The 144,179-nt window shown below is 38.6% G+C and overlaps 2 protein-coding genes and 1 long non-coding RNA gene across 5 annotated transcripts; 1 reads left to right on the top strand and 2 right to left on the bottom strand.

Annotated features, from left to right (window-relative positions):
• Positions 1–7,521: 7,521 nt before the first annotated feature.
• LOC142177531 (zinc finger BED domain-containing protein RICESLEEPER 4-like) lies at positions 7,522–8,022 on the bottom strand. Its single transcript, XM_075246576.1, has one exon. It carries the CDS (start codon positions 8,020–8,022, stop codon positions 7,522–7,524), a length of 501 nt encoding a protein of 166 aa, XP_075102677.1.
• A 38,202-nt stretch (positions 8,023–46,224) lies between these two features.
• LOC142179521 (uncharacterized) lies at positions 46,225–71,542 on the bottom strand. 3 transcript variants are annotated; one of them, XR_012707924.1, is made up of 4 exons: positions 69,782–71,542; positions 56,017–56,811; positions 55,594–55,923; positions 46,225–46,593 (listed from the first exon to the last, which is right to left on the bottom strand). It is a non-coding gene; the product is annotated as an uncharacterized LOC142179521 (long non-coding RNA). The 3 variants fall into 3 exon arrangements; XR_012707923.1 differs by having other exon boundaries at positions 55,594–56,389; positions 56,483–56,811; XR_012707922.1 differs by having other exon boundaries at positions 55,594–56,811.
• Positions 71,543–80,842: 9,300 nt separating this feature from the next.
• On the top strand, positions 80,843–83,106 carry LOC142177530 (uncharacterized). Its single transcript, XM_075246573.1, has 3 exons — positions 80,843–82,621; positions 82,706–82,811; positions 83,009–83,106. Exons 1-3 carry the CDS (start codon positions 80,843–80,845, stop codon positions 83,104–83,106), a joined length of 1,983 nt encoding a protein of 660 aa, XP_075102674.1.
• Positions 83,107–144,179: the final 61,073 nt, after the last annotated feature.

Raw genomic sequence — 144,179 nt, 5'->3', positions numbered from 1 at the left:
TTGAGTGTTCCGAAGGTTGGAATAAGTTTTAATGATGTTATGGGATGTATTGACATGTTTGGTTGAGGTCCCAAGGGCCTCGAGTGAGTTTCGGTTGGTTAACAGACCAATTTTTGGTTTTGGAGAGGTGCAGATTTTGATGGTTTTTGTTGTAGAAGAATTTGTTCTTCACGTTCGCGAAGATAGTCTCGCATTCTCGAAGAAGAGCTGGGCCTAGAGGAGAAAATGTTCTTCGCTTTTGCGAGTCTGGAGTCGCGTTCACGTAGGTTTGGATTCTAGTAAATCACGAATGCGTGAGAGGAGTCGCATTCACGTAGGGTAATTGGAGCAACTGGGACCCCAGGAGTTTGTGCATCGCATTCGCGTAGGTAAGGTTGCATTCGCGAAGTCTTGGACAACTGAGACTTCATGTTCGCTTGAAGGAAGTCATGTTCACGAAAGAGAATTTATTTGGTCAGTGATTTTTGTGCTTCGCGAACGCGGGGACTTGATCGCATTCGTGAAGAAGGAAATTATACATGGGCAGAAGGTTTAAATAGAGGTCTTCACGATTTTTAGCCATTTTTCACCATTGTTGAGTGGTTTTGAAGCTTTTTGAGAGGGATTCGAAGGGAAACACTTGGAGGTAAGATTTTTGAACCCAATATTCGATTATGTGGTGATTTTTAACTAATTAGACATGAAATTAGTGGGATATAAAGCCTAAAATTGGGGAATTAGGGCTTGAAATTAGAGAGTGTAAATTGGGGATGTGAGGGGCCATTTGAGGTCCAATTATGATGTTCTTAGTACGTATGAACTCATGGGAGGATAGGGATTCTACTGATGTAATTTTTATCAGATTTCGAGACGTGGGTCCGCAGGTCGGGTTTGACCAATTATAGGATTTTTGATATAATTTGATTATTTTCGTGTGGGTTTTGTTCCCTTAGTATATATTGATGTTATGGTTCTGATTTTGATTCGATTCGGGGAATTTGGAGGCTGAATCGAGAGGCAAGGGCGTCGCGGGCTAGAGTTTGGCTTGGCTTGAGGTAAGTGAAGCTTCCAAACTTGGTTATGAGGGGTCGAAACCCCGAACTATGTGTTATATGATTACTATTGAGGTGACGCAAAATGCCAAATGATGGGCGTGTGGGCGTGCACCATGAGAAGTGCGGCCTGGATCATTCCATGGCATCGCTTAGTAACTCTTTCTAGTTGATATCTGTGTTCCTATCATGTGATTAAGTATATGTGCTGTGAAAACATGCTAGATATCCTGTTAGGGCTTCATGCCGATACTGTTGAGACTCGAGAGATCGTTTCTTGCTATCATATCATTAGCTTCATTGATATTCTGTACTCAGTCATTCTCATGCATATTATATCATGTCTTAGTCTCAGTTATATTATTTGGCACATCATATCATTGTTTCGGGCTAGTTTCATGACATTGTGGGCCTATGAGTGTGAGACTAGAGAGTGATGACTGAGCTAGGCCGAGAGCCTGATTATGAGTGATAGTTAGGGATCGGGATGCACGCCGCAACAGTTATGTTGATGATTAGGATATCGCTTGGGGTATAGGAGCCCCTCCGGAGTCTGTAACACACCCCCAGTGAGCACAGTTGGTGATATTGAGGGATGGATCTTCCATAGACATGGATCTTGTCCGAAGTATTTATACCTGGAGATGGATCTTCTCCATAGGGATAGAATGGACTTCCTCGGTACTGGATGACTGCGGTTAGTGACGTATATATTTCGGGATGGATCTTCCCTAGGCCGGATGGCCATATACAGTACCGAGTGGTTGAGCACTTGTGAGTGGAGGTACATGGAACATTGATCATGCTAGCTGTGCATTGGTACATAGAGAATTCTTGAGTTTTATACTCCGTACTATTTAGACTGCATTTATTTACTGTTGAGTTTTTACTTGAACTGCAAGCATGCCTACTTTTCTATACAGTTAATGATATTACCTGTTGAGGTTTGGTTCGTCACTACCTATCAGTCCATAGTTTGGACTTGTTACTTACTGAGTTGGTGTACTCACGTTAAAACCCCTTGCACCGTGTGTGCAGATCCAGGTATCTCGGGTCATGGTAGCGGTTGCTGATCATTTCAGTGGTGGACTTTCCTTGGAGATAGCGAGGTAGCTACCTGGCGATCGCAGACCCGCCTCTCCTTCCTTATCTTCCTCTTAGTATATTTGTTGGATATTCTTAGACTATGTTAGTCTTGTTTATTTCAAACAGTTGTAGTTTTTTGCTCATGACTTAGTGACACTCGAGGTCGGGCTTGTACTTTCCGCTTGTTTTGATTTCTACTTTTACCTTTTATCAGAATTCTATTAAAATATGATTTTTCAAAGTTCTAAATGAAATATGAAGTATTTGGATTTATAAGTTGGCTGGCCTAGTTTCACGATAGGCGCCATCATGACCGGATCGGTTTTTGGGTTGTGACATGTTAGTATCATATCCTAGGTTACATAGGTCTCATGAGCCATGAGCAGGTTTAGTAGAGTCTCGCGGATTGATACGGACGCGTCTGTACTTATCCTCGGGAGGCTGTAGAACCTTTAGGAAAAACTTCATATTCTTGAATTCTTGTCGTACGAATCTATTGATTCTGGTATTAAACTTCTGTTATTCTATTCTCTCACAGATAGTGAGGACACGTGCTACCGGTCAGGACAGACGACCACCAGTACCACCAGTTGGGGCCACTAGAGGTCGAGGTCGCGGTAGGGGCAGGGGTATAGCCCGTACAACAGCTAGGGAAGCACCTGCATAACCACCAGCCGCCCCAGTTCATCATCAGGCTCCAGCGGGGGATGCTCCAGTAGCACCAACTCAGGTACCATCTGTGCCTATTGTTATTTCGGGTCTCCAGTAAACCTTGGCTCAGATTCTGATTGTGTTCACCAGTCTTGCTCAGGCGGTCGCAGTTACTACCACATCAACTACTTCTCAAGCTTGGGGAGACACTCAGACTCCCGCTGCCCGTACGCCCGAGTAGGTTGTTTAGGGACTAAAGACACCAGAGGGCGAGGATGCCTAGGGTTTCTTGGACAAGTGTCAGAGAATATTACGTACAACGGGTATTCTGGAGACTAGTGAGGTCTCATTTACTACTTTTCAGTTTTTTGGGGTCGCCTTTACTTGGTGGGAGGCTTATGAGAGGCGTAGCCCTGTTGGTGAAGCACCCCTTACTTGGCAGCAGTTCTCCGCTCTCTTCTTGGAGAAGTATGTGCTATAGTCCCGCAGAGAGGAGTTGTGCAGGCAGTTTGAGTAGTAGTGTCAGGATGATATGACTGTGATGCAGTACGAGATGAGGTTCTCTGAGTTAGCCCGTCATGTTGTTTGGTTGGTTCCTACAGACAGGGAGAGGATCAGAAGATTCGTGGATGGCCTCTCTTACTAGTTAAAAATTCTTATGACCAGAGAGAGGGTGTCTGGATATTCAATCTAGCTTATTTCTTTTGAAAATGTCCAGAATGAAAAAAAAGAACCAACATATAAAAATAAAATCATGAGAAATCTAGCCTAAACAGTTAAGAATCCAAATTAAACAGGTAGATAATAAAATTAATTTAAACAAAATAAAAGAAAAATTAGAAAACAAAACCAAACAAAGAAAGTAAAGAGGAGGTTACTGGTTTTTAACCGGGATGAACATGACGCCTAAAACAGGTCAACGAATGATGAGAGTGACGAACTTTGCTGGGCATCAGTGACCTTGGTCGGAAGTCGGCGACCCTCGAAATAATCCAAGTCTAGCGTTAGTCAATTGTTCTTAATAAGAACGATTGCTTAACGCAAGTCTCAAATTAAATCGAGCCCTAGGAGGCAAGGAATTGGAATTAGGGCGGATTTAGGGTTTCCTTTAAAGTCTCAGATCTGGATTTAAAGAAAATAGGTGGGGATTTTGGGGAAACTAATGGTGGATTTAGAAAGAGGAGAGGACGGGGGTAGCATGATACTAATTTGGGGAAGTTTGGAGCGTCGCTGCCGTCGTGGGGCGATTTCCAGCGGCGGAATAAGGCGGAGACGGTGGGGGGAATTTAGGGCGGCTGGCTTCTCTAGGGTTTGGTTAGAGACCGAGTGAAGGGGTTTGAATGGGGGGGGGGGCTACTTCGGACAGTCTTATAGTAAGTTGACCACCAGTTCACACCCATTGGATTTGGAACGATCAACGACTGGGATTGAAACCCAGGGGAACGACGTTGTTTATTGTTAAAGGGACTGGACCAGGTAAGAGGGATTGGGTTGGGTCGGATCTGAGTCAAAATTAATTGGGCATAACATATTTGGCCCAAATTGAGTCCAAAACAAACCTTTTTTTCCAAATTTCCTTTCTTCTTTTGTTTTCTTTTTCTTTCATTAATTAATTAAGATCCTAAATTAAATCTTAAATTAATCTAGTTTACAAAATTAAGCTAATTATGATATTTACAAAAATTAGTTGATCCTAAATTAAAGAAAAAAATTACTAAATTAGCATTAAAGGCTAAAAAATGTATAATGAAAGATATTTTTTTTGTGATTTTTATTTTAATAAAGCAATTAATTAACTAATTAATCCTAAAATATAAACACGAAATCTAAATGCAATGCATGATATTTTTTCATGATTTTAACAGAATTAGACGTGCACAAAAATGCAAACAATTAATAAAAAAATCCTACAAAATCCTATAAAATTGCAAATAATCTGGAAAAAATCTATTTTCTTTATTTTTATAGGAGTATTTCATATAGGGCAAAAATCACATGCTCACACTCGCCACTCGATCCGTGGCGACCCTGGCATTAGGGGTGGGCATCGGTCGGTTCGGTTCGGTTTTGAATATTATCGGTTTTGCCTATCGGTTATCGGTTTACAAATATCATAACCCGATAACCAAACCGATAAGATATTGGTTATCGGTTATCAATTAATCGGTTATTGATCATTATCGGTTCGGTTATCGGTTTACCCGATAAGGTAAAACTAAAACTAAGAGTGTTGAACGCTGAATATTACCTAAAATTAAGAGTGCTGAACGCTAATATTTGTACAAAGTAATATTTGTACAAAGTTTACTGGAAGCTGCTATATATGACACTTCAAGGTAAGGACCAAAGCTGCACACAAAGCTGCACATAGAACAACAATTCAAAGCTGCACATAGAAAAATTAAACACATACTGCCAACACCCATAAACAGATCCCAACTTTCACAATCCATAAACAGCACACAAAGCTGTACAAATATTACTGTGTATATTATACACTGTATAACAGAAAACTGCACAGAAAGCTGCACATAAAACCAACATTTCTCACAATAATTTCAGTTTAAAGTTAAACTTCTCACTGAATAATTTCAGTTCTACGTGAAGGAATTCGAAAAAAAGGTTGTGCAATACGGCAGTACCTCAATTGCCTGTGCATACAAAATGCAAATAACTCAAAATTCCAATCTAACAAAAATAGGAGATAAAAAGATCCCAACTTTCACAACCCAAAAACAGATGTATACAGAGTAATGTCCAAACTCCAAAGTAAGAGTTCAAACACATTAATAACAATGCAAAGTAGTAGCAACCTTAGGATTAACAAGTCCAAAGTCCAAACATAATACATAAAGCAAGATGACAATAACTACATCTTACTTTCCACCATCCATCATCACCTTCTTCAATCCTTTCATAGTGACTCCAAACATGTGAGATAGCTTTGAGACCTATTAAACATAACAAGAAAATATATTAAGCAAGTAATATTTGTAATCATACTATGTGTTATATAAGTTGAATAATTAACTTACCAAAGTTTTAACTTACAACTATCTAAGATTCTACATATCATCATCGCATGGTTCGTTTCCAAGATTGGCAAAATCTATGATAATATATATTAACAAGTCAAACAAAAAAATATGAAATAAACTATTTATAAAAATAATATACAATCAAACAAATTAAAATATTGCTACCTTGTTCTAGTTGCTTGAGAACATCTAAATCTTCCTCAACACTTACAGGTAATGGCTCACTTCGAAGCCAATCTTGAAGGCACAAGAGAACTTCCACCAATTTAGGAGTCAATGAACTCCTAAATGAATCAAGAATACGCCCTCCAGTGCTAAATGCACATTCAGATGCAACACTTGAAATAGGAATAGATAATACATCCCGAGCCATCTCAGCAAGAATGGGGAATCTAGGTGAGTTTACTTTCCACCAAAGCAATATATTACCGTCTGCTATTTCATTTTCAACTTCTTCTGTAAGATATTTTTCCAATTCTGATTTAGAATCTGAACCTCCAATCCCAGCTTTATGTCTTTTTAATTCTTCAAAGAAAGAACCAAAAGATCCATTTGATGTTTCCATTGTGTCCAATGAAGAGTTAGATAAACATGAAGAGGGACGGCAAACTTTATCTTTTGAATAAGACTTTACATACTCATCAAACAATGAAGTCATGTATGTATGCACTCCCTTCGCGATAATTGGCCCTTTCTCTTCGAACATCTTCGCAAGTGCAAAACTAACAGAATCAAACTTGTACCGAGGATCCAAAACACATGAAATGAAAATCATTTTGTTCATTTTTTCTGGATCACCCCAATACTTATCAAATTTCTCCTTCATCTTCTTTGCCATTGAACCCAACAAAACATCTTCATTTAATATCAATTGTTTCAAGTAAACAACAACTTCACAAATTTCAAGAAAATGATGATTTGATGTAACATAAATTGAGCCAGATACCTTTAAAGTAAGCTTATAAAAGATTTCAAGAAATTTTGTCAATTTCTTTACATCCTCCCAATCACTACTCAAAAGTGTACCTGCAGGACTTCCATCTACAATATCAACAAACTCAAGATGATGTGACAAGCCAATATCATAATCAACATATTCTAAAATTGCACTCTCATATTCAATAGCCCTGTTCAACATCAAGTATGTAGAATTCCACCTTGTAGGAACATCCAAACATAAAGATTTCCTAACTAGATTTCCTTCATCACAACATTCCTGAAACTTTTTCCACCTAGCAGGAGACTGCCTGATATATCTCACTGCTTGCCTAATACGTTCAATAGACATAATTGATTCTTTTATACCATCCTGAATAACAAGATTCATAATATGAGCCATACACCTCACGTGAAGGTGCTTACCATTCATAGAATTGGTCCCCCATTTAGTTAACTTCTTAGAAAGCTCCTTCACCGTCACATCATTTGAACTAGCATTATCAACTGTGACAGTGAAAATCTTTTGTAACCCCCACTCTTTCAAACAATTAACAATACTATTTGCCATATCTTCCCCCTATGACTAGAGATAGGACAAAAGTTGACAATTCTTTTATGCATTTTCCATTCACTATCAATCCAATGAATAGTAATACACATATAATTTATTCGTTGTAAGGAAGTCCAAGTATCAGTGGTAAGGAAAACTCTCTGATCTTTAAAAAGCTTTACCAACTTACGTTTTTCATCATTGAAAAGATCAAAACAGTCCCGAGTCACAGTTCTACGTGAAGGAATTCGAAAAAAGGTTGTGCAACTTTCATAAAATTCATAAAACCTTCCTTTTCAACAAAGCTGAAAGGAAGTTCATCAACGATCACCATACGACACAAAGCCTTCCTACATTGTTCTTGATCAAATTTCCAAGGAACAACGGCTACATCACCCTTATTACCCCCCGGAATAGGGTTAAAGCCTAGTTTTGATTGACTTTTTGCAACATCTAAAGGCATTTTTAAACACTTGGCCATATGTGTAAGGAGTGATTTCGTACCATTATCTTTTGAATCGGCAAAATATTCTCTTTTGCAATGTTTACAAACACCCTTTTGATTTCCTTCCGGATCAATAATTTGGTCGAAATATTCCCATGCAACAGACCTCTTTTTTCTTTGTTTTTTTGCTTTCGATTGAACTGATTGAGATTGTGATGTGGCATTTGAATTAGAAGCTCCACTTTCACCAATCACCTTATCAATCATGATATTTTCAGCCATGTTTTTGTGTCACTGTGAATTTGATTTAAAAGAAATCAAGCAGCGATACAACATTTTAGGAAGAAATCAAGCAGTGTAGTATCATGCAGTGTAGTATAAATCAGTATTCAATAGAAATCAAGCAGCAATACACTGTGAATTTATACAACATTTTAAAAGAAATCAAGCAGCGATACAACATTTTAGGAAGAAATCAAGCAGTGTAGTATAAATCAGTATTCAATAGAAATCAAGCAGCGATACACTGTGAATTTATACAACATTTTAAAAGAAATCAAGCAGCGATACAACATTTTAGGAAGAAATCAAGCAGTGTAGTATCAAGCAGTGTAGTATAAATCAGTATTCAATAGAAATCAAGCAGTGATACACTGTGAATTTATACAACATTTTAAAAGAAATCAAGCAGCGATACAACATTTTAGGAAGAAATCAAGCAGTGTAGTATCAAGCAGTGTAGTATAAATCAGTATTCAATAGAAATTAAGTAGCGATACACTGTGAATTTATACAACATTTTAAAAGAAATCAAGCAGCGATACAACATTTTAGGAAGAAATCAAGCAGTGTAGTATCAAGCAGTGTAGTATAAATCAGTATTCAATAGAAATCAAGCAGCGATACACTGTGAATTTATACAACATTTTAAAAGAAATCAAGCAGCGATACAACATTTTAGGAAGAAATCAAGCAGTGTAGTATCAAGCAGTGTAGTATAAATTCAAGAAACCAAACATTTTAGGGAAACCATTTTTCGAGCTTCATAAAAAAGGAAAATATGCAAAAATTGTTTTCTAAGATACCAAACTAAGACAAATTCAGAAATGGGATATGAAACACTAACCTTAGTGCAACGCTCTGCCGGAAAAAGATATACAAAACTGAGTTTTGACGGGCTCAGTCGTGTGTCAGTGACTGCGTGAGTCATGAGGCAGAGAACTGGTGAGGGCTTGACTGCTTCAGCCGTGTGGCCGGTGGCGAACTGGCAGAGAACTGGTGAGGTTTGACTTCTGAGGGTGAGGACTGAGGACTAAGGGCTTGACTAAGGGTTTGAGTTGAGCTTGACTGAGGGCTTCAAGCACAGGACACTAGGACAGGAGTGAGTGAGGATATGAATGACAGCGGCGGAGAAAGCAAAGCTGAAAGCACTATATGAAATAATCAATAATGAAAATGAAACCCTAGTATTAGTGTATTACTAGACTAAAGGGTAGACTAGTAAATTAGTAAACCCTTATTGGGTTATCGGTTTACCCAATAACAGAATTGATAAACCGAGCCCGAACCGATAACCCAATAAGAATTTTTTTTACCCGTTACCGAACCATTAGCCCAATAACCCAATACCGATAACCCAATAAGTAACTAACGGTTTGGGTTATCGGTTTTACCCGATATATGCCCACCCCTACCTGGCATGGCCAATGTCACTATCTTAGCATGACAGTCCAAAATAGCACGACACGGAGATAACCAATCCATGCCCAATATCACATCGAAATCAACCATACTAAGAAACAAAAGATCCACTCGGGTATCCAAACCCCCAATAGTCACCACATACGACCGATATACACAGTCCACAATAATAGTATCGCCCACCGGAGTAGATACATGAACAGATGAAACAAGAGAGTCGCGGGACGTATCCAGATAATGAGCAAAATATGATGACACATATGAAAAGTGGAACCGGGATCAAATAATACAGAGGCATCTCTGTGGCAGATTGAGACAATACTGTAATCACAGCATCTGAAGCGATAACATCTAGTCTGGCTGGGAGGGCATAGAAACGGGTCTGACCACCACCTGATCGACCAACAAATTAGTTCATTCTAGTTTATTTTTTTTAAAAAAATGTCTAGATGTTCAAAATTCAGTCACATTGTCTAGTTTTGTTTTTTGATTTGCATGGACTTGTCCGTTTGTATTTGCCCTAATTTGTAAGTCATTAGAAACTTGTAGGTTTAATTGAACAATAAAGAAAACTTAAGGGGTTTGTTTGAAGGGTGGGTAAGTATGGAATAAGATAAAACTATATAGGAAGGTTTTAGAATATGGACAGCTGGCTCTATTTGGCCAGCACAAAAATGCTGAAACCAATTAGAGGCTGCCAGCTGTCCCATTTCTGTTAGGAAGATGCTTTTAGGGGCTGTGTGAGGGAATAATTCCCGATTTTTTCTGTTTCTCAGCACATGGTATTTTCAGTGGCTTATATATAGAACCCTTCCCTCACTTCTTAGATAGATTTGGAACCCTAGAAAAGACTAAAAAGTTCTGCATTGTTTGAGTGAGAGCTGGTTTTGTTTTCCTGATTTTCTTTAGCAAAGATTATAAAAACATTCCCTAAATTTCTGGTTTTCTGTGCTTGGGTATGGATTAAATTGAAGCTGCTATTGCTGTTGACTAGCTGCTGATCCTTACTCATTCTTAGCTTGAAGTTCTTATTTCATTCTCTTTTGCTGTATCCAGTTATGTTTATGAGCTTGAAGTGATAAAAAATGGGATTGTAGCATGTTGATTTGGAATTTGACTCCCGATTTATACTTAGCTAAATGTTTTTCTATTGTTCTTCTTCATTTGAATCTGTAACTTCTTTTAGTCCTGCTTAAGTACTATCGATACTGATGCTAATGTATTTAGATGGTTTAGACATTCAAACTATTTTAATTCATCCATGTTGATTTAACGATTTACTATATTTAATAGTTGTAATTATTTGGGACTTTGTTAAAGGTTATTGAATGTACATTTATGTGTTTAAATTGTTGAGCATAATGGCATGTGTAGATCTAAATTAGTCCATGAATGAGTTCAGGAGTCGATATCTTGTTGATTGATATTAATAGCATGTTTAAACAATTTAATTCATAATAGTTGACTAATACTCTGCATTTTTAGTAATTGGATAATTGATTTCTATGCCCAAAAAATGAAATCAGGCCAAATCAAGGCCTGGATATTAAAGGCCCTTTGTTTAGTATAACTGGGCCTGGTGTTTGGCCCAGACGAGGTAGCTGGTTTTTGAATTAAGCCCCATATGAATGACTTCTGTTTTCTTTCACTTTCTGGGCTCAATTTTGGCCCAAGTATTTTCAGCGCATTTCTTCCTAAATTTTTTGTTGATATAATAAATGTTTTTGCAACATTGAAAGCATGCCTTTAAAGGTTGGTCCTAGTACTGGCCCAATGGAACTCACCGGGCTTATCTAGTCCCTTTTGTCCTCAATCTTGGGCTCCACTTCGAGCCCAGTGCCTGCCAGCCGTTGTTCTTCTCTTAAAGACTTATGTATATAACAAATTAGGCCTACTGCTGGCCCACTTCTTCTCAAAACAATTAAAAGCCTAATATATTATCCAATGCATATTCACAATCAGTAGCTATACATTAAATTCCACACTTAGTTTTAAATATGAATACCCGTGGTTCGCTTTAATTTGAGTACAAATTCTTTATATAAGTTGAGGTGTGTCACTCAATCGCATAGTCGATGATCCTCACATCAATATCTTAACTAATGTAGAAAAATGCTTTGAACTCTCGTAGTTTGCTTTAGGTACGTTAATTAAATAAATTATCATGGCTATGGGTACGGTTCCCGTGATGTAGTTGTGATATTTAATTTTCAAATTCGGGGATACGTTTATGTGACCCGACCATAACAACTAATAATGTCAATAATTGAAACATGTTATGTGTCGTGGGCGCGGTTCCCTGACACGATCCGCAATGTGTACCAAACAAACAAGTGTACGACAATCGTAACTTGTTCCAGAATAATTTCAAAAATAATTAAAAGCGGTCAAAAGCTAAAAATGCACGTAGGTTTTAAATGTGTAATTAATCAGATAATTAGGCCTATAATAATAGTTGATGGACCGTGCTAAAACTACGGAACCCGGGAATACCTAACACCTTCTCTCGGGTTAATAGAATTCCTTACTCGAATTTCTGTGTTTCGCGAACTGTAAAACATAGTCAAACTTCCTCGATTCAGGATTTTAAACCGGTGACTTGGGACACCATGAATTATCCCAAATGGCATCTCTGAATTTGAAATAAATAATCTCGTTTCGATTATTGTCACTTTAATTGGAAAAACTCACTATACCTCTTCCGGGGTAGAAAAGGAGGTGTGACAGCTCTGGCAACTCTGCTGGGGAAAAGAACCCAGAATCTCTGGTTCAGGGTTCAGAATTCAAGCTTAGAATAGATTTTATAATTGGCTTTTATTTATTATCTGATTTGTATTACATTTTTGGGCCTAATGTGCTAAATGCCGCTTTTCACCGCTTTGATATTATTTGAATTGTATATAAACTGCTGCAAAACCCTTCTCTTCTCATCTTCGGGGAAGTGCACGCTGGCATGACTTCTTTTCTGTTAGTGTCATATCCTAATTTAGGAAGAGGTTCGGACAAGTTACAAACCGGATGGCCTTTTGGTTCCTGGTATGTAGCTCCCCCCTCGGCTCGAGTTGCCCGCTCGGGTACACCAAGTCTAGAATCATGCCAGATCCCAAGTAGGAATGCATGTTTGCATCATATGCATTTGACTTTGGGGACTCAACACAGGAGCTGGGTCCGTCTAGGACAGGTGTACCCAGAAATAAAAAGACCAACCTGATGCGATTTTTTACGTGCTACCTGTGCATTCATTTGTTTCAGCTTGCATGTTGACCGACTTCTAGATTAGGTAAGAAAGATAAAGAGAAAAACCAAGTTCGGGATATGAGAGAGAATTTCATCTATTTCCCAAAATCTGGTATCCAAAATATCCCGAAACTCTACCGAAATTTTTGAAAAAAGGGGGAGGTATGAGCACGTGATTTTTTGCCACACATGAATTACTCCTACAGAATCGCAAAGAATTAGATTTTTCTTTTAATTGTTTGTCATTTTAGGAATTATTGTAGAATTTTCTTAATTATTTGCATTTTTCTGTGCATGCTTAATTTCATTTAATTCATGAAAATACAAAAACTACTTTGCATTTAGGATTTAATTTTACATTTTTAGGTTAATTAGCAATTTAGTTGTCATATAAAAATGAAAATCACAAAAATAACTCACTTTGCATTTTAACTTTTAATTTTGAATTTTATAGCTTTTTCTGTTAATTTTGGAGTTATTTAATTTTTTATAAATACTTTGACTAGTAATTAGCTTAATTTGGTAGATTAATTTAGTTTCAAGAGTTAATTTAGGTTTTTAAATTAATTTGGAAAAGAAAAGGAAAATTTGAAATTGAAAGAGAAAAGAAAATAAAATAAAAGGAGTATGATTTTTGGGCTATTTTAATTAAATTTTCCCAGGCCCCAATCCAATTTCCCCCAAAAGACCCATTCAATCCAGCCCAACTCCACTTCATACCCGGTCCATCTTAAAATCCTGATCAAATGATGTCGTCTTGGACCCTTTTCATCAGAGCCGTCGATTTCATTTAATCAGACGGCCCGGAACTGGCTTTAGTTCCCCATATAATTGTCCGAATGGCCTACCCCGTTCCATCTCCCTTAACTTCATCTCCACCTTCAGAGACACATGGAGAACCCTAGAACGCCGCCCTAAAATCCTCACTCCCTCCGGTGGCGGCATCACCCCAAACTGCCCCCAAACTAACACAACATCACCCATGTACCTTCCTCTTCCAAAAACCCAATACAACTTCCCTCGAATCCCTCTCCATTTGTTCGAATCTTAAATCTAAGGCTGAAACCCTAAAGCCCCAAATTTTCCCCCGACTTCGGATCTAGGACATGCAAAGCTAGGGGGATCGATTGTGCACGAAACTGACGTTGCCCATTTGTTCTTGACAAGAACACACGGTTGACATTAATTTTGGGTTCAAATCGAAGTAGCTAGAGTTTCACCGGATCGATTTAGGTATTTTTCTTTTGTTTTTTCTTCTATCCATTATGTGTTTCATCTTCTATTCTCTTTCCTTTTCTTCTACCCTTCTTTAGTTAGTTTTCTTCTGACCAAAATTTAGTAAAAAGTTTTAATTTCTGAAATTAGTTCTTTTGTTTGTCTATGTTTGTTATTATTCTGTTTGTATTCTAGCTTCTTCATTTGAATTCGTTTTTGATTACTTGTTATTCATATCAGTAGGCCAACTTCTTTTCCTTTCCTGTTGTTGTTTCTATTGATCAAATTAGAAGTCTTCTCCCTCTCTCTTCTTTTTCTTTTAGCCAATCCTAGTCAATCAACATTGCTAGTTTCATTATTTTGGGTCTAAATGGTTAAATTCTTTATCTGCTGTGAATTTGAATCTTTTTTGGGTTTTTGTTTAATTGGTTCATCGCCATTTTAATTTAGAAGCCTCCTCTTGGGTTTGTGGTAGTCCAGACCTGGGGCATTAGAAGCCCATTTGTTTAGGCCCAGGTCTGGGATTCAGGCAGCCTGCTTTGGCTCAGGCTAGGAAGGTTAATACTGGGAATTCAAAGGGTAGTTTGGGATTTCTAATTTAAAGAATCTCTTGTAACTAAATAGGAAGCTACTAGGAAGGTAGGGTTGAGGCTAGTTTTAATAAACAAAATTTAAAATTGGGGACTAACTTGCAAGAATGAAAATTGAAGAAGGGTAATTGGTAAAAACTTGAAAAGCAATTTTGCTGCCCTAAAAAGTGTTCTATAAAAGACAGGTTTCTTCATTTCAAAGAAGAATTCAGAGAATTACAATACTAAAAAAGCTTAAAAATGGCTGAGTTCAAAAATACTGAAAAATCCCTTGCATTCTTTGTTAGAAATTAGCTTGGTTTGCTATTTATCTTCATAAGTTCGAAACCTTTCAAAACTTCTGATTCATTCTGGTTAAAAATGGTCCAAAAGAGTTGAATCTTGTTGTGTTTGGATCTGTTGGTTCATTTGCTCTATTGCTGCTGCTGAGCTTTTCATTTTTCTTTGTTTTCTGTTGACATCCAGGTATTTCCTCGACTGTGGACAACATATGAGATGTAAACATGCCATAAAATGTGAAAGATGTTGAATATAAGTTGTTTCTTGTTGGATTCTTACTTTCTTTTTTAATCACATCGTTGTGTAATAACTTAACTTTTATATATATTTCTACTGTTCTTCGATGTAGATATATGATATTATATTGTTAAGTTTTGCGGGTTAAGTCTACAATGTCTCCTATTATGTAGTTGAGCCAATTTAACTTGTTTTGGATATGAAACATGCTCAGGATTCTGTTGTTGGCAGTAATGATTTAGGTCATATGAAGAATCACTTTTAGCTTTTATTTAATTTTGTTCAAATTAACACTGATTTTCAGATTCATGATTTAGTCATGACAATTTTTTGCTGGTTTGTTTTCCTTATAAAGTTTAGTGTAGCACTTTGTTCTTGAAGAAGTTACAGGTTGAGTAGTAAGTGGTTGGTCTGAGCTCCAATATTGTTTAGTGGGGTTACAAATAAAGTTTGAATTTCACACAATGTGTTCATAATGTAGATAGGGGCAAATTGAAATTAGAATGCTGCTTCATACTGTTTACTCAATTAAATTCGAATAATGTTCTTTGATAAATGTTACGATTATCTATGTGTTACAACATTTGGGGTTTAGTATTTTAATTTGATCTGTATTGATCATGGCCAAAGGGTCCAGTCAAATTCACGAGGTTTCAGATGTTCCTCTAGTCTGTGGGGACTCTATCCTGGGCCTTATTTTCCTTTGAAATGCATTTTTATCGGATTGGTTTTCCTTAGGCTGAATTGCGAGGCCATTTTAGGAGTGGGTGAAATTGTTTGCCTTCCGATCTTTGGGCTTGCATTTCAAGCCCAGATCCTCTTTTGAACGACTGCTGCAGATTATATCTACAATAGGCTTGGCTCAAACGCCTAAAAGCCCAGCACTCCCCTGTGATTAGTAGTTGTGCAAATAATGATTTCAAATTGCGTTGTTTTAGATAATTCTTTTACTTAGGGTGAGGTGTGCCATATAAAATAACACTAATAGCTTATGGCCCTCACAAGACTAAATTAGGAAACTATTTTTTTCAAAAGAAGTAATTTGAGGTGTGCCATGCCAATTAAAATCTCCAAAACCCATGACCCTCATATTAAATAATTTTAACTCTTTAGAAATCGAGGTGTGCCATCAGTTGAATTTTCCATGGCCCTCACAAATCTTGTTATTAATTTGAAATTCGTAGTTGCTTTAGGCGCACTATTTAAATTGATTTTCTTTTATTTGTTAAGTCCGGGTGTGCATTTCATGTGACTCAATTTCAATTCCGGTTTGATTCTCACCGGATGTGGGATACGTAGGCAACCCTCATCGGGTCCAGCCCTACTTTTGGAAAATTTTGGAAAAATATGAAGTGTCATCATTTTTGTCATAAATAAAGTGGGTGATGCCATTTTTGTCTAAATAGCCGAGTGCCCCAAAGGGACGCCGGAAGGCTGTTTTTGCAAGAATAGCCACCGATGGTTTCTTTGTCAATTTTTGGCCATTTAGCGAACACAACCCTAAAATCTTCCATTTCGAAGTTTTGAAGGACCGTATTCGCAAATGTAGCCTTGATTTATTTGATTTTTGCAAAATAAACCCTTTTTATCAGTTTTCAAAAAAAAAAAAAGATTCACTTTGTCTTTAAATCAATCACCTTAATCTAAATGTGCAGAATGAGCACGAGTCAACATTTATCAATGAAGGTCATGACCAAGATTCCATTGGAACTACACATGTGGTGGGAATATTTAGGTAAGCTAGGACGAGAAATGGTCAACCATTACTTGGGGGCTCTCACCGAATTTCTAAAGATCAGGCCTAGGGGAGATATAATAAAAGCACTGCTGACATTTTGGGATCCAGCTCACAACGTTCTGCATTTTTCGAACTTCGAACTCACAGCTACTTTGGAGGAGATAGCGAGTTATGCTGGGAGTACCGAGGGTCTAAGACATAAATACTTGGTCGCTCCAAGGGCCATCACCCCGCACAAGTTTTTGGATTTGTTAAAAATAAGTAGAGGGGTCTAGTATGCAGATATGGTGGGTGGGTTTTCCACTCTATACTTCATATACCAGTGGTACAGACATCTAAGAGGGTTTGAAAACCCGGAAAGCAGAATCTGTAGTAAAGGGAACCGACCAAAATGGGAAGAGCATAGATGTTTCGCTTTCATGGTGGCATTCTTGGGTCTTCTAGTGTTTCCCAAGAAGGATGGGAATACTGATCTACAGGTAACTGGAGTCGTCAATACTTTGATTACCAATGTAAAAAGCACCCGTGCACCTATGATAGTGTCTGAAATATTCGAGCTCTCACAGCTTGCAAAGCCGGAGTATATTTTTTCGAAGGCTGCAATTTGTTGCTACAAATGTGGATGATTGAGCATCTATGTCATCATCCTCGGTACATGAACTATGGGTCGACAAGGAAAAGCTGTATAGAGGAGTTTGATACAAGGGTCAATGGGTTCAAGATGCCAGAAGGGGTCATAGATTGGATATCCTGCCTCCGCTCCATAACTGTAGATAAGATAGAGTGGACGTTGGGTTGGCTTCCTGTTAATGAGATTATATACATGCCTGCCACCGGTCCTCACTTCCTCCTAATGGGTCTTAGAAGTATCCAAACTTATGCCCCATACGGGGTTTCGATATAGCTAGGAAGATGTCAAATAATTCCCAAGGACGAAGACCTTAGCATTCATGCAGTCGAAATCCGCTCTGATGGCCAATTTCATGAAACAATTCGCCAAATCTGGAGTGAGTGCCAATACCTGACGGCAAACACCCGAGTGCGTGATTTATCCAAGGGTGGAGTCTCGTCCGGTTACCTTGCTTGGTATAAAAGAAGTGTTGAGTTTGGAAGACTAGCCAAAAGAACCCACCTCCAAGAATTTGTTGAAGCATCACAGGAACAATAAGATTGGCTGACCAAAGAAAATGAGTATAGGGCCACTATAAGCAAATTGAAAAAGCAAGTCAGAGATCTTCAATTTGAGAGTGGTTTGCAAGTCGCTGCGGATGAGGGTGAAAAGAAAAGGATAGCCAAAGAAAATGACGCCCTCCGAGCCCAAATCCAGAAGATGAAAATAGCAGCTGAGAACCCTGCCAGAAGCGTGAGGAACTTATAGACAGCCTTAGGCGGAAAGTATGTGATTATGGGTTTGATTTGGAAAAAACTGACGGTGAACTAGCAAAGGCCCGAGCAAAGTTGGCTAGAAATGCAGAGGAACGAGCACGTTTCATTCAACAGTTAAAGGAAAAATACGACAAAGGAATCATGGGGTTGGAGAAAAAGATCAATACCTTTGAGAGAGAAATGACCAAGCAAGCAAAGAACTTCAAAGCAGAAAGAGAACACTGCTATGCCTTGATGTCACAACTAGAAGAGGACTTACAGCAATTGCAAGAGCAAAATCATACGGCTACACAAGTTTTAGAGGCCAGATCTCAACAAATTGGACGTCTATTACAAGAGAAGGGCGTTGTCAGGGAGAGGGTTAGAAGGATTGCTCACTATATTGTGATGAAGTGCAACGAATGTGAGGACATGACTAGGTCCATGTTCTTCGTTGTAGTTATGATTTTTGTCCGTCAGATAATGGATGACCTATATTGCCTATAAGAAGATATGGCACATAGCCCGCGACGAGACCGACTGATGTCCCGCAGGCCCCTAGAGCAGTAGTTGAGGCACTCATGTATTTCTGATTTTATTTTTCGAGTCTGTATTTTCTGTTTCTTTTGGAGTTTGTTGGTCCACTTTCGAGTCTGTATTTCAGTTTCTTTTGGAGTCTGCTAGTCCACTTTCGAGTCTGTATTGCAGTTTCTTTTAGAGTTTGTTAGTTTTTATGTTTAAGTCTGTAGATGGAGTCGTTGTAACAGAGGAAAACATAATATTTTTATTTTATGAAAATTTGAAAACCCAAAAATATTTCTTTCTTTTATTTCACATTTATATCCTGAACTACGTAATGATCTGATTCATGCAGCACCATGATATGTAGGCAATCCCCATAGGATTCGATCATAACCATAAAATGGAAAAGAGAAAATAAAAAGAAAAGAAACTGAGTGGAAAGAAAGAATGGCAAAACAAGAGAACAAAAGCACGAGAAAAAAAAGAGGAGCGACAAGAACCAAGTGGGAAAATCAATAGTGAGTGAAAAGGGCAATAATGAAAAAAAGAAAAAAAGAGAGAGAGAAGAGAAAGTGCAAAATGAAAAGAGTTGGTTAAGGCCGGGATGAAATATGCAACCGTTCAAATACATAGTACAAACTTTTAACTGTTTAGGTGCATTGCATCCCAAACGTGCGGTTGCCTATCTGTTAAGATCTTAAACACTAACAAGTGTGCTATTGTTATTGAGCACATGAAGGTGGTTAGTTTTTTTGGAATTCTAGAAACCCACACGTACAATACCAGGTCTAAACACAAGGTGATCATGGCTGACAAAGAATTGGACGCGAGTGTTATTGACCCGCCAAGAGAGGAGGAGGAATCTGAGCCCGGTTTGAAAGAAGAGTTACATAAGCTAAAACACCAAATGGCTGAAATGTACCAAGCATGGATGAAAGGGCATCCTCCACCATCATACCCTGCCAACCCTGCTTTCATCCCACCACTGGCTCAATCTTAAGAGCCCCTCATTGTTGATTTATCCCCACAACACGCACCAAGCTTCACCCCTTACCACCACTATCATGGCACCACTTCCCAAACCATCCAAGCTCCACCAGCTAAAAAAACCGCATACCCCCTCCGCCAGCCACCCCTGCCTTCGTAGCACCTCCACCAGCTACACTCCATCGATCTTCTAGTGAGCCGGTATTCCAAGCCCAAGATAACCAGCACTATGCCCCAGAGCCCACATTCAAAGTCCCAGATCACTACTCCTACACTCCCCACTTCAAACTTCCCATCGAAGCTGAGAAGCCATCCAAAAACACAGAGCAAGATGAGATATTTAGCAAGGTAAAGAGCTTGGAGCAGTCATTGAGAAATATGCAAGGTTTAGGGGGCCAAGTGAGCATGGCTTATAAGGATCTATGCTTGTTTCCTGATGTCCAACTACCTGTCAGATTCAAAATGCCCAAGTTTGACTTGTATGACGGGCATGGAGACCCCGTGGCCCACTTGAGAGGATTTTGCAGCAAAATAAGGGTGCCGGTGGGAGAGATGAATTGATGATGGCATATTTTAGTCAAAGTTTGAGTGGTGCAGCATTGGAGTGGTACACCCCCCAGGACAACAACAGGTGGTATACTTGGGATGACTTGGCTCAGGCTTTTTCTCGGCATTTCCGGTTCAACGTAGAAATTGTCCCAGATCGCCTATATTTGACTAAGATAGAGAAAAAGCCCAGTGAGAGCTTTAGGGAGTATGGTTTCCGGTAGAGAGAACAGGCGGCACGAGTCGACCCTCCAATGAAGGAAGATGAAATGGTGGATTGCTTTCTTCAGACCTTGGAGCCTACTTACTTTGGTCATCTGGTCTCGACCGTAGGTAAGTCTTTCAATAAAGTGGTGAAGATGGGAGGAATGATAGAGGAAGGGCTCAAGTTGAGCAAGATCATGAGTTACTTTGCCATCAAAGCAACCACAAAGCGATCCAGAATGGCATAGGGGGCGTGTTAGGGAAAAAGAAGAAAGAAGATGTTGCTATGATCATCTCAGGATCGTGGCCTGGCTCAAAGGGTCCGCCGCACCATTACACCCAGCCTCAACCCCAGCCTCAAACCTACACTCAAGCTCCATATAATCCACCCCAACACTACTTCCCACTACAGACCCTCAGTATTCTGTCAGGCCACCCCAATACCATGTCCATCATGCATAGTCATATGCTCAACCCCCTCCTTACCCGTAATGGTGTGCACCAGCTCCATAAAATACTTACTTGCCTCCACAAACATACTAAAACCCTACTAGTCCAAGCTTTTGCCCCAGGACGAAGTATAGGAAGGAAAGGCAGCAACAGAAGTGAACTTTCATTGCGCTTGGAGAGTCTTACACTAGTCTGTTTCAGAGGTTAAAGTAGTTGGGAGTTCTAAGTCTGATTGAGTCAAAATTACCAAAGCCCCTTCTGAAGAACCTGGATTATTCCCTCAGATATGCATATTGTTCTGACGCTCTGGGGAATGACATAGAAAAGTGTTGGCATTTGAAGAGAGTCATCCAAGAGATTATTGATACAAACTAGATTAAGGTCCAAAGCCCGGAAGCGCCCAACATCAATCAAAATCCATTGCCAGCCCATGCTGAAACACATATGATTGAGATAGTGTATAAGGATGGGAAGTCCGAGAAGCCTTCGAAGTCTGTCATGATGATCCGTGCCAGTGAAAGTAATTCAATTGAAACCCCAATTATTACAAATGCAACATCTTCGACAGTTGAGGGGTTGACAGACAAGCTAAGCAAGCCCGATGCTAAGCTGTCCGTGGTAGGCGTGAAGGGATCCCCAGATGATGCTGAAGCAAACAAGGAAAACTGAAGGTGGTCGTGACGGGGGTAGCAAGTAAGCCTGTCATAATTGTGGAAGGAGCTTGCACGGCTCTTATTGTCATTAAACCCGTGACCCAACTGCCGGTAGATAATACCAAGGCCGTCCCGCGGAACTACAAGAGAGTTGTACTAACTTATAAGGGGAAAGAAGTGGAAGCGGAAGTTATTGAAACCCGGGGGTTGACTCGTTCGGGTGCTTTGCCCCAGAGGAATTAGGGAAAGCCAAGACACTCAGAGATAGTCCAATTCTAGTGAAGAAACCAATCACCGAAGAGTAGACAAAAGAATTTTTGAGGAAAATGAAGGTGCAGGATTACTCTATAGTGGAACAATTGAGAAAGACCACTGCTCAAATTTCTCTTCTATCATTGTTGATACATTCAGACGAGCACCACCGGGCTCTTATGAATATTTTGAATGAAGCCCATGTCCCTGACAAGATCAGAGTGAACCATTTGGTGAAGATTTCCAACAAGATATTCGAGGCAAACAGGATTACATTCTCAGATGATGAGTTGCCTTTGGAGGGTCCGGAGCACAATCAGGCTCTTTATCTCATAGTGAAATGCGAAGATTCTGTGGTCACAAGGGTGCTAGTTGACAATGGTTCCAGTGCAAACATTTGACCTCTCTCCACTCTGCACAAGTTGAAAATTGATGCTGGAAGGATCCACAAGAATAGTATATATGTTCGAGGTTTTGACGGAGGGGGAAAGGATTCTATTGGCGCTATCATGCTTGAGTTGACAATAGGACCAGTTGAATTTACCATGGAGTTCCAGGTACTAGATATGGCCGTTTCTTACAATTTTCTATTGTGTAGGCCCTGGATACATGTTGCCAAAGCAGTCCCGTCTTATTTGCACCAGATGGTTCGAATAGGACAGACAGAAAATTGTTGTGCATGGTGATGAGAACTTGTGTGCTTATAATGATACATCTGTCTCGCTTATTGAGGTTGAAGATGATAAGGGGCCTTGGGTGTACCAAGTTTCCGAAACAGTGGCAGTTGAGAAGGTTCCGGAAGAGGAATATATTCCAGGTCCAAAGCTAGCTTTTGCGACCGTCATGGTAGCAAATGTAATGTTAAGGAATGGTTTTATGCCGAGAAAGGGTCTGGGCACATCTTTGCAAGGTATCACACAACTAGTGTCTCTAGGTGAAAATTTGGGTACATTTGGCCTGGGGTTTAAGCCCACGGGGGATGATATTAAGAAGGCTAGAAAGTTAAAAAAGAAGGCATGGTCACTCCCTAAGCCTATCTCACGCCTCTCCAGGTCTTTCGTCAAGTCAAGGGTCGTGAAGCGTCCAGTGTCACAGCAATTTCAAAGCCTGTGGTCGACTTTGATGAAGAGTTAATTGAAAGGTTCCATAGTTTATTTGATAAAGTGAATATGGTGGAAATCGGGGAAGGTTCCAACAAGGTAGATGTGCAGTTTATTGGGCCAAAAGCGAAGCTTAACAATTGGAATGCTACTCTTCTCCCTACTCGGAAGGAGTCTTGGTAGTTTGCTTTGTTTTCCTTTCTGTTATCTGGATTATTCCAGGGTTGTAATCCAGATTTTTATTTTTCGCTTGTTTTGATGTACAAATCCTCTTATCCTTTATTTTCAATGAAATGCAATTTCCCTTTTTGCATTACTCCTGATAGTGTCATTTTTTTCTTCTTTCTTTGTACAGTTCTTTTTATGTTGGTTTCAATGACATGACATGCATGAAAAATCTTCGGCCAAGTCTTAAAAGCCAATCTAACTCTGAAATAATAATCCAAGAAATAGAGTGATGATGAAACAGAATATGATGAAGAGGAGGCATTTGAGGAAATTAGTAAAGAACTAAATTATTTCGAAGAGAAAGCCAAGCCTAATTTGAATGAAACTGAAGCAATCAATTTAGGGGATCCATATATTATCAGGGAAACCAATATAAGTATACACTTGGAACCACAAATCAAGGAAGAAATAATCAAAGCACTGTTTGAATATAAATACATTTTTGCATGGTCATATGAGGGCATGCCGGGTCTGAGTACTGACTTGGTAGTTCACAAATTGCCAACTGATCCAGCATTCCGTCCCGTCAAGTAGAAGTTAAGGAAGTTCAAGACTGACATGAGTGTGAAGATCAAGGAAGAAATCACAAAACAATTGGATGCAAAGGTCATTCGAGTCACGCGATACCCCACTTGGTTAGCTAATGTTGTGTCGGTACCAAAGAAGGATGGTAAGACTAGGGTGTGCGTTGATTACATGACCTCAACAAAGCAAGTCCAAAAGATAATTTCCCATTGCTGAATATCTACATTTTGATTGATAACTGTACCAAGCATGAGATCGGGTCTTTTGTTGATTGCTATACGGGGTACCACCAGATCTTGATAGATGAGGAAGATGCAGAAAGTACAGCGTTCATCATGCCATGGGGAACATATTGCTACCGGGTGATGCCATTTGGTTTGAAAAATGCTGGGGCAACTTACATGAGGGCAATGACCACTGTGTTTCATGACATGATACACAAGGAAATTGAGGTTTATGTAGATGATGTGATCATAAAGTCAAAGAAGTAGTCTAACCAAATCGGAGACTTGAGGAAGTTTTTCCAGAGGCTCCACAGGTACAATCTTAAGCTCAGCCCTGCAAAGTGTGCATTTGGTGTTCCGTTTGGGAAACTGTTGGGTTTCATAGTCAGTCGGTGAGGCATCAAATTGGATCCATCAAAGATCAAAGTCATCCAGGAATTACCACCGCCAAGGAATAAGACTGAGGTGATCAGTTTTCTTGGGTGTTTAACCTATATCAACATGTTTATTGCTCAAATCACGACAACCTGTGAGCCCGTCTTTAAGTTGCTGAAAAAGGATAATGCGGTCAAATGGACTAATGAGTGCCAGGAGGCATTTGATAAGATCAAGGGGTACTTGTCAAACCCACCTGTGTTGGTCCTGCCGGAACCCGGGAGACCTTTAATTCTCTATTTGACAGTCCTGGATAATTCATTCGGTTGTATGTTGGGTCAACATGACATCACGGGCAGGAAGGAGCAAACCATTTATTATCTCAGCAAAAAGTTCACATCCTATGAGGTTAAGTATACTCCCCTTGAAAGGATATGTTGCACCCTAACTTGGGTGGCACAAAAGTTGAAATATTATCTGTCGTCCTACACTACTTACCTCATTTCTCACATGGATCCTCTAAAGTATATCTTTTAGAAGCCTATGCCCATAGGAAGACTTGTAAAGTGGCAGATTTTGCTCATAGAGTTTGACATTATCTATATGACTCGAACCGCGATGAAAGCCCAAGTATTGGCCGATCATTTGGCCGAGAACCCGGTGGATGAAGAATATGAGCCATTGAAGACTTATTTTCCTGATGAAGAGGTGATGCATATTGACGAGGTGGAGCTGGATGAAAATTCAGGTTGGAAACTTTTCTTTGATGGAGCCGCTAACAAGAAAGATGTCAGAATAAGGACTATGCTCATTTCTGAAATAGGGCATTACTACCCTGTTACGGCCCAACTTCGTTTCTATTATACTAACAACATGGCTGAGTACGAGGCATGCATTCTAGGTTTAAGGTTAGCAGTAGATATGGGAGTCCAGGAAGTCTTGGTCTTGGGAGATTCGGATATGTTGGTGCACCAGATTCAGGGAAAATGGGAGACTCAGGATTTAAAGCTCATACCGTATTGACAACGTTTGCACGATCTTTGTTAGCGGTTCAGATCAGTAGAGTTCAGGCATATTCCTATGATCCATAATGAGGTTGCCGATGCCTTGGCTACCTTGGCATCAATGTTACACCATCTGGATAAGGCTTATGTTAACGCTCTACATATTCAAGTTCGTGATCAGCACGCCTACTATAATGTGGTTGAGGAGGAACTTGATGGTGAACCGTAGTTCCATGATATACGGGAATACATCAAGATGGGGGTGTATCCGGTACAAGACACAAGTGATCAAAAGAGAACAATTCGACGTTTGGCTAGTGGATTTTTCTTGAGCGGGGGAATTTTTGTACAAGAGAACTCCAGATCTTGGACTGTTGAGGTGCATAGATGCTAAACAAGCCACGACTATCATGACCGAAGTGCATTCCAGATTTTGTGAACCGCATATGAGTGGGTATGTTTTGGCAAAGAAAATTCTTCGAGCAGGGTAATATTGGCTCACCATGGAACGAGATTGCATCAGCTTTGTGCGCAAGTGTCATCAATGCCAAGTATATGGTGATTTGATTCATTCTCCGCCGTCTGAGTTGCATACAATGTCCGCACCTTGGATTTTTGTTTCTTGGGGCATGGATGTAATTGGACCGATTGAGCCAGCAACGTCAAATGGGCAAAGGTTTATTCTGGTGGCCATCGACTATTTCACTAAGTGGGTTGAAGCTATGACTTTCAAATCTGTGACCAAGAAGGCAGTGGTCGATTTTGTTCATTCAAACATCATTTGCCGGTTCGAAATTCCCAAGGTAATCATCACGGAAAATGGTGCTAATCTTAACAGCCATTTGATGAAACAAGTATGCCAACAGTTCAAGATTACGCATCATAATTCCACTCCGTATCGCCCCAAGGAAAATGGAGCTGTTGAGGCGGCTAACAAGAACATAAAAAAGATACTTCGAAAGATGGTGCAAGGTTCTAGACAATGGCATGAAAATTTGCCTTTTGCTTTGCTGGGTTACCGCACTACTGTTTGCACTTCAGTAGGTGCAACTCCTTATTTGTTGGTATATGGTACTGAAGCAGTTATACCCACGGAAGTTGAAATTCGATCCCTTCAAATTGTTGCTGAAGTAGAAATCGATGATGATGAGTGGGTCTAAACCCGATTGGAGCAATTAAGTTTGATTGTTGAAAAAAATCTGGCAGCAGTATGTCACGGTCAATTGTATCAGAAGAGGATGTCAAGAGCATACAACATGAATGTGCGCCCCCAGAAATTTGAAGTGTGTCAACAAGTATTGAAACACATCCTTCCACATCAGGCTGAAGCTAAAGGCAAGTTTGCCCCAAATTGGCAGGGGCCGTTCATTGTAACAAGAGTGTTATCCAATGGTGCTTTGTATTTAATAGATATAGAAGGCAAATGTGTAGATATGACTATCAATTCTGACGCATTCAAAAGATATTATGTATGATTTCTTTGATTTGTCTATTTGTGTCGTTTGTACTTGGCATGTTTTGAAGATTGGAATGATGAAGGTATTTTTTCTGCTATCTAAACACTTTGTCCTTTGTTACCCCTTTTGAGCCTTATTTATTTTCTTTCATACCCTTCTTTTGGAATCATAATCAGAGTTTAAAAATATAGATACATAAGATATAAATAAAAAAAAAAAGAGAAAAATGAAAAAAAAGAGTAAAGCAAAAGAAAGAAAAGAAAAAGAAAAGAAAAGAGAAAAGGAAAAAAAAGAAAAAAAGAAACAAAAACAAAGCAATTCTTATGTCTTGAACTACGTTCGACCTGATTCCTTTTAAGGATACGTAGGCAGCCTCACGGTTAGGTCCCATCAAAATAAAAATTCAAAGTTCCCCAGGCAAAGAAACTGGGGCAGAAGTTGTAGTTTTTGTAAGAGATCCGATTCCAAAAGTTGTAATTCTGAGCCCTTTTAAGCTGTTCTTGAGCCTTTATGATACCATTTATTTCCAACCCTATCCAAAAGCCTATATTACGGTCTAAAGAAAGACCTTCCGATCAATCTTTGAGGAATGCCAAGTCAAGCGAGATAGAGGTATGATTCACATTATTGATACCCAATTTTTCCCTATATATTTTTAATATGCATAAATACTTTCAAAAAATATATATATATATATATATATATATATATATATATATATATGTATGTATGTATGTATATTTAAGCATGCACAAGGTTTTCATAATTTTTCTATAATTTTAAAGATTTTAAATTGATTTATTTCCTCCCCTTTTACTCATAAAATCCCCAATAATTATCCCTCAAATTATTGTGATTTAGTCATTTAATTTCTATATTTATGCCAAAATATGGTTAAAATATTTTCAGTGTATTTTTATAATGGCATTTGTATTTTTAGAGCTAAATTGCATATAATTGCAATATTACCCCTGTTAATGTATAATTACATTTATATGAATAAAATTAATCTTCTATATTTTTAAAATGTTAAATATCTATTTTAAATCATTTTAGTACACAAAATTATTTTCTAGAAATTATCTGTTATTTACTATAAATTATATGGGATTAAATTTGCTATTTAAAACATAGCCAGATTGCATTTTAATTTTAGCCCCAATTTTAACCCAACCCCAGCCCAATTTCTAATCAAATTACCCGACCCAGGCCCTAATTACCCTTACCCGACCTAAAACCTATCAAAACCTGGCCGTTGATCTAAAAGATCAACGACCCCCATTCGTTCTTGCCTTTTTTATTCCAAACGACCCCCAACCCTAAATCATTTTCCAAATCCGCCGCCTATGTATTCTCTTTCTCCTATCCTCTCTCAATAACTCAATCAAACCCTAGCCCTTCAACCGCCGACCTCTTTTCTTCGGTCCTCTCCGGTAATCTCTCATCGACTCCTAAGCCTCCAATGGCTTCTCTCATGCCATGCTTGCCTTCTCTAAGGTCTTCAAGGGCCTAGGGCCACGCCGACTTACACCTAGGATTCGTCACCTGTCTGTTCTTGGCTACTCCAGTGTGATTTCGAGCAAAATCATACTGTATTTGTTACGATCCTTGGGATTCTAGACAGGTTCTTTCATCACTATATGGATTTCTTCTGAAACCCGATTTTCTTCATATATCTCTTAGATCTGTACAGATCTAGGATGATTCGAGTTTGTTTCTTTAATGTTTTACACTATCCTTAGAACTCTTTTACCAAAATCGTTGATTTCGAATGTTTTTGCCGTCTTCTAAAATTAGGGTTTCGAAACTTCTTTCAAAATTTTGTTCAACTAATTCTCTGTGTTTAAACTTCTACTTCTTGCATTATTTTAACTGATTATATGAGTTTATCACATCTTTAACTCGTCTATGTTGAAAGCCCTAATTTTTCTAGGCTTCTTCGTTTGATTTTTTGACTGGCCTATTCTTGTTTGAGTTTCTGTGACTATCTCGGCTCGAATATGTTTCTAGTGAGTTTTTTATGCCTAACTTACATCGGCTCTATGTGCTGAGATTCATCTTGACTGATCAATACTTACATCTTTGCTTGCTATGTTTGGTTACTCCTATCTCACTCTATTTATATGTTAAAACAATGAATCATGACTCTCTCTCTGATTGACTCTGAGCTCCCTGTTTCTTGGCTTGATTTGAGAACTTCCCTTTAAACCTTCGATTCTCCTGTTTAAACTTGATTTATTTGCTTATTCATGGGAACCCGTGTTACTCTCCTTAAATCAGTAATTTCAAGCCCTTGATTAACTGATTTACTATATGCTGATTTTCAATTATTTCCATATTCTGCAACTTTATTTTATTTTCTTACCTTATTTGGTTAGCCGATTATTTTACTGATTCTTTACTAGCTGTTTCCTTAATTTTATCCTTTATGTACTTACCCCTAATTGTCTATTTTGTACCTGATGCCCTACTTGATTTCTTTCCTTAAACATTTTCTGCCCATTACCGTTGGTTGATTAACCCTTAATTAAAGAAATACTTGCATTGATTTGATTATGATTAGTACTTGGTTCCATAATTACTATACTATTGTGATTCTTGCCTTATTTTGCCTAATTTCGAACTACTATATATACTATTCTTTCATTAACAAAAATAGACGAACACATTGGTTCAAAAACTCTCTCTCACCCTAAAAGCTTTCTACTTTCTTTCTTTGTTACTTACTACCATTTGGGATTAGCCGACTATAAGCCAAGACTAATTATTGTGCTCTCCTGTTCTTCACCTTGTGTTTACTGTCTCTATACTGGTACGCTCTAATTTCAGTTCAAGCCCCAAATACAATATATTCTTTTAATACTTCAGTTCATCATGTTCCTGATTTGTTTTTACCTATGGTTTTGCTATTCAACATGTAATTAATCTCTTTGCTTCAACATGCTTTCATGAACTAGTAACTTGACTCTACTCTGTTTGATGCATGTCTACTAGTTCTAGTATGCACTTGCTGGGCTATTGCCCAAGTTGTTTTAATATTATGCTCAACCATGTTTAGTATAAAATCCTATACTCTACTATCTCCCAACTCTCATGAATCCCCCTAGGCATCTCTTATTCTGTTATTGTGTTCTAATTAACACTCCTCAATCTATGTCTTACTACCTGTACTAAGGGCAAAGGACTTCTGCCTGTTATGTGTTCATCATACCTGCCCTATTTGTCCACAACCCCCAATTGGCCTTATGTGGAGACTTGTTCCCCGAGTGTTTGCTGAACTTGCTTGACTGACCTGCTGTTTGTTGAGTTACATGACTGTTCTCAAAAGCTGTTTTACTAAACAACCCTCTTATTTACAAAACTATTTCAAGCAAATCTCTTTAACACTGTTTTCCCACTAAAACCTTTCAAACTGTGTCAAGCATTCTCACTCTACTCCTAAGTCATTAGGTTCTGCCCCCTCCAGTGTGTGTACTGCCTTGGGATCCTCTTGAGAACCCTCTGAACTCTGACACACTGAGGCTGGCCCTTCCACACTGCACTTACTCAATTTCGTTACCAAATCTAGGTGTGAGCACTGCCCGGATTCCTTGAAATGCTTAGGAAACTCTGACGCACCTAGACAATGATATTATCTATGAAATTGGGCATTTGAGGCTATTAGAGGTTTTGGAAAATCACTTGGGCCTGATACAGGCTCCCTATAATGTAACTTCTTTTTTTTTTTCCTTTTTGTCTATTTATGTAATGCATTCATATGGTCCGTAATAATTTGTAAACGGATACTGGGGTAACTAGTGGAAAAGGGTGGGTAGTTACATATTTGTGGGGTAATACGGGTAGAAACCATGCCTATAAGACTTTATATTTTTGTTATGTTTTGCCTTACCATGTTAGAAATCATGCCTATAGGCTTCAAGTGGTTCCAATAATAGAAATCATGTTTATAGGTCTTAAAATCAGCTTCACAAGCAGAGACCATGCCTATAGGATATGATCCAGTTCAACTTCTGTTGTAATGAGTGTTTACATGTGTTTTTTATTTGTTGTCACACCTACAAGTTTCTAACATCAGTACTTAAACAATTAGCTTATAGGAAACAACATCAGAAACTCTGCCTAGATCTAAAATCAGTTTAGTTTAAATAAGTCAATCCAGTTCTTGAGTAGTTTGCTTCGAAACTAGTCTAATTAAATGTTTGTTTTCTCCTGAAATGAATTCTCTCCAATACTGCTTTAATTCGCTATTAGAAAGCATGCCTATAGGGACTTAAGAGAGTCTTAAATTCTGCCCCTATTTTATAAAACGTAGTTATCATTATTCCGCATATAGGCAAGCCTATATGGCATTTTCAAATCCTATAACTCTGAAACTGTCTCTGTTACTTAATGTTGTCCTGACTTAACAGGCTTAAAATCAGTAGGCAAACTGATAGGGTCATTACTTCTGAGTTTATAAAATAAACTGCCTATCTTCTGTGTCTTGATATTCACTTAGACATCCTGCCTTAGGATACTATTTAACAAAAGGCCCTTATCTGTATCTGAGTCATGCTGCCTGTGTGCATTGTTTTGTGGAGGTAAACTTGAGCCTCTAATTGCTCCTCTTTTGACTTATGTGCTAAGGTCCTAATTGTTCTTGCATGTTTCCTTAGTATTTTTCCCTTTAAACCTTAGGGGTCTGTCTAGAACTACCTATAGGTAGGGATCCTAAATTTCCTCTAGGACCATTAAGAAGGGACGGGTAACAGCACGCAATATAGATCATTGGCCAAAACGCTCTTTAATAACCACTAAAGGGGTGGGAAGGGTATATCTGGGATATGATGACATAAATGTTGATCATAAATGTATATATAGTCGAGTCTGGTGGGGGTAAGGTCTAACCCTTTGTTTTGCAGAAAATGAGGCACGAGGTCCCCAAATTCGGTATTGTTAGCAACATCCCACCGTTGCTGCTAGATTGGTGGGATGACCTTTCCTCAAGTGACAAGAAACATGTGAGAAAGTACCTAGATAACCTGCTTTCCTTGCTAGATATTGAACCAAACAACAAATTGATCGAAGATGCCACTTTATTCTGTGATAGCGAAAGGGTTGTGTTTTGTTTCAGTGACATAGAAATGACACCGCTTCTAAAGGAAATTAAAGGGCTTGTGGGATTGATTTGGTACAGTCGCAAGCTATTGGTACCAGAAAACCATGTGGGCAGGGGATTTTTTAAGATGATGTGGCTGAAGAAGAATATCGACCTAGTGTGCTTAAAAGAATCTTACATACCTTTCGAATACCTGTATGAGAGGTATGGCCACAACAAGTATTTCCGTACTTACCATGACGAGATATCTCTCACTTCTCTGGGTTACATCCACCGTAGAGTGTTTGTATTCATTGTGTGCTTCCTGGTCCTAATAGTGTTCCCAATGAAAAAAGGGAGAATCCACACTAGGTTGGCCATGGTCGCCAAGACTCTGATGGAAGGGACTAATGGACAAACATATACCATAGTCCCCATGATCATAGCCGACATCTATATGGCTCTAGAGCGTTGTCAAAGAGGGGTCAAGCATTTCGAGGGTTGTAATTTGTTACTGCAGTTATGGTTGTTAGAGCATTTCCAAAAGAGTCGCTATCGCCAAGAATTTCCGCGAAGGGCTTGGAACGACCATATTGCCTTACATCACCCTAAGCAGATGACTTACATTCTAGACAGATTCACTCAGCCGGAAAGTGCCAAAGAATGGGTAGAGTTCTTCGACAATCTGACCGAGGAACAGATGCAGTGGATGTTTGAATGGTTCCCAACAGACGAATTTATTATCAGATCCAGGGATGCTCCGCACTTGGTGCTGATCGAGTTAAAAAGGATATACCCATATGTCCCTATGCGAGTTATGAGGCAAGCAAGAAGAAAATAGGTTGTACCAAGGGTTGTCAAGATGAGTCATTTTAGGGCAGACTTTCAAGATGACGATGTCCTTACAAGTGCCAAGCTCAGCACATGTGGCACTGTAAAATCATTGTGGAGAAGAACACTGTTGAGCCAGAAAGGTATCATGCAGGGTGCGAGCCTCTCTACCCGGCATGGTTGGAGGACAATCTGAAAGGAATGGTGACACCAGGGGCCGGTTGAGGGAACAAAATCATAGATGAGGAAGTTAAAGCTCAAGTTAAGTACAACAGGCTGCGCAAGAGGGTCCATGACTCTGAGAATGAGCACCGGGAAATACATGAGAGGAATGCGAGGTTGATCGAAGAATGGAAAGAAATGGCAGTCACCTCCAACAGGAAACTGGAATATCTGGAGCGAGGAATAGTGGAGTTGGAAGGTAAAGCCATAAAGAGGATTGAAAATTGCCAAAACGCTGAAGGAGCTGAAGGAGGACATCTGGCTAGAGCCTACTTGTTACTGGGACTGCGCGAGCTGGGGATCTATATGATAGAGTCCGGAAGATCGAATCTGGCGAAGGTCCTTCTAGGACCAAATAGGCTAGATTTATTTACTTTTTCCTAAAATGTAATAAGGCCAAGTGCCAGTAGTGACTTGTTTTATTTTATCTTAGTGTCGTTTTGGGATTCGTCTGTTTTTATATTATGAAATGAAACATTTATTGGCATTAAAAGTTCTCCAAATCTATTTGTCGCTAGGCCTACCTCGGGCACAATGAGGTTCCCAAATTAAGATGTGAATTTATATTTCCGCAATATGTGTTTAAATACTGCAAGCATTTCAGAATCCTCACTGACTTGTTACCTTTTTATTTTTGCTTATTTTTTATTGTTATTCCCATTCCCTTAGGTTGGTTCACTCATACTGGTCTCATCAGCATATCACACCAGATCTAGAAGCCCTCCACCTCCTCCTCCAAGCAACACAAAGTGAAAAGGAAAGACAAAAATGGATGACTTAAGTGGTATTCGAAAGGAGAATATTAAGAACACAGAGACTTCAGATGGCCGTAGTACTCTAGCCCCAAATAATCTAGTCTTGAGACTAGAATAAAAGATATTGGAATTGCAAGGAGAACTTGAGCAGGTTCGCAACTTTGCAAACCCGTCACTCACCTTCAATATCCCCGACATCCACCAACAAAACACAAAGAACCCAGCACCTCCTCAGAACACACAAAACCAACATCCACACAATCCTAGCGCACTAAATCAATACGCGACTCCACCCCAAAATATCAATCCATTGCCAATACCAATTCCACCGCAACATCATCATCAACTAATTCAATACCCACCAACCACTACTTACCACACTCCCCAAAACATACCACAACCCATTCTAGATCCACAAAACTCCACCAATGACCATCACTACACCCAAGTTCCTGGAACCCATCAAAGCAACCTTATATATGTTAAAACTATACCTCATTCTACTCAACCAATCTCCTGTACACCGGAATCTTCTGAGAAGGACTTGCTCATTAAAAACATGGCTGAAGAACTCAAGAAGTTAAAAAGCCGAGTTCAAGGTGTAGAGGGCGACAGAGGAATAAATGGTTTGAACTAACTGCCAGAGGGGTACAAACCTCCCAAGTTCGAATTGTTCGATGGTACAAGTGATCCCAGTGCTCATCTAAGGACCTATTGTGACAAGCTTGTCGGGGTCGGGAAATATGAAAAGATCTGGATGAAGCTCTTTATGAGAAGTCTTACTGGGGATGCTTTGTCCTGGTATATCAGCCAAAATCCTAAGAAATGGTCCAATTGGGTAAGCATGACGTCGGACTTCATGGACCGGTTCGGGTTCAACACAGAGAATGCACCAGATTTCTTCTACATTTAGAATCTTAAGAATAAACCTACTGAAACTTTCTGAGAATACGCTCCTCATTGGAGGTCAGAAGCGGCCAAGGTCAGGCCCTTTTTGGATGAAGAACAGATGAATAAATTCTTTGTCAGGGCATAAGATCCACAATATTATGAGAGGTTGATGGTTATCAAAAATCACAAATTCTTTGATATCATTAAACTTGGAGAAAGAATAGAAGAAGGAATCAAGAGCGGGATGGTAATGAACTTCGAGGCACTCAAGCCACGAATAAGGCACTACAATCAGGTGGCATATCGAAGAAGAGAGATGTTGGGGCGGTAATGGTGGCCCAGGGCCCAAAATCTCCACTTACCTATCAGACACCTCAACCCACATATCAAACACCACCACCCACATATCAAACACCTCCACCCACATATCAAACACCTTCACCCACATACCAAGCATCACCACCTACATATTAACCTTTATATCCTAGATATTCCCAACCAGCCACTATCCATCACACCTATAACTCCCTACTATCCCATTTCCAATTGCCTACAACTCGCCAAAACTTTCCAAGACCAAGACCTAACTTCGACCGCAAGCTGCCCAAATAGTACACCCGCCATTGCTGAGCCCATCGACCAACTATATGAAAGGTTGAAAGCTGCAGGTTACGTTACTCCTGTTTCCAGTGTGGCATTAGAAAATCCATCCCAATGGGTCAATCCGAGCAAAACTTGTGCGTACCATTCCGGTATAAAAGACACACCATTGCTGAGTGCCGAACAATGAAGGATAAGATCCAGACGCTCATTGACAATAAGGTCATACAAGCAAAGGAAGCCGCACCTAATGTCTGCAACAATCCCCTCCCTGATCATAGAGGTGGTGGTGTACATGTGATAGAGACAAATGAAGAATGGGACCCCAAGGGGTCAATCAAGCTTATTCGAGAAGGAGATGACTTTAAGGTTGCAGTCACACTTACTCCTATTGTGGTTCAGACTCCGGTACCAATCGAGGTTAAGGTAACTGCATCAGTTCCATTCAAAGTAGAAGTGGCTCCGCCTGCAGCTGCCCCCACTCCATTTGAAGTAGAAGCGGTCACACCTTTCACTGTGACAGTATTAGCCACAACCTCATTCAACTCAAAAGAAATACCCTAGGATTATGTTGCCGAGGCTCGGCAGAAAGAGAAGACCAAGATAGAGGAATCTGATGCTACATAAGGAATGACTTTCCGAGAATCTTAAGAAGAAACCTACTGAAACTTTCCGAGAATACGCTACTCATTGGAGGTCAGAAGCGGCCAAGGTCAGGCCCTTTTTGGATGAAGAACAGATGAATAAATTCTTTGTCAGGGCATAGGATCCACAATATTATGAGAGGTTGATGGTTATCAAAAATCACAAATTCTTTGATATCATTAAACTTGGAGAAAGAATAGAAGAAGGAATCAAGAGCGGGATGGTAATGAACTTCGAGGCACTCAAGCCACGAATAAGGCACTACAATCAGGTGGCATATCGAAGAAGAGAGATGTTGGGGCGGTAATGGTGGCCCAGGGCCCAAAATCTCCACTTACCTATCAGACACCTCAACCCACATATCAAACACCACCACCCACATATCAAACATCTCCACCCACATATCAAACACCTTCACCCACATACCAAGCATCACCACCTACATATTAACCTTTATATCCTAGATATTCCCAACCAGCCACTATCCATCACACCTATAACTCCCTACTATCCCATTTCCAATTGCCTACAACTCGCCAAAACTTTCCAAGACCAAGACCTAACTTCGACCGCAAGCTGCCCAAATAGTACACCCGCCATTGCTGAGCCCATCGACCAACTATATGAAAGGTTGAAAGCTGCAGGTTACGTTACTCCTGTTTCCGGTGTGGCATTAGAAAATCCATCCCAATGGGTCAATCCGAGCAAAACTTGTGCGTACCATTCCGGTATAAAAGACACACCATTGCTGAGTGCCGAACAATGAAGGATAAGATCCAGACGCTCATTGACAATAAGGTCATACAAGCAAAGGAAGCCGCACCTAATGTCTGCAACAATCCCTTCCCTGATCATAGAGGTGATGTTGTACATGTAATAGAGACAAATGAAGAATGGGACCCCAAGGGGTCAATCAAGCTTATTCGAGAAGGAGATGACTTTAAGGTTGCAGTCACACTTACTCCTATTGTGGTTCAGACTCCGGTACCAATCGAGGTTAAGGTAACTGCATCAGTTCCATTCAAAGTAGAAGTGGCTCCGCCTGCAGCTGCCCCCACTCCATTTGAAGTAGAAGCGGTCACACCTTTCACTGTGACAGTATTAGCCACAACCTCATTCAACTCAAAAGAAATACCCTAGGATTATGTTGCCGAGGCTCGGCAGAAAGAGAAGACCAAGATAGAGGAATATGATGCTACATAAGGAATGACTAGAACTAGAAGAGTCTATACGCCTGAACACCTGGGAGTTTCAAGTAAGGAGGCCACTACTAAGCAGCCTATCATTGAGACCGGGCTAGATGACCTGTGGAGGAAAGTACATGCAAAGGAATACTCTATGGTTTACAATCTGAACAAAGTCCCTGCTCAGATATCTATCATGTCACTATTGCAGAATTCAGAGGCACACAAGAACGGTTTGATGAAAGTACTAAGCGAGGCTTATGTACCCAATAACATCACTAGTGGATAAATGGCCAATATGGTTGGGTAAGTACTAGAAAGCCATAAGATTATCTTCCACGAAGATGAGCTACCGCCCGAGGGTTTGAATTACAATCGAGCATTGCATATCATAGTGCAATTTGAAGACAAGTTCATTGCCAGGGGCCTGGTGGATGGAGGTTCGAGCCTAAATATTTGTCTATTGGACACTATGAAAAGGTTGGACAAAAGTTTCCATGAGATACAGGTAGGAATCATAAATATGAAGGCTTTCGATGGGTCCCAGAGGGCCACGATCGGGGAAATCAACCTTTGCTTGTAGATAGGGCCAACTTGGTTCGACATTGAATTCCAAGTGCTTGACATACCAGCCTCATATAATCTTCTGCTGGGCCAACCATGGATCCATGCCGCTAGAGCCATGCATTCCACACTACATCAAGCCGTGAAATTCAAATGGAACCGCTAGGAGGTAATCATTCACGGAGATGGAAGTAACCCCATCTACACTAGTCAAACTATCCCGACCATTAGACATAGAAGAAGGCTAGGAGGGGAAACCTATTATTATATTGAACGGGTCAACACCCTCGAGAAAGATAAATAGTGGAGTGGTAAAATAGAAAGCATATTGGCATGGTCTTGATATGAACCTGGCAAAAGGTTGGGAAAGGACCTTCAAGGTATCACTAACCGATACAGCTGAAAAATCATAGTACCACCTTTGGGCTCGGATACTAGTACACATGGAAAGAGTACATGGATTGGTCGCCTCCATGGCATGGGTCATATTACCCTCTTTAGTAGCCAGTGCCACATTTGGAACAAGCTTTTCACCAGGCTGATACGATATGGGAGACCGCAGAAGAAGAAGCACTAGCTGGGTTGAAGAATTTGTTCTTGGAGGATGAAGACATGGATTGCAATGCCAAATTGAGGAGGAGGAGGAGGAAGAAAGCCTCACTATTTAGACTGTGAAGAAAGGAGTTGTTCTAAGAAACTGGACCGCCACACTATCCCAAGCCCATTGAGTCCCTGGGTAGCTTGACAGAATTTACTTCTATAAGCCATTCTAGGCATTTAAGATTTCCCGTAATTTTGTTTTAAGTTTTATTTGTTTCAAAATGAATGCTCGATTTATCGAGCCGTACTTTGTTTGGACAATTTTTCAAGTTTTTAATCAAATGCATTTGCTCTTTATTATTCACTACTATCTTTACATTTTTCTTTTCCACAACATTATTATTACTTTTCCTGATGAACCAACGACTGTGACATGTAATGAGGCAAGGCAACATGAGAATAGTAATTTAGAGGAAGAAGATGAGATACCCTAGGAAATCGTCAGGGAGGTTGAAAATTTTGAGAATAAGCCTAAGTCCAATGTGGACGAGACCGAAGCAGTAAATTTGGGAGACGCTGAGATCGCCAAGGAGAACCACATCAGCATTCACTTGTCACCAACAAAGAAGGAAAGTACATTCATTTCCTAAAAGAGTATGAGGACATTTTCGCATGGTCATATGATGACATGACCGGTTTGAGCATGTCCATAGTGGCTCATAAGTTGCCTACTAATCCCATGTGTCCGCCAGTAAAACAGAAACTTAGAAAGTTCAAACCAGACATGAGCCTAAAAATCAAGGAGGAAGTTACCAAGCAGATCAAAGCCAAAGTTCTCAGGGTAGTTGCATATCCAGCCTGGTTAGCTAACATCGTGCTAATTCCGAAGAAGGACGGGAAGGTCAGAGTATGTGGTGACTATCAGGATTTAAACAGAGCAAGTCCTAAGGATGACTTCCCGCTGCCGAATATACATATCCTGATCGATAACTGCGCTAAGCATGAACTCCAATCATTTGTAGATTACTTCGTGGGTTATCATCAGATCTGGATGGATGAAGAAGATGCAGAGAAGACAACTTTTATTACACCATGGGGTGTATACCATTACAAGATGATGCCATTCAGTTTGAAGAATGCTGGGGCCACTTACATGAGAGCCATGACAACCATCTTCCATGATATGATACACAGGGAAATAGAGGTGTATGTGGACGACGTCATTATCAAATCCAAGAAGGCCGCATATCACATAGCAGACCTGAAAAAGTTCTTTGATAGGATAAGGAGGTACAATTTAAAATTGAACCCTGCAAACTGTGTATTCAGGGTTCCTGCAGGAAAATTATTGGGGTTCATCGTCAGTCATCGAGGGATCGAGCTGGATCCGTCTAAAGTCAAGGCTATTCAGGAGTTACCACCACCTAAGAGCAAAAAGGATGTGATGAGTTTCCTAGGACGTCTCAACTATATCAGTCGCTTCATAGCACAGTCCACAGTCATATGTGAACCCATCTTCAAGATGCTGAGGAAGGATGCCGAAACAAGCTGGACCGAGGATTGTCAGAAAGCTTTTGACAAAATCAAGGAGTACCTATCCACACCACCAGTTTTGGTCTCGCTAGAACCAGGACGACCTTTGCTACTCTATCTATCTGTATTGGATGGAGCCTTTGGATGTGTTTTGGGATAACCTGACGAGACAGGAAGAAAAGAGCAAGACATATATTACTTGAGAAAGAAGTTCACACCTTATGAAACACGGTATTCTCTGCTTAAACGCACTTGCTTTGACCCGAACAACCTAGAAATTGAGGCATTACTTCTGTGCCTACACTACATACCTCATATCCAGGATGGACCCTATGAAGTATATATTCCAGAAACCCATGCCAACTGGAAAGTTGGCTAAGTGGCAGATACTAATAAGTGAGTCGATATCGTCTATGTAACTCAAAAGGCGGTCAAGGGACAAGCATTGGCAGATCACCTTAATAAAAATCCAGTGGGAGGAGAATACGAACCCTTGAAAATGTATTTTCCTGATGAAGAAGTATCATTTGTAGGAGAAGACGTTACCGAAGCATATGACGGTTGGAGGATGTTCTTTGATGGAGCCACAAATTTCAAAGGAGTAGGCATTGGAGCAGTTTTGGTATCAAAAACGGGTCAGCATTATCCGGTATCTGCTAAACTCAGATTTCCCTACACCAACAACATGGCGGAATATGAAGCCTGTATACTAGGGCTCTACATGGCAGTCGACATGAAAGTTCAGGAGTTGCTGGTGATCGGTGATTCAGATTTGCTTGAGCACTAGGTACAATGAGAGTGGGCCACTAAGAATTCCAAGATATTGCCATATCTGTACCATGTGCAGGAATTAAGAAAGAGGTTTACAAAGATAGAATTCCAACATGTGCCCAGAATTCAGAATGAGTTTGCCGACGCATTTTCCACTTTGTCATCCATGATACAATATCCAGATAAGAACTACATTGATCCCATTCCGGTGAGGATCCATAATCAACTGGCATATTGTGCTCATGTCGAGGAAGAAGCAGATGGAAAGCCTTGGTTCCATGAAATAAAAGAATACTTATCAAAAGGAGAATACTCGGAGCATACAAATCTCACTCAGAAACGTACGCTCCAGAGATTGTCAAATCACTTATTCCACATCGGAGGGAACTTGTATAGAAGAACTCCTGATTTGGGTTTACTAAGATGTGTTGATGCAAAGGAAGCCTGTAAGCTACTTGAGGATGTGCACGTCGGGACCTGTGGCTTACACATGAATGGTTTCGTCTTGGCAACGAAGATACTTAGAGCCAATTATTTTGGATGACCATGGAGATAGATTGCATCCAGTATGTCCGCAAATGCTTTCAATGTCAAGTGCATGCCGATATGATAAAAGTGCCGCCAAATGAGCTCAACGCAACAAGCTCTCCTTGGTCATTCGCCGCTTGGGGAATGGATGTTATTGGTCCGATTGAGAACGGACACAGGTTTATTCTGGTAACCATTAATTACTTTACAAAATGGGTAGAAGCTGCATCATACAAAGCTGTAACCAAGAAAGTTGCCATAGATTTTGTCAAGGATCGTATTATCTGCCGATTCAGAGTTTTCGAGTCCATTATTACCGACAATGCCACCAATCCCAACAGTGATATGATGAAAGCTATGTGTGAAACTTTCAAAATCAAGCACAAGAATTCCACAGCCTGCAGACCTCAGATGAATGGAGTCGTAGAAGCCGCCAACAAAAAACATTAAAAAGATACTAAGGAAAATGTATAGAACCATAAACAGTGGCATGAGAAGTTACCCTTCGCTTTGTTGGGATACCACACTACAGTTCACACATCAACCGAAACAACTTCCTACATGCAGGTTTATGGTACCGAGGCTGTCATCCCGATCGAGGTAGAGATTCCTTCTTTGAGAATCATATAAGAAGCTGAACTCAGCGACGTAAAGTGGATACGAAGTCGCTATGAACAATTGGCCTTAATAGATGGAAAGAGGATGAACGCAGTATGTCACAGCCAACATTATCAGAACAGAATGTCCAGAGCTTTCAACAAAAGGGTCAAACCGAGGCAGTTTGCACCAGGTCAGTTGGTACTTAAGAAGATCTTCCCACATCAAGATGAAGCCAAAGTGAAATTCTCTACCAACTGGCAAGGTCCGTGCATGGTTCATAGAGTACTAACAAGAGGAGCACTCTTGCAAAAATGGACGGAGAAATCTGGCTATAACAAATCAATTCAGACGCAGTCAAGAGATATTATGTCTAGATATTTTACATTTCCTCATTTGATGTAATTGAACTGCGCTTGACATGACTTCCATTTAAGAGGGGATATATAGGTAGCCTTATGGGTTCGGTCATATCATAATAAAATTTTCATTTCCCCCCAAGTTCAGAAACTGGGGAAAATTTTTGAGGAGGACCCTCAAAATTTCGGAGAAAGTCCAGCCAACGCCGTCGCATGCTAGAAAGTCAGTTAAAGAAACTGGGGCAGAATTCTGAGAAGGATTCTCAAAATTCCAAAGAAGGTTCAGCAAGGCCTATTATCCGCAAACAATCAAAGATCATCTACCAAACTGGGACAGAATTTTGAGGAGGACCCTCAAAATTCCAATATAAGAAAGTTGCAATGCCTTTGAGAGGTGTCACAATCACTAGTTCATCAAAGTTACTTGATATATCAATACGTTTCTAAAACAACTCTATTTTTATCAAATATTGCATATTTTCGAAAACTCTATTTCTATAACAGTCAGGTGTGACCCAAGGGAACTCGAAAGGCTTTCAGAATGGAGAAAAGCAAAGCCAACCGACAGGATCACAAACCAACCTTCCCCTCACAGAACTTACAATTTTTCTTTGAATGCAGGCACATATGACGTAACGATAACATCCTCAAATACATGCACGCTACAAGATTACTATCAATCGGGCCATCAGACACCGAATATACGTCTCCAACTAAGACATATGCTGCTCTTAGTTACTGCTTGCTCAGCATGAGGCTAATCCTTGCCTCCCTATTTGTGTGAGGTTAATCCCTGCCTCCATACCTGCATGAGGCTAATCCCTGCCTCCCTATTTGCATGAGTATAATCCTTGACTCCTTACCTGCATGAGGTTAATCCTTGCCTCCCTATTCGTATGAGTCTAATTCCTGACTCAATGTTTGCATGAGGCTAATCCTCTCCTCTATAGTTGCATGGGTCTAATCCTTGACTTCATGAGGCTAATCCCTGTCTCCATACTTGCATAAGGCTAATCCTTTCCCCCTTATTTTGCATGAGTCTAATCCTTGCCTCCTTATTTTGCATGAGTCTCATCCTTGACTCCATAAGGCTAATCCTTGCCTCCCTATCTGCATGAGTCTAATCCTTGACTCCATGAGGCTAATCCCTACCTTTATATTTGCATGAGGCTAATCCTTGCCTTCATATTTGCATGAGGCTAATCCTTGCCTCCGTAGTGGCATGAGGCTAATCCTTGCCTCCATACTTTCATGAGTCTAATCCTTGACTCCATGAGGCTAATCCCTGCCTCCATACTTGCATAAGGCTAATCCCTGCCTCCCTACTTGCATGAATCTAATCCTTGACTCCATACTTGCATGAGGTTAATCTTTGCCTCCCTATTGGCATGAGTCTAATCCTTGACTCCATACTTGCATGATACTAATCCCTGCCTCCCTACTTGCATGAGTCTAATCCTTGACTCCATACCTGCATGAGACTAATCCTTGCCTCGATATTTGCATAAGGCTAATCCTTGCCTCCCATTTCGCATGGAACTAAGCATTGTCCCTTTTCGCACAAATTTTGCTCTATTTCTAGCCCTACTTATTTGCTTTTCTATCGGGCTAAGCTTTGCCCTTCATTTCACAAGACTAAGCCTTATCTTGTTAACATCATACTTTGCATATCATGGGCTGAAATATCGCCAATCTATCCGAAGGCGTCATAGTCTAAAGGCATCATCCTCATAGCCGAAAGACACCATACTATGGCCTGCGGATCTCTCTAATTTGCATATCATTGTTCAAAGGCATCATGGTTCGGATGCACCATCTTCATGGCCTGAGAACATCATTTCATGGCCTACGAATCCCTCACTAAATAATTCATGGCCTAGGACGTCATCTTTAACCGTCCAAAGACAACCTTCATGGTCCAAAGGGAATTTGCATCATGTTTAAATTTTAGCAAATACATGTTTGTAGCATCTTTTATCTGCAGGTAACCAGTAAGCAACCACTATATTAGCAGGAGCGATCTCTTTCCAGTTCCCTCCAACCATACCAAGCTCTAACCGCTCACCGTAGTCGCTTCCGCATCGCGTGTCCGTTCTTGTAGTAATTTCATCGGCATATTCCGCAGATGAACCCAGAACTACACATGGCCTGATTCCTGTAAAACCAGGGATATGTAGGCAGCTCGAATACCAGAGCCTGACCTCTGTCCTTCAAAACATCCCATCCAGTCAAAATTGGTCATCATTTCTTTACCCGAAAACTCTTTCATCCTTTCTGGGTAAAGAGGGACAGCTGTTGATATACAATTTTTCTCTATATATTTTTAATATACATAAATACTTTCAAAATAATATATATATGTATATATAAGCATGCACAAAATTTTTATAATTTTTCTATAATTTTAAAGATTTTAAAATAATTTATTTCCTCCCTTTTCACTCATAAAATCCTCAATAATTATCTCTCAAATTATTGCTGTGGTGATTTAGTCATTTAAATCCTATATTTATGCCAAAATATTGTTAACATATTTTTAGTGCATTTTTATAATCACATTGTATTTTTAAAGCTAAATTGCATATAATTGCAATATTAGCCCTATTAATGTATAATTACATTTATATGCATAAAATTGATATTCTATATTTTTAAAATGTTAAATATATATTTTAAATCATGTTAGTACACAAAATTATTTTTTATAAATTATCTGTTATTTATTATAAATTATATGAGATTAAATTGGCTATTTAAAACATAGCCAGATTGCATTTCAATTTGAGCTCTAATTTTAACCCAACCCTAGCCCAATTTCTAATCAAATTACCCGACTCAGGCCCTAATTACCCCTACCCGATCCAAAACCTATCAAATCCTGGCCATTGGTCTAAAAGATCAACGACCTCCATTTGTTCTTGCCTTTTTATTCCAAACGACCCCCAAACACTAAATCATTTTCCAAATCTGCCGCCTCTGTTTTCTCTCATCTCCTCTCCTCTCTCAGTAATTCAATCAAACCCTAGCCCTCAACCGCCGACCTCTCTTCTCCGGTCCTCTCCGGTGATCTCTCATCGACTCCTAAGCCTCCAATGGCTTCCTCATGCCATGCTTGCCTTCTCTAAGGTCTTCAAGGGCCCAGGGCCACACTGACTTACACCTAGGGTTTGTCACCTATCTGTTCTTGGCTACTCTAGTGTGATTTCGAGCAAAATCATGTTGTATTTGTTACGATCCTTGGGATTCTAGACAAGTTCTTTCATCTCTATATGGATTTCTTCTGAAACCCTATTTTCTTCCTATATCTCTTAGATCTGTACAAATCTAGGACGATTCGAGTTTGTTTCTTTAATGTTTTACACTGTCCTTGGAACTCTTTTACCAGAATCGTTGATTTCAAGTGTTTTTGCCTTCTTCTAAAATTAGGGTTTCAGAACTTCTTTCAAAATTTTGTTCAACTAATTCTCTGTGTTTAAACTTCTAATTCTTGCGTTATTTTAACTGATTCTATAAGTTTATCACATCTTTAACTCGTCTATGTTGAAAGCCCTAATTTTTCTAGGCTTCTTCATTTGATTTTTTGACTGGCCTGTTCTTGTTTGAGTTTCTGTGACTATCTCGCCTCGAATATGTTTCTACTAAGTTTTTTATGCCTAACTTACATCGACACTATGTGCTGAGATTCATCTTGACTGATCAATACTTACATCTTTGCTTGCTATGTTTGGTTACTCCTATCTCACTCTATTTATATGTTAAAACAATGACTCATGACTCTCTCTCTGATTGACTCTGAGTTCCCTGTTTCTTGGCTTGATTTGAGAACTTCCCTTTAAACGTTCGATTCTCCTGTTTAAACTTGATTTATTTGCTTATTCATGGGAACCCGTGTTACTCTCCTTAAATCAGTAATTTCAAGCCCTTGATTAACTGATTTACTATATGCTGATTTTTTATTATTTCCGTATTCTGCAACTTTATTTTATTTTCTTACCTTATTTGGTTAACCGAGTATTTTACTGATTCTTTACTAGCTGTTTCCTTACTTGAATCCTTTATGTACTTACCCCTAATTGTCTATTTTGTACCTGATGCCCTACTTGATTTCTTTCTTTAAATATTTTCTGCCCATTACCGTTATTACCCCTTAATTAAAGGAATACTTGCATTGATTTGATTATGATTAGTACTTGGTTCCATAATTACTATGCTATTGTGATTCTTGCCTTATTTTGCCTAATTTCGAACTACTATATATATTACTCTCTCATTAACACAAACACGAACACATTAGTTCAAAAACTCTCTCTCTGACCCTAAAAACTTTTTGCTTTCTTTCTTTGTTACTTGCTACCATTTGGGATTAGTCGGCTGTAAGCCAAAGCTAATTATTTTGCTCTCTTGTTCTTCACCTTGTGTTTACTGTCTCTATACTGGTACGCTCGTCACGCCCCAAACTTGAGGAGGTGTGGCTGGCGCCGGCGTCGTACTAGCCTGAGCGAACCACTCTATAACTCTTTCTTTTTCTTCTGCAACTATCATGGCCAACATGACCACAACTCGTAATGTATAACTATAAGTGGGCAAGCATTGTATCAATGAACCATCGTTCTTAAAATATGAATACATATGGGCCGTCAAGGCCTCTGACATATTATACAAAATGAACCTTTATGTGTCTACAAAGCCTCTAAGATTATTTGATATCAAATGGGACAGGGTACCGGCCTACCCATAAGTCTGTAGCAAAACTTTGAGACGATGACTCACAGACTCGGCTGCACTCCTAATGAGGTGGAGTCTTACCGATCCTTCACTGAATGCTAACCTCGACTACTATGAGGCTCATCAAACTGATTATCTATACCTGCAGGCATGAATGTAGCGTCCCCAACAAAATGACGTCAGTACGAATAATGTACTGAGTATGTAAGACATCTAAATAAATATATAAAGAGTATGGAAAAAACATGGTGTAAAGGACTCAACCTGTAAGTCCGGATAACTCTGTATATCATTTAATACTTATAGTGTCATGCATATGCATATGAATATTATGTCGTGCATAGGTAAATGTGTTCATAACATCATCAAGCTTCTAAGGGCATCCCATCATATAATCTCAGCCACTATGGGCAAAATCATCGTCGTATACCAACTGATCAGATGGTGGTGTGTATATAACGCCATAACCTTTCCCATATCCCATATATATATACTTATATATACGTGTATATAACGCCATAACATCATCACACCTCTGAGGGTGTCCCATCATATCATCTCGGCCACTGTGGAAAATCATCAACGTATACCAGCTGATCAGGTGGTGGTGCGTATATAACGCCATAACCTTTTCCCATATTCCATATATATATATAATATACATGTATATAACGCCTATAACGTCGTCTGGGTCATGGGTAAATGCACATGTGAATGAATGCAATGCATGAGAAGTACGTTAATAAAATCTCTCGAAATATCATAACACCATTATCCCTTTGATTAAAATCAATCAAGTTTTTCACTGCATATTCAGCCAAGTCAGTACGCCCATGAATTTTGCAGCCGTTAGGCAAGGTACCCCATGTAACTGAAAAGGACATTGAGGTTAAAGTAAACAAAGAAATGTCTTCATGAGCAGTATATGAAAGATGCAATGTCTCTAGACGACTTCCTTCACAGAAAGCTTGAGTTCCAATATAAAACCATCCTTACAAGTTAAAACACAGTTTAAATTACCAAACTCTTTTCTTTGGGAAAGGTGGTGCATGTGCCAACTTATGTGCACCTTGACTAAATTTATCTGGTACCTGCTACCTCCCGCTAACACAAGTATCTGGTGACTCTGTTCACCAAGGCTTAAGACAAATGAGAAGAAATAACCTAGAGTTATGTGTCTCCAATGAGATTGGAACAAGAAACCTAAGAATCTTAGGTTTTGAAAATTGTCACACTCTTAATGGACGCACATTACAAATCTTTGAAGTATTTGGGAAAATATTAAACGTCCAACACTTCATTAGAAGACTCAAACATGTGTATTGGGAATACAATTTAAATTTCTAATTATTGTATTCTGGATTAATTGAATGATTGTCATTGTTTGGACAACATAGAATGATAAGGTTCATTTTATAGAACTAGATACTACCTGCTTTAACATAATTTTCGCTCGAGAAAATAAGAAACTATGTCTCTAGATTTAGAAATACTAATAGAAAGATGAAATCAAGTTCCACCTACACTTTATATAAACAGTAGAAAGAACAATTTTGTTCATGAATTGTAACAAGCCTAAAATGACTAAATCTGTATCAAGCAGTAGAAGTGAGAAGATAAAATGTGGTAGTGGCCGTAGAACAACCATTATCTCAACAGCACCCCCCTTCTTTTGGGGTAAGTCATGATGATAATAGCTTTTCCAAACCAGATTGTGAATGTCAACAAAAGAAACATGAACTTACGAACAGCATGCAAGCCGAGTAGGCTGTTGAAGACACTAACATTCAAAGATTACAAACTTTTATTGGCATTGAAGCAAAGCCCCAGAGATATACATCTCAATAAGCCAAAACTCGAGGGCATAAGATGAATAGAACAAACCTGAAATAATTGTCATTGAATGAATTTTCGAATTAACCAGCTTCTCGCAGACAGGAAAAATCCCTTGAAGTTTAAATTGAAGCCATTATTATATTATATATGGTGATCTAATTTTGTAAAAAGCTTTCATCTTCTAACAATGTGACACCCATTCTAAATGACTAATGAGTCATTAATTTGAAGGTGAGGGGGCTGCCACGTGGGGATGAGGTGGGTAAGTTTAATCTTTATCCACTTATTAGGTAATTAGGAAATATTCCGTTACCCGATAATTAAGCAATTTCCCGCATAATTAAGAAATGTCTCAAATTACTTAAAACTTTACATATTTTAATACACTTTATACATCACACTATCATGGTCATGTGGTACCATATAAAATAAATATATACACTATTATTTCATTAAAACATCCATGTAAAAATACATATATTTTCTCAATATTCTATTTTTCCTAGTCTCATATAAAGAGTACAAATTTTTCATATGCTTAATTTTTAAATGGTAAAATATAACCTTATTTCCTTGTGAGAATATAATTTATATCTTTACAATAATGAAATTCTTTGTATACTATAAATTCTCAAAACGGAAAAAGGATAACTTTTCTTATGATAAAATACTATCTACTCTTATAATAAATAAAACCTCATTTATAAACTCCCACATGTCATATATTTAATTTAAAACTTATCACAACCATATAAAATCGTATCAATCAACTTTTACCGAAAATGATTTACTTCAAAGAAAATACATATCAAGTCAAAATATAGTAGTTCCGAAATTCTTCAAACTTACAGGGTCTTACATCCCTATCTTCATGTACCTTAATCCCTTCCAAATCATATGTTATTACTTCGACGAATCCTAACTTTAAAGTACAGGATGTAACATCCTTCCCCCCTTTAGAACATTCATCCTCGAATGTTAACTCTTAGAGATTTGCAAAATTTTCAATAGGGTATCCTCTGTAAATTGAACTTAAAACCCAATCTATTTCTGAAGTCTCGACTATTCACAACCTTGAGTATCTTGTATCTTCTTCACCTTTACCTTACTTACTTTTCAATTTCGCATCGTATCTTCTATTTCTTTTATAACATCCCTTTCACATAAGTAGAAATTACATCTACGCCTTAAAGCTCTATTATGATAGCACCTCTAGTGCATACGAAACCTGGTGAAAACTTCATATTGACTTCTTACGGCTCAGTTCTATGGCACAATCGGGAAACAAAAGAAGGGTAACATTTCCTAAATACCTTATAGCCTCTCCATTATAAATGTGGCGCGCAACACATCCATAAGTGAGACTCTACTAGGCACGACTTTGTAGACTCCCTAGGACACGACTCGTTCTGATACCACTTTGTCACGCCCCAAACCTGGGGAGGCGTGGCTGACACCCGGTGCCGTACTGGACCGAGCGAACCACTCTGCAACTCCTTTTTCTTCTTCTGCAACTATCATGGGCCAACATGGCCACAACTCGTAATGTATAACTATAAGTGGGCAAGCATTGTATCAATGAACCATCGTTCTTAAAATATGAATACATATGAGCCATCAAGGCATCTGACATATTATACAAAATAAACCTTTGTGTGTCTACAAAGCCTCTAAGAGTATTTGACATCAAATGGGACAGGGTACCGGCCTACCCATAAGTCTGTAACAAAACTTTGAGACGATGACTCACAGACTCGGCTGTACTCCGAATGAGGTGGAGTCTTACCGATCCTTCGCTGAATGCTAACCTAGACTACTATGAGGGATCATCAAACTGATTATCTATACCTGCAGACATGAATGCAGCGTCCCCAACAAAAGGACATCAATACGAATAATGTATTGAGTATATGAGGCATCTAAATAAATATATAAAGAGTATGGAAGAAACATGGAGTAAAGGACTCAACCTGTAAGTCTGGATAACTCTGTATATCATTTAATACTTATAGTGTCATGCATATGCGTATGAATGTTATGTCGTGCATAGGTACATGTGTTCATAACATCATCAAGCCTCTGAGGGCATCCCATCATATCATCTCAGCCACTATGGGCAAAATCATCATCGTATACCAGCTGATCAGATGGTGATGCGTATATAACGCCATAACCTTTCCCATATCTCATAAACAAACCAGATTGTGAATGTCAACAAAATAAACATGAACTTACGAACAGCATGCAAGCTGAGTAGGCTGTTGAAGACACTTACATTCAAAGATTACAAACTTTTATTGGCATTGAAGCAAAGCCCCAGAGATATATATCTCAATAAGCCAAAACTTGAGGGCATAAGATGAACAGAACAAACCTGAAGTAATTGTCATTGATTGAATTTTCGAATTAACCAGCTTCTCGCAGACAGGAAAAATCCCTTGAAGTTTAAATTGAAGCCATTATTATACTATATATGGTGACCTAATTTAGTAAAAAGCTTTCATCTTCTAACAGTGTGACACCCATTCTAAATGACTAATGAGTCATTAATTTGAAGGTGAGGGGCCTGCCACGTGGGGATGAGGTGGGTAAGTTTAATCTTTATCCACTTATTAGGTAATTAGGAAATATTCCGTTACCCGATAATTAAGCAATTTCCCGCATAATTAAGAAATGTCTCAAATTACTTAAAACTCTACTTATTTTTAATATACTTTATACATCACACTATCATGGTCATGTGGTACCATATAAAATAAATATATACACTATTATTTCATTAAAACATCCATGTAAAAATACATATATTTTCTCAATATTTTAATTTTCCTAGTCTCATATAAAGAGTAAATGTTTTTCATATGCTTAATTTTAAATGGTAAAATATAACCTTATTTTCTTGTGAGAATATAATTTATATCTTTACAATAATGAAATTCTTTTTATACTATAAATTCTCAAAACGGAAAAAGGATAACTTTTCTTATGATAAAATACTATCTACTCTTATAATAAATAAAACCTCATTTATAACCTCCCGCATGTCATGTATTTAATTTAAAACTTATCACAACCATATAAAATCGTATCTATCAACTTTTACCGAAAATGATTTAGTTCAAAGAAAATACATATCAAGCCAATATATAGTAGTTCTGAAATTCTTCAAACTTACAGGGTCATACACCCCTATCATCATGTACCTTAATCCCTTCCAACTCATTTGTTATTTATTCAACGAATCCTAACGTTAAAGTACGGGATGTAACAGCTCTGAATTCAGTTCAAGCCCCAAAAATAATATGTTTCTTTTAATACTTCAGTTCATCATGTTCCTGATTTGTTTTTACCTATGGTTTTGTTGTTCAACATGTAATTAATCTCTTTGCTTCAACATGCTCTCATGAACTAGTAACTTGACTCTACTCTGTTTAATGCTTGTCTACTAGTTCTAGTATGCACTTGTTGGGCTACTGCCCAAGTTGTTTTAATATTATGCTCAGTCATGTTTAGTATAAAATCCTATACTCTACTATCTCCCAACTCTCATAAATCCCCCTAGGCATCTCTGGTTTTGTAATTGTGTTCTAATTAATACTCCTGAATCTATGTCTTACTACCTGCACTAAGAGCAAAGGACTTCTGCCTATTATGTGTTTATCATACCTGCCTTATTTGTCCACAACCCCTAATTGACCTTATGTGGAGACTTGTTCCCCGAGTGTTTGCTGAACTTGCTTGACTGACCTGCTGTTTGTTGAGTTACATGACTGTTCTCAAAAGCTATTTTACTAAACAACCCTCTTATTTACAAAACTATTTCAAGCAAATCTCTTTAACACTGTTTTCCCACTAAAACCTTTCAAACTGTGTCAAGCATTCTCACTCTACTCCTAAGTCATTAGGTTCTACCCCCTCCAGTATGTGTACTGCCTTGGGATTCTCTTGAGAACCCTCTGAACTCTGACACACTGAGGTTGGCCCTTCCACACTGTACTTACTCAATTTGGTTACCAAGTCTAGGTGTGAGCACTGTCTGGGATCCTTGAGATACTTAGGGAACTCTGACGCACCTAGACAATGATATTGTCTATGAAATTGGGCATTTGAGGCTATTAGAGGTTTTGGAAAATCACTTGGGCCTGATACAGACTCCCTATAATGTAACGTCTTCTTTTCCTTTTATCTATTTATGAAATTTATTCATATGGTCGGTAATAATTTGTAAACGGATATTGGGGTAACTAGTGGAAAAGGGTGGGTAGTTACATATTTGTGGGGTAATACGGATAGAAACCATGCTTATAGGACTTGATATTTTGCTATATTTTACCTTACCATGTTAGAAATCATTCCTATAGGTTTCAAGTGGTTCCAATAATAGAAATCATGATTATAGGTCTTAAAATCAGCTTCACAAGTAGATACAATGTCTATAGGATATGATCCAGCTCAACTTCTGTTATAACGAGTGTTTACATGTGTTTTTTATTTGTTGTCACGCCTACAAGTTTCTAACATCAGTACTTAAATAATTAGATGTCATGCCTATAAGAAACAATATCAGAAACTCTGCCTAGATCTAAAATCAGTTTAGTTTAAATAAGTCAATCCAATTCTTGAGTAGTTTGCTTCGAAACTAGTCTAATTAAAGGTTTGTTTTTTCCTGAAACTAGTCTATAGGGACTTAAGAGTCAATCTTAAATCTGCCCCTATTTTATAAAACGTAGTTATCATTATTCCGCATGTACGCAAGCCTATAGGACATTTTCAAATCCTGTAACTCTGAAACTGTCTCTGTTACTTAATGTTGTCCTGACTTAACAGGTTTAAAATCAGTAGGCAAACTGATAGGGCCATTACTTCTGAGTTTATAAAATAAAATGCCTATCTTCTGTGTCTTGATATTCACTTAGACATCCTGCCTTAGGATACTGTTTAACAAAAGGCCCTTATCTGTATCTGAGTCATGCTGCCTATGTGCATTGTTTTGTGGAGGTAAACTTGAGCCTCTAATTGCTCCCCTTTTGTCTTATGTGCTAAAGTCCTAATTGTTCTTGCATGTCGCCTAAGCATTTTCTCCTTTAAGCCTTAGGGGTCTGTCTAGAACTACCTATAGGTAGGGGTCCTAAATTTCCTCCAGGACCATTAAGAAGGGACGGGTAACAACATGCAATAGAGATCATTGACCAACACGCGCTTTAATAACCACTAAGGGGGTAATAAGGGTAGATATGGGATATGATGACTACGCGCTAATATCACGTGTAGCCCCTCATTGAGGAGTGTTTACCGGACATTGTGTGGGGTGATCCTATAGGCTAACCAACCTAGGACTGCTCCTCTCCCAAAATTCCTTTTGTTAAAACTTTGTTTCATATGTGTACAACTTGTTCAAAATCTTTGCCTTATTAATTGAGTGATACAACGTGCTTTACTTGCAAATTATTTGATTCAACTATTTATTTGTTAATGGACTAATTCGTAAATATAAGTTCGGTCGGGACCCACCGTTGTGGACCACGAGGGGTGCCTAACACCTTCCCCTCAAGGTTATTTCGAGCCCTTACCCTAATCTTTGATAATGCAAACTAGTCCATGAGTTAATTACTCTAGGTGCCCTGACGTACCTTAATTCTTTAGGTGGCGACTATTCAAATACTCAATTCCCAAAAGGAAATGAGTTATTTCCCCCATAAATGTCGAAACTCGGACTTCCCCATAAAAAAAGGAGGTAAAAAAGGGATGCGACACACATCAAGGGCAACACTCCGTTCTACACAAGGAAAAATGAATAAATGAGAGAGTCTTATTGGGAAAAACCCTCACGGGCACTGTAAGGTGATGGAAAACTGAGAGAAAACTAAAATGAGAGAGTCTTATTGGTAAAAACCCTCGCATGCACCGTAAGGAGATAGTGAGTCGAGAGATGAACAAATGAGAGAGGTCTGTTGGTGAAAACTTGTCAAGGCACTGCAAGCCGAATGAGGCACGTGACTTTGCAAAGAGATTGGATTATAGAAAATCTCGGTTTCGAAGTATGAAGACAGGGCACAATATGATTAGGTGAACGGTCTGGGCTGATTAATCCAAAATGCATGTCATGATCATTGGTGCCAGCTACTTCGATCAGATAAGTCTCTTTTCCATTCTTCCTCAAATAGTCATCTTGTTTCAAATTTTCCTCTTTATTCCTAATTCTCGAAGTCACTTCTTTTTTATTTTCTTTTGGGTCTACTTTTCTAAGTCTTTTCCAATGTTAGCCTTGTTAAGCAAGCAAGAAAGGATTTCAAAGCTTATTATTAACTTTCAGATTGCACAAAACAAAGTGCTGCCAAAGCATACCAGAAATAACACGTTTCAAAATGAGAAATAAGGTGTTAATGGGAGTTCAAGTGGTCATTTGATTTCGTGAATTTTGAGGGAATATAAAGGTTCAAATTGGAAGGACAGAAATATAAAATAGCAGGATGAGTATGAGGCACTCGGGTCATTCAAAGTTCTGTGGTTAAGGTTTGATCAGAAGGTCAAACAATTCTTTGCTAGCCCAAGGCGGCTAATCCGAACAAAGCGGTAGTGGAAAAGTCACCTTCAACAAGAATGCCACAAACTACCCACCACATTTTCAAACTGATAAGATTTTCTTTGATTGAAACAGGGGCAGGACATTTTGTTTGTTCCGGAGGAACCCTAGTGAGGAAAGCAGGTGCTAGACAGGTTCAGTTGTAAATTTTCAAGACCCTCCTGGATAATGGGATTTAATTTAAAGTTCTCAGGACCCTCATGGATAATGAGATTTAATTTAAAGTTTTCAGGACCCTCCTAGATAATGGGATGTAGTTTTAAGTTGTCAGGACTCTCCTGGATAATGAGATTTAATTTCGAGTTTTCAGGCCCCTCTTGAATAATGGGATGTATTTTTAAGTTGTCAGGACCCTCCTGGATAATGGGATTTAATTTCGAGTTCTCAGGACCCTCTTGGATAATAAGATTTAGTTTCAAGTTTTCAGGGCCCTCCTGGATAATGGAATTTAAGTTCAAGTTTTCAGGACCCTCCTGGATAATGGGATTTAGTTTAAGTTTTACCTTTAGGAAATAGAATTCAGCTTTCAGGTTTTCATTTTTAAGATGAGATTTAATTTTAGTTCTCAGGGCCCTCCAGGATAATGGGATTTTCAACTTTTAAATTCTTAGGTTTCTTTTGGATAACATGATTCGATTAACACTCACAGATATTCCCAGTACCAAACTGGGGCAGAAAAGTTTGTTTTGTTTTGTCTGTTTTGTTGTAATGACAGGCACCCACCTGGAGAACAAGGGAATTCATTTCAAAGTTCAGCATCAGGCACCCACCTGGAAAATAAGGGAAAATTCATTTCAAAGTTCAGCATCAGGCGCCCACCTGGAAAATAAGGGAATTCATTTCAAGTTTTGGCATCAGGCGCCCACCTGAAAAACAAGGGAATTCATTTCGAGTTTAAGCATCAGGTGCCCACCTGGATAACAAGGGAATACATTTCAAGTTTTCGCATCAAGCGCCCACCTGGATAACAAGGGAATACATTTCAAGTTTTTGCATCAGGCGCCCACCTGGGTAATAAGGGAATACATTTCAAGTTTTTGCACAGGCGCCCACCTAGATAATAAGGGAATACATTTCAAGTTTTTGCATCAGACGCCCACCTAGAAAACAAGGGAAGACATTTAAGGTTTTGCATCAGGCGCCCACCTCAACAAGGGAATACATTTTAAGTTTTGGCATCAGGCGCCCACCTGGATAACAAAGGAATACATTTCAAGTTTTTGTATCAAGCGCCCACCTGGAAAATAAGCGAATACATTTCAAGTTTTTGTATCAAGCACCCACTTGGAAAACAAGGGAATATATTTCAAGTTTTGGCATCAGGCGCCCACATGGATAACAAGGGAATACATTTCAAATTTTGGCATCAGACGCCCACCTGGATAAAAAGGGAATAAATTTCAAGTTTTTGCATCAGGCGCCCACCTGGAAAACAAGGGAATGCATTTCAAGTTTGGCATCAAAAGCCCACTTGGATAACAAGGGAATACATTTCAAAGTTTTAGCATCAGGCGCCCACCTGTATAACAAGGGAATATATTTAAAGTTTTGGCATCAGGCGCCCACCTAGATAAAAAGGGAATACATTTCAAGTTTCGGATCAGGCGCCCACCTGGAAAACAAGGAAATGCATTTCAAGTTTTGCTATCAGGCGCCCACCTGGATAACAAGGGAATACATTTCAAAGTTTTAGCATCAGGTGCCCCCTGGATAACAAAGGAATACATTTCAAGTTTTAGCATCAGGCGCCCACCTGTATAATAAGGGAATATGTTTCAAGTTTTGGCATCGGGCACTCACCTGGATAACAAGGGAATACATTTCAAGTTTTTGCATCAGGCGCACACCAAGATAACATGGGAATACATTTCAAGTTCTTGCATCAGGCGCCCACCTAGATAACAAGGGAATACATTTCAAGTTTTTCCATCAGGCGCCCACCTAGAAAATAAGGGAATTCATTTCAGAACTCAATTCGAGTTAGCAACAACAGAAGCTCGTCTCGATGGTGCGAGTCAATAGTTCAAGATGCACGGCGGAACAACAGAAGTTTCAAGATCAAGTTTGAAGATACATAGATATGATTCTTGTAACTCATAGATCATAGTTTAGCCTAGCTTCTTTTCATTTTGTTTTGGTGTAATAAGGAGTTCAACAAGCAATAGCAACGGCAGCAGTAGTGAAATCACAGCTTCTCGGTAGTCCCAGCTACCAAAACTTCTAGTACTACAATGACCTGATTCCTTTATAGCCAAAGATATGTAGGCAACCTCTAAAGCAAGGTTCGGTCAGACTTTTTCCAAAAGATGTTTCCCATAGAGTTTCAAACGGGCAAAAATTCCTCGTAATTGCTCATTTTATCTTTGCTCGAAAACTCTTTGTGTTTCCTTGCAAAGAGGGGCAGCTGTGAGCATGTGATTTTTGCCCTATATGAAATACTCCTATAAAAATAAAGAAAATAGATTTTTTCCAGATTATTTGCAATTTTATAGGATTTTGCAGGATTATTTTATTAATTGTTTGCATTTTTGTGCACGTCTAATTCTGTTAAAATCATGAAAAATGTCAAAAATATCATGCATTGTATTTAGATTTAGTGTTTATATTTTAGGATTAATTAGTTAATTAATTTCTTTATTAAAATGAAAATCACAAAAAAAATCTTTCATTTTACATTTTTTAGCCTTTAATGCTAATTTAGTAATTTTTTTTCTTTAATGTAGGATCAATTATTTTTTTGTAAATATTATAATTAGATAATTAGCTTAATTTTGTAAACTAGATTAATTTAAGATTTAATTTAGGATCTTAATTAATTAATAAAAGAAAAAAAAAAACAAAAGAAGAAAGGAAATTTGGAAAAAAGGTTTGTTTTGGACTCAATTTGGGCCAAATATGTTAAGCCCAATTAATTTTGACTCAGATCCGACCCAGCCCAATCCCTCTTACCCGGTCCAGCCCCTTTAACATTAAACGACGTCGTTCCCCTAAGTTTCAATCCCAGCCGTTGATCGTCCCAGATCCAACGGCTGGGAACTGGTCGTCAACTTACTATAAGACTGTCCGAAGCAGCCCCCGAACCCCCCCCCCCCACCTTCACTCGGTCTCTAACCAAACCCTAGAGAAGCCAGCCGCCCTAAAATTCCCCCCACCGTCTCTGCCTTATTCCGCCGCCGGAAATCACCCCACGGTGGCGGCGACACTCCAAACTTTCCCAAATTAGTACCATACAACCCATGTCCTCTTATCTTTCTAAATCCACCATTAGTTTCCCAAAAATCCCCACCTATTTTATTTAAATCTAGATCTAAGACTTTACACTAAATCCACTATAATTCCAAGTCCTTGCCTCCTAGGGCTCTATTTTACTCGAGACTTGCGTTAAGCAATTCTTCTTGTTAAGAACAATTGACTAACGCTAGTCTTGACTTGTTTCGAGGGTCGCCGGCTTCCGACCAAGGTCACTGATGCCCAACAAAGTTCGTCACTCTCATCATTCGTTGACCTGCTTTAGGCGTCATGTTCATTTTGGTTAAAAACCAGTAACCTCCTCTTTACTTTCTTTGTTTGGTTTTGTTTTTCTGATTTTACTTTTCTTTTATTTAATTTTATTTTATTATCTACCTATTTAGTTTAATTTGGATTCTTAACTGTTTAGGCTAGATTTTTCATAATTTTCTTTTCTTATGTTAGTTCTTCTTTTTTTTCCTGTTCTTTTTTCTTTATTCTGGTATTTAATTGCATGTTTTAGGTTATTTAGGATATTTTGTGTTATTTTTATCAGTTTGATTTAAATGCTCCATGTCAGTTCATCCTTTGTTGTTTGTCTCTTAAACTTAATTTGATTTATATAATATTTTATTGTGGTTTAGGTAGCCGTTTGAATTAGACTTCTTGTGTTTCAAATCAGAGATTCACCATGAAATTAGTTTATTCTAGTTTATTTTTTTTAAAATGTTCAGATGTTCAAAATTCAGTCACATTGTCTAGTTTTGTTGTTTGATTTGCATTGACTTGTCCGTTGTGTTTGCCTTAATTTGTAAGTCATTAGAAACTTGTAGGTTTAATTGAACAATAATGGAAACTTAAGGAGTTTGTTTGAAGGGTGGATAAGTATGGAATAGGATAAAATCATGTGGGAAGGTTCTAGAATAGGGGCAGTTGGCTCTATTTGGCCAGCATAAAAATGCTGAAACCAATTAGAGGCTGCCAGCTGTCCCATTTCTGTTAGGAAGATGCTTTTAGGGGTTGTGTGAGGGAATAATTCCCGATTTTTTCTATTTCTCAGCACATGGTATTTTCAGTGGCTTATATATAGAACCCTTCCCTTACTCCTTAGACAGATTTGGAACCCTAGAAAAGACTAAAAACATTCTGCATTGTTTGAGTGAGAGCTGGATTTTTTTCTTCTGATTTTCTTTAGCAAAGATTATAAAAACATTCCCTAGATTTCTGTTTTTTTGGGCTTGGTTACAGATTAAATTGAAGTTGCTATTGCTGTTGACTAACTGCTGATCTTTATTCATTCTTAGCTTGAAGTTCTTATTTCATTCTCTTTTGCTGTATCCAGGTATGTTCATGAGCTTGATGTGATAAAAAATGGAATTGTAGCATGTTGATTTGGAATTTGACTCTCGATTTATACTTAGCTAAATGTTTTTCTATTGTTCTTCTTCATTTGAATATGTAACTTCTTTTAGTCCTGCTTAAGTACTGTCGATACTGATGCTAATGTATTTAGATGGTTTAGACATTCAAGTTATTTTAATTCATCTATGTTGGTTTAACGATTTACTATATTTAGTAGTTGTAATTATTTGGTACTTTGTTAAAGGTTATTGAATATACATTTATGTGTGTGAATTGTTGAGCATGATGGCGTGTGTAGATTTAAATTAGTCCATGAATGAGTTCAGGAGTCGATCTCTTGTTGATTGATATTAATAGCATGTTTAAACAAATTAATTCATAATAGTTGACTAATACTCTACATTTTTAGTAATTGGATAATTGGTTTCTATGCCCAAAAAATGAAATCAGGCACAATCAAGGCCTAGACATCAAAGGTCCTTTATTTAAGATAACTGGGCCTGGTATTTGGCCTAGACGAGGCAGCTGGTTTTTAAACTAAGCCCCATATGAATGACTTCTTTTTTCTTTCACTTTCTGGGCTCAATTTTGGCCCAAGTATTTTCAGCGCATTTCTTCCTAAAATTTCTGTTGATATAATAAAGTTTTTTGCAACATTGAAAGCCTGCCTTTAAAGGTTGGGCCTAGTACTGGCCCAATGGAACTCGCCGGACTTATCTTGGCCCTTTTGTCCTCACTCTTGGGCTCCACTTTGAGCCCAGTGCCTGCCAGCTGTTGTTCTTCTCTTAAAGACTTTTGCATATAACAAATTGGGCCTACTGCTGGCCCACTTCTTCTCAAAACAATTAAAAGCCTAATATATTATCCAATGCATATTCACAATCAGTAGCTACACATTAAATTTCAAACTTAATTTTAAATATGAATACCCATGGTTTGCTTTAATTTGAGTACAAATTCTTTAAATAAGTTGAGGTGTGCCACTCAATCGCATAGTCTACGGCCCTCACATCATTGTCTTAACTAATGTAGAAAAATGCTTTGAACTCTCGTAGTTTTCTTTAGGCGCGTTAATTAAATAAATTATCATGGCTACGGGTACGGTTCCCGTGACATAGTTGTGATACTTAATTTTCAAATTTGGGGGTACATTTATGTGACCCGACCATAACAACTAATAATGTCAACAATTTAAACATGTTGTGTGTCGTGGGTACGGTTCCCGTGACACGATCCGCAATGTGTACCAAACAAATAAGTGTACAACAATCGTAACTTGTTCCAGAATAATTCCATAAATAATTAAAAGAGTCAAAAGCTAAAAAAGCATGTAGGTTTTAAATGTGTAATTAATAAGATAATTAGGCCAATAACAATAGTTGGGCGACCGTGCTAAAACCACGGAACCCGAGAATGCCTAACATCTTCTCCCGGGTTAACAAAATCCCTTACCCGGATTTCTGTGTTTCGCGAACTATAAAACAGAGTCAAACATACTTGATTCTGGATTTTAAACGGGTGACTTGGGACACTATGAATTATCTCAAGTGGCGACCCTGAATTTAAAATAAATAATCTCATTTTAATTATTGTCACTTTTATTGGAAAACCTTCCCGATACCCCTTTCGAGGTAGAAAAAGGAGGTGTGACAGCGAAGTTCGACGGATTATGTACCCAGCAGAGTGATTTCATTTTTGAAGGCCCTTCGTGAGGGATGTTAGTGTAAAGACTCCTATCATTGATTCAATTTCGGTTCCGATGGACTTTCCGGATGTGTTTTCTGCAGACCTGTCGGGCATGCCACCGGACAGAGATATTGATTTTGGTATTGATTTGGTGCCGGGCACTCAGCCCATTTCTATTCCACCTATCGTATGGCATCGACGGAGTTGAAGGAGGTGAAGGAGCAGCTTCAGGAGCTCCTTGATAAGGGGTTTATTCGGCCTAGTGTGTCACCGTGGGGTGCGCCTATCTTATTTGTGAAGAAGAAGGATGTCACTATGAGAATGCACATCGATTACAGGCAGCTGAACAAGGTCACAATCAAAAAAAGTATACTTTGCCTCGTATTGATGATTTATTTTACCAGCTTTAGGGAGCGAGAGTGTTCTCTAAGATTGATCTCCGTTCAGGGTATCACCAGTTGAAGATCAGGGACTCGAACATTCTTAAGACAGCCTTCAAGACCGGTTATGGTCATTATGAGTTCCTTGTGATGTCTTTTGGGCTGACTAATGCCCCAACAGCGTTCATGCATTTGATGAACAATGTGTTTCGACCTTATCTCGACTCTTTTGTCATTGTATTCATTGATGATTTTCTGATGTACTCGCGTAGTCAGGAGGAGAATGCGGAGCATTTGAGAGTCGTGTTGCAGCGATTGAGAGAGGAGAAACTTTATGCAAAGTTCTCCAAGTGTGAGTTTTGGCTCAGTTCAGTGACTTTCTTGGGACACGTGGTGTCCAGTGAGGGTATTCAGGTTGATCCGAAGAAGATAGAGGCAGTTCAGAGTTGGCCCAGACCGTCCTCAGCCACAAAGATTCGCAATTTTCTTGGTTTGGCGGGCTATAACTGTCGGTTCGTTTAGGGATTTTTATCTATAGCATCACCCATGAACAAATTGACTCAAAAGTGTGCTCCTTTCATGTGGTCGAATGAGTGTGAGATGAGCTTTCAGAAGCTCAAGATTGCCTTAACCACAACTTCAGTGTTAGTTTTTTCATCAGCTTCGGGTTCATATACAGTGTATTGTGATGTATCGAGAATTGGTATTGGGTATGTGTTGATGTAGGAGGGTAGAGTGATTGCTTATGCTTATCGTCAGTTGAAGCCACATGAGAAGAACTACCCCGTTCATGATTTGGAATTGGCTGCCATTGTCCACACGTTGAAGATTTGGAGGCATTATCTCTATGGTGTGTCTTGTGAGGTGTTTACTGATCATCGTATCCTCCAGCACTTGTTCAAGCAGAAGGATCTCAATTTGAGGTAGCGGAGATGGTTAGAGCTGCAAAAGGATTATGATATTACTATCTTGTACCATCCGAGGAAGCAATGTAGTGGTCGATGCTTTGAGTAGGAAGGTGGTGAGTATGGGCATTCTTACATTTATTCCTATTGGGGAGAGACCTCTTGCAGTTGATGGTCAGACCTTGGCCAATCCGTTTGTGAGGTTGGATATTTCGGAGCCCAGTCGGGTCTTATCTTGTGTGATTTCTTGGTCTTCCTTGTTCGATCGCATCAGAGAGTGCCAGTATGATGATCCTTATTTGCTTGTCCTTAAGGACAAAGTTTAGCACGATGATGCCAAGGATGTGACTATTGGTGATGATGGAGTATTGAGGATGCAGGGCCGGATAGATGTGCCCAATGTAGATGGGCTTGGGGAGTTGATTTTGGAGGCGACCCATATATAGCTCGCGGTATTCCATCCATCCAGGTGACGCAAAACTGTATCAGGATTTGAGACAACATTATTGGTGGAGAAGAATAAAGAAGGATATTGTGGAATTTGTAGTTCAGTGTCTCAATTGTCAGCAGGTGAAATATGAGCATCAGAGACCAAGCGGCTTGCTTCAGCAGATAGATATTCCAGAGTGGAAGTGGGAGCGGATCACCATGGACTTTGTAGTTGGACTCCCACAGACTTTGAAGAAGTTCGATGCTATTTGAGTGATTATGGATCGGCTGACCAAGTCCGTGCACTTCATTCTTGTGTGTACTACCTATTCTTCATAGCGGTTAGCAGAGATTTATATCCGAGAGATTGTTCGCTTGCATAGTGTCCCAGTTTACATTATTTCAGATAGAGGTAATTAGTTTACTTCATAGTTTTGGAGGGTCGTGCAGCGAGAGTTGGGTACTCAGGCTGAATTGAGCACAACTTTTCACCCTCAGACGGACGGGCAGTCCGAGAGCACTATTTAGATATTGGAGGACATGTTGCGCACTTGTGTCATTAATTTTGGAGGGTTATGGGATCAGTTTCTGCCACTTGCAGAGTTTGCTCATACCAGTAGTTATCAGTTGAGTATTCAGATGACTCCATATGAGGCTTTATATGGGAGGCGGTGTAGATCTCCAGTTGGTTGGTTTGAACTGGGTGAGGCTAGGCTTAGGGGTACAGACTTAGTGCAGGATGCTTTGGACAAGGTAAAGGTGATTCAGGAGCGGCTTCGTACAGTGCAATCCAAACAAAAGAGTTATGCTGTCACAGGAAGGTCCGTGATGTGTCTTACATGGTTGGGGAGAAGGTTCTACTGAAGGTTTCACCCATGAAGGGTGTTATGAGATTTGGGGAGAATGGTAAATTGAGTCCTCGGTTCATTGGGCATTTTGAGGTGCTTCGGAGGTTGAGGAGGTGGCTTATAAGCTTGTTTTGCCACCTAGCTTGTCAAGTGTGCATCCGGTATTTCATGTTTCTATACTCCCGAAGTATATTGGCGATCCATCTCATGTTTTGGATTTCAGCACGGTTCAGTTGGGCGATAATTTGACTTATGATGTGGAGCCAATGGCTATTTTGGAGCGTCAGGTTCGAAAGTTGAGATCAAAGTATATAGCTTCAGTGAAAGTGCAGTGGAGAGGTCGGCCCATGGAGGAGGCTACCTGGGAGACCGAGCGAGAGATGCGGAGCAGATACCCTCACCTATTTGAGGCTTTAGGTATATTTCTTGGCCCTTTCGAGGACGAACTTTTGTTTAAGAGGGGGAGGATATAACGACCCGGTCGGTCGTTTCATGAGTTACCGCTATGTTTCCCCCATTTCTGCTTCTTTATGTCTTGTTCAGCTATATACTATGTGGTATCAAGTTGGTTGGTTCGGGTTCGGGGTGGTTTTATAGAGGAATGAGATACTTAGTCTCTTTTGAGTAAGCTTAAGTTGGGAAAAAAAGTCAAGCGAATGTTGACTTATGGGTAGAAGGCCTCGGATGTGAATTTTCATGGTTCGAATAGCTTCGTTACGTGATTTGGGACTTAAGAATATGATCGGAATGTGTTTGGAGGTCCGTGGAAGATTTAGGCTTGAATTGGCAAAATTAGAAATTTGGAATTTCCTGTCAGCAATGGAAATTTCGATATCCAGGTCGGAATGGAATTCCTGAAATTGGAGTAGGTCCTTTATGTCATTTGGGATGTGTGTGAAAAATTTCAGGTCATTCAGACGAGGTTTGATAGACTTTTTGATCGATTGCGAAATTTGAAATGTTTTAAGTTCTTAGGCTTGAATCCAAGGTTGATTTGGTGTTTTGTCATTGTTTTGAGTGTTCCGAAGGTTGGAACAAGTTTGAATGATGTTATGAAATGTATTGGCATGTTTGATTGAGGTCCCGAGGGCCTCAGATAAGTTTCGGGTGGTTAACAGACCAATTCTTGGTTTTGGAGAGTTGCAGATTTTACTAGTTTTTGTTGCAAAAGAATTTGTTTTTCGCGTTCGCGAAGATAGTCCCGCGTTCGCGAAGAAGAGCTAGGCCTAGAGGAGAAAATGTTCTTCACATTTGCGAGTCTGGGGTCGCGTTCGTATGGTTTTGGATTCCAGTGAACCGTGAACGCATGAGAGGAGTCGCGTTCGCGTAGGGTAATTGGAGCACCTGGGACCCCAAGAGTTTTTGCATCGCGTTCGCATAGGTAAGGTCGCGTTCGCGAAGGCTTGGACAGCTGAGGCCTCGTGTTCGCGTGAAGGAAGTCGCGTTCGCGAAAGAGGATTTATTTGGTCAGTAATTTTTGTGCTTCGCGAACGCGAGGCCTTGGCCGCATTAGCAAAGAAGGAAATTATACCTGGGCAGAAGGTTTAAATAGAGGTCTTCGCGATTTTTAGCCATTTTTCACCATTGTTGAGCGGTTTTGAAGCTTTTTGAGAGGGATTGAAAGAGGGATTCGAAGGCAAACGCTTGGAGGTAAGATTTTTGAACCCAATACTCGATTCTATGGTGATTTCTAACTGATTAGACATGAAATTAGTGAGATTTAAAACCTAAACTTGGGGAATTAGGGTTTAAATTGGAGAGTGTAAATTGGGGATTTGAGGGGTCATTTGAGGTCCGATTCTAATATTCTTGGTATGTATGGACGCGTGGGAGGATATGGATTTTATTAATGTAACTTTTATCGGATTTTGAGATGCGAGCTAGGGGTCGAGTTTGACCAATTTCGGGATTTTGATGTAATTTGATTATTTTCGCGTGAGCTTTGTTCCCTTAGCATACATTGATGTTACGATTCTGATTTTGGTTAGATTCGGGGCATTTGGAGACCAAATCGAGAGACAAGGGCATCGTGGGCTAGAGTTTGGCTTGGCTTGAGGTAAGTAACGCTTCCAAACTTGGTTCTAAAGGTTCGAAACCTCGAACTATGTGTTCTATGATAACTATTGAGGTGACACAAAATACCAAGTGATGGGCGTGTGGGTGTGCACCATCAGAAGTGCAGCCTAGATCATTCCATGGCACCGCTTAGTAACTCTTTCTTGTTGATATCCATGTTCCTATCATGTGATTAAGTATATGTGCTTTGAAAATATGCTAGATATCCTATAAGGGCTTCACGCCGATACTGTTGAGACTCGAGGGATCGTTTCTTGCTGTCATATCATTAGCTTTATTGATATTTAGTACTCAGTCATGTTCATGCATATTATATCATGTCTCAGTCTCAGTTATATTATTTGGCACATTATATCATTGTTTCGGGCTAGTTTTATGACATTGTGAGCCCGTGAGTGTGAGACCGGAGAGTGATGACTAAGCGAGGCCGAGAGTCTAATTATGAGTGACAGTTATGGGATCCGGCGACACGTCGCAGCGGTTATGTTGATGATTATGATAACGCTTGGCCTGTAGGAGCTCCTCCGGAGTCTGTAACACCCCCCAATAAGTGTAGTTGATGATATTGAGGGATGGATCTTCCCTGGACATGAATCTTGTCCTAAGTATTTATACCTGGAGATGGATATTCCCATAGGGCTGGAATGGCCTTCCTCGGTACTGGATGACTGCGGTCAGTGATGTATATATTCCGAGATGGATCTTTCCTGGACCAGATGGCCATATATACAGTATCGAGTGGTTGAGCACTTATGAGTGAAGGTACATGGAACATTGATCATGCTAGTTGTGTATTGGTACGTAGAGAGTTCCTGAGTTTTATACTCCGTACTGTTCAGAATGCATTTATTTATTGTTGAGTTTTTACTTGAACTGCAAGCATGTCTACTTTTCTGTACAGTTAATGATATTACCTGTTGAGGTTTGGTTTGTCACTACCTGTCAGTCCATAGTTTGGACTTGTTACTTACTAAGTTGGTGTACTCACATTACTCCCTGCACCTTGTGTGCAGATCCAAGTATCTCGGGTCACGGTAGCGGTTGCTGATCATTTCAGTGGTGGACTTTCCTTGGAGATAGCGAGGTAGCTGCCTGGCGATCGCAGTCCTGCCCTCTCCTTCCTTATCTTCCTCTTAGTATATTTGTTGGATATTCTCGGACTATGTTAGTTTTGTTTTGATTTCTACTTTTACCTTTTATCGGAATTCTGTTAAAAATAAGATTTTTCTTAAGTTCTAAATGAAATATGGAGTATTTGAAAATAAGTTGGCTGGCCTAGTTTCACGATAGGCGCCATCACGATCGGGTCGATTTTTGGGTCGTGATAGGACACTCAACCCATTTCTATTCTGCCATATCGTATGGCCCCGCCAGAGTTGAAAGAATTGAAAGAACAGTTGCAAGACTTGCTTGATAAGGGCTTTATCAGACCTAGTGTCTTGCCCAGGGGTGCGTCGTTGTTGTTTTTTAAGAAAAAGGATGGGTCGATGATGATGTACATAGACTATCGACAATTGAACAAAGTCTCCAGAAAGAACAAGTATCCATTGCCAAGGATTGATGATTTGTTTGACCGCTTCAGGGTGCCAAGATATTTTTGAAGATTGATTTGAGATTTGGATATCATCAGTTTAGGATTTGGGCATCCGATGTCCCTAAGACAGCTTTTCGCACTCGGTACGGGCATTAAGAGTTCTTAGTGATGTCATTTGGGTTGACAAATGCCCCAGCAACTTTTATGGATTTGATGAATCGGGTGTTCAAGCCTTATATGGATTCATTTGTGATTGTTTTCATTGATGATATCTTGATCTACTCCCGCAGCCAAGAGGAGCACGAGTAGCATCTTCGAGTCGTTCTCCAGACTCTGAGAGATAGTCAGTTGTATGCTAAGTTTTTGAAATGTGAGTTTTGGTTGAGTTTAGTAGCATTCCTGGGTCACATCGTATCAGCAGAGGGTATTCAGGTGGATCCTAAGAAGATTGAGGCAGTCAAGGACTGGCCTAGACCCACATCAGCTACAGAGATCCGGAGTTTCTTGGGTTTGGCGGGTTATTACCATCGCTTTGTGGAGGGGTTTCATATATAGCAGCCCTGATGACCAGGTTGACCCAAAAGGGTGCCTAGTTCAGGTGGTCGGACGAGTGTGAGGCGAGCTTTTCAGAAGATCAAGTCACCTTTGACTACTATGTCGGTGTTGGTATTGCCCACAGGTTCAAGGCCATATACAGTATATTGTGATGCATCTCATATTGGAATTGGTGCGGTGTTGATGCAGAATGGCAAGGTTATTACATACGCTTCGCGGCATTTGAAGATTCACAAGAAGAATTACCTAGTTCATAATTTGGAGCTAGAAGCCATTATTCACACGCTGAAGATTTGGAGCCACTATTTATATGGCGTGTCATGTGAGGTGTTCACGGATCACAAGAGTTTGTAATACTTGTTCAAGAAAAAGGAGCTAAATTTGAGGCAGATGAGGTGGTTGGAGCTGTTGAAAGACTATGATATCATCATCTTGTATCATCCTGGGAAGGCCAATGTGGTGGACGATGCTTTGAGCAGGAAGTCAGCCAGTATGGGCAGCCTTGCGTATATTCCAGTCGGTGAGAGACCGCTTGCTTTGGATGTTCAGGATTTAGCCAATCAGTTCGTGAGGTTGGATGTTTCTGAGCCCAGCCGTGTTCTAGCTTGCACAGTCGGTTGTTCTTCATTATTTGAGCGTATCATAGATCGGCAGTATGATGATCCTTATTTGCTTGTCTTTAGAGACACAGTGTGGCATGCAAGTGCCAAGTAGGTTACAGTTGGAGATGACGGAGTTTTAAGGATGCAGGGTTTAGTTTGTGTGCCTAATGTGGATGGACTTCGTAAGTTAATTCTAGAGGAGGCCCATAGTTTCTGGTATTCTATTCATCCAGGCACCGCTAAGATGTATCAGGACTTGCGGCAGCATTATTGGTGGAGGAGGATGATCAAGGATATTGTTGCGTATGTAGCTCGGTGTTTGAATTGTCAACATGTAAAGTACGAGCATCAGAGACCTGGTGGTTTGCTTCAGAAGATTGAGATTCCTGAGTGGAAGTGGGAGCGTATCGCTATGGACTTCGTTGTTGGACTCCCACGGACTTAGAGGAAGTTCGACGCAGTATGGGTTATTGTAGATAGGCTGACTAAGTCAGCGCATTTTATTCCTGTGGCAGTTTCCTATTCTTCTGAGCGGTTGGCAGAGATTTATATTCGTGAGATCGTTCATCTTCATGGTGTGCACGTGTATATCATTTCTGACCGAGGTATGCATTCTACATCGCATTCTAGAGGGAAGTACAACGTGAGTTGGGTACGCAGGTCGAGTTGAGCAGATCATTTCATCCTCAGACGGACGGACAGTCCGAGTGTCGCTCCCCGTTTTCTCGTGAAAGCGGGCTTAGACATGTGACAACTCTTTTAAATGAAGGTTTTTAAAATAGAAGAGTCGCCACCTAACGATTTTAAGGTGCATTAGAGTACCTATTTGCAGATAACTCTGTTTGACTAGTCTACGTTACCAAAGATCAGGTAAGGGCTCAAATTACCTCAAAGAGAAGGTGTTAGGCACTCTTCGAGGTCCACATTTATGGTTCCCGACCGAATTTTAAACTATGTGGGATTATTGGGTTAAGCATAACTATGCGACAATAAAGAAATTAAATAAACTAAGTTGCTCATTTTTATGTCTTTAAAACAAGATGTGGAATCCTATTTTCCCGAAGAAAATTAAATTAAACTAGATGCAAAACATATACTTTACATAACGATCTTTACTAGATGCAAGGCCATATGTGATCAATAAGTATGTAACTGCAAACTAGCTAGGTGCCAATCCTAATTTTTAAACTGAAAATCACATTGAGGGTAAATTATATAGAAAAATAAATAAACATGCAAACAAATATCAAATAAGCGCATAATAAAATATTGAGAGTGCATAAGAGAGCAAAAATAAATGACTAACCTCCCTCCAAGGGATTTAAAGTAAGCATCTTATGGACATTTAGAACTCTTAAATTGGTCACCAAAGAAGCAGAAACAGGTAAGTGGGTAGACTTCTTTTCCTCGATGGCGAGTTGCCAACGAATTCTTGTGGTAATCGCGGCTCAAACACAAGGAAAGAAAAAAAAGTTATTAATAAAATGTGCGCCACCTTAAGGGCATGGCTTTATGACAATTGTTAATCACATGCCATTCAACCTTGGTGGCGAGTTTAATGTTGAGGTCAAATTAATATATAAATAAGTAAAGCACACGTAGTTTGACTAGCCGGTTGAAAAGGAGTATCAGGCAGGTAATAAGTAATTTAGTAAACGAAAACATGCCAGACCTCACAAATATTGCAACAAGTTCACATAATAAGCGAATATTCTTACAGTGAAGAAGATCAAATTAATAAATAAAAAAAATTAAAAAAGAAAGACCGACCTAGTCACTTTTAAAAAAGTACTGCTGTGTATTGGTTCGAGGACTCGACCTCAATGTCCTTAGCCTCTCACAAATTATTGATTAACTTAGAGAGGGCTCACGCACATTTAGCACAAAAAAATAAATACATGAAGAGGTTGAACTAGAACGACTAATCAGATTGATGCTAAGTATTGTTGCTAGACGTGTTACTTTTCTAGAAAGTTGAAAATAGAAGCAAACTACCATATTTATCTAGTCTTAAATAAAAGAAGTAGAGAGGTGACATTTAGATATATCCTCATGAACCTTTTAAAGATTCTTTTAGTTTTACATGATCTATACAAAGAGCACCACCAACTAGTGAAACAAAAGTAAATACATAGAAAGATAAAAACTAGCTTTATAAAGTCACTTCTTATAATCAACTTAATTATTCCTACTTAGTTTTTTAACAAATCTGATTCTCATTAACTTTATTACAAAATGACACATTCTCTTGAACCTAGTAGAGCAGTCGAGAATAGCTAAGCATGAAATGATGAAACAATATGCACAAAGTAAAAAAGGAAAACTATTCCAATAATGTGAATACGCTATAGCGACTACCAAAATTTCCTTAACACATATGCGCAATTACTGACAAGCAAATTTTACAAAGCAAAAATACCAGATAAATATCATATAGTTAACTCAAAGATTAATCAAACAATCATAGAGTAGTATTGGAGAAAATTAAAGGGAAGCCGAGCCGAACTTTTGAATCCTGACAACGAATATAGAAAGTCATAAATATCGAACTTCATATTTATAAGGGAATTGTACCGTGACAGCAATAGCGGGTAGATTTTGAGGGTAGAGCCATGTTTTAGCAATTCCTAAACATCATCGGCCGAACAACGAAGCAACAACGTAAATTGCAGCAAGAGACATAATTGTGAAAGCGGATTCCAAGCGAGTTTTCAATGCAAGTGAGTGCAGTGACAAACAGTGAAAGGGGAGATTAATAAGATGGTGAAGATAAGTGGAGAAATTAAAGAAAATTAAGGATAGTGGGGATGCGTTTGAGGCGCGATAGTGGAAGAGGTCGATGGAAGAACAATAGAGTTGATAGAAAAAAATGTGGAAGATGATTGTCTTCTTTTTCTTTTATTGTAGAGAGATGAAGAAGAGGGTATATGTCATCCCCCTCTGTGTGAAAAAATCATGATATTTAAGAGAAGACATGAGGAAAAAAACGTTAGGGAGAGTGACAATTTTTATGGAAAAGGAGTGATTTTGGGGAGTGATCCGTTTGAGATTATATTAGGAAAATTAACATAGGAATTTGAAAAAGAAGGAAAGCAAATAATTAAAAACATAAAGGAAAAGATTTAAACGGCCAGGGAAAAGATTGGAAAGAGACGTTAGGCAAATTTTGGTTGGTTTTGGGACTTTTTTTTTTTTTTTTTTTTAAAATTTTTTGTGGAGTAAGAAGTTGGAAGATAAATACTTTTAAAAAGAAAGCAGACGTTGAAGAAAACTATTAAAAAGGAAAGGAAAGATTTTCAGTAAAGGATTTTGTGGGATATGGGAATTGGGGATGCAATTTGATTTGAAAATCTTTGAACATATTTTAAAATGATGAACCATCTTTGGGATCTTCTAACACTCTACCATAAAAGTTAATCAATCTAAAATAGGCAAAAAATATATTGAATAACATGTAAATACAAAGCGAAGCTAAATTAATAAAGTGAATATACTTTGTAAAAGGCTTGAGCATGAAACATCACTGCCCCAACATTTGATGAGCTTTGATAAACGACAACTTGAAATTAGTTGCTTAAATATTCATAAATAGTAGAGGTGAAGAAATACAAACAGAATAATAAAAATGTCTTTCGCAAGAGGTAAATAAAATAATGATAATAAAATAAAGCAAAAAATATCTTTTTGCATGAAATATTAGTAATAACATTTTGGCCTTGCGAACAAAATAGTGACTCAAAGAAGTAAATTGGAAGAATGGAAGAAAGGATGGACAAAATTAGGTGTCAACACCGAGCGTACTATTCAGATTTTAGAGGATATGCTCCGAGCATGTGTTATTGACTTTGGAGGTTCTTGGGATTAGTTCTTGCCGTTAGCGGAGTTTGCCTACAACAACAGTTATTAGTCGAGCATCCAGATGGCTCCCTATGAGGCATTATATGGTAGGTGGTGTCGGTGGCCGGTTGGGTGGTTTGAGCCGGTAGAGGCTCATTTGTTGGGTATAGATTTAGTTCAGGATACCTTGGAGAAGGTTAAGATCATTCAGGATAGGCTTCGTACAGCTCAGTCCAGGCAGAAGAGTTATGCCGGCCGTAAGGTTCGTGATATGGCATTCATGGTCGGAGAGCGAGTGTTTCTTCGGGTGTCGCCCATGAAGGGCATGATGAGATTTGAGAAGAAGGGCAAGCTAAGCCCTAGGTTCATCGGTCCTTTTGAGATCATTGATCGAGTGGGAGAGGTGGATTACAAACTTGTGTTGCCGCCGGGTTTATCAGTTGTGCATCCAGTGTTTCATATATCCATGCTTCGGAAGTATCACGACGATCCATCTCATGTGTTAGACTTCAGCATTGTCCAGTTGAACAAGGACTTGACCTATGAGGAGGAGCCGGTAGTAGTTATTTTAGACCGGTAGGTTCGTCACTTGAGATCGAAGAGTTACCCTTCGATTCGTGTTTAGTGGAGAGGTCAGCCTGTCGAGGTAGCTACCTGGAGTCCGAGTCTGATATGCAGAGCCGATATCCCCATCTTTTCACCGCCTCAAGTACTTTTCTATGTTCATTCGAGGACGAACGGTTATTTTAGAGGTGGAAAATGTGATGACCCAAAAGGTCATCTCTTATTTTAGAAGTCAAATCTCTATTTTGAGGCCTTAAAAACCTCCTTTTGTCTCTTCTTAATTTGCGTGCACAGTCCGAGCGTATATCCGGAAAGCCTTTATGTGAAAATTTAAGAAAAATGCTAAATTTTGCTTTTAAAATTAAATTAAGTTGACTTCGGTCAACATTTTGGGTAAACGGATCTGGACCCATTTTGACGATCCCCGAGAGTCCGTAGAAATATATAGGATTTGGGCGTATGCCCGAAATTGAATTCCGAGGTCCCTAGCCTGAGAAATGAATTTTTGAAGAAAATTGTTTAACTAAAAATATAAGGATTTTTGGATAAATGAATAACATTCGATCTTGTTGGTATCGGGCCCGTATTTTGGTTCCGGAGCCCGGTACAAGATTAATATGGTATTTAAGTCGTGTTTGTGAAATTTGGTGAGAAACGAAATTTATTTGACGTGATTCGGACCCTCAGTTGTGAAAATAGAAACTTTAAGAGTTCTTGAGAGATTTTCCTTGATTTTGATGCTAAATTCGTAGTTTTAGCTGTTATATTGGCGATTTGATTGCGCGAGCAAGTCCGTATGATGTTTTTAGACTTGTATGCATATTTGGTTTGGAACCCCGAGGGATCGGGTGAGTTTTGGATATGCCACGACGTATTTTACACATAGGAATTCCTGTTGTATTGCTGTTTCTGGTATTTTGGTACCTTGTGCTTCGCGTTCGCGAAGCAACTTTCGCGAACGCGAAGTTCAACTTGGGCTGGGGAGGGAATTGTTCTTCGCGAACGCGGAGCACTGGGGGGCTGCTCTTCGCGAACGCAACCGGCATCTCGCGAACGCGTAGAGTAAAAAAGAGGTAGGCTGGGAGTCTCTGAGTTGTTCTTCGTGAACGCGGTCTAAGGCCCGCGAACGCGATGATCAGGGGGGAAAGATCATCGCGGACGCGAACATCGCAAACGCGAAGGCCCTTTTGGCTGCAATGCTTCGCAAACGCGACAGGACCTTCACGAACGCGAAGAAGGCCTGTCCAGTGTTCTAAAAACAGAATCAAAAACGGGAATTTGCCATTCTTTCATATTTTCAAAACCAAGGGAGCTTAGAGGCAATTTTTAAGAGACAAGTTCTTCTCCAAAGTGTTGGTATATGATTCTAAACCACTTTCTTTCAATTACCCATTGCATTTTATCAATTTTCATCCTAAAATCTAGGGTTTTCATGGTAGAAATTTGGCATTTGGGTAGAATTAGAGCTTTTTGTATAATTGGGATTTAGACCACGATTTGGCGTCGGATTTTAAAACTAATTACATATTTGGGATCGTGGGTGAATGGGTGAATGGTCCGAACCTCGAGTTTTGACCAAGCGGGCCCGGGGCGGATTTTGACGGGACAGTTTGGGAAAATTAAATTTATGCATTGTAGTTGATTCCCTTAGCAATAATTTTTTATATTGAGTTAATTGTGGCTAGATACGAGGGGATTGGAGGTAAAATCTAGAGGGAAAGCGGTATTTGAGGCTTGATTTTGGCCGTGGAATCGAGGTAAGTGTTTGGTCTAACCTTAGCTTGAGGGAATAGGTATTGTTGTCTTACTTGCTATGTGTTTGTTTGTTGAGTACGGCGTATAGGTGTGATGACGAGTATCTATACATTGTTGTTGGGTCATAGCATGCAAATGAGCCCTATACTTGTAACCATTGTGTCTCTTATCACGTATTGTTCATGCTTAAGCTGGTTACTCTTCATGTTGAACATGTTTGGTTATATTTTCTTGTTATTGGGTAATTGTTGCGTGTTGACTCAAGTTGAGACTTACATTGTGAATTTAACTGTTGAAACGAGATTGGTTATAGCTGATTCCCTTGCCGGAATGTTATTGTTTCTATTTTTTGGGTGAGGAAAGAGTGATAAAGCACGAAGGGTGATGCCGTGCACATTCGTACTTATGCATATGGTGAGGAAGAGTGATAAAGCACGATTGGTGATGCCGTGCACATTTCTATTATTCATATGGTGAGGAAGAGTGATAAAGCACGAAGGGTGATGCCGTGCACATTTCTATTATTGATTGCATGGTAAGGATTGAGAGTAAAAGCACGAAGGGTGATGCCGTGCATTTTTTGTTTGCTGTGATTATTTGCTGTTATCGGTTCAAGTGCATTAATTGTCTAATTTTTGTTACTACTGTGATTCCTTATTCTAGTACCCCCATAGCATGTTGTCCCTTCCCGTTAATTTTTGTTTAGCTTTTGTTAGTATATTGTTTAACTGGTCAGGTTTATGTTGGTTGTCGTGTCCTAGCCTCGTCACTATTTCATCGAGGTTAGGCTCGGCACTTACCAGTACATGTAGTCAGTTGTACTGATACTGCACTCTGCACTTTCTATGTAGATCTCGGTGCCAGACCTTATGAGTAGAGTTCGGGTAGCTGCCTTCAGTCCATTGGAGACCCAAGGTAGTCCTGCAGGCGTCTACAGGCCCTGGCGTCCCCTTCTATCCTATTTCTCTTCTGTTTTATTTACTTTCGAGACAAATGTATATTTCTTTGTTCAAACCATTGTTTGTAATATTCGTAGACTGTTCGTGAGTTGTAACACCAGTTCTGCTTGGAGTTCTATTACGATTTTGTTATTTGTATTAAGATAATATATTAAATCTATTCTTTCGCATTTTTTCCGCTGATTTACTATTGTTAACTTGTAGATTGTTAAAAGATAAAGGAAAAGGTAAAATATTCTGTAACGTTGGCTTGCCTAGCGAGTACAATGTTAGGTGCCATCACGGTCCCGACGGTGGAAAATTCGGGTCGTGACAACGGTATTCCGGGAGATCCTCCAGCATTGCATATTTATTTTGGGACTACGAAACGGTATTCTGGGAGATCCCCTTACACATTTACGTTTGGGACTATAGGACGGTATCCCGGGAGATCCCCTGTTGTTATTACTGTGTTCTGAGTTGTTGTCTTTCATTGATTTTATTCCTGTTAGATTTTCGTATTTATTTTTACTGCGGTACTTCATTTTGTATTATTTCATTATATTTATACCAGTAGGGACTTGAGCTAATCTCGTCACTACTCTACCGAGGTTAGGCTTGGCACTTACTGGTACCGTTGTGATGTACTTATGCCCTTTTCTGTACATATTTTTCGTGTGCAAATCCAGATTCATCGTACCAGCCTCATCACTAGTTGCAGTCGATGCTGCTCATTGGAGACTTCAAAGTACATCTGCCCACACCCGCAGATCCTTGGAGTCCCTCTCTGCCCCCCTATGTTAATTTTTTCCTCTTTCTGTAGAAATGATGTATAGAACAACTAAGCCTTCGTAGTAGCTTGTGACTTGAGGGTTTACAGATTTTGAGAGTTTGTTTCGTACATTTCAGAAGTGATAATTGTATATGTCTAGTGGCATTCAGTTGCTTATTAGATATTTGTCACTGTTAGCAGTTAATGTTCATGCTGTTGTTTCATTTCTGCAAAGTGTTAGGCTTATCTAGTCGTAGAGACTAGGTGCCGTCATGACGGTTCATGGAGGGAGAAATTGGACCGTGACATATTTACATTTTTTTAAAAGGGTATTATGGTAATTTAACTTTTTAGTTAAGAACTTCCCACTTGTATAATAACTAGTTTCGAGACACATGAACGCATGTGTGTCCCATACAAGTTATACAGATAGTATAAATTAAATCATAGTGAAATTGTAGTATAATGAGTAATAGAGATTATAAAGGCAAAGAACACAAGCTCGAAAATTGATTGTATTATTTGTCAAGAAAATTAAAATATAGCTAAAAAGCTATTGTTATAAACTTTATAATAAAAAATCAATATTTAATAATCAAATAGCTGTACTAGCGTAAGAGACAAATATTATAGAATTTTTGTATTACCAGAGTAATTTTGAAAATATATATTTTAAATCCTATCACTTCATTAAAAAAAATAAAAGAGAAAGCTGTTTAAGAAAGAAAAGGAACAAACCCTTCGGGTGTGTTTGGTACGTAGGAAAATATTTTCCGGAAAATGTTTCCAATTTTCTCATATTTGGTTGGCTTAAATATTTTGGGAAATATTTTCCTCCAATTGAAGGAAAATATTTTTTTTATCAAGAGAAGGGAAAACATTTTCCAAAACTCATTCTCAACCTTCCCCACCCTCACTAACCTACCCCACCCCCTCTCCAAAAAAAGGTTTTGTTTTTCAAATTTCAGTTTTTCCGTTATCACCCACCATACTACTTTATTTTGTAATTTAAATTTCTGTTATTTTTTCGTTTTACTGTCCCCCAGCCCCGCCCCCCCCCCCCCCAAATTCTTTTTAAATATAATTTTCAGTTTTAATTTTATTATTTATCGGTTTAAATGCTCAAAATTTTACAAGTTCCAAAATTATGAGTTCGGAGGTTTACGTATTTGGAAGTTTACAGGTTTAAAAATTATAAAGTTTACGGGTTCGAAATTCCGCGGCTTTGAAAGTTTAGCGGTTCGAAAGTTTATGAAATTTGTGGGTCCGGAAGGTTGTTGATTTGAAAGTTTAAGCTTCATGTTTATTATATCTAAATTATTTATGAATACTCTTGAGAAGTCATTTTTCCTTAATTTACGTATCAAATACCGGAAAATGAATAAGATTACTACTTGTTTTCCAAGAAAATATTTTCCGTTATACCAAACACACCCTTCATCTGATTAGAAATTACTCGAGTAAGAGTTTAAAAATACCTATCTATCTTTGCTTCTTCCATCAAAGGACTCATCCAATTGTAAAAGGTCCGTAGGAATTGGTATTCTTAAACTCTGGAACTCTACCTCCTCCGCATAACGGCATTTGTTGGATATAGTATGTTATAGCTTCAATTTAGTTAGTAGCAATAACATTAAGGTTAGAATCCATATACCCGTAGAAATCAAAAAACTAAATATATAATAGCAAAGAGCAAATATGTTCTTCTCAAAGTATCATAATTTCAGCTGATCGATGCTTTCTTTTATTTCTCAAGGCAGTGCCAAGGCTTATAGCTTCCTGGGGTTACATCGTTTTACTATTTGCGTCTCTCTCACTTCAAGTCAAAGAAATATTTTTTTAATGATAATTTGATCAATACGTGCAATGTTTTCTATAAGAGAATATTATCAATGTTTGCTCTCTAAAAGCATTTCAAACCTTGTGATATATAAAACTGTTATATACATTTATGGGCATTGCTGCACCATCAATCAATTATATAGACGTTTGGGGTTCTCTAGTACTAAACGTTTCTTTAATTAAGGGTTCTCTAATTCTAAACAAACGGTTGTTTCTTTAAGTAACACACGTCTTGGACTTCTTTTTCAACTTTTTGAACATAAGATACTGGAAAATATAATTAATCAAAAAGAGAATATCACCAATTTTTTGAATAGTACAAATAGATCATTTAATGAGAGAGAATTTTAATTTTAGGTGGAGGGTAAATTTGTTATTTAATTTTTGAATGATATTTTAGTAAATTAACTTTACACCAAAAGGCTTCACACTTATAATATATTATTATTATTATTATTATTATTATTATTATTATTATTATATGATACAGATTATATATATGGTAACGTATGGCCTTCTCTAAGGACCACAATTTAAAATTAAAGTTAGTTCAGTATGCTAAATTTTGCCTTTAAAGGAAGAGATTTTTACCTTTCTATACACTATTTGAAACATTATTGAAAATAGGTGAATTTAACTATATTCAGGCCCTAAATAACCGCCTTCTTGCATAGTTTTGATAATAAAAGTGATAACAAAATGCTCTTATTAGTGCTTTTCATGACTTGCAGGTATTATATGACTAGGGAAGGCTAGGGAGTACTTTTGGAGTCAAAAATTGAAGAAAGAAAGGCCATCCGTGAAATATCCCAAGTGAACCATGCAAAAACAGGCTGAAGAATCAGAGAAATGATTCTGCCGCGGTTCCACCGCGACCGCGGCAGAACCGCGGTGAAGACTGCTCGCGGGCAGAAGGAGATTCAGAGGAGCTGTTTGGCCGCGGTTCCACCGCGACCGCGGCAGAACCGCGGCAGGCGCGAGAAAGTTCAGGGACTAAAGTGCAAAACACGAAATTTTTAGCCCAAAACCCTATTTTTAAACACTAGACTTCGCCCAAGAGAGGAGGTATTGATTTTTAGAGTTTCTTAGGAAGGAAAACCATTGTGAGAGATCACCCATAAACATCTTTCTTCTTTTCTTTGATTTTTATTGCAAGTTTTATGATGAATATTATCTTAGTTTGTTTACCCATAGTTATGAGTAGCTAAATCCTCTGTCTAAGGTTTTGGTGGAACCTATTGGGGGATGAACTTCTTGTTTATGTGAATACAAATTGCTAGTTTCAATCTTTATTTATTCAACTATGTTCTTGTTGTAGTTAATTGACAGGATCCTCAATTAGTTGTGCATATTTAGTGTGCATAACTCGGGAGAGAGTGCATATTTAGGTTATTGTTGAACAACACTACTCCCAAAGTATAAGAGGGATCTATAACTGCGGGTTTAAAGGCGAGATTAGGGATAACGAAGTCTTGAGTGCAGTTTGAAGTGAACTGTGTTAATTAAAGCTAGCTAGTGTATCTCGGGAGAGTGCATTGAGTATATTGCGGTGATTACTCGGGAGAGATTTACGGTAAGATGAGCGTTCATGATTGATAGAGGTGTGTTGGTCAATTTGTATGAAGCATAAACAGAAGGGATTCCATCAATAGGGGAATTCATTACCTTAGCATTTTCTCATTATTGTTTACAACCTCAGCATTTTAGTTTATAGCTTGCTATTTACTTGCAATCTTAGTTAGTAAAGAAACCATCAACGGTGATTCAAATGTCTGGGAAAGTTGGTTCTCAAGAGTTTAGTAGTTCTAAAGATAGTGATTGATAGGTTAATTCTCTATGGATTCGACTCTGGACAGAACTCAGGTTATATTTGCAACGTCCGCATTGTCCTTTTTATAAGGCATAGTTGGGCGTGATCAAATTTTGGTGCCGTTGCCGGGGAATTAACGGAATTATCGAATACCATTGATAAAAATACAAAAAAATTCTTAGTATAGTCAGTCTTCTCTACACCAAGATTTGATTGAAAATTTTGACGGTTGTTACGTGGTTGCACAGGTGTATGCCTAGAAACTCTACGAGGATTGGAGAAGTACTTAAAGGACTCTCAGACCCTGAGAAAACATTCCGGATATTGAACCGTGCCAACAAAAGACTTCAACAACCTCATCAAACACACAACCTCGAAATTGACGTGGGTGACGTAGACAATGTCAACGGAAATGTCAGAGATAGGGCACCTCCTATGCTTGAGGCTGCACTATATGACTGGGCACAACCCACAGCTGACAATCTGGCCACTGCCATTGTTGTGCCCGCGATATAAGCTGAATCATTCTAGATCATGAACAACATGTTGCACTTGCTGCAAAACAAGGGATTATTTTCTGGGACACTAGCCGAAGATCCTCAACAGCACTTGAAGAACTTCCTATCGATTTGCAAAACTCAAAGGCAACCCAACGTAACTCCGGAAGCAATCAGACTGTTATTATTTCCATTCTCGGTGACAGGAGCTGCTCAGGTCTGGCTAAACTCACTCCCCATAAACTCTATAGAAACTTGGGATGAGTTAGTCAAGCAATTTCACATCAAGTTCCACCCGCCCAACAAAACAGCTCAACAAATTGATGAGATCGTGAGCTTTAAACAGAAACCAATGGAGACACTGGATGAGACATGGAGCCGGTTTAAAGGAATATTGGTTATATATCCACACCATGGTATTCTAGATCAGATGTTGGGACAACGGTTTTACATGGGACTGTCAGATAGCATGAAGAACATTGTAGATGCCTCAGCTGGTGGGGCATTTTTGAGCAAAACTTGGAGAGAAGGTCAGAGTCTGCTTGACAAAATGGCTCAAAATTCGGGGTGGACGACGAGGAATGCACCTATCACTCCAGTGGTACACTCAGTGCCTTTTGACCCATCAAATTCCATGGCTGAAAATGTGGCGACCCTTTTGACACAGATGAGCATACTCACCAAAAAGGTGGAGGAATCGGGGCAGAAACAGCAAGTGCACATTGTAGATACCACCAATGGGGGCTTGTGCACATCTTGCATTAGTCAGCCAATTGGTAATCCGTGGAATGCTGAACATGATCATCATCATCAACACCCTGAGGACATGAACTATGTGTCAAACTATGGAGGCCAGAGACAGGGCAATCAAAACTGGGGTCAGCAAACTCAGCAGCCATACAGACCACCTCAGCCACAGTACAACGCTGGAAACATGGGAGGTATGAGACCTCCCAACAATATGGCACCTTATCCAAGGTCACAGGGGTACAACAGTCAACAGCAAGGGTATCTCCCACCTCAGCAACAACATGATGGAAGGCAAGAAGATGGGTTCACAAGACTTGAAGCAATGATGCAGCAGGTGATTGGGTCCAATACAAAAATAAATGAAAGAGTATATGCACAGGACGCAGCAATCAAAAATATTGAAGTGCAATTGGGCCAAATTTCAATTTCTTTGAACAATCGTCCTCAGGGGACATTACCTGCAGATACCCAAATCAATCATAAAGATCAGGGCCCGAAGCAGCTGATGGCGGTGAGTCTCCGTAATGGCAGGGATCTTGATGTAGATCAGGAGAGAGCTCGTGACAATATACAGGATCAGACACTCATTCAGGTACCCATTGAGCTAGATGATTCCACAAGGCTGATAGATGTGACAATCCAGCCTGCTCAGGAAGAAAAGAATACTCAGCCGGAGACCGAGAAAGTTGCTGAAGCAGTTGAAGAGCCGGTAGTAGAGATAGTAGCTGAGAAAGAAAAGTCCCAAGAGATTGGGAAGAAAAAACCTCCTGCTCCATTTCCACAGAGGTTGGACAAGCATCAAAAGGAGGAGCAGTACAAAAAGTTCTTTGAAATGCTCAAGCAAATTCAGGTTAATATTCCATTGATTGAAGCTTTAAAGGAGATGCCTGGATACGCGAAAATGATGAAAGATTTAATGTCCCGGAAATTTGACTTCCAAGACTTGGCCACGGTGACACTTACTCAGACGTGCAGTGTAGTGGTAACTAGACCTGTTGCTGAAAAGCTCTCTGATCCAGGGAGTTTTGCTATTCCATGCACTATTGGAAACTTTTCTTTTGCAAAAGCACTTTGTGATTTAGGGGCCAGCATTAATCTTATGCCCCTGGTCATTTACAAAAGGTTGGGGATTGGGAGAGCTAGACCCACCTCTATGTTGTTGCAGCTGGTTGACAGGACTGTGAAGCGTCCATTTGGGATCCTTGATGATGTACTTATTCAGGTGGGGAAATTCGTATTCCCTGCAGATTTTGTGATATTTGATTGCAAAGTGGATGAAGAAATTCCTATCATCTTAGGAAGACCATTCTTGGCTACAGGGAGAGCTCTTATTGATTGTGAGACCGGGGAACTTAAGATGAGGCTCAATGACGAAGAGATTGTATTCAATGTGCATAAATCTATGAGGCGACCAAGTGAGTTCACCAATTGCTCTCTTATTGATGTCGTGGATGTAATTGTACAGTCTGATGATGAAGTGTTGACGGTTGAGGATCCCCTCGCTGCATGTTTGACGAATTTGGAGGAAGTGAATAGTGAGAACTTGGCGGAATGGGTGTTGGCACTGGAAGGTTGAGGGTCTTGGGAAAGAAATCTAGAGTTTGAGCCCCTACACTTAGAAAAGAGGGAGACTCCTCCAGCTAAGCCATCCATTGAAGAACCACTGAAGCTAGAACTAAAGCCATTGCCAGCCCACCTCAGGTATGAATTTCTGGGACCTGAATCCACTCTACCTGTTATTATCTCATCTGGTTTGTTAGATGTGTAGGTCCAACAGCTTCTACAGGTATTGAAGGAGTGCAAAACTGCCATTGGGTGGACCATGGAAGACATCAAGGGGATCAGCCCCGCTTACTGCATGCATAAGATTCTGCTGGAAGAGGGGCACAAACCTTCCAGGGAACATCAGAGGAGGCTGAACCCAAATATGAAGGAAGTGGTGAAGAAGGAGGTGATAAAGTGGTTAGATGCGGGAATTATTTTCCCAATCTCTGACAGCAACTGGGTTAGCCCAGTTCAATGTGTGCCTAAGAAGGGTGGCATGACGGTTGTGAAGAATGAAAACAATGAACTAATCTCAACGAGAACCGTCACAGGCTGGAGAATTTGCATGGATTATCAAAAGTTGAATCTAGCCACCCGGAAAGACCACTTCCCACTTCCCTTCATCGATCAGATGCTGGATAGATTGGCATGGAGGTCACACTTTTATTTTCTGGATGGGTACTCAGGGTACAATCAGATTTCCATTGCACTTGAGGACCGAGAGAAGACCTCCTTCACATGCCCTTATGGCATTTATGCCTTTAGAAGGATGCCCTTTGGCCTATGCAATGCACTCGCCATATTCCAACGGTGCATGATGGCCATATTCACTGACATGGTTGAGGATATAATGGAGGTGTTCATGGATGACTTCTCAGTGGTGGGAAGTTCATTTGATGAGTGCCTGGTGAATCTGATGTGTGTGCTGAAACGGTGCATCGAGACTAATCTGGTGCTGAACTGGGATAAGTGTCATTTCATGGTACAAGAAGGCATAGTCTTGGGGCACCGGGTGTCAAGCAAGGGAATAGAAGTAGATCGAGCAAAGGTTGATGTAATAGCAAAGCTGCCTCCACCAACTTCGGTTAAAGCAATTAGAAGTTTTCTTGGACATGCCAGTTTCTACAGGCGGTTCATAAAAGACTTCTCCAAAATCACCAAACCTCTCTGTAAGTTATTAGAGAAAGATCTCCCGTTTGTATTTTCTGATGATTGCAGGGTAGCGTTTGAGGAGTTGAAGCAGAGGCTGGTCACAACACCCATCATTATTGCCCCCAACTGGGAGCAACCATTGGAACTAATGTGTGACGCTAGTGACTACGCAGTGGGGGCAGTGCTGGGCCAGCGGAAGGACAAATTGATGCACCCAATCTACTATGCCAGCAGAACGCTGAGTGGAGCCTAGTTGAACTATACGATGACTGAAAAAGAGATGCTAGCTGTGGTGTTCGCATTCGACAAGTTCCGATCCTACCTGATAGGATCAAAGGTAATCGTCTACACTGACCTTGCCGCTCTCAGGTACTTAATAGAAAAGAAAGACTCTAAGCCACGCCTGATTCGTTGGGTGTTGCTGTTTCAAGAGTTCGATCTTGAAATACGTGACCGCAAGGGCACTGAGAATCAAGTCGCTGATCACCTATCACGACTTGAGGGAGCTGAAAATGCAATTGAAGTTAAGGAAATTCTGGAAACTTTTCCAGACGAGCAACTGCTCATCACCACTCATCAGGAAGCACCATGGTATGCAGACTTGGCCAATTACCTGGCCAGTGGTATAGTTCCTCACGACCTTTCATCGGTCTAGAGGAAACGATTTTTTCGTGAAAGCTGCTTGTACTATTGGGATGAGCCCTATCTCTTTCGAATATGCCTGGATAACATGATCCGGAGATGCGTCTCCGAGATAGAACAATCTTCTATTTTGCAGGCTTGTCATGCATCGACTTATGGTGGACACTTTGGAGGGATCAGGACAGCAGCAAAGGTGCTAGACGCCGGATTTTTCTGGCCGACTGTGTTTAAAGATGCTCACTCATGGGTGTAGGGATGTAATGAATATCAACGCACCGAGAACATTTCCCGGTGCCACGAGATGCCCATGAACCTAATTTAGGAGATAGAAGTGTTCGACGTCTGGGGGATTGATTTCATGGGTCCTTTCGTCAGCTCATATGGCAATAAGTACATCCTTGTTGCTGTAGACTATGTGTCCAAGTGGGTGGAAGCTGTAGCGTTGCCCACCAATGATGCGAGAGTGGTGGTGGGGTTTCTAAAGAAGAACATATTCACCCGCTTTGGGACACCACGTGCGATTATCAGCGACGGAGGCACTCACTTCTGCAATAGAGCCTTCGAGAAGTTGCTTTTAAAATACGATGTGCGCCACAAGGTGGCTACTCCATACCATCCGCAGACTAGTGGACAGGTTGAGGTATCCAACAGGGAAATCAAGAGTGTGTAACAAAAACTGTGAACGCCACAAGAACTGATTGGGCAAGGAAGCTAGATGATGCACTCTGGGCCTACAGAACAGCTTTCAAGACACCAATTGGTATGTCACCATACAAGTTAGTGTTTGGGAAGGCCTGTCACCTACCTGTAGAACTCGAGCATAAAGTGTGGTGGGCACTGAAACAACTAAACTTAGGCATGGAAGTTGCGGGCACGTCAAGAGTCACAGAATTGCATGAGCTCGAGGAGTTCAGGTATCTTGCTTTTGAGGGCACAAGGCTGTACAAAGAGAGAATGAAGAGGCTACACGATCAGAACATTGTTTAGCGAAATTTCAAACCTGGGGACATGGTATTGCTATACAACTCAAGACTGAGGTTGTTCCCGGGTAAGCTGAAGTCACGATGGTCTGGACCATTTCGAGTAGTTGAAGTTTTCCAGTCAGGAGCGGTTGACGTTGCCACTGAGAATGACTCTCGTACATTTAGAGTCAATGGTCAGAGATTGAAGTTGTATGTGGGTATGAGCGAGCCCAAGGAAGGGTCTGAACTGCAGTTGACTGAACCACAGAGGTCGAGCGAGCCTTAACTGCACTCATCTGGGTCGTGCCGCGACGTTAAATCAGGCGCTGCATGGGAGGCAACCCATGAAATTGTTGTAAGTGTAACTCTTCTTAAAAAAAAGGGCATCAGAATCAGAGATGGGCTCAGACCGCGGTTCTACCGCGACCGCGGTCAAACCGCGGTCCTGACCCTTCTCTGAACCCAGGCCATCGTGGTTTTACCGTGACCACGGTCAAACCGTGGTCAAGAGGGCCATCTGAACTTGGCCTACCGCGGTCCTACCGCGACCGCGGCAGAACCGCGGCAGACGCAGACAGGGTCCAGGTAAATTTTTTTTTTCTGTTTTGTTTAATTTTTTTTCTTTCCCCCTTTACCCAAAATACCCCCCACCTACCACTAAACCATCTCCCACCTGCCCAGAACCACCAACCCCCCCCCCCACTCCTTTATCTCTAATTTCTCTCTAACCTCTCTCTATCTTCTCTCTTCTCCTCTCATCTTCACAAAACTTCATTAACATCCTCCCCTACTTTCCACCTTCACCACCCATTTTCCCTCAACCAAATAAGTAAGTTTTTCTCTCTCTCTATTTCATCTTCTAAATTAGTGTAAATTTGGTCTAAACTTATTTTCGTTAAACCCTAGGTAGGAATAATGTAGATTTCCTTTCAATTTTTGCTTTTTCTCTTTTTTTTTATTGTTGTATTTGCTTCTTGTGGATTTATTTGGTGCTAAAATGGTTGGGTCTTTGTTCTACTTCGATTGTGGGGGTTGTTTAGATGTTTTGGAGGCCTAGAAATAATTTTTGCGGTGTATCTTGTTGGCGGGACCTTTTTGGCCGGAAATTTGGGGCTTGTGGTGCTATTTTGAGGCATTTTGTGCCTACACTAGGTTGTGATGGTATTGTATTTGGTGAATGGTGGTGTTATTTTTAACGTGACTCACTTGAGGGAGTAAGTGTGGGGTATTGTATGCTTGTGGGGCCATTGTGGAGATTGTAACTTTGAACACATCACGAGTTGAGGGTTTGGCATAGTGTCTAAATGGAGTAAATGGGAGATATTATTTGGTGTCATCGGGTGGTGAAGTTTGAGTAACCATCCGGCTGGCACATGTAGGATATATTTGATGGTTCTTTTGTATTCTTTACAGGTCATATGGCTCGTAAGAAGCAAAAGAGATCGACAGGCACGTCCCAACAGCCTACTTATGATGCTTCTAGGTTCGAATCTGAAGTGGCAGAGGACGACTTTCATGCCAAGGCCTTAAAAAGCTTCATCCCTGAAATACTGATTGACAGGGTAGCCCTCCGTGCAGAAAAGGAGGAGATGTATGAGGAAATCCGGCGAAGGGAAATGGAGTTCTTATTTGATGAACCTGAAACGGTGAACAGGATGCTTGTACGGGAGTTCTACGCGAACTGCCCAGCTCATATGCTGTGGTAGGTGACTGTGCGAGGCACATGGGTAGATGCCTCAGTGGAAACTATTCGACAGGTATTGCGGCTGCCCCCGTTTACTGGTGACGTCGACTATTACTAGGACGCCCCAGGTGTCACTTGGGATACTATGACTGATGTACTCTGCGCAGGGGGGGCAACCAATCTGGATACGTGACCACATCACCCTGAACTCCAATTCGTTCACCCATTTGGCTAACTGTTGGCTCACTGTCATTTGCAGCCGGTTCTTGCCCTCAGGCAATACGACTGATGTGAACTTCCAAAGAGCCCTTTTGACGTGGTGCTTCATCACAAAGAAAGATTTTGATGCGGCAAGGCTTATTGGTGACGAAATGATCATACGGTCCCCGCTGAGGTCAAAAGGATTTTACTTTCCCTCCCTGGTGACTACATTGTGCCTGCGGAAGAATGTCCCCACAAATCCTGCTAATGGAGACTTGCCCCCTAAAACAGCCTTCAAAGCTTCGAGCATCAGAGTGGGCAGGGGTGCATGCACCACTATTGAGATCGATGATGAGGATGATGACCCGGTTCTTATGGCACCATCCAGGAGATCCTATGACAGTGCCAGACCCTCTCGGCGCCCCCATGCTGGGCTGGCTTATCCAGATCACAGTCCACCCATCCTATGTTGCGTTCTATGGAGGAAGAGGTCGCCGATCTTCGCACCTCGGTGGAGGTCCTACACACGCGTATGGATGGCATGTCTCAGCGGCAGGCCAGGTCTGAGAGCCGGTTCATGTCCTGGTTCCGTGCTGTGGGGAAAGCTTATCATGTGGACCCCAGAACAGTCTCCGACTCTGATTGAGTCTCAGGGAAGTCTTCTTACCCTTCTGCTCTTTACCTTCTTGATATGACATGGGGACATGCCATGACTTTAAGTGTGGGGTGGGAGACTTGCTTTAGTGATATGTGTACTGTACATAGACATTGTGTGTGTTGTAGCATGAAATTGATGTTGTTGTATACAATTGACTGTACTTATATGAGGAGTCTGACTTGGCCCAACGACGGACACTTGTCGACGGGTCTCTTGAGGGTCCAAATTGGATATATAAAAAAATAAAAAAATAAAAAAAGGTAGAAGACTCTTCCTGAGGACGGACCACTTGGACAAGTACTCTTGAGGGAAGTAGTCCATGAAGATTTTTTTTCTTTTTATTTTATTTATTTATTCCTTTTAGGCAGTGTAGTAAGTCCCCCTTGGTTTTTCTTTTGGCCACGGTTCTTTTCCAAGGGTTTTTCTTGAACCGGGTTAGGTAGATTTTCCTTTTGTAGTTAGGACTAAGATGAGTAAAGGCTAGAATGCTACCCTGGATGTACACACCTGCAAACAACTAAAATGAACTTGAGAGTGTGACGTCTAGGCTCAGTTGTGGACTTGTAAATCTATGCCTTAATTTTGCACATCTTGCTTTGCTTGAACGCTCGTATGAGTGTGTTGATAAACTGATTCAGAACGAGTTACATGCTAAGTGTGTGAGATTTTACTTGCATTCTGTGCTTGCATGCGATACCTAGAACTTGCCCTGTGTGTTTGCAAAGCGAAATAGAAGCTGTTTGGTTTTAGAGATGATTGAGGCATTTCTTTGTGTAAGCCTATATATAATGGTGAATCCACCTGTCTATATTGTCATAGTTAACCCTTTTGAGCTTGAAGCCTGTTCTTTGATAACCCTATAATGACCTATATCCCTGTGTTTGAATAGCTGATTATTTGAACCTATACCTCCGAGAAGCACTTGAATCACTAAGGAACATACAAAAGTCAAAGTGTGGGGTGGTAGGGAGTTAGCGAAAAAAGGGGAATCAGAAATGAATCATTTGAATAGTGCACTGGCATTTAAAAAAAAACAAAAAAAACAAGAAGCCAGTTGCACCTAAAGAAAAGTAGGGGTCACCTGTGAAACAAAAATGTGGAGGAATGATTAGGCTGAGCAGGGAAATTGAGATAAAAGGAAGTGTGTATTAAAAGTGCTTAAGGAGGTTAGTCACTACATCCAAATGTATCCTACCCGGCCCTTAGCCTACATTACAACCAAATAAAGACCTCTTGATCTTTGACTAAAACAGCTCGATTAGTAGAGTACTACACTATGGGCAAGCTTATGGTGTGTCTGTGTGGCATGTGAATGTTCTTTGCTGAGAGTGAGTGAATTCTTTCTATCTTCGGTTCCTTGTGTTTGAATTTTATGCGTGTGGAACTTCTCTCAGATTTTTTATGTGAGGGAATGTGACTCGGGAAGGAAAAGTAAGTCTTCACCTCTGTTAGAGTAACTAGAGTGAGCGCAAGTATGTCATGGCAGTAGAGTCTGCATCTAGGGTATGACCGGCACATTGCTTAGGTTGTTCCGTCAAAATGGCGGGTGTGACATACTTGGGGTAATGCATCAAACGGTTAGGCTTAGAAGTGTGGTTTAGCTTGCTCGAGGACGAGCAAAGGTTTAAGTGTGGGGTGTTGATAATAGGTGAATTTAACTATATTCAGGCCCTAAATAACCGCCTTCTTGCATAGTTTTGATAATAAAAGTGATAACAAAATGCTCTTATTAGTGCTTTTCATGACTTGCAGGTTATATATGACTAGGGAAGGCTAGGGAGTACTTTTGGAGTCAAAAATTAAAGAAAGAGAGGCCATCCGTGAAATATCCCAAGTGAACCACGCAAAAACAGGCTGAAGAATCAGGAAAATGATTCTGCCGCTGTTCCACCGCGACCGCGGCAGAACCGCGGTGAAGACTACTCGCGGACAGAAGGAGATTAAGAGGAGCTGTTTGTCCGTGGTTCCACCGCGACTGCGGCAGAACCGCGGCAAGCGCGAGAAAGTTCAGGGACTAAAGTGCAAAACACGAAATTTTTAGCCCATAACCCTATTTTTAAACACTAGACTTCGCCCAAGAGAGGAGGTATTGATTTTTAGAGTTTCTTAGGAAGGAAAACCATTGTGAGAGATCACCCATAACCATCTTTCTTCTTTTCTTTGATTTTTATTGCAAGTTTTATGATGAATATTATCTTATTTTGTTTACCCATAGTTATGAGTAGCTAAATCCTCTGTCTAAGGTTTTGATGGAACCTATTGGGGGATGAACTTCTTGTTTATGTGAATACAAATTGCTAGTTTCAATCTTTATTTGTTCAACTATGTTTTTGTTGTAGTTAATTGACAGGATCCTCAATTAGCTGTGCCTATTTAGTGTGCATAACTCGGGAGAGAGTGCATATTTAGGTTATTGTTGAACAACACTACTCCCAAAGTATAAGAGGGATCTATAACTGCGGGTTTAAAGGCGGGATTAGGGATAACGAAGCCTTGAGTGCAATCTGAAGTGAACTGTGTTAATTAAAGCTAGCTAGTGTATCTCGGGAGAGTGCATTGAGTATATTACTGTGATTACTCGGGAGAGATTTGCGGTAAGATGAGCGTTCATGATTGATAGAGGTGTGTTGGTCAATTTGTATGAAGCATAAACAGAAGGGATTCCATCAATAGGGGAAGTCATTACCTTAGCATTTTCTCATTATTGTTTACAACCTCAGCATTTTAGTTTACAGCTTGCTATTTACTTGCAATCTTAGTTAGTAAAGAAACCATCAACGGTGATTCAAACGTCTGGGGAAGTTGGTTCTCAAGAGTTTAGTAGTTCTAAAGATAGTGATTGATAGGTTAGTTCTCTGTGGATTCGACTCTGGGCAGAATACTCAGGTTATATTTGCAACGTCCGCATTATCCTTTTTATAAGGCATAGTTGGGCGTGATCAATTATTATCCTACTTACTAAAGTTTTAATTTAATTACATGGTCATATACAATTTACCAGTTATATACAAATAAGTTTTAAATAAATATCTCTTTATATTAGGAATTGAATAAGGAATTATTTCTTTATCCCTTTATATTTGCCCTCTCTCTCTACTCTTCTTCTCTGTTTTTTTTCCTCATTTTTCTTCATTTAATGTTCTCTGTTTTTATGCTTTCTTGTTGTATAGAATTTTAATGGAATTCATTAATGGATTTCAATCGTTTTAACTTAACAATTTCCTTTCGTGTTGCACAATTGGTGTTCCAATTGAAATTGACAATCAATAAATCTTGAAGGTGTTTGACTCTCCACCATTGATATCCATTAAAAATCTTTGAAGCTTTGAAATCGAATTTGGATTTTCAAAAATCATTATTATTTGGATTGGGTATTGTTGCAAATAGTTGAAAATATTATTTGGAGTTTATATCTCAATTTTGAGGGTGTTTTGGTGAAGATTAGACTTGATTTTGGCTAAATATCATATTAAAACTCGAAGAAGAAGAAGAAGAATAAGAAGAAGAAGAAGAAGAAGAAGAAGAAGAAGAAAAAGAAGACATGAGATACAATATACTTACGAAATTGTAGTAAAGTTGTATAATGTATGAATCGTTGTATAAAATTTGTATTTAATTTATCAATACTATCTTTTTACATAAAGTTGTTGATATGTATCAAAATTGTATAAAGAGAGTAAGTTTTGATTGAAATTTTAGAGAGAAAGAAGCACACACCACATACAAAATATATACAAATCAGATATAAAAGACACATTATATAAAATTTGTATTTAAGTTTTATGATATTGTAGTTATATTTAACTGAGTAGAAATAATGTATGAAAGTTACTTTGTAGATACGTTGTAAATAAGTTGTATAATATATAATTAGTTATATGAAATTTCTTTTTACTATGTATTTATTGTAGATATTTAAATTTGCATTAAATTTGTACGAAATTTATTTTTAATTTGTATGTTGATGTACCATATATTGTTCATAGAGATAGAGATTTTATGAGTTTAGGTCCAAAATATGCTCAATTCCTATGTCAAAATTAAAGAAGTTAATTCTGTATCTAGCTTGGTTCACTAAAGAAAACTTCAGAACTATAATAAAGATTTTCTACTAGTAGCTTATTTATAGAAAAATCTTATTCCGACAAGGAAAATAATTTTGTTTTACTTGGTTAGTTTGGATTGATTAGTAAAAATAGTACATAGAAAATCAGTACTGCAGTAAACTGACGAGAAGGTTAAAAGAAGGAAAGAAAAAGGCTGTTGTCACTTGCCAGTATGTTTAATTTTTCTAGAATAATGTATATTATATAATTAGTTGTATAAAATTTATCTTTAGTTTATATGTTGTCCTAAATGTATCAAATTTGTATCAAAATTGAATATTTCGGCATTGGAACACAACTATATTCTTGTTAACTCCGACACAATTATATGGGCATTGAGTAATGTGATTGAGACAGTTTACATGTGGATGGCTTTATATAATTTCTTGAAACAATGAGTGTGGATGGAAATATAGACCGAAGAAACATTGCGATTTGATTAGCTGAAAATCTATTGGGATATTTTAATTTTCTATGATTAAAGGAATACAATATGATTTTCTAATGATATAACTGAGATTTTCCAACTTTTCTCTATGTTAACACTTTAATATTAGAGCCGGTTTGGTAAAGGTTTCTTTAACTAAAGAGGAGATGAGAGAAAAAAAGAAAAAGATGTAACTAAATTCCTTAATTTAAGATACTAATAATGATTGTATATAAAGAATTAGGACAATTTTAATAAATAGATTTCAAATATTATATAAGAACGAAAATTTAAAATAAATTTTGTCTTTCACCAACAAATTTAACTCACTAGAGTAACATGAGAAAAATTATGGGCCTGCTCTATTAATTCTAGAGCAAACATGGGCCTATTAACAAATAGTTGGGAGAAATTTAAAAATAGCCAGATTTACAAGCGGTCATTCAAAAATAGCCATAGTTTTAAAAGTAATCAAAATTTAGTCACTTTTCAAGTAAAGATAAATTTGAACGAAAATACTATTCAAAATCCGAAAAATACTCCAACATAATATACTGGAGTTCCAGTATATTATACTAGAACTCCAATCTAATATACTGGAGTTCCAGTATAATATACCGGTCCAGCATAATATACTGGAGTTTGGAACACCAGTGCTCTAGTGTTCAGTATATTATACTGGAGTCAGCAGAGTATACCGGTCCAGCATAATATGCTAGAAGTTCATACACAGGTGCACTGAACTCCAGTATATTATGTTGGACCGATCTTTGTTGCAGCAAAGTAGTGACTATTTTTCAGTGATTTGGCAAACACTAATAATTTTTGAATGACCAGTCCGAAAAATAGATATACCGTACTATTTTAACCAGATAGTTGACAGATTTTCAATTAGGCCTATTGTAGTGAAGGTCAGGAAATTGGAAAAGAATCTCCATTTTGATCCTTATATAGAATATTGCTTATCAAGAGACTGCGTCTTTAGTACCGACTTCCCTCAAGTCTTCCAAAAAGAGATTTAAAATTGTACTCTATAAATATTCTTTTTGTCTCCCATAAAAATTCGACCTTATAAATCATAGATGGGCTATGGCATGAAAGCAAAAATCTGCACAGTAACGTCATTCTCCAAAATAATACTTATTTATTTAATTAGTGACTGTAATTATTTTAAATTGATCATCAAATAAGGAGACAAACGAACAAGGGCAAGTGGGTGTAGGGAGATCAAAAGTAGGGACGCCCGCAGGGTAATTCTCACACACTTTCAGACAGGTCATAGCATTTGCATGTAGGGGTTGTCCGTCCACATCCCCATCTTTTCATGTTCACCAAGCCAGCCAGGCCCAATTCGAATGCCAGCCCATAACCAGAAAATCTTTACCCCCCGCCCCCCCAAAAAAAAAGGGAAACAGAAGAAACGGTAATGGCGTGAGGGTGGAAATGCCAGGCTACATACGTCTGCACGTGGCTTTTATCCAACTGAATTCCATACATGTTTCAGCTGACATCTGTGTTTTCTTTCTATAGTGGTCCCCACCCTTTCTCCATGAATGGATAATTCATCTTTTTAAACCAAAAAAAATGATGAGAAGTCCTTATTTTTAATGACGAGTATGTCCTTGTACTTGTTGGTATTTTCTTTTTACGCGAGAATATAAACAGCTTTTCATTTGTTTGACGCGATAGACATGTAAGAAAGAAATACTATCGTAAACATCAAATCAATTACTATATGACCTAAGTTTTCGTAAAAACCATGTGATAAAACATAACAAAATATAAAATATTCAAAAAGATTTTCACAAGCAAACGCTTTTCTCTCACTCTGTGGTCTTGTTTTAACTCAATTTCCCTATCACTTAGTACTAATTATCTTTATTCAAAACAAGCATATTAAAATTCTTAGTTACGGACTTATCTACAAACATTGAAGTAAAATTGTTTAATAAATGACCACAAAATGGTTTTTATCCGTAAATTGGCCGTGGTAAGTTGTGGACATTACTAAAACTTTAGTGAATCTGAAACGTAGAAGAATGGACGTCGGACTTTTTGCACAAATTGCTTTAATTTAAGAAATTGAACCCATGAATGTTGAAAAAGATTGATGGGGTTTCAACTTTATAATTTTTTCGTGATTCTTGCGGTTTTAGTAGGAAAGTTAAAGGTCCTATGACTAAAGGATCCAGTGGCGGAGCCACGTAGCTTGGAGCGTCAATTGACACATCTTCGTCGAAAAATGGATACTATTTACGTAAGTAAAACTTAAAATTTTAATTTATATACGTTATGTATTGAATCCTTTTGATTCATTCGTGATATTTACCTCTTTAATTATAATTTAATGAAAATTCTAATTCCGCTACTGATAGGATCTTTTTGGTCCATAAATTTCTTCCACAAAAATTATACGTGAACAATTAATGTTATATCATCCATAGGTGTCTGGTTCTTTTTTGTGAGTTCGGAATGATTGATAACAATAGAAAAAGTATTAATTACTCTTGCATTGTCAAAACTATATGCAACCATGCGATTTCTGTATTTAATTAAAATGTGAATCTCTTTGCACTCCACGTTTCCATACACCACAATAAGGATAAAGGTAGGACTAAAAAATGAAAAAGAAAAAGTCATTAGCCTAACTTAGGCCTCATTTGTTTGCACTTAATGTAGGTCTGAATCTTAATTATTCAGATCTCAGACATTAAGTGCGTTTGTTTTTAATGTCTGAATCTTAATTATTCAGATCTTAATCATTAAGTGTTTTTTTTTACTTCACAACCACTTAATGAGTTTGAATAGGTCTGTATGATTAAGATCCATAACAGAGACTTAATTTCATTAAGATGCTATTACATATTCATTATTAACTGCCACCACCGCCTACCATTATCGACTACCACCACCACCACCTCTACTACGCCACCATCATCCTCAATTATAGTCGTCACCATTATCGACCATCACCACCTACTATACCCACCACTCCGACCATCATCATTCTCACCCACAATTAACACTCATCCACCTCAACTACCATAACTAACCACCCTATCACCATCAACAACCACAGTCGGCACTGCCCATCATTATAACATATCACCACCCATCCACCACCTTCCTCAGTCACAACTACTATCACCACCCGCCATTATTAACTATAACCACCCATCACCACCATTCTCAATCATAATCGCCGCCACTATCAATCACTACTAGCTACTAGCATGAACCACCATCATACACCACAGTAAGAATAAACGTAGGACTAAAAAATAAAAAAGAAAAAGTCATTAGCCTAACTTAGTTACCGTCGTTTGTCTGTTATAAGCTAGACTAGATAGTGTTGATTGTCAAAAGTCCCACATCGGTGGGTGGCAATTTGGGTTTGGAAATTTTTTCCTATAAAAGGAGGCCTAATGTTTAGGATTTAAACACACCTCTCATTTGCCTTCTTATCTTCTTAAGGCATTTGTATCTTCTCTCTTTAGTATTATTTCACTTGTATTTTGGAGTGGAATAAAATATTGGTTGTGTCCAAGGAAGTAGGCAAAATTGCCCGAACCTCGTAAATTCTGGTGTTCTTTTTATTATTGCTTTATTGTCTTATTTATTATTTGGTGGCTGCCATAATTTTGGTATAGTAGTTGTGACTCATTCACACTATATACAATTGGCTTCCGCAATAATTGGTATCAGAGCCAAGGTATTGTCTAAGTATGCTTTGTGGTTGCAGCATAGTCTAATCTTCCACATCAGAAAAGATTTATCTTGGTACTATGTCAAGGTTCTGTCTTAGTATGCTCTGTGGTTGCAGCTTAGTCTGATCTTCCACACCAAAAAGGAAATAATCTTGATTTGTATCGTCAGCTATTAAATAATATTCATGTCAAAATGGGAGACAATAAACAAAAAGAATCTACATCAAGTGTCAATAATACGTCATCGTTGGCATCCTCGCTTATGACAAGAATTGTGTCAAATATGAAATTTGCGGTAAAATTTTTTAACGGATCAGGAAATTTTGAGATGAGGCAAGGTGAGGTTTTAGATGTCCTTTTTCAACAAGGGCTGGATCTTGCCATTGAAGAAAAGAAACCAGATGTTATTGTAGAAGAAGATTGGAAAATTATCAACCGTGTTGCTTGCGGTACCATTCGATCCTACCTTGCTAGAGAGCAGAAATATCCATACACAAAGGAAACTTCTGCAAGTAAATTATGGAAAGCACTGGAGGATAAATTTTTGAAGAAAAATAGCCAAAATAAATTGCACATGAAGAAAAGACTGTTTCGCTTCACCTACGTTCCTGGTACCACAATGAACAAACATATCACCAGTTTTAATAAGTTGGTCACAGATTTGCAAAATATGGATGCAACTTTTGATGATGGTGACTTGGCCTTGATGTTGTTGGGGTCACTTCCTGATGAGTACAAGCACCTTGAAACTACTCTACTCTATGGAAATAACGAAATTTCTCTCAGAGAAGTTTGTTCGGCTTTGTACAGCTATGAACAAAGAAAGGGAGAAAAACATAAGGGCGAAGAAGGAGAAACACTGGTTGTGAGGGGTCGTCCTCAAAATTAAACGAGGATAAAGAAAGGAATATCCAAGTCAAGATTTAGACTCAGCAAAGATGAATGTGCCTTTTGTCGAGAAAAGGGGCACTTAAAGAAAGACTGTCCAAAGTTGAAGAATAAGGCCAAACATAATAATAGAAAGGCCATTATGGATTCAAATGTAGCTGAGGTGATGATTCATACTTCTCATTAGTTACAACAGAGCCATCAACATTATCAGACATATGGTTTATGGACACGGCTTGTAGCTATCATATGTGTCCCAACAGGGACTGGTTCGTGGATTTTCAAGAAAGAGAATATGGAGTCGTCCACACCGCGGATAACAACACTCTTTCATCATATGGCATTGGTTCAATACAATTAAGGAACCATGATGGAATGATCATAATATTAATAGATGTTCGATATGTACCGGGTTTGAAGAAAAATCTCATCTCTATGGGAGCCCTAGAATCAAAAGGGTTCAAAATTATTGCAGAAAATGGAGTGATGAGAGTATGCTCCGGTGCACTAGTGGTAATGAAGGCCAATCAGAAGAACAATAACATGTACCGTTATCGCGGTAGTACGGTTATTGGGACAGCGACAGTAACATCCAGTGACGAAAAAGTGGCAGAAGCAACCAGGCTATGACACATGCGCTTGGGACATGCTGGAGCAAAATCCTTGAAAACTCTATCAGATCAAGGATTGTTAAAAAGAGTAAAGGCTTGCAACTTAGAGTTTTGCGAGCATTGTGTTAAAGGAAAACAGACAAGGGTTAAATTTGGTACAACGATCCATAATACTAAAGGCATTTTGGATTATGTACACTCTGATGTTTGGGGTCCTTCCAAAATACCTTCATTGGGTGGGAAGCACTATTTTGTAACCTTTGTTGATGATTTTTCCCGAAGAGTGTGGGTGTATACAATGAAGATGAAGTATTGGGAATTTTTCTCAAATGGAAGACGATGGTGGAGAATCAAACAGGCAGGAGGATCAAGTGTATTCGCACGGACAATGGAGGTGAATACAAAAATGATCATTTCAATAAGGTTTGTGAAAAAGATGACATCATCCGACACTTCACTGTCAGACATACACCACAACAGAATGGAGTGGCAGAACGTATGAAGCGGACCTTGCTGGAGAAGGTACGGTGTATGTTGTCCAATGCTGGCTTGGACAAAGAATTTTGGGCTGAGGCAGTTACATATGCATGCCACCTCATTAATCGTCTACCATCTGCTGCTATTGATGGCAAGACACCATTTGAAAAATGGTATGGAAAGCCTGCTGTAGATTATGACTCTTTGCACGTATTTGGCTCAACTGCATATTATCATGTGATAGAGTCAAAATTGGGTCCAAGGGCAAAAAAGGCTATTTTTATGGGGATTACTTCTGGAGTCAAAGGATATCACTTATGGTGTCCTATAACAAAGAAAGTAATATTCAGTAGGGATGTTACCTTTGATGAATCTGCTATGATAAATAAGGTAACAGAAGATACCAAACAAAATGATGGTGCTTCTAAGCAGGTGGAGTTTGAGGGAAAATTTATCTTTTCTACACAAGAAGCAGAGGAGGAAACAAATGAAGATTATCCTCTGGAAGAAGAGCCAGTAGAGAGGGAGATTCCAACTCAGGAACCTCAACAACAACTTGAGTCAATTGCAAATAGCAGGCCAAAAAAGGACAATAACAAAACCCGTTCATCTTATAAAGACGGTTGCTTGTGCCGCCTCAATTGTAGCTGATGATGTTCCTACCACTTATAAAGATGCAGTCCAAAGTTCAGAAGAAGATAAGTGAAGGATTGCCATGAATGATGAAATACAGTCCCTTCATCAGAATCATACATGGAGATTGACCAATCTCCCGAAGGGAAAGAAAGCAATTGGGTGCAAATGAGTATTTGCAAAGAAAGAAGGATTTCCTAACCAAGAAGATGTTCGCTACAAAGCAAGATTGGTGGCCAAAGGATATGCTCAAAAGGAGGGAATTGATTACAATGAAGTGTTTTCTCTAGTTGTCAAACATTCCTCCATTAGAATTATGTTGGATTTGGTAGCACAGTTGGATTTGGAACTAGTTCAGATGGATGTAAAAACTGCGTTTTTACATGGAAACTTGGAGGAGGAAATTTAAATGACTTAGCCAGAAGGATTCAAAGTTGATGGAAAAAAAAATATGGTGTGCAAACTTGAAAAATCATTGTACGGATTGAAACAATCTTCTAGACAATGGTACAAGCGATTTGACGAGTTTATGTTGCGGCAAGGGTACAAGAGAAGCAAATACGATTATTGTGTGTATTTGCGCAAGCTTAAAGATGGTTCCTTTGTATATCTTCTCCTATATGTTGATGATATGTTGATAGCTTCCGAGAATTCGAAAAAAATTGATAAGTTGAAGATTCAACTAATGAAGGAGTTCGAGATGAAGGATCTAGGTGAGGCAAAGAAAATTCTTGGCATGGAGATAATAAGAGATAGATGTTCAAAGAAACTCTGTTTATCTCAGAAAGAATATTTGAAGAGAGTACTGCAGCATTTTGGCATAGATGAGAAGACTAAGCCGGTTAGTACTCCACTTGCTCCCCATTTTAAGCTAAGTACTACTATGTCGCCAAAAGATGAAGCTGAACATGAGTATATGTCAAGGGTACCATATGCAAATGTTGTTGGTAGCTTGATGTATGCAATGGTCTGTACGAGACCTGACATTTCACAAGCTGTTGGAGTTATTAGCAGATATATGCATAATCCAGGAAAGGAGCATAGGCAAGCTGTGAAGTGGATTCTACGGTATATTCATAATACTGTAGATGTTGAGTTAGTTTTTGAGCAGGAAGGCAATCAATCTGTAGTTGGATATTGTGACTCAGATTTTGCAGGTGATCTGGGCAAACGAAGATCAACTACTGGTTATGTGTTTACTTTTGCAAAGGCACCAGTTAGTTGGAAGTCTACTTTGCAGTTAACAATTGCTTTGTCTACAACAGAGACAGAGTACATGGCTATTACAGAGGCTGTAAAGGAGGCAATTTGGCTTCAGGGGTTGCTAAAGGAGTTTGGTATTGGACAAAAAGGTATCACAATTTTTTGTGATAGTCAAAGTGTTATTCAATTAGCGAAGAACCAAGTTTATCATGCTAGGACAAAGCACATTCATGTTCGGTATCATTTCGTACGAGAAATCATAGAAGAAGGTGGAGTCACGGTGAAGAAAATTCATACTACGGAGAATCCTGCTGATATGCTAACAAAGGTGGTGACTGCGGTCAAGTTTCAACATTGTTTGGATTTGATCAACATTGTTGAATACTGAAGATTGAAGATGAAGACACAACCAAAATTTGTTATTGAAAGAAAATTGAAGATGTGAAATTTTGCCAAGGTGGAGATTTGTTGAAAATGTCAAAAGTCCCACATCGGTGGGTGACAGATTTGGTTGGGATTTTTTTCCTATAAAGGAGGCCTAATGTTTAGGATTTAAACACACCTCTCATTTGCCTTCTTATCTTCTTAAGGCATTTGTATCTTCTCTCTTTAGTATTATTTCACTTGTATTTTTGAAGTGGAATAAAATATTTGTTGTGTCCGAGGAAGTAGGCAAAATTGGCCGAACCTCGTAAATTCTGGTGTTCCTTTTATTGTTGTCTTATTGTATTATTTATTATTTAGTGGTTGTCATAATTTTTGGTATAGTAGTTGTGACTCATTCACACTATATACATTTGGCTTCCGCAACAGATAGTACAACATGCATAATTATTATTTATTATTTAATTTGGTAAAATCATCCAAGGTTTCGTTTACTTAAAATGTAAAAAAATTAAGATAAAATATGATTTACCTTTCTATGAGCTAGTCTTGTGATATTGATTATTACAATTGAATTTCAACGTAATTTAACAAGTCGTATCGGTGAGTAAATTTTACCAATTTGATGTAGAGTGCAGAATGAATATTCCCGTGTTCCCGTGCATGCATGATCGAAATTCCCATTAATTGTAAGGTAAAGATTTGAGATGAGGCTCAACTTGTGCTCCTTAATAGTAAACTGATGATAATAATGGAAATATTTTTGGAGAGCTCTTTATCATTCACATTTTCTAAAAGAGGCATCCTAATAAATTAGCGGTGTATTTGGAAATTATTGTTTTAACGTAAGCAAAAGAAAATAGAACACTACGTACTTATTATCATCTTTCTCATTACTTAGTTGCAACTTGCATGTGTGGAAAGATAATTGGATAAAGTAGTAAAAATAAATAAATGGAGGAAGAAGTTCCTCCAAAACCTTTCATCGAACTAGTTGGGCAAAAAATAATTAAAAAGCTTTTGCTTTCCATTCCAATGCCTTCGCCATTCAAACAAGGAGAAAAATTAATATACTCCTTGGGGGTATGTTTGTACGAGGAAAGTAATTTTTATTTTCATGGATAACTTAATTTCTAATGTTTGATTGTAGGAAGTTATTTTTTTTTAAATATTTAAATTCCAAACTTCATATTATTTGCTTAAATTAACACCAAAATACTACTACTATTACTACTATCACCAACAAACATCGGGAAATATTTTTTATGAAGAAAATATTTTCTTGAAAAATAACTTCCGTCATACTGAACATGCTTTTCGGGTTGTATTTAGTCTTTTCGCTTTATTTTGTATTTCTCCTGTATTTCTGAACTAGTTTTCTTGGTGTTCCAATTGTTTCGTTTTCACTATATTGTACTTTCATACATCAAGAAGCTCTCTATCTCTTGGTCTAATCATTCGCCTCCCTCTTAAGATTAAGAAGTTCCTTTTATTATCCAATTGATAAACTTTCTTCTTTTTTCCCAGACCCCTGCTAATTCCTTCTAACCATCATCTTAATCCTCCAATCTCAATCTCTTCCCTTCTGAACACTTTGCCACATTATCGCATATTACGTCAAAACGTCTTTTCTATGTAAGGATTTTCATAATTCTAGACTGTGATTCAAAAATAATTTATAAAAAAATTCTATCAATAATCTCAGGATTGTGAAACTATATGATTTTCATAAATTGTAAGATATAAAAAATTCAGCAAGAAAAACGTACCAGAATCGGCCATAATATTTTTGACTTAATCGAGCGAAAAGGGAAGAACTTGATCTTCTGTTCTTGACAAAACCAATTTTCTTTTCTTTCTCTTTACCTTGTGCGTTATTTTTAGAATAATCGAGATGGAATAAGTTATTCTATTTTAACAGACAGAGAGAGGGACCAGGCGGTTAATTCCCACTTTCCATCAAAGTGGGCAATAAAATTTTTTATAAAAATAACTTCATAATATTTTTAAAACCAATAATAGGCCACGTGGCCAAAAACTAACAATCTCCCACTTGGCGTAAGTGTCATTATTCAGTTATTAATAAATATTTCAATCATTATGTGCACAATAAGATGCCAAATTCTCCTTTCATTAGAAACAATATTCATTGTTATTGAATAAATCAACTAATATGAGTAATGGCGGTCGTACATTACTTTATTCGACATAGTTTCTTCCAAGTACTACAATATCAGTATATTACTCAATACAACCTACAAAAGTAATACTTAATTGGTCCAACGGTAATGCTTAAAATATCTTATCTAAGCTAGAACCTGTCATCGTCATTCTCAATATTATGTATACAAGAAAAAATAGGTAGCAACAGAAATATATATATATCAATTGCATAAACATAATACCATAAACATAATAAAGTCTTTACATAAAATCATTCATTGCCATCAATAATGCCTATTCTTTCAACATGCTCAGTAAATGTCTTAGGCGGAAATCCTTTCGTCAAAGGCTCGACAACCATAAGTTTAGTGCTAATATGTTCTATTAACACTTTATATTTCTAAATTTCTTCTTTAATGGCAAAGTATTTCTGTTACGACCCAAAATCACACATATCGTCATGCCACCTATCACAATTCTAGGCAAGCCGACAATTCACAAAACCCACGTATCTTTAAGTTTAAAACATACTGAAATAAGCTTAATAGTAAAAATCTCATAATATCTAATAAGAAAATACCGCAACTCAATACAAATCTCATAAAATTCGGGTGTCACTGAGTACATGAGCATCTAAATGACAACATAGCTTGATTGCTAAACAATGTCTGGGAAGATAGAACATTACAAATAAACTGAAAAGGAGAGTCAAGGCCTGCGGACGCCAAGGCAGCTACCTCAATAGTCTCCAATAGATAAAGCTCCAAGCTAGCAACCGCCGTACCCGAAAGTACCTGGATCTGCACACGAAGTGCACAGTGTGGTATGAGTACAACCAACCCAATGTACTTAATAGATAACAAGATTAACCTTGGGTTGAAATCAGTGATGAGCTCAACGGATACAACCAAATACAGATTTTTAACAGTACAAAAATGTAGACATGGTTTCAAGTTTGGCTATTTAAATTCAACATGAATAAAATATACCAAATATGGCTGATATGAGGAATGATACATCTCTATATCTACATGTCAATTATGCATGCCAACTGTAATGCAACACAGTGATAAAGTCATATGCATACTCTCGGAGTATTAAATCTCAATCAGCACACTCAATCACTCAGTCCTCCCAGTCACTCTGTCCTCCTAGTCACTCAGTCCTCCAAATCACTCAGTACTTGCGCTCGATACTCGCACTCGGCACTCGCACTCAATAGGTACTTGCGCTCACTGCTGGAATGTCAGACTCCGGAGGGACGGATCCTGCCTAAGCGCTAATATAAGCCAATCATGGAATGAATCAATAAAGCCTGTTGCAGCGTGCAGTCCGATCCCATAAACATCACTCACAATCCGGCCATAGTCATCAATCTCTACAGTCTCTCGTGCTCACAAATCTCATGACAATCAACCTAAACAATGATAACACGATGTATTAATAAATGACAAGATAGACTAAGACATGATATGCAAATGATAGATGTGACTGAGTACATAATTGCACATTAAGCAAGTAATTCAACCACAACACGATCTCTGTAGGTCCCACCAATACTAGCACATAGCCTAAGCATGCTTTCTAACAAGAATCACAGTTCAATTCCTCTAACACATGAAGAGTACACGAATAATACTCAGATTAGATGACTACACAGTTCCACGAAATCGACTGAGTCACAATTTCTATGGTGCATGCCCACACGCCTGTCACCTAGCATGTGCAATACCTAAACACCTACCACATAACACGTAATTCAAGAATTTATACCATTAGAACTAAGTTTAGAAGTGTTACTTACCTCAAACCGTGCAAATATCTACTCCAACAGCCCTTGCCTCACGAATCGTCCTCTGAACGACTCGAATCTGGCCACAAACAACTCAATACAATTAACACAAGCTATAGGAATCAATTCCTTATGATAAAGCTAAGTTCTTAAACAAAAGTCAAAAAGTCAACTCAAAAGGTCAACCTCAGGACCACATCTCGGAATCCAACAAAATTAACAAAATCTAAACACTCATTCAACCACGAATCTAACCATACTAAAATTACCAAATTCTGACACCAAATTGTCACTCAAATCCTCAAATCTTATTCTCCAATCCTTAGTCCAAAATTCCGAAAATTTCACATAAACTAGGTGAAAAATTCAACGGGTATTCAATATTAATGAATAAAAAGGATCAAAAATGGCTTACCTCCTGAAATCTAGTGAAATCCCCTTCAAAAACCGCTTCAATCTGAGCTCTCAAAGTCCAAAAATAAATAAAATTTCGGAACCCTTCGAATTTATATTATGCCCAGGCCTTTTCGCACATGCGGCCCAAAACTCCGCATCTGCGAACTCACATCAGCGGTGAAATCTCTACATCCGCGGAGCTCACTTAGGTCCCCAACCAATCTCACCTGCGGTGCCATCCTCGCACCTGCGGAACTGCTTTTGCGGAGTGCGCTTCGCTTATGCGACTCCACTACCTTGTTCCCACTTCCGCTTCTGCGGGCCCTCATGCGTAGAAACACATCCACTTCTGTGGGCTTTCCTCCGCACTTGTGCCCCCAGGTCTCCTCTCCAGGCCTCACACCTATGCCTCCACTCTCCGCGTCTGTGAACTCGCAGGTGCGGCCAAAACCTTGCACCTGCGCAGTCCCTCAGCCCAACCAAAATCCGCTTCTACGATTCCAGTCACACTTCTGCGGTCTCTCACCTATGACCAAATCCTTCATAGGTGCGATCGCAGTAGAACAGAACTCATCAACAATTTCCTAAGTCCAAATTTCAATCTGTTAACCATCCGTAATCTACCCGAGGCCTCTGGGACCTCAACCAAACATACCAATAGTCCTAAAATACGATACGAACTTAGTCAAGGCATCAAATCATATCAACCTACATCAAAAACATGAATTGCACCCTAATTCAAGTCTATTAAAACTAATGAATTTCCAACTTCTACAATCAATGTCGAAACCTATTAAATCAACTCCGATTGATCTCAAATTTTGCACACAAGTAATAAATGATACCAAAGATCTATTCCAACTTCTAGAACCAAAATCTAAGCCCGATAATCACAAAGTCAACTCTTAGTCAAACTTCTCAATTCTCCAAACTTCTATTTTCTCAACTTTCGTCAATTCAAGCCAAAATCACCGACGGACCTCCAAATCACTATCCGGACACACTCCTAAGTCCAAAATTACCCTACGGAGCTATTTAAATCATCAAAACTTTGTTCCGGAGCCAGTTACACATAAGTTAATATCCGGTCAACTCTTTCAACTTAAGCTTACAACCTTGGGACTTTGTGTCCCAACTCATTCTGAAACATCCCCGGAACCAAACCAACCACCCCGAAAAGTCACATAAACAAACAAACATATAATAGGCAATAAATTGGGGAACAGAGCTAAAATAATCAAAATGACCGGCCGGGTCGTTACAACTTCCCTTCCATATCCTTAACACCCTTCGAATACTTATCGTTCTTAGAGAAGAAGACTGCTGCAGAATTATCACAATAATTATTTAGCGGCCCGGCAATATCGTCGACTAGTACAAGTCCTGAAATAAAGTTTTGCTGCCAATTAGCCTGGATTGTAGCCTCAAAGCATGCTACAAATCCAGCTTTCAAGGTGGATGCAACTATAAAAGACTGCTTTCACACTCTTTGATGATATTGCTCCTCCAGCTAATAGGAACAAATAACTAATGTAGATTTTCTTGTATCCATACAACCAGCATAATCTGAATCTGAATATCCAATAACATCAAGATGATCAGATCTTCTATAAGTTAGCATATAATCTTTCGTTCCTTGCAAGTATCATAATATTTTCTTTGCAGCCTTCCAGTATCACTGAATTATTTTGACATCTGCCCAGCATTCCAACAACAAAACTGATGTCTGATCTTGTACATGTCTGGGCATACATTAAGCTTCCAACTATAGATGCATAAGGAAATCAACTAATTTGAGTCATGGAAGTCGTACATCACTTTATTCGACATAGTTCCTTCCATGTACTACAATATCTGTATATTACTCAACACAACCTATAAAAGTAATACTTAATTGGTCCAACGGTAATGCTTAAAATATCTTATCTAAGCTAGAACCTATCATCATCATTCTCAATATTATGTATACAAGAAAAAATAGGTAGCAACAGAAATATATATATATCAATTGCATAAACATAATAAAGTCTTTACATAAAATTATTCATTGCCATCAATAATGCCCATTCTTTCAACATGCTCAATAAATGTCTTAGGGGGCAATCCTTTCGTCAAAGGATCGGCAACCATAAGTTTTGTGCTAATATGTTCAATGGACACTTTATATTTTTAAACTTCTTCTTTAACGGTAAAGTATTTCTGTCAAGATCCAAAATTACACATGTCGTGATGCCGCCTATCGCAATACTAGGCAAGTCAAAAATTCAAAAAACCCATGTATATTTAAGTTTATTACATACTAAAATAAGCTTAATAGTAAAAATCTCATAATATCTAATAAGTAAATGCCGCAACTCAATACAAATCCCCCAAAATTCGGGTGTCACTTAGTAGTAAGCAAGATGTCATCAACATACAAGACTGACATTTAAATTTATTCCTTCAGATACATACACCGATCAATAATATTTTCCTTAAATCGAAAGGTGACAATAGTTTCGCTAAATTTAAGATACCATTGCCGGGAAGCTTGTTTAAGTCCGTATATTGATTTTTTAAGTTTACACACCATATGTTCTTTTTCTTTAATGGCAAACCTCTCTAGTTGATCCATATAAACCTCTTCCTCTAAAATTCCATTCAAAAAGGTGATTTTTACATCCATTTGATATAGCTCTAAGTTATAATGAGCTACTAAAGCCATTATAATTCTGAGTGATTCCTATCTAGAGACTGGTAAAAATGTCTCTTTATAGTCAATGCCATCTTTCTGAGTGAAAACTTTGGCAACAATTTTGGCCTTGTGATGTTAATATTGCCATTTGAGTTGCGTTTGGTCTTAAAGACCCATTTACACCAGACTCTTTTGCAACCTTCTGGTAAATCAACAAGATCCCAAAACTTATTCTGTTCCATAGACTTCAAATCATCTTTCATAATATCTAACCATTTATCAGAATTATTACTTTCAATGGCTTGTGAAAATAAAACTGGATCATTATCAATTCCAAAGTCAATTTATGTCTTATGTAGATAAACTAAATAATCATCTGAAATAGCAAATCTCTTTTATTTTTGAGACATTCTTAATGCTACTTTTTGTGGTTCATCTACTGTAGTTTCATCAACAGCAACTTCATTGGCAATAGTAGGATCACTTATTTGTTGTTCTTATTGATTGTTAGGTTGTACAACAACCTCAGGAACAATAATTTTTAGAAGAAGTGCAGGGTAGAGGAACTTGCAACCTCACTTCATTAATTTCCACATTACGTGGTTCTTTACTCCCACTAATTTCACCATTCTCAACGAACCTAGTATTTCCGGTTTCAACTATTCTCTTATTGTGGTTAGGACAGTAATATCTATACCCTTTTGATTTTTCTGGATAACCAATAAAGAAACCACTGATTATTCTTGAATCCAGTTTCTTTTCTTGTGGATTATAAATTCTTATTTCTGTTGGACAACCTTAAACATCTAAGTGCCTCAAACTAGGTTTTCTACTAGTCTAAAGTTCTAAAAGAGTATTTGGAACTGCTTTACTAAGAATCCTGTTTAGCAAGTAAATGATAATACTTAATGCATCATACATAATAAAATAGGTAAAGATGAATTACTTAACATACTCCAAACCATATCCATTAAGGTACGGTTACGCCTTTCTGCCACACCATTTTGTTGTGGTATGCCATGCATTGTGTATTGAGCACATATGCCACGCTTCTCAAGGAATTTAGCAAATGGACCAGGGTGTTGTCTAGCTTCGTCATATCTTCAATAATATTCACCACCTCTGTCGGGCCTTATTATTTTCACCTTTCTTTCTAGTTGTCTTTCAACCTCATTAATAAATACCTCTAAGGTATTCACTGCTTGAAATTTTTCATGCAACAAATCGACATATCCATAACGTGAAAAGTCATCAATAAAGGCGATAAAGTATCTTTCCTTACTGAAAGAAGTGACATCAAAAGGACCACATATATCGGTGTGTATAATTTCAAAAAGTTGTATGTTTCTTGTGGCTCCTTTCTTTGTGTGTTTTGTTTGTTTTTCTTTAATATAATCCACACAAATATTAAGGTCCGTAAAATCTAAATTTGGAAAGATTTTATTCTTAACTAACCTTTTTAGTCTTTCTTTGGATATGTGACCTAAACGCTTATGCTACAAGTAAGCAGAATATTCATTCACCAAAATACGTTTGGTTCCAACATTTTGATGTAGAGTTAAGAGGGTTTAGACAAACAAATTATCAAGTTTCAGTTTGTATATATCATTACAAATAATACCAGAACCAATAAGATAATTATGCTTAAACAAATTGAAACATCCATTGCCAAATTTAAAAAATATCTAACTTTATCCAACTTAGACAAGGACATTAAATTTCTTGAAAGTGAAGGTACATAAAAAGTTTCAAACAAGTCTATGTGATGCCCAATATCTAGGATTAAACGATAAGTTCCAATAGCTTTAACTGGAGCCTTCACTCTATTCCCCATGTACACAAATCTTTTCATTCCGATTTATGGTATGAGTTGTAAGGAATTCCTATATCGTACAAGAAACATGAACATTAAAGCCAGAGTCAATCCACCAAGTATTATAAGGAACTTCAATTAAATTTGATTCGAGACACGTAAAAGAACAATGCTTACCTTTCTTCTCGAACCATGCCTTACGTTTCAGGCAATTTTTCTGAAAGTGTCCAGTTTTTTCGAATAAATAACACTCATCATTCTTATGTTCCTTCTTATGTAATTGAGGAGAGGACTCATTGACATTATGTTTCCTATGTTTAACTATTTCATATTTCTTTCCTTTCTTTACAGCTCCTTGATCACCTACAAGGTTAATGGAGTGGGTTCCTTGATTCTTCAGCCTTGTTTCCTCTTGAACCAACATTCCATGCAGTTCACACACTTTCCATTTATCTTTCATGGTGTTGTAGTTCATTTGGAAAGGACCATACTTAGATGGTAATGAGTTAATGATGCATTGAACCAGGAAATTCTGATCCATTTCCATTCCCACAGTGTCACGACCCAAAATCCACTAAAAGTCGTGATGGCGCCTAACATCCTTGTCAGGCAAGCCAACAGTGAATGATTAACTTAATTACTCATTTTAGTATTTTTGAAATCATAATTTTCATCAATTAAATATTTAGAAAAGAACTTATAGGGTAAATGATAATGTTTTCACAATCACAATAAAGAACAACCCATAAGCACCCCCAAAACCCGGTGTCACAAGTGCATGAGCATCAAATAGAAAATATAATAAAATACAACCTCTGTCTGGAATACAAATTAGACATGAGAATATAAATAAATTTGATAGACTATGTAGGCTACAGATCGTAATATGAAATGCAGCTCATGATAAGTCCCGACAATAGCTGCACCTCTACGCCCAAAAGACCACCCGACATATATGTACCTGCACAAAAATGTGCAGCAAGTGTAGCATGAGTACGTAAATCAACGCATACCTAGTAAGTATCTAGCCTAACCCCAGAGAAGCAGTGATGAGGGGTCGACATCGACACTTACTAGTGGTCCAATAAGACAGATACTGTAATGTTGGCCCAAGACTAGGTGAAGTTTTGAAGATTGACAAAAGAACTCAGACATGGACCAGGTCCATCTTGTGAAACACAGTCATGATCAACCTGTACATGTGAGATACATGTGAAGGAGATAAATCTAACTGATTGAGAAGCAATATTTCCTGATCTGATCGAAAAGGTTGCATATTGGATAAGGAGAGAAATACTCCTTACATGAAGAGAACACAATATAGGAAGACGATAGTGTTATAGTTTGAGATTACCTTGAACTCTTCTACGATAGAAGAGTAGCATTTGAATCCTAGTCAATCTCTGATTACTAACCTATTAAATGTTAGTGTTGTTCTCTTTTACAAGTAATGCACATAAGCATAAGTTAAACTTAAATTGAGAGCAAAAGAGCAAGGCGATTTTGCAAGCAATTTATGTGTGATTAGAGTGTGCAATCCTGAAGCTACTTGAACGAGATAGAAGAACCAGTTCCATGTGTCTATCTTTTATTCTAGTTCAATTGTAGTAGGTGATTTTATATTGTATCTCAGCTTTCATAGAAGCAATTGTATTAGGTACCTAGAGTGTTCAAGTTAGAGTTAACTTGAAGTTCTCATAACTGTTGAGGTTGTGTGCCACAACGGGATTAGAGTTAATCCTTAGGTTTACAAAGAGTTTTGTAAATGCTATTTTGGCTCAGTGATTTTAGTGGAAGTTTGGGAAAATCCTACTGAGTAGTAGGTCGTGGTTTTTTCACCTTTTGAGCCAGGTATTTTCCACGTGAAAATCTCTGTGTTCTTTATTTTCTTTACTTATTATTCCGCAAACAGTAGTAGTTAGAACACATAGAAGAACCAGGTCCTTCTATAATCAAGTTAAGCGAAAATTGGGTACGACATAAATCACCCCCCTCTTATGTGGTATTGACATTTAAAACATCAATTGGTATCAGAGCGGATTATCCTTGAAGAGGTTAACACCTTAGGAAAAGATCAAGATGAGTGCACCACCTGGAAACTGGGAAGGGAAATCCACTGCTAGGCCTTCACTCTTTAATAGTCAATACTATTCTTGGTGGAAGAACAGGATGAGAGATCACATCATAGGAGAAGACTGTGAACTCTGGGACATAGTCACTGATGGTCCTTTGGTGACTACAAAGAAGAATGCTGAAGGAGTGGATGTGCCAAAGACAAGAGCTGACTGCACTGCTGAAGACTTGAAGAAATGGGAAAAGAATGCCAAGGCCAAAAAATGGCTTGTGTGTGGACTGGGTCCAGACGAGTATAGCAGGATTCAAAGCTGTACCACTGCTAAGGAGATATGGGACACTTTACAAGTGGATCATGAAGGAACTCCTCAAGTAAAGAGATCAAGAGGAACACTGCTATATCCTCAATATGAGAATTTCACTATGAAGGAAGGAGAAATTATCTAGGAGACGTACATAAGGTTCACAATACTAACAAATGAACTTAAATCTCTTGGTAGAATTATCCTTGAAGAAGACAAGGTTGAGAAAATCTTTACAAGGGTCTTACCAGTGACTTGGGAAAGCAAATCCACTGCTATTCAGGAATCAAAGAACATTGATACTTTCAAGTTGGATGAACTGATTGGAAACTTCACTACCTATGAACTGAGAAGGCAAACCATGAAAATAGATGCATTTAAGAAGGAAAGGAGTCTGGCTCTCAGAATAGCTGAAGGTGCAGATTTGGAGGATGATGAAATGGCCATGATCACAAGGGATTTCCAAAAGTACCTACTGAGAGGAAAGAGTTCTTCAAGAGGTACAACCTTCAACAAACTAAGGGCTCCTGAGAAACGGACCAACGAGGGTTGCTACAAATATGGCAAGACTGATCACATGATCAAGAACTGTCCTCAATGGGAAATTGAATGGAAGAAGGAAAGGGCTGAACGAAGGAACAGGAAGAAGTAACAGGTTCAACACAAAATGAACAAAGGATCAACAAAGGATTGTTGCTGCTTGGGGAGAAACATCAGATGAGGATTCAGAAGATGAAGCTGGAGATGAACAAATACTTATGGCCATCGGAGAATCAGATGATGAACAAGAGGTAAGTATGCTTCATCTCAAAGACAAGATTAAATTTCTGTCTAAAGAAACGTTATCTGAACTATTGCTAGACTTCATCGATGAGTATGAGATAATTAACAATGAGAAGGAAGAACTGTCTAGGGGGGTGTGATCTTAAAAGCCAAGTGCAAAAATCTAGAATCTAGGGATAATGAGAGTGACAGTAAAAATGCTGAGTTGAAGAACCAAGTTCTTGAACTTGACACCAGTGTCCTAGAACTTAGGTTCGAAAATTTAAAACTAAAATTAGGAACAGATAAGAAGAAAGCTGATCAAACACATCTTACCTTAGAAGAAAACCTAGAAAAAATGAAGGATGAGTTGTACAAGAAAGATGAGCAGATAATAGTCTTAAAAGAAGACCTAGGGAAGGTAAAACATGAAATAGACAGAACTTGTAAATGGAATAAGGCTTCTGATGCACTATCCTGGCTACAAGAACATCACAATAGTAATAAGAGAGGACTTGGCTATGGGGCACAAACACCTAAGTGGGACCCCAAAAGCAAGTACCTCACTCTTTCTAAAAACAAAATCTGCACACACTGTGGCAAGACTGGTCATTACAAAAATGAATATAATGCAAAAGAAAAGGCCAATCAAAAGAACAAATATTTTGTTTAAGAGAAAAATAGGCTGCCTGGGTGGGCCAAAAGGAATTCAATATACCCCTTTGCCTATAGAAAGGGACCCAAACTAGTTTGGGTTCCTAAGACTAACCCCTGATTTCTTTTTGCAGGTCCAAGTGAAGGAAAGTAGCCAAATATGGTACATGGATAGTGGCTGCTCAAAACATATGACTGGAAGCAAGAACCAGTTCCTTTCACTTGAGGACTTAAAAGGAGGTAATGTCTCCTTTGGAAATGGGAAGAAATATGAGATTATTGGGGTTGAAAAGGTAGGTAAGACAGAATCACACTCCATTGAGAATGTCTACTTGATAGATGGCTTGAAATATAGCCTAATCAGTGTATCACAATTGTGTGACAGAGGTAACCTTGTAGCATTTACCTCTACCAAATGCTTTGTGATTAATCTTACTACTGACAAGATTGTTTTGCAGGGAAAAGAGTTAACAATATTTACATTGTAGATTTGTCCACTCTCTCAGAAAATGAACTCACTTGCTTGAGTGTGCTGGATAATGATCCCCTCCTGTGGCACAAAAGACTTGGTCATGCAAGTCTGAATCAACTCAACAAATTAGTCTTCAAGGACTTGGTGATAGGGTTATCTAATATCAAGTTCAAGGAAGACAAAGTTTGTGAGGCATATGCAAGGGGGAAGCATGTAAGATAATCCTTTAAAAGCAAGAAAATGGTAAGCACAACCATGACGTTGGAACTAGTTCATATGGATATCTGTGGTCCAATGAGAACATTGAGCAGATGTGGTAAGAAATATGTGATGGTACTTGTTGATGATTATTCTAGGTTTACCTGGGTACTATTCTTAACATCTAATGATGAAGCATTTGACATTTTTATTGCCTATGTTAGAAAAATTCAGAAACAACTAGGTAATCAACTTGCATCAATCAGGTCCGATCATGGAACTGAATTTCAAAATGCTAAGTTTGTTGAATTTTGTGATTAGCATGGTATAGATCATAACTTCTCTGCCCCTAGGACTCTTCAAACAAATGGAGTAGTTGAAAGAAAGAACATGACTCTTGAATATGGCTAGGACTATGCTTCTTTCTAATAAACTGCCTCATAGCTTCTGGGTAGAGGCTGTAAACACTGCATGCCATATCATAAATAGATGCATGACTAGACCTCTTGTAGTGAAGACTCCCTATGAGTTACTTAAAAGGAGAAAACCAAATATATCCCATCTTAGACATTTGGATGCAAGTGCTTTGTGCACAATAATGGAAAGGACTCCCTAGGTAAGTTTGATCCCAGAAGTGATGAGGGAGTATTCTTGAGATATTCTTCACATAGCAAAGCATAGAAAGTGTTCAATAAAAGAACTTTGTGTATATAAGAAAGTGTACATGTAGCGTTTGATGAAACTAACATTCCTTCTGAGAGACAGGAACATGAAGATGGAGTTATTGGGATGGTAAAAGATTTAAGTGAAGTCTCAGCTCAAGCTAAAGTGGCACCAAAAGAAGGAATATGTGATGGAACAGGTTCTTCCATCCAGGGCAACATGACAGGGGGAATTGATCAAAGAGGAACTGAAACTAATCCCTTAAAGGAACCTATTCATGACCTTGTTCCTCAGCAACAGAACATGGGTGAAACATCAAGTAGAAATCAGTTGGTTGTAAAACCTCACAAGTATCAAAGTTCTCATCTCATTGAGAACATAATTACGGATCCAACCTCTGGAGTTAAAATTAGATCACAATTAAAGAATCAGTGTGCTTTTGATGCTTTCCTATCTCTTATTGAACCTAAAAATGTTGTTGAGGCTTTGTAGGATGTGGATTGGGTAAATGCAATGCAAGACGAACTCAATCAGTTCGAGAAAAGTCAAGTTTGGCATCTAGTTCCAAGACCCAGGGACAAATCAGTAATTGGCACAAAATGGGTTTTCAGAAACAAGCATGATGAAGATGGAATAGTTGCAAGAAACAAGGCAAAACTGGTGGTACAAGGTTACAAGGGTATAGATTATGATGAGACCTTTGCTCCAGTTGCAAGACTGGAGGAAATAAGACTCCTCATAGCCTTTGCAGCACACATGAAATTCACTATTCATCAGATGAATGTCAAAAGTGCCTTCTTGAATGGCTACCTAAAAGAAGAAGTGTTTGTTAAATAACCTCCAGGGTTTGAGAGCAAGGAATGTCCTGAACATGTATACAAATTAGACAAGGCTCTTTATGGACTCAAGCAGGTTCCTAGAGCATGGTATGAACGATTGTCCAAATTCCTGCTTGAACATGGCTCAAAAGAGGTAAAATTGGCAGTACTCTATTCTTGAGGGAAAAAGGTAAGGATCTTCTTGTGGTACAAATATATGTTGATGACATAATTTTTGGGGCAACCACTGACAAACAAAGTAAGGATTTTGCCAAATTAATGGGTAGTGAGTTTTAAATGAGTATGATGGGTGAGCTTAACTTCTTCTTAGGCTTACAGATCAAACAAAACCCAAATGGAACCATGATCCATCAGCAGAAATATGCAAAAGAGTTGATCAAAAAGTTTAAAATGGATGAATCAAAGGAAATAGACACCCCCATTGCAACTGCCACTAAATTAGACATAGATGAACTTGGTTCATCTGTTGATCAGAAGTTTTATAGGGGTATGATTGGTTCACATTTATATCTTACTGCCAGCAGACCTGACATAGTTTTCAGTGTAGGGCTTTGTGCTCGTTTTCAAGCTAATCCAAAGGAATCTCACTTGACTAATGTCAAGAGGATACTGAGATATTTGAAAGGCACTACTAATCTGTGTCTTTGGTACCCCAAAGGTAGTAATTTCAATCTAGTAGGGTATTCTGATGTTACACCCCATGTTTTCGTACGTATGAGTACGTCATAAGTCAATTAATGTAAGCTCAAAAAGGGAATCATCTTTGAAAAGTTTACAAAGTTAGTTCATCATGCTAACGTGGAGGTTACAAATATTTAAGATCATTAATACTAAGTAGCAAGAGCGTTTGAAGGCATAGAAGCTAAACGAATTGAAGAAAATAAGTTTCGTCGAAAGTCGACAAGTTGGAATGTTTTACCATGTACTTTTGGGGTGAGACTAGGGTTATTAACATTATAAGGAGATTATGTTATGAGTTGTATTAGTCGTATGATAGTTGTTGTGTTCGAAGTCAAGATAGTTGTGGAACAAAAGCTGGAAAAGGTCATCACAAGTTCCATTCATAAATGTACTGAAAATTAGGTCAAATGTAATTGGATTTTTCTCCCAATATACTTCGAATTAGGGGATGATATACCTGCCAAATTGAAGATATACTAGTCAATTTTCTAACACATTAAACTATTTGTTGATACAATATTGGAGTAGAGAGATATTCGCATTTTTGCGAGACAACGCAGACTGGTAGGTGACAAGTAGGTGCATCACCTACTTGCCAAAAGGAGAGGTCTCAATTAAACCTCCTAAAGTCGGCCAAGAGTGGACATTTAAAGGCTTATAAACTCATTTATTTCACCCATCTTCCCGACCTTGAAAACCTAATTGAACCCCTGCAACTCCTCCCCAAAAAATCCCACACAAACACTAGGGTATTCCAGGTGTTACGACACGATTCTAGTGCTGAAGAGTCCGGATAGCTTGCTAGTTTATCTTTCTCCTTCTTGTAGCCTTGTTGAGGAACTTATTTTTGATGAAGAAGGACCAGGTTTCGTGGGTTAAACTCAGTACAAGGTAAGTTTATGCTTCTCCTTCCATTATCTAGGCGTTTGCGAGTTGTAACTCGATCGTAAAGAATAGACCTAGCTAGTTTCGAAAGAATGGTATGTTGTTTGTTCTTGTGTAATGGTTGGCTGGTTGTGAACTTATTTTTAAGTTGAATTCATGGATGGTTTATTGGATAAGAGGTATAATGATGTACTTTTGGATGTATTTCTCAATTTGAAAGAAAAGACAAGTCGAAACGTGGTTAAGTAAACTGAAAAAATTATTTTTGACTTGTTAAACTTGTGGGACTATTTTTTGGGTTGTTTCGTGTTGGTATTGGGTTGTCTCTTTTGCTATTGTTTTTATGGATTTGAGAGGAGGAAGGGTGTAGAGAAACACCACATAATGGCAAGGTTATTTGCTAGTCGTTCGTCGTAACATTTTCGGATTGTCAGACACTATTATGGTTGTCGTGTAGTGTATGAAGTGATAGAGGTATGTTGGGCTGTTTATGATTGTTTTGATTTGTGTGAAGTCATATATATAGGGGAGGTGTTGTCCGTTTCATCGTAAAATAGGTTGTGGTCGATACATAATAGTTACGACGCTTAAACGATAATGATAGTGTCATTTGTCTTATTGTAGACTAAGGAGTCGTGACATTTGCATAGCTTGAGGTTGGGCAGTATATACAAGGTATGTGAGGCTATCCCCTTCATTCTTTTGCATGACTCCGATTGTACATAATTTAATGAACGAGCTCCCAAAGATACTCTACTCTTAGAAGCTAGCAGTACTTACATTGCTGCCCTTCTTATGAAACGATTGATATTGATGTTACTTCTCTTATTCTTATATTATCAATGTTGTTGGTAGTTCCTGATTCTTATAATATTCTTGATGAAGAGTTAATCCTAATAACGTGTACGAAGGATACCGACCTTACGTCACTCCGAAAGGTTCAAAATGTGATTCCAATGAGTCCAGCATGCATCATATATATGTATCTATTTTACTCTACCGAGCCGCGCTATAGTCGGCCGGGTACGGTATCTATTGTGCAACCACTGATCAGTTGGGTTTTACCGAGCTCCACGTGGCCGGGTATGATTCTACCGAGACCTATGATGGCCGGGTACGTTTTTACCGAGTCCTCTTTGAGGCCGGGTACGATATGATGATGATGATGCCCACAGAGGAGAATGTTTTTAAAAAGTTCATGTATATATATGTATTATGCATTTCATGTCAGTAGCCCCCAAAGGCACTCAGATGTTATAGGTTGTATCTCCTCTATGTCTCTTTACATTACTGTTCTTTTTTATACTTTTTCTACCTTACATACTCGGTACTTTATTCGTACTAACATCCCTTTTGCCTGGGAACGCTGCGTTTCATGCCCGCAAGTCCCGATAGATAGGTTGACATTCCTCCTAGTAGGCTATCAGCTCAGCGGAAGGTGTTGGTGCACTCCATTTGCTCCGGAGTTGCCTATTTGGTTAGTATTATTTGGACATGTATTGATTAGTATGGCAGGACCCTATCCCGACTTTATGATATGTATGTACTCTTAGAGGCTTGTAGACAGATGTCATGCATATGAAAGATTGTATGGCCTTGTCAGCCTATGTTCAGTGTACGAGTGTTCATTTTGGTCTTATAGGACTGTATGTCATATATATAAGTTTGTATTACATGTTGGGTCATCCTATGTCAAGTATTCCCTTATGTTTCATTTTGGTTATATCATGATGGCCCTTCCGGCCCATTTACCCATGATGGTATGGTAAGAAAGAATACATTACGTTGGTACTCGGTTAGGTAAGGCACCGGGTGCCCGTTGCGGCCCTCCGATTCGGGTTGTGACAAAAGTGGTATCAGAGCAGTTCTGTACTAGGAAGTCTACAAGCCGTGTCTAGTAGAGTCTTGTTTATGGGTGTGTAGTGTACCACACTTATAAGCAGGAGGCTGCATGGCATTTAGGACTATCACTCTTTCTTCTTACTCTAGATCGTGTAATAAAGCTCAATTGTAAGAATTCAAACTTCTAAATTCTATTTTATTCGTAACACAATGATACCTCATCCAAACAGATAGTTGGTAAGAGATTAAATTTTGTTGTGGAAGAGTTGAGTCAATGAAACTCGATTTTGCATCATGCTTATGATGAGTAAATGTAAGGTCTTCAGTAGATTATATGTGTACTAAGACGCGTAAGTTTATTGATAAGCAAGCGTAAGGCATGAATATCTATCCACCCATATGGTTTAAAAAGCAACAAGAGAATCAGAAGGTTGATGCAAGTTTCAACAAGTAAAAGAAGTAAGGTGGCGAAGGTTACGAGGTACCAGTTAGTGGAGGTTTTCAGTTTTTACAATTCAGGCAGAGAAATATATGTATTTTGAGTTACCTTCAATAGTAACAGAGGTATGTAAAATTGGCCCCGCCCATCTCAGTATGCCCTATCGGAGTTGACAGATATAGTTTAAGAGAAGAAGGGGATAGCAAGATCCAATTGGGGCTAGAGTAACCCAAAATAGTAGATGGATTATTGTCATTAGCTAACATTTCCGAAATATTTTGCAAATGTTGTAATAGTTCTCCTTGTGAGACACCCCAATGGTGCAATCTAGAATAGTGCATTTAGATATGAATACTAGAATGTCTAAAAAAATTTAGAAGATTGGCACTGGAATCCTAGAAGGGATAAATATTTACCTTTGTATGGCTCCCGTTCCTAGTAAAGAGAGAATACTAGGCAACCCGAAGAGCCAGTGGATGGGGCAAGGGGAGCTAAAAGCAAAGAATGTTTTGTTGAAGTTTTCAGAGTAAAGTGATAAACAGAAATATTAGCAGGAGAATAAGAAGAGGGTAAATAAAGTATTATGAGTGAGATGTGATAAATGGGTGATAACGGTAAATCAAAATATGACATGATGATAGAGCCTATAGTCAAGTGAAGGAAAATACAAGAGGTGACAAGCCTTGAGACAATAATAGAGTATAGGCCAAAGGTTATATCTCATTTGAGAATTGAGCTGGTGACTCGAACGTGATTACCAGAAGGAAAAATTAGACCCCCATAGTAATAGAATTTAGTATGGGATAGTAAACAAGATAAAACCGAACATGAATTAGGGACTGAAGGATTTGATAATAATCGACATCGTGATAACTTCAGAGATCGCATTCCAACAATAATAGAATAGACAACGGACGAATAACCTTTAAAGGTCATTTAGGAAGACTCTTCCCTAAAGAAAACACTTTGAGCAGAGTTAATCTTAAGGGACTAAGAGTGCCAGTTACACTAGGTGTCACCTTCGTACTTAAGAAATTCAGTTATCCCTGGTACATAAGGGTTACCATAAGGCGAGTAAGGGTCATTGATGATGTGAAAAGACGCCAAAGATGAAGAGGTAAAACATCTATAGGTAGATCTTCGTAGCACTAAGTCTTAGTACTCTCCTAAAGGGGGGAAGATGGTGTGATATGGTATTAAGTCGGATTTATTGTTTCAGGTAACTATGAGATAATAAAGGAAGAATGTGGTAAAAAGGAGAAAGGGATGATGTTGCATTTATTCAGTTCCTACAGATAAGTTGCGACTCTAAAATATTATACAAGCACGACACCGGGGAGAGGCAGTAAAATTTTCCATCCAGGATGTTATTGATAAATAAGTGTGAATTGACACTCGATACATAAGGAGCGAGTACGAGTGATAAGTTAAGACAAAGAAAATAACCCAAGAGAGATTATGCGGAATATAGATATGAGAATGGACCAATGTGTAGTTAGTATTGATTAAGGAAGAGCCTTGTTATGGCTAGACAAGAGGAAACAGACAAATCAGCAGATCAAGCAAGATATATGTAGTGAACCCCAACATAGTGAATTCAGTCTCGCAAATATGACGTCGTAATCCTTGAGAAATATTCAGATAGGACTTGGGGTTGTTAAAGGTACCGTATAAGTGTTATAAAAATAAAAGACGGAGCCACTAGGAAGACAATAAAATTTTTTAGTACAGAAGCAACCCTACGAGCACAAGGGCACGGAGGTAAGTAACTAAGGATAATTATAGGTGAGTGACAACATAAAAAATTTCTTTGGGTATACGGTGTAATAAGCTTGAAGCTTTACAGGAGTCAGAGGATCTCCCCTAAGTACTACCACGAAAGACTAGCTCAAGAAATAAGGAAGAGGGTTTCAACCTAAGCATATTAACTTGAAGAAGAATTGGTCTGGTAACAATAGTCTCACTACAACATTATATGTACTCCATAAGAAAGTGGCGCCTATAGTGGATAATAAATGGAAAAAAAATCAAAGGTGGTGTTTGAGATCATATGAGGTACATGAAATTATAGTATTTGTGGGAAATAAGACAAGCCACAACAAGTGGCAGAACGACCAGGAAAAGTAATTGCTTACATTTAAAGACAATTGAGAAGGCACAAAAGGAAATCTGTGGTGCTAGCAAGTTAAAGGAAGGATGTGAGTAGTACAAATAGATATGTACAGGTCTCAAGCTAAAGTATAGCAGAGTGACAAGACTTTAGGTAAATGGGAGTAAGGATAAGAAAAGGTGAGTTAGGAACTGACAAAAATAGGTAAGATCTCGGTATTAAGCCCATCAAACAAGAGAGCTGATAGTTTATGTATGTTATAAAAAGCTCAGTATAGCTTGAATTAACATAGAAGAGTCTAAGACTAGGAGCATTTAGAAGATATAGAATGTTGGCCTAGTCGTAATGTAAGGGTGTAATTGTTCTAAATAATAAAAGGATGATATTTAGGCCTTCAATTGAGTAATGATTCAAAGAGAAGAGACTTCATGGATGGCACGGGATTAGAATATAAGACGAATCACATTGGGATGCTATGAAATATGGTTATTGAAGTATGGTATCGTCCCTAGGTGGATAAGGAAAGCCACTTCAGATGTTCCTCGATGAGACGTGAGCCCTAGTGACAATGTATTACGTAAGAGGTTTCAAGTTATCAGTGGTGGATTATAGATCAACATTAAGGTGAATCAATAATAGGTGGATAAGAGTTCCAAAATATGAGAGGAGATTATGATGCCATTATCTAGATGAACAGTAACAAGGAAGCATTACATGACTTAGATTTATACATATAAGATAAGCAGCGAGAGAGTAAATTGGAGTTGGGTAGCAAACCTCGGTAATAATAAACCGAAGTAAGTGTTATGGTATAGTATAACCTACCTAGATGTAGTAAAGCCATAAGGATATATATACAAGGCTATGAAACAAGATATAGAAATAGTCGTAAGTTCAATAAAGTACCAAGCAAAGAACTCTAGTACACCTATAAATGCCTTGAGGGACATCTTGTCATAGTTCTGTATATGTTCATAAAGTGAGGCCTAGAGATTGGCTAAAAGCTAGAGGAAAAAGGAGAGAAGAGTCGCATAGGCACACATATAAGTACACGGCTGTACATGATGCATGTCAGAAGGTAACAACAGTTACGAGATTAGAAAATTCCGACCACAGGTCGTGGTATGAGAAAGAGGCCTAAAGAGGGGAATACCCTGGCCTTTGGATTTATTTACAAAATAGTTTCCAAGATGTCAAGGAAAATATTAAAGTATTCTTAAGAGCTACAGGTTATGAGATTGATAAGCGCATTAGTCAACATTCGAGGACGAATGTTCCAAAGGGGGGAATGATGTTATACCCCATGTTTTCGTACGTAAGAGTATGTCATAAGTCAATTAATGTAAGCTCAAAAAGGGAATCATCTTTGAAAAGTTTACAAAGTTAGTTCATCATATTAACGTGGAGGTTACAAATATTTAAGATCATTAATACTAAGTAGCAAGAGGGCTTGAAGGCTTAGAAGCTAAACAAATTGAAGAAAATAAGTTTCGTCGAAAGTCGACAAGTTGGAATGTTTTACCATGTACTTTTGGCGTGAGACTAGGGTTATTAACATTATAAGGAGATTATGTTATGAGATTTTTAGTCATATGATAGTTGGTGTTGTGATTTGAAGTCAAGAGAGTTGTGGAACAAAAGTTAGAAAAGGTCATCACAAGTTCGATTCATAAATATGCTGAAAATTAGGTCAAATGTAACTGAGTTTTTCTCCCAATATACTTCGAATTAGGGGATGATATACCTACCAAATTGAATATATACGAGTCTATTTTCTAACACATTAAACCGTTTGTTGATACGATATTAGAGTAGAGAGATATTCATGTTTTTGAAAGACATCGCAGACTGGTAGGTGACAAGTAGGTGCATCACCTACTTGCCAAAAGGAGAGGTCTCAATTAAACCTCCTAAAGTCGGCCAAGAGTGGACATTTAAAGGCTTATAAACTCATTTATTTTATCCATCTTTCATACCTTTAAAACCTAATTTAACCCCTGCAACTCCTCCCCAAAAAATCCCACACAAACCCTAGGGTATTCCAGGTGTTACGACGCGATTCTAGTGCTGAAAAGTCCGGACAGCTTGCTAGTTTCTCTTTCTCCTTCTTGTAGCCGTGTTGAGGAACTTATTTTTGATGAAGAAGGACTAGGTTTCGTGGGTTATACTCAGTACAAGTTAAGTTTATGCTTCTCCTTCCATTATCTATGCGTTTGCGAGTTGTAACTCGATCGTAAAGAATAAACCTAGCTAGTTTCGAAAGAATGGTAAGTTGTTTGTTCTTGTGTAATGGTTGGCTGGCTATGAACTAATTTTTAAGTTGAATTCATGGCTGTTTTATTGGATAAGAGGTATAATGATGTACTTTTGGTTGTATTTCTCAATTTGAAAGGAAAGACAAGTCGAAACATGTTTAAATAAATTGAATTTTTGTTTTTGAGTTGATGAACTTGTGGGACTATTTTTTTTGGGTTGTTTCTTGTTGGTATTGGGTTGTCTCTTTTGCTACTATTTTTATGTAGTTGAGAGGAGAAAGGGTGTGGAGAAACACCACATAATAGCAAGGTTGTTTGTTGGTCGCTTGATGTAACATTTTCGGATTGTTTGACATTATTATGGTTGTCGTGTGGTGTGTGAAGTGATAGAGGTATGTTGGGCTATTTGTGATTGTTTTGACTTGTGTGAAGTCATATATATAGTGGATGAGCTGTCCGTTTCATTGTAAAATAGGTTGTGGTCAATATACAATAATTACGACGCTTAAACGATAACGATAGTGTCATTTCTCTTATTGTAGACTAAGGAGTCGTGACATTTGCATAGCTTGAGGTTGGATAGTATATATACAAGGTATGTGAGTCCATCCCTTTCCTTCTTTTGCATGACTTCGATTGTACATAAGCAATGAACGAGCTTCCAAAGATACTCTACTCTTAGAAGCTAACAGTACTTACATTGTTTCCCTTCTTATGGAACGATTGATGTTAATGTTGCTTCTTTTACTATTATGTTATCAATGTTGTTGGTACTTCCTGATTCTTATAAGGTTCATAGTGAAGAGTTAGTCCTAATAACGTGTACAGAGGATACCGACCTTACGTCACTCCGAAAGGTTTAGCACGTGATTCCATGAGTCGAGCATGCATTATATATACGTATCTATTTTACTCTATCGAGCCACGCTATAGTCGGCCGGGTATGATACCTATTGTGCAACCATTTATCAGTTGGGTTTGCCGAGCTTCACATGGCCAGGTATGATTCTACCCAGTCTTATGATGGTTATGTACATTTTTGCCGAGTCCTCTTTGAGGCAGGGTACAATATGATGATGATGATGCCCACAGAGGCAAATGTTTTTAAAAGTTTATATATATATATATATATATGTATGTATGTATGTATTATGCATTTCATGTCAGTAGTTCCCTGAGGCACTCAGATGTTACAAGTTGTATCTCTTCTATCTCTCTTTATATTACTGTTCTTGTTCATATTTTTCTACCTTACATACTCGGTACTTTATTCGTACTGACATCCCTTTTGCCTAGGGATGTTGTGTTTCATGCCCGCAGGTCCCAATAGACAGGTTGACATTTCTCCTAGTAGGCTATCAGTTCAGCGGAAGGTGTTGGTGCACTCCTCTTGCTCCGGAGTTACCTATTTGGTCAGCATGATTTGGACATGTATTGAGTGGTATGGGGGGCCCTCTCCCGACCTTATGATATGTATGTACTCTTAGAGGCTTGCAGACAGATGTCATGCATATGAAAGATTTTATGGCCTTGTCAGCCTATGTTCAGTGTACGAGTGTTCATTTTGGTTTTATAGGACTGGATGTCACATATATAAGTTTGTATTACATGTTGGGTCATCATATGCCAAGTATTCCCTTATGTTTCATTCTCGTTTTATTATGACAGCCCTTCCGGCCCATTTACCCATGATGATATGATAAGAAAGAATACATTACGTTGGTACACGGTTGGGTAAGGCACCGGGTGCCCGTTGCAGCCCTCTAATTCGGGTCGTGACAACTGATGCTGACTATGTAGGTTTTCTTGTATATAGAAAGAGCACCTCAGATATGACTCATTTTCTTGGTTCATGACTTGTATCATGGGCCACTAAAAAGCAAAATTCAATGGCCTTATCCACCGCTGAGGCTGAATATGTTGTTGCTGCCTCTTGTTGTGCTCAATTGTTGTAGATCAAACAACAGCTGATAGATTTTGGCATTGAAGTTGGTTGCATTCCTATATTTTGTGATAACACTAGTGCTATAAGTATGGCAAAGAACCCTGTTCATCGTAAGGGGACTAAGCACATAGATGTTAGACACCACTTCTTAAGAGATAACTATGAGAAAGGATTGATCTCCATAGAATTTTGTGCTACTGATAAACAAATTGCTGAAATCTTCACTAAAGCACTGAGTAGAGAAAACTTTGAGAGGAACAAGTTGGAATTAGGAATGATTAAGATTACCTAATAGGACCAGCTCAGAATGCACAATGAAAAAAATTAAAAAAACTGAAAAAAGGAAAAAATGAAAAGAAAAATTGGCTAGGAAATCTGAACTTGTGTAAATATCTAGATTAATCTTTACTCGGCTTCATACTATAATTAGTATACTCCTTTGACATGTGGTAATATGACTCACTCATCTCTTACAAAATTTTCTCTATTATGGTAAATTGAGGCATGGTCAAGAGAATTATAAATGAAGAACATGGTTCATCAGTATGGGTTCATCTGAAAGTTAAGGTATGTTTTCTATTAGGGATGGCAAATGGTGCGTGGCAGTGCGGTTGCGGGGAAAACCCGCGCACACCCGCGAAAATTCCAACCCGCTCCGCCCCTCCTCGCAAAACAAAATTTGTTGTTTTTAACCGCCCCGCCCCGCCCATTTTACAGAAGACAAATATGTTTAACTGAAGAATAATAATATATTTAGGCCATAATGAAATGGTCCCAACTGAAAAAGACAAAACAATTCTGCGAACTCCTTCAACACCTTCCACGTTGTTTACTTTGTCAAACTAATATATGATATTAAATATTCCTACTTACTACATCATCTCTGAAAACAAGAATACAGAAAATAAAATAAACTGGGGTATTACATATTTTCTTTTTAATTTGTGAAGATATAGGACTTGAACAAAAAAATTATGCAGAAAAAGGAAAAGTAAAATGCTTGTAAATTACAATCCTATATACGGTTTTAGTTCAAAAAAATAAAAATCTTGACCCGCGCCCCGCCCCGCCCCACGTTAATTTTTTAAAACGAAATTAGAACCCACCCCGCCCCCGCAAACACTGTAACCTACCCTGCCCCGGGAATGCTGAAACCCGCCCCACCTCGTACCCGCCCCGCTAAGGTATGTTTTCTATACTCTGCACAATTAGAAATATAAATATTTAAATCATGAGCAGAAGTCCTACAATTGTTCAATTCCTTAGAAAATTCTATCCGTTAATTTTGAACCAGTTCCGTCAGCTTTAGAATTCTAAACCACAAAATATGCCTAAAATCTAGGGAAGCCTAACCGTTTATTCAAACCTGAAATTTCAGGTTGATTAGACCTCTAAATGACCACTGCAAAGGCTGTCGTTATACATTAAATGTGTATTTCTTTTTAAATACACATCATTACCTCCTACCATCTCCATAATTCTAAACTGTCAAAAATCCCTCTTCACTTTCACTTGCTTTCTTCTCCAAAATTCTAACTCACCAATTCTCATAAGAAACCAACAATTATGACAAATCCACAAGACAATCCTGGAACTCCTCCACCACCCACTTCCTCCAATTTATCTACCCTCCTCCACCTAGCACATCTCCAAAACCCAGGCTGAGAAGGGTAAAAATGCTTGCTCAAAAACAGTAGCGTTTGGGGTCCTCTCAAAGAAGTTAAATGAGACATTATAGGCAAGCCAGGTCCAAGACTCTGGCTCCAACTCTGATTCTGAGTCATACAAATCCGCTAGTGAGGGGAAAGGGCCTGGGTCTTCTGACTCTGAGAAGACTCAAGAATCCCCTTCTAAGGTAAGTTCTTCTTTGACTGAAAATCTAGAAACTAGGTTTGTTTTGGTTGGGCCTAACATGGATGTAGAATTACCTGAGTTATAAAGGAGTGGAGGTAAAAAGAAATCTGAAAAAGAAAGAGAGAGAGAGAGAGGGTGCATGTGGTGATGAGAGGGAAAATGGGAAAAGAATGGTTGATCATTCACCCACTGCTAATTTGTCTGTGTTTGCTATCTGTGGGGTTGAACAAGAAAATGTAGAAGAGAGTGGAAAGAAGTCAGGGGGAAGTGGTTCTGGTGAAGCTGCTGAAAGGGTTAGTTAATCTAAGTACACAAGGTGATGAACATGGTTCATCTACTGAAGAGACCCTAGCAGACCTGCTGAAAAAGATTGGGGCAAGTTATGATCAAAAGAAACAAAGAACTCCCATACCAAAAGCCCCCAGTGCTCCTAAACCCACCAAGAAAAGAAAGGTTTCATCCCCAACACCTACTGAAATTTCATTGCCAAAGGAAAGAGCTACAAGAAGCAGGGTGAAACAGAGTGAGAGTGATCTCCAAAAGGTTGTAGCTGAGAGTAAGAAGAAAAAGATGGCTAAAGGAAATGGGAAGGTTGCAGAGTCCTCAGAGGCAAAAAGCCCAAGACTTCTTCCAAGAAGTCTTCCTCTGTGTCTGAGGCTGCTGAACCTTCATTAGCCAAGAGGACAAGATCTGCAGTGAAAAGTAAACAAGTAAGAATTTTTGAAGATGAGGAATGAAGTGGAGAAGAATAAGAAGATGAGTCTGATGGTGAACAAGACAAGCTTGCCATGTTTGGCAAAAGAAAAATTTTGAAGGGTAGATTGCTGAAAGACTTGGTGGAACCAGGAATGATAAGACTGGTGGATGCCTTAGCTGCTCAGGGGTGGAAGGACATGGTCCTTCAGATGGATGGAAGGCTAGCCAGGAATGAGATCATTGATTTCATAGCAAACGCAGAGGTTAAGGATGGCAAGGTTAGCAGCATGGTGAAAGGAGTTCGATTGTCCTTTGATGCAGAAAAACTGGGAGAGATACTTGATATACCCTCTGAAGGGTTTGATGACTATACAAGGCAAAGGTGGCCTTTTCTGGACTCCCTTCCTACTGCCCTTGATATTACCAGGAGGTTCTGTGATGCTGAAGATGTGAATAAGGCTAGGGCTGTTCAGAAGAGTGAAATGAGGCCACATCACAAGGTCTTGTTTGAATTTGTCTACAAGTGCCTATTGCCTAGACATGGGAGAAGGCATATTGCAAATTATATGGACCTAGTTCTTATGGAGTACCTGGAAAGTGGAAGGCAAATTAATTGGTCTGCCTTCATCATAAGCTGCTGGACAGGGTCATCAATGGCTCCAAGGCTCATGCTACCCCCTATGGCTTTATTTTAACTACGATTCTGGATAGGTGCAATGTGCCTCTGAAGAAATAGGAAATGGCTTCAAGCAAGGATCACTCTGGCATTAACACCCTGATTGCTTGTGACTATTTAGTCAATGCCATCCCAAATGAACCTGGTTCATCCAAGAAGACTCCTATTAACAGTAAAGTCAGGGCTCTTGTTCAGAAATGTGAAGCCAAGGATGCTGAGATAGCTAGGCTCAAGGCTCGTGTGGCAGAGGTGGAATCTAAGAGGGATGCTCTCAGAACTGAGCTTACCAAGGAAAATGAGAAGAATGATGGAATTCTTCATAATATGCTGAATCTTCTCCAAGCCCAAAACCAACTCTCTAGCTCCCCAAGCCTTAGGAATTCTAGCTTTTGTCTCTTAAACCTGTCTAGTACCTTCAGTGACCCGGATTAGGGATTTTTCTATCTTTTTTTGCTCATATTTAAATGTTTTTTGCTTTCTGGTTGTGGATTGTGGTAGCAACATATCCTCTATCAATAATATCTACTGTTTTTGCTCTTGTTCAATGTTAATCTTTCCTTGATAGTTTAAATATGTTTTCTTGATTACTGATGATTAAACCATGATTGCACTTGCAGTTGCCCCAATGGCCATGAGTACTTATTAAAATCTGGGACTCACACTTTGTTTGCAACTTTTCAATGACGCCAAAAGGGGGAAGAAATATTGTCCTTTACACTTTCTGAATAAGTTATATTTATAACTTAATTAACCTGGTCCTTGATGATAAGTGAATTTTCTAAACTTTGCATTGATGGTTAAGCTGAGTTCTCACAGGATCCAAGTAAATAAAAAGCACAGGGTTTGTCATCATCAACAAGGGGTAATTTGTTGGCCCAAGAACAGGTGAAGTTTTTAAGATTGACAAAAGAACTCAGACATGCACCACGTCCATCTTGTGAAGCACAGTCATGATTAACCTGTACATGTGAGATGCACGTGAAAGAGATAAATCTAACTGATCAAGAAGCAATATCTCCTGATCTGATCAAAAAGGTTGCATATTAGATAAGGAAAGAAAGACTCCTTACATGAAGAGAACACAATATAGGAAGAAGATAGTGTTAGAGTTTGAGATTACCTTAAACTCTTCTACGATAGAAGAGTAGCATTTGAATCCTAGTCAATCTCTGATGACTAACCTATTAAATATCAGTGTTGTTCTCTTTTACAGGGAATTCACATAAGCAGAAGTTAAACTTAAATTGAGAGCAAAAGAGCAAGGCAATTTTGCAAGCAATTTATATGTGATTCGATTGCGCAATCCTGAAGCTACTTGAACGAGATAAAAGAACCAGTTCCATGTGTCTATCTTTTATTCTAGTTCAATTGTAGTAGGTGATTTTACATTGTACCTTTCAGCTTTCATAGAAGCAATTGTATTAGGTACCTAGAGTGTTCAAGTTAGAGTTAACTTGAAGTTGTCACAACAGTTGAGGCTGTGTGCCACAATGGGATTAGAGTTAATCCTTAGGTTTACAAAGAGTTTTGTAAATACTGTTTTGGCTCAGTGATTTTAGTGGAAGTTTGGGAAAATCCTACTGAGTAGTAGGTCGTGGTTTTTTCACCTTTTGAGCCAGGTGTTTTCCATGTAAAAATCTTTGTGTTCTTTATTTTTTTTACTTATTATTCCGCAAACAGTAGTAGTTGGAACACATAGAAGAACCAGGTCTTTCTATAGTTCAGCTAAGCAAAAATTGGGTACCATACAAATCACCCCCCTCTTGTATGGTATTGACATTTAAAACATCATGTAAGAAGTAAACAGATATGGGGGAAATGAACAAGTGTAAATACATGGTACAATCCTCTCTACAATAAGCTCAAGCTCCCAATTTGCAATTTCCTCCTCAACCGAGGAATTTATATATAATGGATCTCACCAGATAGATCGTCATAATCCAAATCAGGAAGACTCGTAGATACACAAGAAGTTTTATTGTGTGCCTCACACAACTGATATTAGTTGTGTGAGGCTCCTTTTTATCTCACAAATTTGTAAACCCCAATCTTACGCTTCTGGGTCCACAAAAATCTGGGTCCACAAAACTATGAGACAAAAAAGATATCTCATACAACTAGTGTCAGTTGTATGAGACACAAAATAAAATTTTCCTAGATACACTGACGTCTTGTCAAATATTACGCACGATTCCATGAGAGTATTTTATAAAAATGCCAAGGCGTATGACCCGATCCCATCATAATCTGTTCACTGGCGAGGGTTTAACGGCACAAACCATAGATGCATCTATTACTGCCGAGGCGAACGGCTTGCTCCCATGAGAGTGTAGTACATAATCCTGCCGAGGCGAACGACCTGATCCCATTAGATTAAGAAGCTTTAGCAGGTCCTTGACCCCACTCATGAATAAACGTGTGTGTTATAATTTTAAGAAAAACCTTTCGATGTAAACACATAGTGCGGGAGGAATCCGTAAGAGGAACACAATTATTTCGTGGCTAATCATGAAACTCGTAATGCAAAATAAAGGAAGTCTATCACTCCACACACATCTAGTCTCAAGTTGTAATGCAAAATAAAAGAATTAAATGAGCAAGGATAGCCCCTATAATACAAGTATAACATGGTGTGAATCTAAGATTACCCGGACAATAACATGAATCTAACTACGTATGGGCTCTCGTCCCGCGCAACAAGTTACACATATTAAATACATCACCTAGGGGTAGTTTCCCCCTCATAAAGTTAGACAGGAGACGTACCTCGTTCCGAAGTTCCATGACCGGCTCCAACGCCACTCTAACACCTCAAACCGGTGTCCATCGCTCCAAAACTAGTCAATCAATGTGCAAATCCATAAACATATACTCTAATGCTCATTATAAATCAAATTATAACAATTTTCAACTCCGCTCAAAAAATCGATAAAGCCAACCCTCAGGCCCACATGGTCGGATTCCAAAAATTTACGAAGATAAACATTACTAACTCAAATATATAATTTATTCCAAGTTCCATGTCCAATTTCGTGGTAAAAATTCAAAAATACCAATTTATAGGTTTCTTTCAAAATCTCACAAATTTCTACCAATTTCCAAGCTTGAATCCATATAAAAATCATGTATTTAACTTACAATGTGAAGAAATCACTTACCCATAACACTTGATGAAGATGGCACTCCAAAATTTCTCCAAAATCGGCTCCCATGGACGAAATGAAGTGAAATTGAGCCAAACCCTTCATTTTAAAAGGACACTGCCCAGCCCGACTACCACACCTGCGGCGCTTCACCGCATCTCTGGTCTTGCAGGTGCAACCAAAACCTCGCACCTGCGCATACCCTCTGCCCAACACAGCTTCGCACCTGTGATGCCAAATGCTCCCCTACGGTCTTGCACATACGAAGACCTTTCACTTCTGCGACTCCAGCAGTCCAGCTCACATTCCGCTTCTGCGGAAACATCCTCGCATCTGCGGCCCTCCTAGCTCAGTCCAAATGTCGCTTCTATGACCATATCACCGCACCTGCGGCCCTTTCCACGCAGGTGCGATTGCACCAGATACCATTAGCCTCAGCATTTCCCCCAACACAAACTCGATTCGTTAACCGTCCGGAATCTACCCAAATCCCCCGGACCTCAACAAAACCTACCAACAAGTCCTAAAACACAATACGGACTTAGTCTAGCCTTCAAATCACATCGAACACAACTAAAATTATGAATCGCACCCTAATTCAAGCTTAATGAACTTTAAAACTTCTAACTTCTACATTCGATGTCGAAATATATCAAATCACGACCAATTGACCTCAAATTTGCACACAAGTCATATTCCATATTACGGGCCTACTCCAACTTTCAAAATCGGAATTCAAACCCGATATCAAAAAGTGCTCTCCCGATCAAACTTCCCAAAAACCATAAAACTTCCAATTTTCGCCAAGTGACCCCGAAATAACCTACAGACCTCCAAATCCATATCTGGACACGCTTCTAAGACCAAAATCACTATAAAGAGCTATTCCCATGCTCGAAATCCTAAACGGACATTGATAACATTGAAATATACTTCAACCCAAATTCATGAAATTATTCCAAAATGCCAACTTCCAACAATAAGTGTCGTAATGCTCCCAGGTCATCCAAACCCCAATCCGGACAGACGCCCAAGTCCGAAATTATCATACAAACCTATTGGAACCTTCAAATCCAGATTCTAAGGTCATTTACTCAAAAGTCAAACCTTGGTCAACTGTTCCAACTTAAAGCTTCCGAAATGAGAATTTTCTTTCCAAATCAACTCCGAACTTCCCGAAAGTCAATTCCGACCACACGTACAAGTCATAATACCTGAAGTGAAGCTACTCAAGGCCTCAAACCGCCAAACGAGATGCTAGAGCTCAAAATGACCGGCCGGGTCATTAAATTCTCTCATACTTAAACATGCATTCGTCCTCAAACGTGCTAAGAAGTGTTTTGGAGTTGTCCAAAATCACTGCTTAACACCTCGTGCACCTACCCATGCCACCATAACCCAGTTGAGCACATTGGCTCGAGCCAAACTGAAGATCATTCCTGCTACCTTAGCTAACAAGCTTTAGAACCAAATTCAAACATTCGGAATTCTCCACGATAACAGATTTTCACACACGAACACCGTATCAATCACCAGACACTGAACCCAACATGACCATGCTCCTCCATTGAAATCACATCGTGCACCCAGTAACTCATTTGCCCAAGGTAATCTTTCCCAAGCATAACAACTGGGATTTCCACTGACACGAATCTCGTAGTACACCTGATAACATATATAAACCCTGTTCCAGCTCTCGTAATAGTGTCACGACAAAAGAGATGTGTAGAAACTCATAACCACCTACCGAATCACAAATTATGGAGTCTCTCCTCCTGACAAGAACCATTACCTCATCCTAAACCGAATAACGATATTTTCTCTTTAATATGCCTTATATAAATCCGATCGCACTGATCACAGGTCTAATAATCTCGTCTTACCCAGTAAAACTGCTCCGGCAATAAGCCACCGCAACTACTATCTAAGATTTCATATGACGCCACCAATGCTCTAACAAGCTACAACTTGAATGTGAGACATAAGGAAGAACGAACTCTGGAAAAGAACTATCCAATTTGCCTAACGAATAAAACGGCCAGCAAATACTATAAGACTTTCTTAGAGGCAAGAAAATGACACACAAAATAAATATAAGGAACCGCGCTCAACCTCTCACTGTTGCGGTGTGCAACCCAATCCACACATGATACCGTTGTGGCGTGCATGCAACACGATCCAAACAACATACTTGTGGCGGCGTGCCACCCGATCCAACAATATACCCGTGGCGGCGTGTCACCCGATCCACATATGATATTAAATAAGGAAGTACCCATCAAGCCAAAATACTTATACCTTCGAAATAACCGAACATCGACCACGAGCACACCAAGTGCAAAAATATAACCCTAGGGAGATGGATAATGCCATACGCTACAAAACCCAAGCACATCTAGGGTGCAATAAATGACCTGCATCTCGAGAGACATCTTGCTCATATAACACCACAAGCTACACGGGATCACAACACATGTGCGAATAATCAAGCCACCTCATAATCTATATGGCATAATATAGATTACACAAAATAGGTGACGACAAAAATAACATCCAAGGCCCGAAGACTCCTCCGTAAGCAACGCTATGCTGAAATGTACACATCCAGCCTGATATAGAGCACACATTCACATCTAGATCCATCCACGAACCTCATGCCGATTCTAATCATACCGTACTGGGCTAATAACCTTTCAAGGATCCATAGTAACTCTTTCCCATGACACACAAGAATAGCCGTCAAATCCGGAACAAACTTCCATAGTCCACGACCAATTGAATAGAGCACTCTTCAGGCCTAGACTCTCTCACATTAGCTATAGTACCATAATCCCCATACTTGGTTTCAATATTTAATCAATCAAGTGACTACTTGTCACACTTATACAATCCTCCCGTGAGATATGCCCCCATGATCTTCCGCATCAGGTAGCAAAGTTTGCCCATCCATACCACCGGCCATACAAAGTTGTAAAACGAATCGAGAATCCGTAAATCAGTACACAAAGCCTCTTACACATGAAAATGATCTCAGGTGATGCTAAAGACAATACCAGCTTACTCTAAACATCTGAATTTTTTCCTGCTCCTCCGAGCTTGTGACATTCTTGTCAAAATCAAACTGCAACCTTGATCCTCAGCTTCTAATTCCCAAACCGCTCGCTGCACCAAACATGCCAATACGCGAGAGTACAATAATTTCATCATAACTCTTGAACCACTAATAGAATAAACACTTCATCATATTGAACCTTTCACTTAACTCATTTCTGGAGAAACATGCAACACACAACTGAATTCTCATAACCGCAGATAATACAAACCTCAAGTTGCAGTCTAAACCACCATAATCCTCTCGGGATCCATCTACACGTAACAGGCCATTATAATTGAATACCTCCAAATAAATCAAATTACGGCGGCCATCAAGCCTCGCACGTAATGCCACAAATCACTTGCATAACTTAACACGCTGAAGGAACTTAATTGTCACCATCATGCCGATTCAACCATTGCTAACCGATCCAACTTCTTCTAATTCACGCTTGACTTGCCTTAGAAATAATAATAATAATAATAATAATAATAATAATAATAATAATAATAATAATAATAATAATAATAATAATAATAATAATAATAGCTCCATTCAAAACATAACGAACTTAACAACACTCATCCTGGGTGACCTTATTTACGAGAACACATCGTCTCAAAACCCACAAACCATCTCATACCCTCTTTGTGCGCATGATAGCTTCAACTGGTACACCTATTCTGATAATTCCTATACGAGTCCAAATTTATTTTCTCCCATTTCTCCAATGCTGCATCGTAGACCGATGATAACATAGAACACTCCAAGTCCCTTTCATAATTCACTACAAAAGCTCGATACTTAACCATACCACGGACTCGAATCCTTAGGCACCGCACTTTAATTTTGAACCCACTAGGACCGTTGTTGAGGCTCACCCACTCTGACTTGTTCCCGAATATAATCAAACTCCAAGTCCCTACTAGCACATGAACACCCTCTCAAAGTAGCGATCGGCTGAATGCCTTTCCTTGTACATCACATCCATACGAGGCATAAACTCTGAGTCTTCCCAAAACCTGAACATAAACCGATAAGACCAAATATAGCACACATTCCTCAAATCTTTTGCTCGAATTACCATTGATGTTTTTTTTCCTTGGTCGTAATAACCCACCAATGCACCGATAACCAGAAACCTCATAATTAGACAACCACACAATCCAAATCGTAGATGGTGGGGTTCCCCCACTTAGCTTGAAGGTACAATTACATAACGCTTGAACCCACCAAGATTCCTTCTTCTACATTGACATCAACTAAAAGTCCAATAATTCATTCCAAACTCGAAGTCATGTTGCATCCAAATAAATTCCGTGGACCTAGTCACTATCCACCATGATTCCCAAATTGCTCTAGACTTTCCTCATGGCGTGTGGCTGTCCTACCGCAGAACCCGTATTCTACTCTGCCGCTCTCCCACTTTGGTTAAACCCTCTCCTTCAAGAAACTTCTTGGCTTTCGCTTTTCATACTTGACCTGCTAGTAATTCAACCACCGCGAAACACCTTCCGCCCTGTCCTTCCTCATTTTACGCTGCCAAATACTGCCTCAAAGCAAAATCCATCACTGTAGCACCTGACTTGATAAATTTCTACCAACTCTAAGCCTCCTCGAAGATCATGTTTCCCGAGCCATCATTATTAGAAGTACCTATTTGATTCTGAAATAACTACACTCCGCTATCTCTGACAACCGCTCTTCAGGAACCATTTCGCAATACCCTGCCTCAAAGGTACATTGATGAAGGCCATAACACCAGCAAATCTTAACGCGTTCAACAAGGACGATGACACCCCATCACAATTGAGAATTCCACCACACTCGAAAATACCAAGTCTCATTAATCCATTATCCCAAACCTGAACATTCATAGTCCGATTGCCTTTCCTCCGCTGGAAATAAAATGTTGATCCTTTGAATCATGCATTGAGAAAAATCTCCTTTCAAGTCTTTCACTGCCCCGACACATAGAAAAACACCCAACCATCATACGAACACTGTGTGATAACAACGTCTGAACATCATAGCAACCTGCACGTAGCCTTAAAACCATAAAAAATTCAGTTACTGAGTTGAAATGACAGAACCTCCTTCCACAAGAAGTCAATAATAACCTACTCAAATGCGCAGGGAGAAACACCCTGCTTCCTGTCTATAGTACCACTGGAACTCCTCGATGCCCAAATGAGACAAGCATTGAACATCGTATAAGAATGAGTAGGAAGGATATAAAGGCATAAACCTCAAAGGAATCAAATCGCACAATGAGGAATTAAGAAGGGAAGTGTTTCTAACAGCCTTGCAGCCTTTTGAAAATAAGTACAAACGTCTCCGTACCGATCTGCAAGACTCTACTAGACTTGCTCATGACTCGTGAGACCTAAGTGAACCTAATGCCCTGATACCAAGATGTTATGACCTAAAATCCACTAAAGATCGTGATGCCTAACACCGCCGTCAGATAAGCCAACTATGAATGATTAACTTAATTGCTCATTTTACTATTTTTTAAATCATAATTTTCATCAATTAAATAGTAAGAAATAGAATTTACAGGGTAAATAATAATATTTTCACAACTTCAATAAAGAACAACCTATAAGCACCCCAAAATTCGGTGTCACAAGTGCATTAGCATCAACTAGGAAATATAATAAAATACAACCTCTGTCTGAAATACAAATTAGATAGGAGAATATAAATAACTCTGATGGAGACTCTACAGGTTGCGGATCGTAACATGAAATGCAGCCCACGGTAAGTCCCCGTAATAGTCGCGCCTCTGCGCCCAAAAGATCACCTGACATATATGTACCTGCACAAAAATGTGCAACAAGTGTAAAATGAGTATGTAAATCAACGCGTACCCAGTAAGTATCTAGCCTAACCCGAGATAAGTAGGGACGAGGGGTGGATATCGACACTTATTAGTGGTCTAAAAAGAAATGAACAGTAAGAAGTGTAAATACGTGGTACAATCCACCTCTCTAAAATAAACTCAAGCTCTCAATTAGCAATTTCCTCCTCAACCGAGGCATATATATAATGGATCTCACCAGATAGGTCGTCATAATCCAAATCAGGAAGACTCATAGATACACTGACTTTTTGTCAAATATTACACACAATTCTATAAGAGTATTTTATAGAAATGTCGAGGTGTACTGCTCGATCCCATCATAATCTGTGTACTGACGGGGCTCGAACTATACGAACCATAGATGCATCTACTACTGCCGAGGCGAATGACCCGCTCTCATAAGAGTGTGGTACATAATCTTGCCGAGGCGAATGACTGGATACCATTAGAATAAGAAGCTCGAATGGGTCCTTGATCCTACTCATAAATAAACGTGTGAGTTATAATTTTAAGGAAGACCTTTCGATGAAAACGCATAACGCGGAAGGAATCTATAACAAGAACACAATTATTTTGCGGCTAATCATGAAACTCATCAAATCTCTACAATAGCAAGTCTATCACTCTACGCACATCTAGTCTCAAGATGTAATGTGAAATAAAGGAATTAAACGAGCAAGGATAGCCCCTATAATACAAGTATAGCATGGCGTGAACCTAAGACTACCCGGAAAATAACATGAATCAAACTACGTACAGACTCTCGTCCCGCACAACAAGTCACACATATTAGATACATCACCTAGGGGTAGTTTCCTCCTCATAAAGTTAGACAAGAGACGTACCTCGCTCCGAAGTTCCATGACCAGCTCCAACGCCGCTCTAACACCTCAAATCACTGCCCATCGCTCCAAAACTAATCAATCAATGTGCAAATCCATAAACATATACTCTAATACTCATTATAAATCAAATTATGACAATTTCTAACTCTGCTCGAAAACTCGATAAAGCCAACCCTCAGGATCACGTGCCCGGATTCCAAAAAATTTCGAAGATAAACATTACCCATAACATTACTAACTCAAATATATAATTTATTCTAAGTTCCATGTCCAATTTCATGGATTTTTATGTTTCTTTCAAAATCTCACAAATTTCTACCAATTTTCATGCTTGAATCCATATAAAAACCATGTAATTAGCTCACAATGTGAAGAAATCACTCACCCCATCAAATCACGTCCGATTGACCTCAAATTTTGTACACAAGTCACATTCCAGATTACGGACCTACTCCAACTTTCGGAATCGGAATCCGAACCCGATATAGAAAATCCACTCCCGATCAAACTTCTCAAAAACCATCAAACTTCTAATTTTCGCCAAATGACCCCGAAATGACCTACGGACCTCCACATCTTGACGCGCTCCTAAGACCAAAATCACCATACGGAGCTATTCCCAGACTTGGAATCCCAAACGGACATTGATAACATTGAAATACACGTCAACCTAAATTCATGAAATTCTTCCAAAATGCCAACTTCCCACAATAAGTGTCGTAACGCTCCCGGGTCATCCAAAACCCGGTCCGGACATACGTCCAAGTCTGAAATCATCATAAAAACCTATTGGAGCCTTTAAATCCCAATACCGAGGCCCTTTATTCAAAAGTCAAACCTTGGACAACTTTTCCAACTTAAAGCTTCCGAAATGAGAATTATCTTTCCAAATCAACTCCGAGCTTCCCGAAATTCAATTCCGACCACACGTACATGTCATAATACGTGAAATGAATCTACTCAAGACCTCAAACCGCCGAATGACGCGCTAGAGCTCAAAACAATCGGTCAGGTCGTTACACAAAGTCTTAAGTCTTGCTGCTATATTTGTCATTTCAATAACATGCTCATGCATGGTACGCGAACCATCAAACTTCATGGTGGTCAAAGTACCCATTAATGTCCCAGCAAGAGAATTGTCAGTAGTTTGTGAGCATTCTTCCACAAGTTTCAAAAGTTCTTTCGCGCTTTCAGTTTTGGGTAGAGTAGTCTTAATTTTGCCCGCAATATTCATTCGCATAAACATTACGCTTAGTTTGTTAGACCTGTCCTAGTGCTTAAAAGAAGAACTTTCTTCAGCACTGCTAGTTTCAGTAATAGCAGCTGGCCTCTCAGTATAAAGTGCAACATCAAAATCTAAAACTTCAAGATGGAATCTGATATATTTGTACCAATGTGAGAAGTTGAGTCCGTTAAAGATCGTAACAGAAGCAGAGTGCGAATGAAGAGCAAGTGCTAGAAATAAAATATGTCATTCATTAATGCTTTGAGTTAAAAATTAGATATACTATTAGATTCAGAATGGTTTATGTATTATTAAATGTATATTGATGTCCTCCTTTAGGCGAATCATTAAAATACTACTTTAGACATTATGATGCTTAAATATTTAATTTTTAATGTACCAGTTAATAATACTTACTATCTTTGGATATATATAAATAAAACTAATAGCACGTCTATATTATCGACTTAACGTTCGATGATTATAAGAACAAACGATAAACTTTTGGGCTATCCATAAATGTCTTATAATCAAGAACTTCAATTTATCCACAAATATTATATCGTTTATAAGCATCACAACTTAACGGGTAATCGAATATAAGTTTAGTTATTTTGGAATGGATTATTCATAAGAATTTGATCACTTTGGTGATTAACAAATCATACATACTCAATTCCAAATAAATTGTGAAGTTAATAGAATAAAAATAATAATTTTTTTTTATACTAGTTACTGATGGGTTGGGGATAGACTTTCTCAAGATAAAACGTTCTTATAAAACACTAAAAGAGAATTCCAAAACTAACAGTGCATGACTCTTGATTGCACTGTTCGAACTTCATAATTTGTTAAAACTGAATGTCTTCCACTAATAGAGTGGAGAGTCGAGTGTAATATTAAGTGCCACATAAGTTGCAATAGCATTAAAATATAATAATTTCATGTTGTATTTATTAATATGGAAATCTATCATTCCATGTATATAATTGAATCTTTGCCAAAGTCCAAACATCAACAGAAAAGTGAATGAATAATCAGTATTCCATTTTGAGGAATTTACTAAATAACAGAGTTACCAACACATAAAATATATGATACAAAATTTTACAAAGATTAGGTGTTAGCGTGATAATTGTTTTTAGTGGTCATCGTTATTAAAAAAAATGCCATTATTTCTTGAACAAAGATTCTCCAAGTATCATATTTGTGCACAACAGTTTAGCGAACATTCATAAATCCATAAATTGCATAATTAGGGTTTACAAATTGAAAAATTATTAGTTCTTAACCATGCTCTGATACCACATGTAAGGATTTTTATAATTTTAGACTATGATTCATAAACAATTTATAAAAAATCCTATCAATAATATCTGGATTGTGGAACTATATAATTTTCACAAATTATAATATATAAGAAATTCAGTAAAGAAAAACATACCAGAATCGGCCATAATGTTCTTGACGTAATCGAGCAGAAGGGAAGAACTTGAACTTCTGTTCTTGAAAAACCAATTTTCTTTTCTCTCTCTTTACCTTGTGCTTTCTTTCAGAATAACCGAGATGGAATAGGTTATTCTCTTTTAAAAGGCAAAAAGAGGGACCAGACGGTTAATTTTCACTTTCCATCAAAGTGGGTAATGGAAAGTTTTATAAAAAGAACCTCCTCAATAAAATTAAAAATGTAGCTAATATTATTAAACCAATAATAGGCCACACGGTCAAAAACTAATACTCTACCGATCGACTCCATACATAGTGGAAGACAAATTTTTCAAATAAAGGTTGTGACATTTTGGTTTGACGCAAACAGGACCAAATTGAAGCGTAACAGGTTTCAAATCGCATATAACTAAATTAATAATTTTCTCTATTTAAAAAAAAACTCTCATATATTTTAATACACTATACATATTATAAATCTTATATGGCAGAAGAACTTTTTTTATGGGCTTTACAATCCTCAACAACTATGTTAGGTTTAACAACTTGTTTGGATGATTGTTACACTTGTATTAAGTACATCATATTATTACTTTAAATACAATATTTGTTTTAGTTCTTACTTAAATTTTATTGTACCGTATCCTTTAAATTTATCGTTACGTAATGATAAAAAGTGCCACTTTATAGAACGACTGATTTTCTTATTTTTTCTCTCATCTTGCCCTTTTTTATTATTAAATAATCTCATTTTATCCTTTACCCTGTATGTTTATATAATAATATTACCTCGTACCTTACTTTTTCTTTATGATATTACATGTATATTCTTTATATTGTTGATGCATAACATAATGAAACAATGACAAATAATATAATCTATCCAAGCATTGTATACATTAAAACGATACAGTATAATACAATACAATACTATACTATACAATATATTATAAAACATACAAAACAACCTATAATATAATTCGGAGCAAAAATAACGGATTGTGTACCTTAAATTTGCAGCGGATATTGTTGTTGTTGCTACCAAAATAATCTGCCCCAAGTCTCCTTTGATTTCACTAGGAAATGAAGGTTAAAGTTCACAAACTAAATGTCTTTTAGTGTGATGATGTAATCTAGAAAGTCAAGATTGCTTTTCATTCTTTCTGGTTTTTCCGTTTGTTTTCTACATAATGTCTCTCGTGCACCCTCTTTTGAAGCAGAAGACTTTCCTTTATTATTAGGAGAGGTTGAGCAGTTATCAGATAATTGTTCCCTCTCCTTTTCAAAAAGGATTTGAACAGTTATAATTGTTCCTCCTCCTTTTAAGGATAATGTTGAACAATTATAACACAACTGTTTATTCTTTATTTAAAATATTAGATAATCTTTTATTTGTGGGTCGGGTAAGATTGGATCGGGTCGGTTCACATGGGCGACCCACGATCCCAAAAACTTATATTTCCCACTTTGCATATGGTGGACAAGACCCAAGCCAATATTACATCAATTAGACACACAATTCATATGATAAATAGTTTGTGCGACCTGTGAGCATCAAGGATTGCCTTCAAGGTTTTACAAGTCCTATATAGGAATTCAATCACGTATGGAAAGAATTCACTTTTAATACGAGGATATCAATACTGACAATAACCCATGCTTCACTACTTCAGTAGTTACTCATTCGATCCCTCATCCTCTTTAAGAGGTGAACTCGAGTTCATGTTTAACTTTATATACATAATTACACTCGACATCTATATGGTCAGTGTAATAGCCGGCTTGTGTACACAAGTCAAATTATTTTAATTTAATCGTCTTCCTTTCTACTCGAATCTATCAGTTCCAAATCAACTGCTTTCCTAAACATGCACTGCATTGCCGAGTTACTCATGGCTATCAGTGACATGCTAAAGTAGCAACATTAATTGAAATTTCAAGAAACAGTAAAAGGTCAAAGGGTATTCCAATGAAAAGTTAATTTTAACTTTTCAGGGTCTCACACAATGAAGAAGCAGGGAACCATTCTTTCATTAACCCATTAGTCGCTTAACACATGTGGTATGAAAGACGTGCTACGATGTTCTCACCTTATCCTGGTGCATGTGTCTCATTTCTTTTAATTATCCAACATCGTATAGACCTTGATCTAGATACCTCTTGATGTCTAACCCGAGTTTCTCTCTTCAGTGATCCTCAAACTCATTTTCTTAGAGAGACTCTTGTCTGGTTTATAAAGTCATAGCATGACAGTGAAAATTATCTCTTCACATTCTCTGACGTAAGAGGCGATTGCTCATGTGATAGAGCCAATCTCGCGACTTTTCCGACACATTTTATTTCTAAAATATTATCACATGCATATGAGACATAAATTCAATAGTCTTACTTTGATGAGAATATCATAACAACAAAGTTGTTTTACAATACATAAATATCATCATTTCCTATGCAAACCTAGAGCCTTAACATGTTTTTAAAACAGGTTTCTAGATATGGCCTTTGTAAAAAAGGATCAACTATCATTTCGCGAGTAGGAATGTATTGTAAATTCACTTCTCCACTTTCTACTATGTCTCTCACAAAGTTATATTTGATATCAATGTGTTTGGTTTTACTTTGGTACTTAGGATCCTTTGTATATGTAATGGCCGCCTGACTGTCGCAATATAAAGTCATGGGACCCTTAGAATTCTTTGCAACATTCAAATGCTCAAATAATCTCTTTAACCAAACAACTTCTTGTACTGCAGATACACAAGCTACAAATTCAGATTCCATAGTTGAAAGAGATGTGCAAGTTTATTTTTTACTTTTCAATGAAATAGCACCACCATTAAGTAAGAAAGCATAACC

This window comes from Nicotiana tabacum, chromosome 3, assembly GCF_000715075.1.
Source record: "Nicotiana tabacum cultivar K326 chromosome 3, ASM71507v2, whole genome shotgun sequence".
Taxonomy (NCBI): domain Eukaryota; kingdom Viridiplantae; phylum Streptophyta; class Magnoliopsida; order Solanales; family Solanaceae; genus Nicotiana; species Nicotiana tabacum.
This window is presented reverse-complemented; position numbering and strand designations above follow the sequence as displayed.

What these genes read in the sequence shown, in the direction of transcription:
- LOC142177531 (XM_075246576.1), bottom strand. Translation starts at nt 8,022, where the DNA reads ATGGCTGAAAATATCATGATTGATAAGGTGATTGGTGAAAGTGGAGCT.
- LOC142177530 (XM_075246573.1), top strand. Translation starts at nt 80,843, where the DNA reads ATGGAGACACTGGATGAGACATGGAGCCGGTTTAAAGGAATATTGGTT. An exon ending in GGCTCAATGACGAAGAGATT is followed by an intron (nt 82,622 to 82,705) that starts GTATTCAATGTG and finishes GTAATTGTACAG; the next exon opens with TCTGATGATGAAGTGTTGAC. An exon ending in ATGGGTGTTGGCACTGGAAG is followed by an intron (nt 82,812 to 83,008) that starts GTTGAGGGTCTT and finishes TTAGATGTGTAG; the next exon opens with GTCCAACAGCTTCTACAGGT.